Raw genomic sequence first — 139,626 nt, 5'->3', positions numbered from 1 at the left:
TTCCAAAACGCATACGTGGCATACATTAATTCAGTATTAACCGTTCAAACTGAAAGATCTGCTGGAAATGAGTCATCTTACAAGATCAGATTGACTTAATGATCCTAGCAAACTCTAATTAATGGGCATTTGTTTGTTGAGTTTGCACCGTCGCCTATTATCTGTTTCGATTGTCTGTTAAGGGTGGCCTTTGGACGGTAACTTACTTTAAATAAGCTATTATCCTATGAGTAGCTTATTTGGTTTTCTACTTATCAGATAAATTTATTTAGGAAACAACATATACTTATCAGTCATAAGCTAGAAAAACATTTTTGATTTCCAACGTCATGAATATTTACCCGGATTGTTTCCCTCACGTCCACCATTTATCACGTGGGCTAACCTTTGATATTTTGATATGGATCATTCATTATGCGGGCCCTACCTTTGATGTGAGTCATTTACCATTAGAGGCGGGCCTTTAATATGCATTGTTCATTGTGTAGGGGTCACCTTTGATGTTGGCCATCTATCATGTAGGGTCCGCCACCATGTTATTGTCCATCACGAGGGGACCACCTTCAATATCCACCGCCCATCATGTGGGCCCCATCTTTGATGTGGATTGTCCATCATGTGGGCCCCACCTCTAATGTGGATTGTCTATCATGCGGGCCCGCCCTTGGATATAGGCTACTTATCATTAGGGCAGGCCTTTGATGTGGACTATCCATCATGTGGGGCCACCTCAGTATGGGCCATCCATCATGTGGAGCTCAACTTCAATGTCCATTGCTCATCATGTGGAGCCCACCTTTGATGTGGACCGTCCATCACGGAGGCCCCACCATTGAAGTGGGTCATCCATCCTACCAACCTTCTTTGGATATGGATTGTTTATCATCACGGGCTTACCTTTGATGAGGGTCATCCACCTTGACGTATATCACTTATATCTATGTTGCCCATTTGTGGGCATGATCGGAAAAAATGAACCAGATCCAAATCTCAAATGAACCATAATATATGAAATAGTGATAATCGTACATTTAAAAACTTCTAAGTGGGCACAAAAGTTTTAGATCAAGCTGATATTTGTGTGGTCTCTTCCTTTAGGTTTTTGTAACCTTATAACCAAGTTGGATGGCAAATAAACATTTGGTGGTCCTTATAAAGTTTTTAATGGTGGAGATTTAATCATGACTATTTCCTATGGTATTGTCCACCTAAGATTTGGATTTGCTTCATTTTAGAGATAATGTCCTAAAATGAGATGTAAAAATGGATGGACAATGTAGATGTAAGGCACATGCATCATGGTGGGCCCTATAGTTAGGAATCCGCCCAAACCGTACCCCATTAATGTGGGGTCATCCAACATGTGGGGTTCACTTTGATGTAGACCATCCATTCTGTGAGCCCCACATTCGATGTGGACAGTTTAACATTTGGAAGCTCCTTCGACATGAACAGTGAAAAAAGCCTCTTTGACATAGATGGTGAGGGACAACCTCCTTTAATATGGAGGGTGGGAAAGAGACGTAGAAAATTGATAGGTTCAAAAGTTTAAAAATAAAAATAACTTATAGTAAGTAGGTTTAGGTACATAACTTACTTTTGTAATCATGTTTATCAAACTAAATAACTTAAGTTAAAATGTTGTTTATTCGCTGATAAGTTACTTTTTCTACTTACAGCAGTAAATAAGTAAACTATTTGAAATAGTAAGTTTGGTTTAAGATTAATTATGAGTAACCTTTTTTTTTTTTTTAACTTTAAGTTAGTTAATCACTTTAGCTTAATAAGTAAAAATCAAGATGCATTTTTTGTTATGCCTCACTGGTAGACTTTTTGAGGTTTTAACACAAGGTCAAGCATCCCTTGTGATGCGAGCGTGCAAGAGTGTGGGGCGGGTATGTGAGAGTGTGGGGGGTTGTGAGTGTATGCAAGGGTATGAACATGTGTAAAAAAAATTAAAAAAATTAAAAAAGTAGAAACCAAGATAAGCTGCTTGAGGCATAAGCAGCTTACCTCAAGTAACTTAAGATCGAAACACCCCTGAATGTCCACCAACCAAGCAGCTAAGATATCAAACCAGTGTAATTTTGAGCTATCTAGACCATTATCTGTGTTCCCAACAGCTTTATTTAAGTCATCTTTATTTCTTGCGAATGAACCATCACATTGCCAGAGTATCAAAAATTTTCCTCCCTGTTGTTTGTAAAATTGCCTAACTATGAATTTGCATTCCGAAATTCACAAAGGGAGTTATCTGATCCACTGGCAAAATACAATGCTTGATAAATAGGTACTTAGAAATTATACATGCCGAGTGCACTGACTCAAGTCAAATGTAATAAATAGATTGCAGAACCCATTATTTTTAATTCACAGCCCCAAATTCAGAGTGGTGGAGCAACCCTGATCCCTGATTCATGGACACTTTTTGTTGAAATTTCATTCTCATCGTCATCAGATTATCAGATAAGCATGATTTTAGGTTCTTGATACATTCAAATTAGGACCCATTATTTGTGTAGTGTTATATGAATTACTTACAAGCCTAGTAAGCAATTTCTAAATAATTTTTTAAGAAACCTACCATTTGCTAAGTACCAGTTCCAAAATCAGAGCCATCAAACAATCCTAAGCTCTGATTTGGGCCACTTTGTTGAAATTTTATCTTCAACCATTCAATAAATGTTCACTAATCTGATAGTTAGATTATCAAGTAAATGTGAATTTTAGCTGATCATATATCTAATCATGGGCCCATAATTTAGCTAGTTTAGTTTGAATTAAGTGCATGTCACATGTCGATTTTCTAAATATTTTTTTAGTATTTGTGTCTTCTCTCACACTCTGCTAGAATATTAAAGGTTTTTTTTATTTGACTTACAATCCAAGTTTGTTCTTACCCTCCACTCATTTTATACTTTTTCTTAAATATGCTGGGGACATGCATTTGTCAAGAAAGTTGCCTCCTCTCCCTTTTGTTCTTTTCTTAAATGCAGTCAAGGAACATCCACATAAGTGTATTTGTGTGCCACTTATTTTATAATATTTTTATGTTAAATCTGCAGTGGACTTACATTTGCTAAGAAAGTTGTGCCCTTTCCACTTTCTTCTTCTTCTTCTTCTTTTTTTTCTAAAAAAATACATTTTGTCAAGCATTCATTGACCAAGTCCCGCACATGTGCTTACATGTGTCACATTTTTAAAAACAAAAACAAAAACAAACCATTCATCAAATTCACTGTTGTTAGAAGAAGATAATAATTAAAACAAAAAAAAAAAAGAAAAAAGAACATACACACCAATGGATTTCAGGCCATTGGATACCTAGGCAGGGCTCGTAATCTTAAGTTATCCTACCATATAGTTTACTTTGAGCCCTCCTAATTCTCTTATGTTGAAATGTATGTCTTTTTAATCTAAAAAATTATATATATTTTCCTTATTTATACTTTGTTCATTGCTTATTATTAGTACATAAATATAGAATAAATATGATTTTCTTCTTTATATACTTAGAATATTATCTTAGGCAACAAATGAGTCGGAAAAGCTTAATCCATGGGCTACTACACATGATGTCACTGTTGTATATATGATGAGTCTCTATTATAAGACGTTATCCCCCACACATGTATAGGTGTGCGCATGTGTACACATTGACTACATTTAAGAAGTCAAGTTCAATTTAATTATATACGCTTATCTTTAGACTTGAGATAACCTAGGGTTCTAGTGGAGATCTGATCGATTGTTTTGACTCATTATGTGAACCTCCAAGGGGAATTGTGGTAAGTTGGACGATTGAAGATATTTGTATGAGGATTGATATTCTCAATAAAACATATGAGTTTAGTCTTTTGTTAGGAATCCAAATAATTAATTAGCATAGTTAATCAAACTAATTTTGTAGATAATTCAGATTAAACAATTGATTTTAAAATCATTATATGCATTATTTTGTATTATCAATTTTTAGATTTTTTAGATGATCAATTATGATTGTGGGAATGGTGGGCGTAGGACAGTATAACTTAAGGTGGTATGTAAAATATATGTGTGTGTGTGTGTGACAACATAAGACAATGCAATCAAGTATATCTATGAAATGTATACATTCAAACATTTAAACTTGGATGGGTTTGAGTTGGTCAAAGTGTTTGTGTAGTTAGGAAAGTATATTGTTAATATTGATTGCAGTTTTAAATAATCTAAAAGCTACAAAGATTCTTCTATATATATAAAATAATAATAATAATAAAAAGAGAGAAAAAAAGCTTTGATAGCAAAAGTTTACAAGTGTAAGTGGCCTAAAAAGCCCTATGGAGTTTCATGTTCTAGGAAATTTTTGCTGGCACAATAAGTGAAAAATCCTACAGTGCTAGTTCAAAAGAATAAAATGAGCGAGCGATGATCATCATATGTTCTTTATAAAAATTATAGTTAACTTTAAATTCATGTTAATATATCGATGCTTATAAGCAGATTCGATTTGATTTATTTCATTTTTACAATGTGTAAATATTTTTATATTAAAGTTCTATTTTGTTCACTAGTTATTATGGTAACATAAAAGAATTGTGTAATGATTACAAATCACTTTATTTATCACCTACCAATATCTACATTAGACTACAAATTTTTAGATTTAGTTTATTGGCAAAAAAATTGTGATGATGATATTTTTACATTATTTTAATGTTAAAACATCACTAAAATTAAAATACAATGATGTTGCCTTTTGGTTTTGAGATTTTTATGATAATGTCATTAAAAAGTGTAAATCCTTTGTCAATCTCCTAAAAACATATATATTTGACTAACAATTTTTGTGTTTAGTTCAATAATGGTAAAATTATAATGATGGCACTTCTCCTCTCAATTACGAAAGTGATGGGCTAAATAAAAGACTCCTTTTTTGTTAGCTTGTTAGTACTCCCCATTGTTAGTTCACACATTATTATTAGTCACCCTCACTAGGGAATTGATACCAAGACCGTAGTGTTGATACGAGGTATCTTTCACTCAGTCTACCACTTGAGCTATGGATCAGGGTGTCTAAATAAAAAGACACGAAACAACTAGGAAAAGGTGGAAAGAGATTTTTGATCTATATATGATAAAAAGCAAGACAGCCGAAAGTGTTATACATCTAGGATGCTTGTTGTCTTATCGTCTTCTTTTGTACATTTGCATCTTTTCTTTCCTTCCACTCTCATAAAAATCTCCTCACCATCTTAACTATGGATAGACTTCAAAGATAAACAAAGTTGCTTTCATCTTAAATATGAGTAACATCACAATGGCTGGTCGACATCATTCAACCGCGTCCTTGCTTGCACTTCCAACCATGGCCCATAAATGTATGGTCGACGTCATTCAACCATCCTGACTTCTACTTCCAGCCATAGCCCATAAATGTGCCTCAACTACTTATCAAAATTTATCTTCTTTTTTATTCTCCTCTTCTTCTTTTTTCTTTTTCTTTTTTTCATTATCTTTTTTGAGTTTCCAACAAGTCCAACTTGCTTTGATGAGAGAATGACCACTGATCACCTACACCCAGCTGTATGACAACGTAGCATGCACCCATGGCTTCCCCACTGAAGTGTCATGTGTGCAGCACATCCAATTACTGTAAATGCTGGGCCCCACAATGAAATCACTTGGGCATAGTGAAAATTTTGGCCCTATCCATTCAATTGGGACACAATACCAAAATAGTTTGGTAGTCTGTGATCTGACTCAATGTTCAGGTGTGGCCCACATGATGAGTGATTTGGCTTTAGTTTTTGAAGGCAGGTGATATTCTTGGTGTTCAGAGTAAGCCGGTTGCATCCCCATGACAGACTCAGTCTAACTGAGGGCTCTATGAGGCCTACCATGATGTATGTGTTTTATACATGCCGTCAATCCATCTTGCCAATTCACTTTTAAGGCATGAGCTAAAAAATGAAGCTTATCCGAGGCTACAGTGGACCACATGACAAGAAGCTATCCAACTTGTACATAAGGTCAAATAGACCTTGATGAAAGGAAAATACAAATATTAACTTGTCAAAACTTTTTGTGGCTCTCGAGAAGTTTTAATAACAGGCATTCAATCTCAAAAGTTTCAACACTCTGTAAGGCTGAAATCCCACAACAGCATGAGTGTGTGAGCATGTGTAAGTGAGGAGTGTGTCGTGCGAAACAAAAAAAGAAAAAAAGAAAAAAAGGGCAATCAATCGCTGGATTCGCTACCATGTGGCCTGTATAAAACTTAGATGTATTTCATTTTTTTAGCTCATTTCTTAAAAAGACCTACTAAAATAGATGCATCGCATGAATAAAACCCATGCAGGATGCAATCCACCTCCATTGGACCGCCGATTAGGTGTTACTTGGATAACACATTAGTGGGTGTTTTTATGATTAAGAGGCCCACCATAATGTATGGGTTTTATCATACCCTCCAGTTTTTCCAGCTTGATTTAAAGAACGCTCTCAGAATGCAGCATATCTAAATCTCAAATGGACTTTCTTTATTTATTTTGTTTTTACACACTCTCGTGCGCATATAAGGCATCCGGAACCGTGACTTCTTTGTTGAAATACACTATCTACCATGAGCCATAGGTCGGAGCCCCAAATCTCAAGTGGACCTTACCATATGAAAACTTTAGGGCTTGTTTGGCCTGTGGAATTAAATGGCATTAAATTGTACTAGATGGGATGAACATGGTATTGCACAATGATTACATGTCTTTAAATACCACGTATTTTAGCCATCTAATCTCATATTTGACATAAAATTCTTTCCACAGGAAAACACTGGATTAAGCAAAATCTTGTTCGGTGGATTGTGAAATTGTAATCAACTAACCAAATTAACAACAGATGTCATTTACTTGTACACATATATAACCAGAATATTACGTGTTTATATAGATGAACGGCATAAGCAAATGCATGCATCAATGTGGGCCCACATGTATGGTGGATTTCAAAATCTACCCAAATGTAATTCCATCGCATCTAATCCCAACCTTTCTTCTCATCCTCCTCAAATACAGGATGGAATTTATATAAGACTAAATGTAATTTTATATCACCTAATCCCATCTAATATCCTGCGCCAAACGCCCCCTCGGGGATCACGTTTTGGTGGAAAAGAAGGGGCTCTGTATTGAGTCAGCAACGTTCAGCTGTAGGGCGCGGATTATGTGTTACCCGGGTAGGCGGTAGCAGCAACTTAGTGGGTGTTACTAGGGCCCACCTTGATGATATGTTTTATATCTGCTCTGTCCATTCATTTTTTCAGACCATTTTATGAAGTAATCTTAAACATTAAACACATCCAAATCTCAGGTGGACCACACCACAAGAAACAGTGATGATTGAACGCTCGCCATTAAAAACATCCCAAGGCTCACTTTAAGAAGATATTTAATGTTTATTGATCATCCAACCCGTTGAAAACGTCAACCAGAACTGGATGAAGGTCAAATATAAAGATTAGCTTCATCCAAGACCCTCCTCGCCTACAAAAAGCTTTTAATGGTCATTCACCAATTCTTCCAGTAGTGTGGTCAACCCGAGACTTGGATCTGATTAATTTTTGGGATGACGTTCTTAAAGGATATTAAAAAACGGATGGACGGCGTGGATACGAAATCTAGTCATTGAAGTGGGCCCCACACGGTAAGAGTAACACCCAAAAACAGCTACTCCGCGGGGAGAATAATCTCATGGCCCAGGCCTACGGGGGTAGCGGCCTCAATCAACGACCTTAAGATATTCTTCCTTCGTCCACCGGGCACGTGTCCCTTATTCCAATACCTTATGTAGCCCACGTGAGTTCTGGCCAAGTCATTTGCTCGGTGCTGGAGCATGGATTGTCGACTTGTCTGTGTCGACTCAGACTCGGTCAGGACCAGTACCGGTTGTACCACGAGTCACCCTCCACTCAAGCTGAGACTTGCCTACTTACCCCCGACTCGGGCGAGTCGGGACTAGCGTGCTGACTGGCACAAATTGTACACTTGGCATAACTAAACTGCTCAAAATTGTGGGGCCCAAGTTAGGTAGATCATATATCAAAATCTAACAGTAATTTCAGTATTATCTGGTCCATTCATGGACAATTAGATATATGGTTGAAATTAAAGATGTCCACTAATCTGAATTCAGCAAACTAGTTTTCACGAATCAGGGATTAAGATTGTCCGATCAATCTGGTTTTGCAACCCCGAATTGGACGGTTTAATTTGAGTCAATGTATTCCGCGTGTATTGCCTGAGTATCAACCTTCAGCTACGCCAGAGTATCAACTCCCACGTGTTCATGGTTCACGAGATAATGAAGTTCATGGAAGTCAAGGAATCTACTGCAGACACACTCACATGCCCGTATAAAATTAGCATTTTCCTTGCAACAGTGTCAACATGTGAGTGAAAAAGCAGTCGGTTGGGTTCGAGCATATCCAATGCAACGGACAGCACCTCACGTGACGGTTTTTTTGTGGATTTTCCTTCCCACAGGAGTAGGAGACGCGATTTCCCTGTAACCCTAAGATCTGTGGGGCCAACGTGGTCTCTCTGTTATATCCGCTCCGTCCATCGATTGCGCCAGCACATTCCAGGACGTGCTTTCAAAAATCATTCAGATTCCAGACTCAGGTGGGCCATGACTATAAGAAACAGTGGGGATTGTACGGTCATCATTTTAAACTTCTAAGGGGCCACAAAAGTTTTCGATCTGGATGATGTTTGTGTTTTCCTTTCATCCCGGTGAGAATCACCTTATGAACGGGCAGGATGGCATATAAACATCACGGTGGGCTCCAGAAAGATTTCAATGGTAAGCATTGCCGGTACCAACGTTTCCTGTGGTGTGGTCCATTTGAGTCTTGGATCTGCCTCATTTTTGGGCTTGTGTTCTAAAAAGAGCTGGCAAAACGGATCGAAGTAGTTGATGTAACACAGGAACCACGATGAGCCTCTCCAAGCATAGGGTTACAGGGGAATGTTTAACCCCAGGTTACTGGGCAATAACGTACAGGTGTAGGTTAGCCTATTTTCTCGAGGTTTGATGCCACAACACGACACACGTACGTCCACACGTAGATACACGTGCCGAACAACTGCTTGTGTACGACATCCTCCTATCCGTGGTCTTCCTGATCATCAGCCAAAAAAAAAAACAAGCCGATCAAGTCTCGCATACGTCACGGATCACCATCCAATGTCATCCCTTCCTGATAGTTAAACGGCTCGATGTCCTGTACGTTTTGCAGATTCGCGTGGGGAGTGGATTGCGTGTGACCCGTGCCCGGGGCTGCGTGTGGGGCCATAGAGATGTCTGCGACAATTTCACTCCGTTCATCTGTTTTGAAAGATCATGATGGTACAGGAATTTAAAAACTCATGTGATTCATTCCACACGAAACAGTGGGGATTGAACACTTGGCAATGATAGAAGTTTTGTATCACAATGATATTTGTTCCTCCAGTTTATCTTAGTGGTAATAATTCTCCTACTCCTGTGGGTTATTGCGTGCGGTACGTGCATGCGTTTTGCATTGGAACATGTAACCCATGTTTCATCTTCTCCAAAAAGCTCCGAGTAAGAATACTCTTCTCAATATCTCATATAAACGATAAAATTATTCTTTGCATTTCCGATGTGGGACAAAGCACACATAGTGCACTTTTTAATTCAAAAATTCAAAAAAATATTTTGACGGAAAAATTTCAAAATTTTGAAAAATTTGAATTTGAATTTTTATTATTTTTAAAACCACTTATTTTCAACATATCCATGTGGTCGGGGTCATAGGCAATCCAATTGTAGGTCCGTGTACACATGTGCGTGGAAGGCTAGTAAACCTAGCTCCTATTTGTTGCCAAAAGAAGGGCAAAAACATTCCTAGACTCTGACTGAGGAGCACTACAACTTGTCCTAACGAGTGCGAATCTTACTCGCGCATTTGAGATTCAAGCCGTTCATCATGCACCACCCAGCTTCACGAGGATGCTAGCAACCTCTCAAAGCTTTTATGACATGTGTGACAGACTATGGATCATCCATTCAACTGATGCAAAAAATCAAATAGATCGGATGATCCTTGGAGTGGATTAAGTACAGCCGGCCCTTATCATGGAGCCCACCTTGATGTATGTATTTTATATCCACTCTGTCCTTCTGTTTTTCCATATCATTTTAGGGCAGCATGAGCCTAAAAATGAAATTGATCCAAAACTCAGGTGGACCATATTACAGGAAGCAATAATAATTGATTATTAAAAATTTCTTGTAGGCCCCAAAAGTTTTAGATCAAGCTAATATTTGCTTCGGTGGTGTGTGTGCACGCCAAAAAAAAAAAAAAAATTTAAGAAAAAAAGAAGCTAATATTTGTTTTTTTTTTAGTTTGTGTGAACTTACAAGAAAAAAAAACATTATAGAATCATTACAGTAAGGTTTAGGAAGTTTTAATGGTGTGCTGTTTTTTTTTTTTTGGACACAGGTAAACACACCCACACGCGCATGCCGTAGTGGGCTTTCACCACCTATGGATACTCGAACCCTTGACCGGGTGCTGAAACTCCCGAGAGTCTACCACCCGAGCAAGAGCAAGTATCCAATGGTGTGTTGTTCAACTACCATTGTTTTCAATATTATGGTCCACCTTATATTTGGATCTACTTCATTTTAGTGCTAATGCCCTAAAATAATTTGGCGGATGTACAGCGTGAGTAACTTATGTTGCTGTCTAATTATTGTTTGTCAAAAGCCTTAATACATGTAGATGGGTCAAATGAAGACATGTGGGGCATATTTAGAACATTCTGTGGGTGCCCGGAGATTTAGGTTGGTACAATATATGTTTATGCAGGCATACCGGGATATGCGGCATAATGGCATGTGTGGGTCCTTAGATATAGCATTCGTGGGCTGCTCAAGGATGAAGAGTCTCACTGAGGCACCCGCCCAGTGAACAATTGAGTAAGATGAATTTTGGAATGATCGGTGGGTGATGATTTGAGATGGGTGAGATGGGCTTAGGGAAATGGGTGAGGATTTGATTAGAGAATACAAGGTATTTATGTAAAACTCTCACGCTGGCTACACAGGATACATTCATTTATAAAATATTACACGAGATATTTGTGGGTTAAGACTTTTATACGGATTAAGACTTTTACATAATATTAAAAGAGATTCACGGATTAAGATTCTAATCTTTGAAAGACATGAGACAGACCAGCACATTAAAAAATCTATTATGATCCAACTGTATAGCTGATTTTGACCAAGGATATGTAATCTTTTATATAATCCCATCATCAATTACATTAAAATTAGTGTACGGAATTAATCAATCATCCATTCAAATACGACTAAGTTTCGTGGTGGCCCAACGGGCCCATTGATGTTCAAGAAATAACAACGTGGTGTAACATTACCAATTTGATATTGGTACAGATGATCGTTGGTACTCATGCAATTTGAAATTGTACATAAATTTCATTCAAACCAAACCATACAAATTGTGGGCCATATTAGATGATATATATAGAGTCATGCTCCCCTGCGCACCTACGCACGTGCGCACCTTTGCACACATGCCATGGGTGTCTAATCTGAACGGTCCATGTGATGCGGAATCCCATAAAACCCCATGCAACAAATTTTCATCCCGATCTAATATTCTGGTGGGCCATAGAAAAGAGAAATGCAAATCAAGGGAGGAAACTGTTTTCATTTTTCATGGCCCATCAAAGTTTTAGATCAAAGTAAAACTTGGGCCCGGTGATCAGAAAAACAAAAAATTGGTTTTGTCACTGGCAGAGTACATAGCCAAGGTACTTGGTCGATTCAGTATGGGAGGTGCTAAGCCGGTTAGCACTCCATTGGCCAACCACTTCAAGCTTTCTAAGGAAGAAGGTGCGGAGATATAAGAGGAACGGGACTACATGACTAAAGTCTTATATGCGTCAGCTATTGAGAGTCTCATGTATATTATGGTGAGCACAAGGCCAGACATTACTCAAGCAATGAGAGTTGTTAGTAGGTTCATGAACAACCCCGGGAAGGAACATTGGGAAGCTGTGAAGTAGATCCTTAGATACCTAGTAGGTACTACGGATGTAGGGATGTATTATGGTAGATCGAAAATCAAGCTACAAGGCTATCTAGGTTCATATTTGGCAGGAGATATCGACAACAGAAGAAGCACTGCAGATTATGTCTTTACTCTGGGTAGTGCCGCAGTAAGTTGGGTCTCCTAGTTAAAGAAGATAGTATTTGTCAGTACAACAGAAGCAGAATATATTGCAGCTATAAAAGCATGCAAGGAGATGATGTAGATGCAAGGTTTCATGGAAGAGTTGGGTAAGAAGTAAGTAAATTGCAAGCTGTATAGTGACAGTCAAAGTACAATACACTTGGCTAAGAATTCAGTCTTTCATTCTAGGACCAAGTATATTGACATCAGATATCACTTCATACGTTCGTTACTGGAAGATGGATCGATTGCTCTAGAGAAGATTCATACAAGTGAGAATCCTGCAGATATGCTGACCAAGACGGTCACACGGGAGAAGCTGAAGCTATGTTTACATTTGATTGGTCTTCAGGCTTGATGACGGGGAGATGGTGCACTCCGGATATAAAAGGCGAAGGTTTATGAAGATGTGTCTCCAAGTGAGAGATTGTTGGGATGTGGAGTCACATTTGGACAGGGCTGCTCGACCAATCAAGGACTGGCTCTACTCAAAGTCCAGCAAGCATCAGTTTTTTGACTCCAGGTGGTTGACCAGTTGAGGCCCATGCTTGACCATTCGAGGGTCCGCTTGACCAGTAGAGGCCCATGCTCGACCAGTCGAGGTTACGCAAATTCGTTTTGCTGATTTGATACGGACTGCGAAAATTTGAGTCAGTTTCGCAATGATGCGAAATGGAAGTTGCCTAAACTATAAATAGGGGTCCCTAAGGCTTTTCTAGGGTTATGTAAATTATTCTAAAGTGAGGGCAAAGGATTTTCTCTATTCATCTAAAGGAAAAAAGTTAGTATATTGCTTGTAATCTTCGTTTTCTTCATAGTGAAAGTTTTGCACCATGATTTTTTTACTCTTATTGGGGTTTTTCCACATATATGTTGTCTTGTGGTTTGCTTGGTATGCTTTAATTTTATTTCTAATTTATATTTCTTCTTATTTATCGTTTACGGGTGAGACTGGAGATTAGATCTCGATTTACTGCGTTGTTGGCGTGTTGCGCAACACCAAATTCAACAAAAATAAATATCAATTAATTATAGGTAAAAGCTAGCCAACAAACCTGATTTTCAACTTACTATGTATGGGTCCCACAATTTATACTATTTAATTTGAGTGGTAACCATTCCACATGCACAATTCACAAACCGCTCTTAGTGCCAATAAATCTCCTATGCTCTTGCAAACTACAGTGAGAAATTTCAATGGGATGCAGGACTTTTTCCTGCAATATTATAAAGAAAATCTTCAAAATATAAAATTCACTATGGTTTTTAAAATACTAAGTGATATCATTTTATTATTAGAATTTAATACCATTAATGAATTGCAAAACTCTAGATTCTTATCGAGATTTTGAAAATACATGTACATAATTTTCGCGAGATTTTCTGAGTATCGTCGTGGAAAAAACATGAAAACTTGAAAATAGAATACATGTCAGAGACCTGTGAATGAATTACATATGTCATATATCCAGGGCCATTCATAATGTAGGGTGCACTACGAAGATGCTATTCATAGACGTGTTATCTGCTGATGATCTAACCAACATTATTTTTGGCGCCGGATATGTTAATTTCGATACCACAGTGACATGAGAATGATCACATACGTTGAAACGCATGGTAATTAGTAATTACCAGCGGTAAATTTGGAGCTGTGTGGGGCTCACTATGATGTTCGAATGCCATCCAACCCGTCCATTAGATGTGTCCTATTATGTTAGGAAGCCAAAAACCATGCTGATCTATGACTTATACCGAAAGGAACAAAGGGAGCCATTGGGAAGGGGATGCCCACCGCAGGAATTTCGATAAGTAAAATGGGATTACCTGATTCATGGTTTGGATGATATATATATATATATATATATATATATATATATATATATATATATATATATATATATATATATATATATATATATATATATATATATATATGTGTGTGTGTATGTTTCTTCTGGGCAGTTTGTTTTTCAAAGAAATGGGAAGTACCTGGGAAATAGTAATTATTACAATTTTACTGCGTTGGAAAATTCACGGGGATTTGTGCCTGTAAAATTGGTTCAAAAGATGTGATTTTAATTTTTGAACTGCAAGGTAATGCGAATGATGATATATCTATTCCGTTTTATTACAATATTTTGGAACATGAAACAAAAATAAAGCGGATCCAACACTCAATTGGCCCACGTCAAAAGAAACAATGGACCTATAAAGTTTTTAACGGTAAGTATTTGATTCCCTTTTTTGTATGACGTGGTCCAATTGAGTATTGTATATGCCTCAATTTTTAACTCATACTGCAAATTCAACTGGAATAATGGATGAACGGTGTAGATAAGCGAAATACATCACAGTGGGACCCACGGATATTTTGTAATATTCTTGATTTTCGTATTAAAAAGTAAGTAGTCAAATCAGATAAGTTGTAAATGTAGAGGGAAGTAATTATTACGTCTTTACACAGCATTTACCATTTCACCGGAAAATTAAACACGCCCTTATGTGTGTCACGGATTAACATGGTGCATTTGATGAGACCCCTTTGGGTGAAGGGATATACCAAAAATCAACTGTATTCCTTTTAAGTGCGTCGCGGATTAACATGGTGCATTTGATGAGACCCTTTAGGCGGAAACGCTCACCTGCGAACCAGTTCGTACGTACCACGTACGAACTTTTTTGAGAACCCATCATACGTGGTGTGGATTCAAAATCTGAACCGTTCATGTGAAGCAGCACCTCGTGAAACCTTTTAGGCCCAAGTTTTAGTTTGATCTAAAACTTTGATGGGCAATGAAAAATAAAAACAGTTTGCTCCCTTGATTTGCATTTCTCTTTGTTATGGCTCACCAGAATTTGAGATCGAGGTGAAAATTTTTCACACGAGGTTTCATGGGATTCCGCATCACATGGACCGTTCAGATTAGACACCCATGACACGTGTGCAAAGGTGCATAGGTGCGTAGGTGCGCAGGGGAGCATGACTCCCCTTTAGGTAATGGGATATGTCAAAAACCAACTGTATGTAGAACTAAGGTGGGCTATTCCATCTAAGAACAAGTGAAAATATGCTTAAAATATATCAAAGTACTTGGTGGGAGCACCTGAGTTTTGGATGAAGCTGGAAATTGTTACGGCCCCTCATCCAAGTAAGACACACATAATAGATGGGTTGGATTTGGGCTGGATTTGTGAACACCATCACAGTAGGCCCAATAAATCATCCTAAAGGTTTTAATGGGCATGTAACCCCTCCCAACTTATGTACATGGTGTTGCCACGTAAGTCATATGCTCAACCGATTTTTAAGCCTGTGGACCACCATAAAGTGGTGCATTTCACTGATGGGATAGTCCACAGATGTTCGATACACATCAAGGTAGGGCCCGTACAACTCGTCACACAGCTCGACGTCGTGAGAAGCTCCTGTGAGATCGACCATACAGTGTATGCATATATGGGAAATGGTTCCATGCGGTCGTCCTCATGAGAACTTTCCATGAGGTTAAGATGTGTGGGGCCCACCATGATGCGTGTCGAACATCTACCCCATCATTCAGATGTACCATTCCATGATGGGCCTCGGTCTTAAAAATCAAGTCAATTCCTGACTTGTATGGGCCACACCATATACAAAAATTGAGAGAGATTACCCTCCCATTAAAACCTTTATAATCATTTTTTGAGCCCATGGAGATGTGGTTCACAAATCTAAGACATCCATTATGTGCGTCCCACATGAATGAGGGGTCAGAGCAAGTTTCAGGTGGGCCCTTCCAAGTAATTTAATATGTTGTAGACATGTCATGGCCCACCTTAATTTCGTATATGGCTGATTTTCGGGATATCCCATAATAATTATTATGAAGGAGACCCATCAAATGGAAGGTGTGTGTATATATATATATATATATATATGACGACATATATATACACACACGTGGGCCCAAAATAGCTCTAGCGAAAGGATCTGATCATTTCCCATCACCACTCACGAAGAAGCAAAATGAAGAGTCGAGACACCTCATCTTCGAGTGCCAAACGCAAACGCCACCGACGCTAGTGTCGCACGTGTGCGTAAGATCATGAACGTTGAATGATAGGGCATTCCGGACGCTGCACATGATCTTAAATATGGTTCCTTATAATTCATTATCTGAGCAATACGTAGATATTCAATCCACGCCCTCCGTACATTTCTTTATACCTAAGTTGCCCAAAAAGTCAGTCAAACGACAGATTTAAGGAACGCTAACGATCGGAGCCATCTTATGAACGTCTTATATCGCTCACATACTTGCTAACTTTGCACGTATGGTGCGTTTGCTTCTGGCGCTTAAAATTCTGGCGAATGGAAATAGCATTCATTCACTACAAAAATCTAAATACCTTTCCCATCAAAGCGGAATCCGGAACGGATTAGGTGCGCCCCTCGCCTCACCCAAAACGGTGCGGCCCTTGTCTTGTAGCCCACCTCTATCTATGTATTCTATCTCCACGCGGACCACGCCGTTCATCCATTTTCACATATCATTTTATGGAATTATCCGAAAAATGAAAAAGATCCAAATCTCAGGTGGACCATTAAAAATATTTTGTTGGCCACAAAAGTTTTTGATCAATCTGATATTTATGTTTTCCCTTAATCTAAGTATCTGTGACGTTATCAACAAGTAGATGGAAAATAGAATTACCGACACATTACTCTGGCCTTAAGAAGTTTTTATGGTGGTACGTTCAACCACCACTCTTTCTTGCGGTATGGTTCAGCTGAGACATATACACACACACACACACTTAATTTTTTAATCATATTCTAAATAAAAAATTTAAAAACGTCTGGACGGTGTGGATATAGATAAATACATCAATATGACCCCCAACGGTAAGGCTTGTACCGTCTTGGGTTTAGCCGGGGCCGTACCTAATCCACTCCAGCGGAATCCCGTTGATGGCACCGTGCCACCTGCATCAGCCGAGTTCGTTTTGCATATGTCGCGATTTAGAATCTGCAGAATGTCTCGCCTCTTATGGCCCATATACAGAGATGATCCGAATATCGGAACTGTCCACATTCTCGGAGCTATATCTATTTCTCTATAGGAAAAAAATTACGTTATAAAATGATAGAAAACTTTTACCTTTTTAGTTAAATTAGAGCCGTTGAAATGGCCCATTCAATGTTCTATATTCATTTGGACATTGCAATGGTTAGAATATACCGTTTAACATAAAGCCAAAAAAAAGAAAAAAAAAAGAAAAAAAAAGAGGCTTGATTGTTTACGGTGCCCCGAACCCAATTCCATAATGTGGCCGATTTCCACCCCGGATTGCATCTTTAGATTGATCTGACCCATTCATGTTCTTAATACAGCCTCATGGAAGCTTTGATATTATAAACATGCTTTATTGGTATCCTAACCTTTGAATCTTGGGTTTGAATACGATCCATTAAAAATTACATTTTCGTGTTCCATATCCAACTTCAAAAACATTCAATCGTTCAATAAATACGGTTTTTTTGTGATTGTCCTTTCGGTATAAAATTAGGAACGTGAACGGTTCAGATCATCATCTGCATCCAATCCTGTGGTTGGAAACCGAACTGTGGTACCTGCTCACTGTTCTCTATCAAAACTCAATAAAAAAAGAGAGCAGGTTGCGTACTGAGTAGACTCTGTGGGGGCCACCATCATGTATGCATCTTATCCACTCCGTCCATTCATTTTTCCAAATCATTTTAGAGAAGAACCCCAAAATTGAACCATATCCAAAGCCCAAGGATACCATACCAGAGGAAACTCGATTGAATGCCTAACATTGAAAACTCCTCGTGGCCACAGAAGTTTTGGAACTATCTGGTATTTGTGCTTTCCCTTCATCCATGTCTCTGTGACCTCATGAACAGGTTGGATGACCAGTAAACATCACTGTGGGCCCTAAGAAAGTTTTAATGGTGTACGTCATTATCTCCACTGTTTCTTGTGGTGTGGTCCACTTGATTTTTGGACATACTTTAATTTTCGGTTCATGATCTAAAATAATCTGATTAACGGATTGACGGCGTGGATAAGACACATACATCACGTGTGGCCCCACAGAGTTGACTCAGAACGCTAAATCCTACTAGATACTCAAGTACGCAATCCGCTCTTATAAAAAATTGCAAAGAAAACAAAAGAAAAAACAAGTCCCCAATCTAGCCGTACTTTCTCGCAGAACTCCCCGGACGCGGATTAGCTACCGACAGGTTGAGTAGCGAGGCTCGCTACCGAAGTTACGTCACGCTACCGAAATTACGTCACCAAGTTCTGTGGGCCCCCCATGATGTATGGTTTGTATCCACACCGTCCATACATTTGAAAAGATCATATTAGGGCATGATCCAAAGAATGAGTCAGATCCAATGCTCGATTGAATCCCACTACAGAAAACTGTGGGGAGAGTGACACCCACCATTAAAAAGTTTTAAGGGCCACAGAAGTTTTTGATCAAGCTTATATTTGTGTTTTCCCTTCTTTCATTTCTGCATTAACACATGAACAAGTTGGTTCTCAAACAAACATCATAGTGGACCTTCGGAAAGTTTCAACGGTGGACGTCACTCTCCCCCACTGTTTTCTGTGGTGGGGTCCACTATAGCCTTAGATCTACCTCATTCTTTGGATCATGCTCTAAAATGATCTCTCCAAATGTATGGACGGTTTTGATACAACACATACATCATGGTGGGGCCCACAGAACTTAGTGACGTCACTTCATTAGCGAGTCTCCCTCCTCAACCTGCCAGTAGCTAATCCGCATCCGAACTCCCCAACGTCTGGTAAATATGGCAATCTTTACACCCCCAAAATCCCCGTCTTCTCGCTTTTCGCGATATCCATTTCTTCAAAGAAAACGAGATCGGTCTTAGAGACAACGACGAACTGCTGCACCCAAACAGTTTAAAAAATCAAATTCGATTATTAAAGAAATTCTCACTCTGAAACGCAACAAAACGACACGATATCCGTGAACTCTTTCGTTCTTTCTCACACGCACGCGCGTGTGTACACACACACTCTCTCCCCCGAAAATATCTGATTTATTTTCATGCTATTTTGTTCCCATCCAAACGGGTCTTATATTTTTATTTCTCACGAGACGTAAGTTTTACTTGGATAATCGCTTTCTTTCTTTTCTTGTCATGTCCTATATCTGACATGAAGAGCTTTATAAGAACACCGCTCTCTTCCACTTCATTACAGAAATTAGTTTTTTTTCTTTTAATTTAAATTACCTTCCCTGAATTTCTGCCGATTCTTCCGTGTATTACCTTTGTATATCCCTATATAAACTCTATTGGGGTAAAAGTAATTTACGTCCATGTGTTTTCATTTTTTTTCATCTTCCGCTGAATTTCAGTAGAAATGCTTCTGTTTTTTCTATTTTGATATCTCTTTTATTGATTTGGGTTTTTTTTTTTTCTACTTCTTCAGCTGAATTCTCAATAGAAATTTGGTTTCTGCAGATATCAATCTCTCTTTGTATTGAATCTGGATCATTATTTCTGCTCGTTAGTCGAATTTTGAGAAAAAAATCTAGCTCCAGTTTATTTTGATTTTTATTTGTGTTAGATTTGTGAGTTTTTAGTTGAATTTTGAGAAGAAAAAAATGCTGCGTTTGGTGGATTAAGTCAATAAATCCATGTTTTGATTGATTTATTTATTTAAATTATTGTTCAGTTCTAACAATGAAAATGGGATTTTTTACATTTTTCGGGGCATTTCTCTGCATATCTGCATTTTCCGTTCGTGTCCTTGGTAAGGAATGCACGAACATTCCTACCCAGCTTTCATCTCACACTCTCCGATATGAGCTCCTGTCATCAATGAACCAGTCGTGGAGGGACGAGATATTTTCATACTACCATCTTATCCCTACTGATGACTCTGCCTGGATGAATTTGCTCCCGCGGAAGCTTCTGAGTGACAAGGCAGGGGAAGAATTAGACTGGGCAATGCTCTACCGGCGTATGAAGAACCCGGGCGGGTCAAAAACTCTCAGCGGTGGACCAGGCTTCCTCAAGGAAGTGTCGCTTCACGATGTGCGGTTGGATTCAGGCTCCATGCATGGGCAGGCCCAGCAGACAAATTTGGAGTACTTGTTGATGTTGGATGTCGATAGCCTGGTTTGGAGCTTTAGAAAGACAGCGGGTTTAGAAACGCCCGGCACGCCGTATGGAGGGTGGGAGTCTCCGTCAACCGAGCTCAGGGGTCATTTTGTAGGTTAGTGTTTTTTTTTTCCCCCAAATCTTCATTGTAGTTAATTGATGGATTGCTGTGTGGATTCAAATTCGTTTATTGGATTCTTATAGCTGTTGCATTATTTGCACCGATAATAGCTTTGACTGAAGATGGAAATGAATTGCTGTTGTATTGTAACAGTTTAGGCTACATTTGGATGTGCAGATGAATTGTACTGTGAATGTTCGGTTCTGTGAGGAGGAAATGACCAGCTTGTAATGATGTAGCCCAGGGCCAGTTTGGTACATGCCTCAGAAAACGAGTTTATCTCATTTTAGTTAATTGTAATTACGTATTAGAGATTATATTTCTTTATAAGGATTAAAAATAATCTTGACAACCAACAATCGTGATCTCTTATACATAATTATGATTAATCAAAATGAGATGAACTCAATACTAAGGAAATAATAAATATAAATGTCTATTTCCATTTATGGGGCTAACTAGTGCATTTCAGTTTGATTTTGCATCCAAATTCACCCACAGATAACTGAATTGTCTTATGTGTTATAGGGCCGAAACGGCTGTTACTTTAAAAAAGGCCCATAACAGCCCCAAAACAGATTTTATTTATTTATTTTATTTTTATTTATTTTATTTTATTTTTTAAGGGCCGTAACGACCGTAATGGCCTGTATTGTAATGGTAACAGCAATGGCCATTTTGGCCACCATTACCGTTATGGAACACCTTGTTTATGAGCACTTAGATTTATTTATTTTTCTACCATATCTAAATTGGTACATGTCAAGCTTAAAGCATGGTTTCTAAAATTGTAGTTAGCTAATCCCATTTTATTTTCATTCTATACTTTAGTGGCATGTAAAAGTATTAACATCTGAAAGCAAGGTTGAAAAAGCTGTGTTCTGACTTAAAACAGCCAACGGTATTTACCATCATCTAATGGTAACAGCCATCCTGAAACATAGAAAATGGGAAATTAGGAAAATGGAAAAGGTACGCCATGATGAAATAACAGCTATTTTTAAAAATAATGGTTGTTATTCTCAATCAAAATAATGGCCTTTTAAATAAAAAAAACATAAAAGGAATTATTTCACACGATGTGATGCTGTCTTTCTGAAAAACATCCCATCTCAATTATGCCATTATATAACTGCTTTCAATTTGAGAAAAAGAATCCTGGCTGTTATTTGGGCGAGCGTTTTAGAGAATGACTGTTTAGGTTATAATGGACGACAGGAGTTCCGTTCTCTTTTGAATCACAGTCAGAACCAAAAGGCTGAGAATGCCTGTGATTTGAATGACTTCAATTGTCTAATGATGAGTGCCTGAATTGGTAAAGCTGTTTCTTTTATCTAGAACATGTCTGGAGTTTGGGTACAGTTGCTAGATTTACTTGATTCACAGTTAGGTTTTTTTTTTGTTAGATAAATTGTTTCAGCCATCAGTGGATGGTCTTTTCTTGTTTGACAGGGAAATTTATTGGCGCAAGGATCTGCTAGAAACAAAAGTATGAAACTGTGGCCGTGCAAATTTATGGGTTTTTTCTGTTGATGATGGTTACATCTTAAATAATGAAAATGCGCCGTGCAAATTTATGGGTTTTTTCTGTTGATGATGGTTACATCTTAAATAATGAAAATGCCCATTAACAAAGATTTTGTATATTTCACTTCAAGTTTTAATTATCCATCCTCGTTATTCGACATTGCTCAATCATGTTTTGGTAATTGATTCTAATCAATTCAATGTTGTAAACAGCAAACTGGGTATCAAGCCATAAAAGTTTGTTGTTGGTTTTTTTTTTTTCTGTCCAACTGTTGGTTTGATTAGTTGGACCACTTGATTATTTTTAGTATTTAGCAATATATTCAGTAAATTGTTTGTAAAAATAACTACATCAAGGGAAGTATTGGAAAAGAAGTCATAAAAAAAATAATTGTATAAAATTTGATATATACAATAACAGTTCCATAATACATAAATACAGCAAAATTTAAGGCAACTATTAGCTTTAAAAGTTTAAAAGAATAGCAAAAAAAGTTATGTGACTGTTTATCCCTTGGATGTGTGGTTTCAGAAAAGTCGGTAGAACCAGCTGGTTGGATCAGTTATCGTTTGTCAAACAACCAGTTGCTCTATAAGCTCGAGCAGTTAGAGGATGGTGTATCAATGTATATCAAGGGACTTGAACACTCCCCCGCACGTGCGGGGTGGAACTCCACATGTGAACATAATGGGCAAGGGTGGAGGGACAGGTGGAGGGACCCTCACACCTCACACAATAAACGGCCCCCCAGGGAGATTATATTAGGGAGGCATTTTTACTGCTCACGAGATTCAAACACAAGACCTTCCGTAATATATTATGGAGGCATATTTGCTGCTCACGAGATTCAAACACAAGACCTTCCGCTTCGATACCATGTCAAAGAACCACTTTTTCTAAAAGCTGGAGCTGTTAGAGGATGGTGTATCAATGCATATCAAGGGACTTTAACATCATTGGTCCTTGTCTGGTTTTGACTTGAGTGGTGGTTTGGAATGAAACTGAACCACTTTGGTGTCCAGTTCACATCAAACCCTGTTAGAGCTCCAGTTTAGTCTGTTGTTTACAGCATTGATTCCATTAATTTTATTTGGCATTTCCATGAAACACCATATGCTCCAATCTCCTTGGGTCCATTATATGTTTCAGTAAATGGTTGAGCTTTTCTAGAATATATCCAAGGGGTCTGTGTAGGAATCATGATCAGGTTCCTCAAATGTCTTTCATGATTTGAGCATTGCAGAGCCTGTTGAATTTCCACCTTGTCATGAAAGAGAATGAGTTCTATGTTTGAGGTTTAATCAATCCGCTTTGGAAGGGTTCAACTTTATGTAGAATTGCACATGCCAAATGCTCCCATTTTATTCTTTGAGGCTTTGATGCGTGCAGGATATATGATTCACTGTTGGTTTCCTGCAGGGCACTACATGAGTGCATCGGCCCAAATGTGGGCAAGTACATACAATGATACTCTCCACGAGAAAATGTCTGCGGTGATTTCTGCACTTCATTCCTGTCAGAAACAGTTGGGAACAGGGTATCTTTCAGCTTTCCCCTCTGAGCTATTTGATCGTTTTGAAGCTATTAAACCCGTTTGGGCGCCATACTATACTATTCACAAGGTAGACAATCATTCAGTTGGGGACATCATTTTCATATTCATCTCATGGTGTGTAAACATTAAAAATCCTATGCTGACAGATCATGGCAGGCCTTTTGGATCAATATCTGTTCACTAATAACACTCAGGCTTTAGAAATGGTGGTTGGTATGGCTGACTACTTCAACAACCGGGTGCAAAATGTCATATCGAAGTATAGTCTGGAAAGGCACTGGTTATCGCTTAATGAAGAAACTGGTGGCATGAATGATGTTCTTTATAAGCTATACAGTGTAACGGTGAGCTTATCATAACATTCAATTTCTACTGGTTTTTTATTTCTAGGTTTTGGCTTTTCCTTAGTATTCATATCACTGAGATTGGTTTTTATTAGTTCAGGTTAGTACTTAGAAGTTGCACGGTGAAGATCATGTGATGGGTTTAATTCTAAACTACTGATGTATGGTACAACTAGTTGACAACTTTTGTTGGTCAAGAACAATAGGTTGGCATCAAGGTATGCAAAAACAGTTACGTATTGGCCGTTATGTAACGGTAATGGTGGCCAACATTACGTGGTATGGGGTCCTAACGGCCGTGACATGGTATGGGGTCCTAACGGCAGTGACAGCCATCACAGAAAATAATAACGGGCCATTACGGGTCTGATACAGTTTTTTATTTTTTCAATAGGAAAAAGAGAGACCATAATGGCCTGTATTGTAATGGTAACGGTGGTGGCTGTTACGGCCACCGTTAGTGCTACAGAATACCTTGATTGGCTGCAATCTAGTTTTGTAGAACATGTTAAAATTTAGTTTGGTTTAGGAAATTATATCCATGATTATGTCTTCATAAAGAATATCATCGAAAGTTTGGCTTTTATTCCTATGAAAAATATTGCCACCTATGTGAGTCACTAGTCCAATTCCATAAGCAATGCGAAGTTACGTCCCTTGATTCCTTGCCAAACTTGTGTTTTATTTTCAGCTTTAGTGCTGAAGACATGGTTTTTCTAACATCTCCATGATGAACTCCCATGTTATTTTGTTTCTAATGGCATAGCTGCTTTGATCAATTATTTTTCTCTGCAAACAAAAATACAACAGACAGACAATCTTTCCTTTCCTGTTTTTCTCATATCAAAACCCTAGATCTAGCAACATTTTGCCTATTTGTAAAGGCTATTAGAACCAATCCATACTGTTGAGGAGCCGACCATGCCCACTGTTTTCCGTAAACGCATCCACCTTTTGGGCGAAGATGTAGTGAAATATCATGCTCGCTCTTCAGAAAATTTAAAGTAAAAGACTCATTGTTTATACGAGTTTTATCCTTCTAGTCATATCAGAACAACCTGATCAATGCTTCAGTTCATGAGAGGTCATATAGGGAAAAAAAATAAAAAATAATGGAAACAGTTTTCTGGTCTTAACATCGGATGCATTGGGACAGCTGCCACCACTTACCAGGGATGCAGATCTTCATTCCGCATATGATATTATGATGCTGACATTTTGACATTTTAACATCATATTTTTGTAATGTTTTCCGGTAGTTTCTATTTTGCTGTTTGAAAATTTTTACTGGTAAGTGGTAACTAGAACTGGAAAGTAACTATGCAGATTGCTTCCGACTCTTGACTTGAAAATCCAATCAAAAGGGAGTATTTTGTGGATTGTGAATTGTGAACTGTTAACTGCAGTTCTTACAAATGGGGCCTACAACTGTTATAACTTAGTAACCGTTAAAAACTGATTACTCTGTGGACATTGGAATTCTTTATTTTTAACTTCTTTTCTAATCTGTATGCAGGGAGACCAAAAGCATCTTATATTAGCCCATCTCTTTGACAAACCATGCTTTCTAGGATTGCTAGCAGTACAGGTGATTATCATTCCTTCATCAACATCTTTTGCTTCTTCACTTCTAGTAATTGGCTGTAAGTTGTTCTTAATTGCCTTCCTGAATGTTACATCATGCAACTGCTTGCCATCACTTGCAGGCAGACAGCCTTTCTGGTTTTCATGCCAATACACATATTCCAGTTGTTATTGGATCCCAGATGCGATATGAGATTACTGGTGACCCACTCTATAAGGTATAACTTTATCCGGTGCTAATTTCATATTTTGTATTTGCACTTAGGGAAGATATATGGATTTCTGATTGGCAAGGAAGGTAAGAATCTGCTCTTCCTGTTTGCTTGATTTCTTCCAAAAAAAAAAAAAAAAGAAGAAGAAGAAGAAGAAGAAGTACAATGCACCTATAATTGTTTGTATGGATATATCACAGACTTACAGTAATTATATGGAAGAAATGAACAGGGTAATGCTCCTGGTGCCATCTTTTGCTTTGTCAATGATGTTGGAATAATCTTTCTTGATTGTGCATGTTAATGTCTGTCCTTCTCTTATATCCTCTTCTTCTGCTGCTGCTGCTTCTATCCCTGAAATATTGGTTTCTTGCACTCTAGTATACAGTCTTAGTTCAATGTCTTTTGTAATTATTTCTAGACCCTCAGAATGGTGATGGTTGATTTAAACTTTTTGAAACTACTTACCTTTCTGTAGACAGCTATGACTTTTTTTTATTAGTATTTCTTTCATTCTGGTCACAACAAGATGTTGCATCCTTAATCCGTATTGGATTTTGGCTTTGAGATTGTGGATGTACCTTTCGCCTCCCAGATCATTTTCGCTGTTGTCATCAGCATCATCATCATAGCCTTCCAGGAATTTTTCATTGTAGGAATGCCCTTTTTTTAAAAAATCTTTTCTTTGTGGGTACTTTGCTTAGCTTTTGAGGGTTTCACATTAGTTTGTAAAGGAATAACTTGGGTAAATTATGCCTGTTTTTTCTTTTTAAAGTATATTAAAGTTGAATTTGTTTAATATGTCAGGCTATGGGAACATACTTCATGGATATTGTCAATTCTTCTCATAGCTACGCAACGGGTGGGACATCTGTCAGTGAGTTCTGGTAACTGCACTAGGAACCCTTTTGTGCTTGTGTATAAATCGTTTCCATAGACAGTTATACTTTTCATGCCACCTTCTTTGGCTGTTGGATGATGACAGTTGCAAACTTTTGTTTTATCGTTCTGATGGGTCATTCCATTTTCAATGCTTTTTGGATCCTATGTGATGGTAACAGCATACCTGGCTTATGATCCAGGTCCAACCCAAAGCGTTTAGCAGATACTTTACAGACAGAGAATGAAGAGTCCTGTACTACTTACAACATGCTCAAGGTGTGGCATCCTTGCAGTTTCATCATGATAGGATCAACTGGTGTTGTGTATAGAACAAAATACACATCTTTTTATTCATTTGATCTTTCCAGCATCATTCATTTTGTTCTTCCTTTTTTTTTTTTTCTTATCTTTTTTTCAGATGGGTTATTGCTGGACCTTGTTCTCTAAAATGCATTACATTTTGGCCCTTTACTTTTCTTATCTTATTAATTGTGCTGAATCCTTCTAAAGCACATGTGCTTTTGTACGTAGGTTTCCCGCCACTTGTTCAGATGGACCAAAGAAATGTCATATGCAGATTATTATGAACGTGCTCTGACAAATGGTGTTCTGAGCATCCAAAGAGGAAGGGAGCCTGGCGTAATGATTTATATGCTTCCTCAGGGACGAGGAAAATCCAAAGCACAAAGCTATCATGGTTGGGGAACCAAGTTTGATTCCTTTTGGTGTTGTTATGGGACAGGTTTGTGCTCATCCTCCATATTTGAGCTTTTGTGTTTCTCAAGTTTTTGTTGTTAATGTTCTCAATGTCTCTTATGCTTTTTTTATTTTACATTAAGAAATATATTCTTTAGAACTTTGAAGTTATTTTGTAAGGTCAATCCAATTATTTAGATCTGAAAATGTTTCTTTGAATTTTACAACTCTCTCTCGGTGAACAACTGAAAGTGGCAGATGATCTGCCTCCTGAGCTGACCGGCACATGATCAATGTTTACACTGGCATATGCAAAATCTCCCATTCATGCTTGGTTTCCACTCTATTGTTAGTCTTGCCTTCCTTCAGCTCCTAAAATCTTCTCCTTTGTTATTGTGCCCAGCTGTTTGCCAAGTAGGGATGCTGAACCATATTTGATCATTTCTACATAAAAAAAGAAAGATGATTCTTATCAGTTTTGTTTACTTAAAAATAACTTTCTCCACTGTCTCAGTTTTACATGTTTCTATCATGGGTATCCCTTCATATCATCCTAGCACTACTCCATTTGTTGATCAGGAAATTTTAAACTAAAACAGAAAATGGATACAAAGATTTCCCGGCAAAGGTGCTCATAACTGGTATTCATCTCTCTCCATATAGAGAATTATAAGAAGACACTATTTATATTTAAGCTATAATTGTCGCTAAGCATTTTTACGTAGATGGAAATCAACATTTCCTTGAAAATGATGTTGGTTTTGGCAGCCACAGCTGTCTGCAAACACAGTAAGAGATGCGATAAACTAAATCAACAACTACCCACAAGCCATGTCGCAATCATTTCTTCACATAGGAACCCTGAACCATGAAATCTGATCCATTGGTAGTGAGATACACTCTGCAGCATTGTAATAAAAGCAACACCATTCATTGTCTTCATATAGTATCATAAGTACAAGTTCTGCTTTCTCAGTCGATCTTTCCTCTTTCTATTATGGAAAGCAGGCTTTCTAGGTAACTTTGACTTATTCTCAAGAGATCTGATTAAACTGTTATAAGCTCAGTTTTCTACCATATAATCATGTCTCATTTATGAATTTCGGAATGCAAGCATAGGCCTGTTCAATGAAAGGCCACTGTTCATAACTTCGTGAACCGAATTGCACAGGCTGTTGCTGATGAGAGCAATAACTTTGAGTGGACTAAATTCCCAGTACACTCCATGCAGTTGGATGGAGTTTTCATCTCCCTTGTCCAATATAGTTTTCTAAGACAGTAGATTAGTTCTGTTTCACTACATTCCTTTTCTATTTTGCATTGGCATTCCGTTGCAACATTTTCTGAGGTATTTGGTAATTCTAGATTATTGAATTATACTTTTGCAGCAATTGAATCATTTTCAAAGTTAGGAGATTCCATATACTTCGAGGAAGAGGGGGATACTCCGGGTCTTTACGTCATCCAGTTCATATCAAGCTCTTTTAATTGGAGATCTGGACAGATTATGCTAAATCAGAAAGTAGAACCTGTAGTTTCATCAGACCCCTACCTTCGAGTGTCATTTGCAATTTCAACAAAGGAGGTACTATTTGATATTTCTCTACATCTTGCGAAGCGCTGCTCATGAAGTAACTCGTTTTCATTCCCCTTTTGGAAATCTAACCATAATACTTATATAATTCAATTTTTCATTGAGGCTCACCAAGAAACATGAAATAGTATATGGTGTTTACAACCCGAAGTGATTCAAGCTTTAGCATTGTTTTGCATTTCTAATCAGATATTTGACAAAAATCAGCTAATCCTTTCTGATTCTGTCATCTTCAAGCAGGGGATGGGCCAATCATCAACCATCTACCTGCGGATACCAATTTGGACACAGTCAGATGGTGCCAAGGCAACATTCAATGGTGAAAATTTGCCCCTGCCACCTCCAGGTGAACTTCTGATCACTTGTTATTTCTTCTCTCCCGATAAATCATTTCCCTTTTTATGCTCTCTTTGTTGTGTATTATATTCCCTTGGTAACAAAACTGCAATCAGTTGTTGTGATCCATTGCCATTGGCAGAAGGCATATGCAGCCGCTAACCATGAGACGAACAACTCTGCAACTTGAACAATCCGCTCATTATTTAAAACAAGTGATTAGTATGTAGAGCCTGCAACATGCTTTGTGGTCATACTTTGGTACAAATGTCAATATCCTATTGGTTTTATTTATTCAAATTCATAAAATCTCAAGTATCCTTCTATTTCAAGAAAAGAAACCTTTCGGCCATGTTTGATAGACGCCTAAAAATGAGTTTATCTCATTTTAGTCAATATGGGTTCATCTCATTTTAGTTAATATCTGTTAACTAAACAAGACGAACTCATTTTTGGTGTCTGCCAAACAAGATCTTATGCTTCTTTTTCTTCTTTTTGAAAGTGATATTGTCTCAGTTCCTTTTTCTGACAAACACAATTTGATTATTTCCAGAATGGCCTTTTGAGTTTCATAATTGAAACCCGATCAATGGGAGTTTGAAAATGATTATTAGTAAACTAGAGCTTTTTACCAATAACAAAAAGGTCAAACATCTAGAGTCTTTGATGAGACGTCATTCTGAGTCTGACCACTTAATCCATACATGAATATATGAATTAGACACCACTCAAAGAAAAATAAAATGTGTTTTCGGTGCCAAAAGCAACTTAGAGATTTTCTGATGATCGGTTGTTCCCATGAGCAGGGAATTTCCTTTCAATCACAAAAAGATGGAGTCCCAATGACAAACTGACCCTTCAGTTGCCGATTAGCCTGAGGACAGAGACCATAAAAGGTGGCATTCCACAAGCCTACAAGTATCGATTTGATATTTCTGCTGATGCATGAATTAGATACTAATCTGCCATATAATTTCTTGGTTAGAAGAAAACTAACAATCTCATTGGAATCACAGATGAGCGACCTGAATATGCTTCTGTTCAGGCCATTCTTTTTGGTCCCTACCTTCTTGCTGGCTTTACCGATGGTGACTGGGACTTGAAAACCGGAACAGATAAATCTCTCTCTGACAGGATCACTGCAATCCCAACCACCTATAATTCTCAGCTGCTCTCTCTTACTCAAGAAGATGTTTCCGCAACCCTGATCTTCACAAACTCAAACAATTCCATTAGGATGGAGAAACTGCCTGTGGCCGGCACAGATTCTGCTGTCCATGCCACCTTCAGGCTCGTTCCCATGGATGCAGACTCCTCTCATTTCTCCTCCCAGACAGATGTCATTGGAAAATCCGTCATGCTTGAGCCATTCGACCTTCCAGGAATGGCAGTGGTGCACCAAGGTCCGAACAACAATCTCAAGATTGCCATTCCCGAAGGTGGGTCAGGCTCCAGTGATGACAAAGGGATGTCTGTGTTCAAAGTGGTTGCCGGATTGGACGGGAAGTCTGGCACAGTTTCGTTGGAATCAGAGAGCCAGAAGGGGTGCTTCGTGTATGGTATTGGTGGGGTGAATGACAATGCTGAAGAGAGTGTGAAGTTGATCTGCCAACAGGGGAGGAGAGTGGGTGCCGGTTTCCATCAGGCTGCAAGCTTTACGATGAATGAAGGGATGAGTGAATATCATCCAATCAGTTTTGTGGCGACTGGACTGAAGAGAAATTTCTTGTTGTCGCCATTGCTGAGCTTGAGAGATGAATCTTATACAGTGTATTTTAACATTGATACATGAAAAATAGGTTGTATGGATGCATAAAGTCCCATGCAAGGCAAATGCATGGATGTGTCGTTTCCTTTATTTGGGTGGGTTATATAATAAGTTCCCTTGCTTATAGAGACTAAAATTGGATTGAAGGGTCATTGTGCAAATGCCATAACAGAAATGACATCTCTCTCTCTCTCTCTCTCTCTCTCTCTCTCTCTCTCTCTCTCTCTCTCTCTCTCTCTCTCTCTCTCTTTCTCTCTCTCTCTCTCTCAAAAATCATTTTTTCCTATGGTTTGTGGACCACATTTAAATTCAATAGACAGCTGATGGTCTGAACAAGTGGTGCATTTGTGGCTGACCTAATGAATTAATTGGTCTGGTTTTTATCTGCAGGTGATCTTACAAGGACAGTCTTGTAGGGCTAGGGCCAAGGTCTTTTCAGCTCAATTAAGGCCGGGGGCCCTAGAACCATAGTTCTATAACTCAGTGACCTGACTCAAAACTTGGCTGAGTCAACTTGATGAGATTGCAAGCCAAGTCATGAGGAAACTAGCTCATGACTCTTGACTCGGTTCAAACTCACCAAGCCGGATCCCGACTTCGTCAACTCAGTACAACTCGGCATAACTCGAACAGAAAACTGGAAGAACTCCCCAAACCAATAGCGATCTGTCCCATTACTACCCCTACCACCCACACCTCTGCATGCGTGTGGCACATCCCAGTGCTGTATCTGGTGGGCCCATCTAGGTGAGTAGAGGTCACAAGGTTGCAATAGGAACGTCATGCATCAAGTAGGATTCAATGGCGGATCTGCACTTTCTCAAGATAACTAGAGTGGTGAGCTGACCTGGGTAATGGGTGCAGATATGAAATTGGACCCACTTGGTCGGTTCTCAGTCCAGCATACCACTCCAACCATCAAATGGGTCTGGTCCGGAGCCTCTCAAATAGCATGGTGCTAGAGAAATGCCCCAGTGCTCTCTAAGAACTATCAATTATAGTGCTCCCAGTTGCATAGATTCACTTGGACAGCCCGATTGAGCAATCTGGACTGTCCATTCTGAACACATTTCATGGGATGACATGCAAAATTCTCACTGATTGAATGATCTAATCCATCCTTGCCTTGGCCATATTTTCTGTAGCCATCCTTTATTCAAGCCATGGATTGGATGGTAACGGCTACCTGACAAAGTAATTCTTTCGAATTAAAAGCAATCCATGATGTTCTCTAACAAAAAGATGAATCAAATTGTTGAATGGACCTATATTTTGTGTAAATGATCTTGACCATCCATATCAACGAACATTGATTGAACGGTCACTATTTGTCAAATTGTTGTGATGCTTGCATGACTGCCCATGAAATGTGCATTGGAACTTCAGAAATGTGACAATAGTCCAACAGGGACCTATATTAAACGAGTCAGTTTGGGAACTCACCTAGACCCGATCCACTCACACCTGTGAATGCTATTCCCATCTGAGGACTGTCAATGGGCCGGGCTAGCCCATTCGACTTTCAGCCATGCTTTGAAAAACTAGGCCCGAGGGCCAGACCCAGGTCGAAAACATAAGCCTGTTGAGTCACTGGTCCGAGTTTGATCTTTGTTTAAGAGCCTGTCAGCCGAGCTCGTTAAGGATTTAAAGGGAATTTTTACCATATGTGCATGATCCGGCAGACTTGATGAACAGCCCATATCTTGCACAAAACATGGTGGCTGAGCTCGGGCTCACCATGTGCACAATCATCCTGGGCTGGGCCCTATTCCTTTTGGCTAGTCACAACTCTAGCTTGGGCTCAGCTAGGCTTGGACAGACTTCGGCCCATCAACCACCCTGCATAATAATATCACACGTTTGTCAGCATGTAAATGGGGTAAATCGGAAATGAAATTGGAGGTAAATGAATTGGGTGTAAATGGTTTATTCAATTGTATTTTAAATCAAAATATTCTGTTTAGATGGAACTAAATGGGAGGAAGTAGAATGCATTGGAATTTTTCAATATATTCATAATAACATATGTGATATCCCAAATAAGCTTTAATACTCAAATTAGTATACATATGTAATATTTAACAAAATGATTATAATAAGCCAATTTAAATATATACTTTACTTAAAAATGAAGATATTTGAGCCTCAAGTGGGCCACAAATGTAAGGAGCACAGGCAACTTATCAACATTTTTTAACTGTCCATTTAGATGGGGAACTTTTGGACAGTTTGGGTCATTCTATTGGTGTGGTTTTAGTGATGTAACCAATAATTGAATTGTTTTGGAGTATCTTTGGTATGTCACTTGTACAACAGACAAGTGTGTAGCAACATCTCTGTTTACTCAAGTGACTCTTTAAGGGAGCTCAAAAAGGCATTTCACTCTATTTACTTCCAAATCCTTTATCAGTAAGAGGATTTTATTTATAGGCTAAATATCTCATTTCATTTCATTACATGCATTTACTCCCTTCCAAACATATCAAATGCCATTTACCTCTGTTTACTCTAAATTCCCTCAATTTACTTCTATTTAGGCTCTATTTGGTTCCTTGAAACACTACAGTAATGTGGAGTAAAACTCACATCATTACGCTTTACTGTCGATTGGATAAAACAAGCTATCAAATCACATTAATCCATTAGAATCACCACCCACTTGGGATGGGCGGGGGTGTGTTGATATGTCATAGTTTCATGGGCCCCGCCATGATATGTGTTATATCCACACCATCCATCCATGTTGCGAGCTCATTTTATGGAAAGAGGGAAAAAAAATTAGGCATGTACAAAACGGAAATTGACCACACCACATAAGGCAGCCAGGATTGAATGCCTACCATTGAAAACTTCTTGTAATTAGTGAATTTTTTTTTTTTTGGATGACTATATAGTGCAACAGATTCACAAAACAGCATATAATGTCGTTAATTTACATTCAGAAATTTTAGCGACGGACCAAATCCGTCACTAATTTCTGAACAAGTAGAAAATCAACAACGGATTTGAGGTCCATTGCTTCTCCGAAGATCAGCAACAGAACGTATCCGTCACAAAATTTTATAATGACTAATAATTCAGGTGAGTTTTTTCAGTTCAGCAATGGATTTATTTTTTTGCGGCCGTTAGCAAATCTGCGGTGAATCACATATGTTCAATTTTTGCGACTTAGCAAACAGCGACGGACCAAAACCGTCATTAATTTGGTTTTGTGACGGATCTCATCCCTTGCAAATTTGCTATTTTAGCAGGGTGGTTAGGAATTTCATCAAATATTATAACAAATATTCACATGTTACGATTCTATACAGATTGAAGGATTTGATAAAGTCCGTATATTGAAAACTCTATTGATGGGCTTGGTAGCTGATTTTGACGAGGTATATGATAAAATACTTCACATTGCAAACTTTAGTAGGACACCTCCGGGTGGTTATTTGATACTTTCCTCGATACCTCCAATCTCTTAGATAATCCTGTCATCAATTCTATTAAAATTAGTTTAGTGAATCTATTCATCATCTATTTAAATAGAACTTCCATGGTGGCCCAACGGGCCTATTGATATTAAAAAAAGATCACTGTGATGTTACATCACCAAATGAATTTATGAATTATATGCATTCCGGGTACATGCATGAATATGAAAACTTTGATATTTCTACTAATGATTGTTCATATATGCTTACACAATTTGAATTTGTACAAACAATGTAAATTTCTCTCAAACATAACCATCCAAATTGTGGGCCACATTAGATGATCTGTATAAAAAAAAAATAACGCGTAACTTGCATGTTAGGGAATATATAATTGACAACTAAAATAATTAACAGCCCAAATTAAATTTTTTTTTAAAAAAAGATCAATTAATTATAGGTAAAAGCTACCAAACCAGCCTGGCTTTCAACTTACCACCTATGGGTCCCATAATTTGTACGGTTTAATTTGAGTGATATCCATTCCACAATGCATGATTCAAGTACATGCTTGTGAACTGTCACACTCCGTCGTCAATGTCAATAAAGCTCCCATGCTTCTGTTAACTATAGTGAGAAATTTCTAAGGGATTCACGTCTTTTTCTCACAATATTGTTAGGAAAATCTTGAAAAAATAAGATTCACTGAGTTTTTTAAAATATCGTATGGTATCATTTAAGTTAACAAAATATTGTGGTATTATTGTAGAATTTTTCAGCAAGATTTTATCAGTAATGTTGCGATTAGTTTCTTCTATGTGCTCAAGTTTTCAGTTTTTATAAAAAGGAGTCGGTGAACGGCTGTGTAGAAAAGTAATGTTTTCAAAAGTAATACTATTTAAGTTCTGCCACAAAACCTGGGGTATATATTAACAAAAAAATTAAAAATTAAAACCCTTAAAATATGAAACTTGTGCTGTATATTAGAAGGAAAATAATAGTCAGGTAAATAAGCCAGCTTACAAGACGTCGATGTTGTTAGACAGGCTGAAACATACCTTGTATAGCTAGCATACCTTATATAGTTGGTTTTCCATAGGTAGATGATTCTGATTTTATTTCTTTCCTTGTATAGATGCTGTAATCTCTATATATTCAACCCCTTTGAGTTGTCTCAAATACATAAAAGCTTTCAGCTCGTCTCGGTTTACATGGTATCAGAGCATCACTGATCCAAATCCGGCACCACCTGTCAGATCCGACCACCCCTGCGTCGTCCGGCCACCCCTGTTGCGTCGTCCGATCATCCCTCTGCTCGTCCAAGCACCATCTGCTGCTTGTCCCGCGCCCCTGTTGTAGATCCGACTATCCCCTGCTCTTCCGAACGTCCCCTGTTGCAGATCCGGCCATTCCTTGCTTGTCCGAACGTCCCCTGTTGAAGATCCGCCCACCTCCTGCGTGTCCGACCGTTCGTCCGACCACCCCCTGCGCGTCCGACCGCCCCCTGTTGCGTGTCCGACCACCTGCCAGATCCGACCACCCCTGCGCATCCGACCACTCCTGTTGAAGATCCGACCACCCCTATTGAAGATCCGACCACCCCAGCGCGTCCGACTGCTGTTGCTGTTGCGTCGCCAGATCTACATTTTCCAGATCCACAGGTACTATTGCTATTCCTATTCTTCTTCTGCTTTTGTTGTTGTTCCTATTCTTCTTCTCGCCGCAATTGTTGTTGTCTGTTCATTCCTATTCTTCTTCTCGCAACTCTTTGCGTGCTTTATATTAACTCCGATCAATGGACAAGAACTCATCACGTATAGAGGCCCCAGGGTGTAGTTTTGATGGTACCTATTCACTATGGGCCATCTATTTTCAGGAACTTCTTGAAGGGTCGTGGTTTGTGGGGACTAATTGATGGATCTCATTATTCCCACTTCCACGGATGCTGATAAATTGACTGATTGGGAAATGAACAATGGACGGATTATTACCTGGATTCTCGATTCGGTCGATCGGTCCATTACTGTTGGCCTCACACCTCATCGCACGGCTAAGGCAATGTGGGAGCATCTTCAAACAATTTATCAACAAAGTAATGCGGCTCGATCATATCTGGAGCATGATCTCGTAAAACATACTCAAGGAGACGACAGTATTCAATCATTTTATTCTAAAAATGTCATAATTTGGTGAGATGGCCTTGATGGATCCAATATTTCTTAATGACTTTAGAATTTTCCAAATTATGCTCGAGAGTGCGCAAGTTCGCCAATTTCTTATGAAATTATTTTGAGCATTGTCGAGCCGCTCTCTTGAACCGTAGCCCTACTCCATTGAATTCGGTTATTAATGATCTATTGGCTGAGGAACAACGACTGAAAGTTCTATCACTTCCTTCCTCGACTCCGGGATCATCTGATATGGTGCTTGCTGTGTCCACCACTACACCAACACGTGGCTCCTCTCCTTTAACTTGTCGCGGCTGCAACAAGGTGGTTCATGTTGTTGCTCAATGCAAAGAATGGTGCGCTTATTGTCGACGAACTGGTCATGGTATTCAAGACTGCCGTACACGTGCATATGCATCTTCTTCCGGCCGTGGACGTGGTGGTCGTGGTCGTGGCCGTGGTCGTGCTCTTTCTGCTACTGCTGCCACTATTTCTTCCGAGCCGTCTGTTAGTGATTCTACATCTACTGTTTCTGCTGAAGGTCTTTCATCTCCGTTGACTCCTGCGATGCTCCAGCAAATCGTTCAGGCCCTTTCTGCGGCCGGTATGTCAGGTATATCCCCATCTTCTACATGGTTCTTCGATTCGGGTGCTTCCAATCATATGACCGGTGCTGTATCCCATCTTCGTGACATTCGTCCCTACACCGGCAATCAGGCTATTTCTACTGCGGATGACACTAGACTACCTATTCAGTCTGTTGGATCATTGACTTTCTCTCCTTCTGCTCATCGCCAGTTCACCCTTCGTGATGTGTTTCATGTCCCTAACCTCTCCTCCAATTTAATTTCAGTTGGTCAACTCACATCCAATAACTGCTTAGTCATATTTCTTCCCAACTATTGTTTTGTGCAGGATCTGGCAACGGGGAAGGTACTTGGGAGGGGTAGGCGGCATGGTCGTCTGTACGTGTTGGATTTTGATCCATCTGTCACTTCGGCCCGTTGTTTCTTTTCTCCATCTTCATCAGATATTTATTCGGCAAATAAATTGTGGAAACTGTGACACTTTCGCCTGGGTCATCCACATTCCGATCGGTCACTTCAGTTAATTTCGTTTGACATGTTAGGGAATATTTCTCTTAATAAAAATGATTTGGATTATTCTTGTTCTTCCTGTTGTCTTTCAAAAAGTAAGTGTGTTCCATTTTCCCTAAGTACTACAAAATCATCTTCTATGTTTGAACTTGTGCATACGGATGTCTGGGGTCCTTCACCAATTATGTCTCTCTCTGGGTTACGATACTATGTTATATTGATTGATGATTTCACACGTTACACTTGGATTTACTTTCTGCAATTGAAGTTACAAGTTTTTGAAAAATTCAAGTTATTTCACTCTATGGTGGAGACTCAATTTCGGGTTTCAGTTCAAACTCTCCGCTCTGACTCAGGGGGGGAATATCTCTCAACTGATTTCCGTACATTTCTTCAAGGGCATGGAATTATTCATCAAACCACCTGTTCTGATACTCCACAACAGAACGGGGTGGCTGAAAGAAAAAATCGTCATATTGTTGAAACTGCCAACACCCTGATGACAGCTATGAGTGTTCCTCGTTCTTTCTGGGCTGAAGCAATGTTACATTCCGTCTACTTGATTAACCGGATGCCAACCAAAGTTCTGAACAGTAAATCTCCTTACTCTGTTCTCACTGGCTTACCTCCTGCATATTCCACATTTCGTGTTTTTGGTTGTATCTGTTATGTTCACCTGGCTTCACGTGAACGTAACAAACTATCTCCAAAATCAGTCAAATGTATGTACTTGGGATTTGGGGAAACTCAGAAGGGTTTTCGATGTTATGATCCGGTTTCTCGTCGTGTTCGGGTTTCACGACATGTTGTTTTTCTTGAGCACATTGCTTTTCATTCATCTCTTCCTCCTCCGCACACTCCAAACTCTCCTGGTCTAACTGCCTTTCCAGAATTCCATTTACCTCAAGTACTCTTCCTCGTCTGTTGCAGGTTTACTCACGTCGACCACGTACAGATCCACCACCTATTACTCAACCCGAACCTACTGTACCCGTTGCTGATCCCGAACTTACCTCGATCCGTCGTTCCGCTCGTGAACATCGAGCGCCTGATCGGTTGATATGCTCTATGTCTGTCATGAATGCTACTTTGGATACCGTTTTTATTCCTACTTCATACTTTCAAACAGCCACTCATGATTGTTGGAAGAAGGCTATGATAGAAGAACTTGCAGCATTGGAAGATAATCATACATGGGACATTGTCACTCGACCTGCTGACCAACAGCTAATTGGTAGCAAATGGATTTATTCAGTCAAACTCAAGTCTGATGGATCATTGGATCGATACAAGGCTCGACTTGTCGCTCAGGGATACAAACAGGAATTCGAAATTGATTATGATGAGACTTTCGCTCCCGTGGCTAAGATGAAAACTGTTCATACTCTTCTGGCTATATCTTCTGTTCGCTTATGGCCACTCGCTCAGATGGATGTGAAAAATGCCTTTCTTCATGGAGATCTCCAAGAAACCGTATATTTGAAACCTCCTCCTAGCTCTTTAATACTTGACAATAAGGTATGTCGCTTAAAGAAAACCCTGTACGGCCTCAAATAGGCACCTCAGGCATGGTTCCAACGCTTTCACGATGTTGTTACGGGTGCTGGCTTTCCTCAAAGTGTTCATGACCCATCCTTATTTTTGCGCATCACTGCTCATGGAATTGTCATTGTTCTGGTCTATGTTGACGACCTCCTCTTGACTGGTAGCGATGCTACTGGCATCTCGGCTTTAAAGGAAGTTTTGCAATCCTCCTTCAAGATGAAAGACCTCGGCCATCTCACATACTTTCTTGAGCTTGAAATTTCACGTTCTAAACGTAGGATCCTGGTCAGCCAGCGTAAATATGCCAAGGATCTTCTCGCTTTGGCATCATTGACAGATCAGAAAACAGTTTATAGACTCCCTTAGAACTTAACATTCATTATGGCCGCGACGATGGTGATCTACTTGCACAGCCCGACTTATACCGCCGTTTGGTTGGGAGTCTGGTTTACTTAACTATGACTCGCCCTGATATTGCCTACGCTGTCCAAGTCGTCAGTCAGTTTGTTTCTGCTCCTCGGACTCTTCATATGACTGCGGTGTTGCGCATCCTACGGTACCTACGTGGAACTCTAGATCGATCACTGTTCTTCTCCTCCACGGCGACTCTGGACCTTCGTGCTTATTCGGATGCTGATTGGGCTGGTTGCGCTCTCACACGAAGATCTACCACTGGCTACTGTGTTTTTCTCGGCACTTCTCTCATCTCTTGGAAGTGTAAGAAGCAGGCCACTGTTTCCAAATCAAGCACAGAAGCCGAGTATCGGGCGATGTCTGCTGCGTGTAGTGAGCTTGTTTGGTTACGTGGACTTCTTTCCGACTTGGGCATTCCTGTGCAGAATCCTACTCCACTCCATGTTGATAATCTCAGTGCCATTCAGATTGCCTCTAACCCGGTTTTTCATGAACGGACGAAGCATATTGAAGTTGACTGTCACTTTATTCGTGAGAAATTTCAGTCTGAGCTCATTTCTCTACCACATGTTGCATCCCATGATCAGATTGCAGACATTTTCACCAAGTCCCTAACTTCTGCATGTCACTCATTTCTCGTTGGCAAACTATTACTTGTCGATGACCTGCATTAGTTTGAGGGGGGATGTTAGACAGGCTGTGATAGACAGGCTGAAACATACCTTGTATAGACCTTGTATAGCTAGCATACCTTATATAGTTGGTTTTCCATAGGTAGATGATTCTGATTTTATTTCTTTCCTTGTATAGATGCTGTAATCTCTATATATTCAATCCCTTAGGAAACAAAATAAAACAAAACCCCCAAGCGTTCGCACTCTCCTGCAAAACTTCCCAAATGGTTAGAAAATATGGCAAACTTCATTGTCAGAATCCCTTTCTTCCCGCTTCCCATGAAATCCATTTCTTCAAAGAAAAAGAGACCTGTATCAGTGAGACGTTAATTTTTATTTCCTAATTTCGCTTGGATAATTGCTTTCCTTTCTTCACAGGCCTTTTCTCTGACATGAAAAGCTTTATGAGAACGTTGCTCTCTTCCACTTCGTTTTCTAAACTAGTTTTTTAAGTAGTTGTGCAATTTAAATTATCTGAATATCCACTGATTTACCTTATCTTCTACATATACCTATTTATTCCACCTATTCCCTTTGTATATTCCTGTATAAATTCTATATAAGTGAAATTCTCTAAACCTCCGTTGGGTTATCATTTTTCCTTTATTCTGCTGAATTTAAGTACTTCTGTCTTTTGTATTTTGATTTCTTCTAGGGTCATTTGGATGGTGGTAAATGAGGCAATTTGTTTGTGGGAAATCCACTTCATTCGTCTGTTTTTCTAGATCATGCTAAGACATAACCCGAAAAAAGAGGCAGATCCAAAACTTCAGTGGCCCATACGACAGGAAAAAGTAAGTAGGAAAATGGATACGGTTGAAACCTCCCCAAGTCCACTGTGATGCTTATATACCATCTATACCGTTCATAGATCATTCCTACTGGGATAAACTGAAATCATAAAAAATATTAGCCTCATCCAAAGCCTCTGTGGCCCCATGGGTGTTTCAAATGTGGACGGTCAATCCTCACCTTTACCTGTCCTGCGGCTCACTTGAGTCTTGGATCTGCATCATTTTTGGACTCATATCTTAACATGATCGGACAAGATAGATGGACGGTCTGGATTTCTTACAAGTTCCTACAACAGTTGTGGCAGGCAATCCACATCGACTGGTGCTACCAGTAATTAGCCGGCTAGTGATCAGCCTTATGTGGCCTTACTATTTTGCATGTGTTTTATCCACACTATCCAATTATATTTCTAAATCATTTTAAGGTATGATCCCAAAAATGAGTCAAATCCAAGCCTCATATGGACCACGCCAAAGGGAAACAATGGTGATGGAAGGCCCTTAGGAATGATGTGTGTGACCTTATGGAGAGATTAAATGGCAAATAAACATTCCCATGGACCCTTAGGAAGGTATCAATGGTAGTCGTTCAATCTCCACTGCTTTCATGGTTGTGATTCATTTGAGTTTTGGAAATGCTTCATTTTTGGACTTGTGATCTACAGTGACTTGGACAAATTGACGGACGGTGTAGATCTAACACATTAATCATGGTGTAGCCTAAAGAAGTTTCACACATTTTAAACTATGCTGTGCACGGGCAACGGAACGGGAGAGAAAATCAGTGCGTTTGTTAGCTGGTGTCATGGCGACGTCGATTAGCTACTTAGCTAGACAGTAGCGGGACGCGGATTAGATTAAGAAAGGTTGAGTCCGGCTACTGAAGTGACGTCACCAAGTTCTGTGGGCCCCATGATGATGTGTGTATTGTATCCACACTGTCCATCCATTTTAAGATATCACTTTAGGGTATGAGATAAAGAATGAGGCAGATAAAAAGTTATAGTGGGCCCACCATAGAAAACAGTGGGAAGAGTGATTCCCACTGTTGAAACTATGCTAAGGCCCACGATAATGTTTATTTGGAATCCAACCAGTTCAGAAGTTTAAAAAGACATGAAATAAGGTTAAATACAAATATCATCTTCATCTAAAACTCTTGTGGCCTTTACAAGTTTTTAACGGTGGGTGTCACTGTCCCCACTGTTTTCTGCGCTGAGCACTTGAGCTTTGGATTTAACTCATTTTTTGGATGTTGCCCTAAAATCATCTCTACAAAGGGATGGAATGTGTGGATACAAAACATATATTATGGTGGGGTCAACGAAACTTGGTGACGTCAATTCAGTAGCGAGTCTCGCTACTCAACTTGTCAGTAGCTAATCCGCGCCCACAGTAGCGAGTCTCATACTGAAGTGACGTCACACAATCTCTGGGCTCCACCATGATATATGTGTTGTATCCACACCATCCATCCATTTGGAGAGATCATTTTATGGCATGAGTCATAGAATGAGGCCGATCCAAAACTCCAGTGGACCCATCACAGAAAACAGTAGGGATTGAATGCCTACCATTAAAAACTTCTTTAAGCCACCGAATTTTTCAATGAAGCTGATATTTGTGTTTTCCCTTATTACATGTCTGTTTTAACTTATAAACAGGTTGGATCTCAAATAAACATCATCGTAGGCGCTAGAAAGGTTTCAACTGTGGTCGTCACGGTACCTACTGTTTTCTGTTGTGGGGCCCACTTGAACTTTGGATCTGCATAATTCTTTGACTCATACACTAAAATGATCTCTCCAAATGGATGGATGGTGTGGATACAAAATATACATCATGATGGGGCCAATGAACGTGGTGACGTCACTTCAGTATAGCAAGACTTGCTACTGTCTGGTTGAACAAAGAATTTCCAAATGCCTACAACACAGATGATCGGCGCTCTAATTTAAATGACCTGAATATCCGCTATTTTATTATCTTATCTTCAGTAGCAAGACTTGCTACTGTCTTCCCTTTGTATATTCCTATATAAACTCTACTCATTTTCCTCTTCTTCCGTTGAATTTCAGTAGAAATGCTTCTGTTTTTTCTAATTTGACATTTCTTTTATTAAATTTGGGTTTTTTTTTTTTTTTTTTTTTTCTGCTTTTTCAGCTGAATTCTCAATTGAAATTTGATTTCTGCAGATATCAATCTCTCTCTGTATTGAATCTGGATTGTTATTTCTGTTCTTTAGTTGAATTTTGAGAAGAAGAAAAAAATTCTGCGTTTGGTGGATTATGTCAATCTATTCATGTTTTGATTTTTTTTTTTTAGGTTATTAATTATAGTTCAGTTCTAATAATGAAAATGGGATTTTTTACATTTTTCGGGATATTTCTCTGCACATCTGCATTTTCTGTTCGAGTCCTTGGAAAGGAATGCACGAACATTCCTGCCCAGCGTTCATCTCGCACGTTCAGATACGAGCTCCTGTCATCAACGAACCAGTCGTGGAGGGACGAGGTATTTTCGTACTACCATCTTACCCTAACTGATGACTCTACCTGGATGAAATTGCTCCCGCGGAAGCTTCTGAGTGACAAGGGAGGGGAAGAATTAGACTGGGCGATGCTCTACGGTCATATGAAGAACCCAGGTGGGTCGAAAACGCTCAGCGGTAGCTCAAGCTTCCTCAAGGAAGTGTCACTTCAGGATGTGCGGTTGGATTCAGGTTCCATACATGGGCAGGCCCAGCAGACAAATTTGGAGTACTTGTTGATGTTGGATGTCGATAGCCTGGTTTGGAGCTTTAGAAAGACAGCGGGTTTAGCGACGCCCGGCACGCCGTATGGAGGATGGGAGGCCCCATCATGCGAGCTCAGAGGTCATTTTGTAGGTTAGTGCTTGTTCAACACCTCCAGGAAATCTTAATTGTTGTTAATCGATGGATTGCTGTGTGGATTCAAAATTCGATTATTGGGTTCTTATAGCTGTTGCATTATTTGCACTGATCATAGCTTTGATTGAAGATGAAAATGAATTGCTGTTGTATTGTAACGGTTTAGGCTGCATTTGGATGTGCAACTGAATTGTACTGCAAATGTTCAGTTCCATGAGGAGGAAATGACCAGCTTGTAATGATGTAACCAAGGACCTCAAAAAATGATTCATCTCATTTTAGTTAATCTTAATTATGTATAAGAGATGATATTGCTGTTACGGTAATGGTATTAACCCTTGCATTTTATAGGGCCAAAATGGCTCTTATGGAAAGAACACGTAATGGCCCGAAACGGTTTTTTTTTTTCAAAAAATAAAGAGTAAAAAAGGCCTTAACGGCCATCATGGGGTCTGTGTATGATCAGGTTCCTCAAATGTGTTTCATTATTTGAGCATTGCAAAGCCTGTTGAATTTCCACCTTTTCTTGAAAGAGAATGGGTCCTATGTTGGAGGTGTCCCTTGTACTAATTTAATCAATCCACAGTTTATGTAGAATTGCACGTGCCAAATACTACCCATTTTATTCTTGGGGCTTTGAAGCATGCAGGATATATGATTCGCTGTTGGTTCCCTGCAGGGCATTTCATGAGTGCATCGGCCAAAATGTGGGCAAGTACATACAATGATACTGTCCGTGAGAAAATGTCTGCAGTGGTGTCTGCACTCGATTCCTGTCAGAAACAGATAGGAACAGGGTATCTTTCAGCTTTCCCCTCTTGAGTTTTTTGATCGTTTTGAAGCTATTAGACCTGTTTGGGCACCGTACTACACTATTCACAAGGTAGACATTCAATCATTCAGTTGGGGACATCGTTTTTATATTAATCTTATGGTGTGTAAACATTAGCAATCCTATGCTGACAGATCATGACAGGCCTTTTGGATCAATATCTGATCGCTGGAAACACACGGGCATTACCAATGGTGATTGGTATGGCTGACTACTTCAGCAAACGGGTGCAAAATGTTATATTGAAGTATACTGTGGAAAGGCACTGGTTATCACTTAATGATGAAACTGGTGGCATGAATGATGTTCTTTATAGGCTATACACTGTAATGGTAAACTTATCATAACATTGTATTTCTACTTCTTTTTTTTTTTTCTGGGTTTGGCTTTTCCTTAGTATTCATATCACTGAGATTGATTTTTATTATGCACTGTTGGAAAATAGTTCGGGTTAGAAGTCACACGGTAAAGATCATGTGATGGGTTTAATTCTAAACTACTGATTTATTATACAACTAGTTGATAACTTTTGTTGGTCAAGAAAAATGGGTTGGCATCAAGGTATGCAAAAATGTTTATGTAATAGTCTTTACGAAACGGTAATGGTGGCCACCGTTATGCAGTACAAGGTCATGACGGCTGTGGTGGCCATTATAGAAAATACTAATGAGCCATTACGTGGCTGATACAAGGATTTTTTTTATTTATTTATTTATTTTTTAATAGGACAAAAAAAAAAGAAAAAAGAAAAAAGAAAAAAGAAGAAGAAGAAGATACCATAACAGCCTATATTGTAACAGTAATGGTGGTGGCCGACTGGCCATTACGGCCACCTTGGTTGGCTGCAATCTACTTTCGTAGAAAATGATAAAAATTTATATGGGTTTAGGAAATTATATCCATGATTATATCTTTATAAAGAATATCATCAAAAGTTTGGCTTTTATTCATATGAAAAATATCGTCACCCGTTTAAGTTACATCCCTTGATTCCTTGCCAAACTTGCATTTTATTTTCAGCTTTAGTGCTGAAGACATGGTTTTTCTAACATCTCCATGATGAAGTCCCATGTTGTTTTGATTCTAATGGCATAGTTGCTTTGATCAATCATTTTGCTCTGCCCACAAAAATTAAACAGACAGACAATCATTCCTTTTCTTTTCTTTTTTCTCCTATCAAAACCTTGGATCTAGCAACATTTTTCCAATTTGTTAAGGCTTTTAGAACCAATCCTCCTCTGTTGAGGAGCAGACCATGCCCACTGTTTTCTGTAAACCCTTCCACCTTTTGGGGGAAGATGTAGTGAGATATCATGCTCGCTTTTCAGGAAATTTATATTACAAGAGTCATTGTTTATATATTTTTCATCCTTCTAGTTATATCGGAACAAAGTGATCAATGCTTTGGTTCATGCGAGGTCATATAGAAAAAATAAAAAATAAAAAATTCAGAAATAACAGAAACAGTTTTCATCTTCATTCCGCATGTGATATTAAGTTGTGCTGATATTTTGACATTTTAAAAACATTTTTAAAGTCCCTTGATATACATTGAAATGCCATCCTCTGACGGCTCGAGCTTTTAGAGAAAGTGATTGTTTGACATTGTATCAGAGCAGAGGGTCTTGTGTTCAAATCCTGGGAGAAGAAAATATGCCTCCCTAATATGTTCTCCCACGGGGCTGTTTATGGTGTTAATTGTGTGGACACTGGAATTCTTTAGTTAACTTTTTTTCTAATCTGTATGCAGGGAGATCCAAAGCATCTCGTATTAGCCCATCTCTTTGACAAACCATGCTTTCTAGGATTGCTTGCAGTACAGGTGATTATCATTCCTTCATCAACATATTTTGCTTCTTCGCTTCTATTAATTGGCTGTAAGTTGCTCTTAGTTGCCTTCACTTGCAGGCAGATAGCCTTTCTGGTTTTCATGTGAATACACATATTCCAGTTGTTGTCGGGTCCCAGAGGCAATATGAGATTACTGGTGACCCACTTTATAAGGTAAATTTATCCGATGCTAATTTCATACTTTGTATTTGCACTTAGGGAAGATATATGGATTTCTGATTGTCAGGCTATAGGAACATACTTCATGGATATTGTCAATTCTTCTCATAGCTACACAACGGGTGGGACATCTGTCAGTGAGTTCTGGTAACTTCACTAGGAACCCTTTTGTGCTTGTGTATAAATCCTTTCCATAGATAGTTATACTTTTCATATCACCTTCTTTGGCTGTTGGATGACGACAGTTGCAAGCTTTTGTTTTATTGTTCTGATGGGTCATTCCATTTTCAATGCTTTTTGGATCCCATGTGATGGTAGCAGCATACCTGGCTTATGATTCAGGTCCAACCCAAAATGTTTAGCAGATACTTTAACAACGGAGAATGAAGAGTCCTGTACTACTTACAACATGCTCAAGGTTTGGCCTCCTTTCAGTTTCATCATGATAGGATCAACTACTGTTGTTCATAAAACAAAATACACATCTTTTTATTCATTTGATCTTACAGCTTCATTCATTTTGTTCTTCCTTTTTTTTTTTTCAGATGGGTTATTGCCAGACCTTGTTTTCTAAAATGCCTTATATTGTAGCTCTTTGCTTTTCTTATCTTGTTAATTGTGCCGAGTCCTTCTAAAGCACATGTGCTTTTGTATGTAGGTTTCCTGACACTTGTTTAGATGGAACAAAGAAATGTCATATGCAGATTATTACGAACGTGCTCTGACAAATGGTGTTCTGAGCATCCAAAGAGGAAGGGAGCCTGGAGTAATGATTTATATGCTTCCTTTGGGATGAGGAGTATCCAAAGCACGAAGCTATCATGGTTGCGGAACGAAGTTTGATACCTTTTGGTGTTGTTATGGGACAGGTTTGTGCTCGATCACCATCTTCCTCGAGGATAACTACTTCGAATCCATGAAGCTTCTCTGGACTCCTCATAGAGACTTCTCGAATCCACGAGGAAAAATAGAAACTAGAAATAATTTTAGAAATTCGAAATAAATTTATTGATGATTGATAGATGAAGAGTCTAAAACCCTTTAAATAGGGAATTAAACTACAACTCTCCCTAAAATTCGTAACTTACTATAAATAGTAAATTTATTAGTTATAGTAAGTGTCCTATTTTATTCTCCTAATTATTCTAAGCACTTTTCATGTTGGACACAACTCCTAAAGCCCAATGGGTGAAGAGTTACAATCAAACCAAAACTTACTAAAAATAGTAAAAATGAAAACAAACAGGGAATTCAACCGTTGATCTGATGGAATCTTGCAAATTCGGCTAAAGTAGCTCGTCCTACCCCAAAATCATATATGGTACATTGAGTAACTCATTCCAGTTTGCGAGATATGTCTGTTTTAATGTTCTGACGGTCTTGATGACTTCCACCTCCAATCAGGCCTTCTCTGGTCCATCTTGGACATGAAAGTGTCTGCGACCCGCTCTACATCACCATCACCCATATTTGAGCTTTTGTGTTTCTCAAGTTTTTGTTGTTAATGTTGTTAATGTTTCTTGTACTTTTATATTTTATCTTAAGAAATACGTTCTTTAAAACTTTGAAGCTATTTTATAAGGTCAATCCAATTATTTAGGTCTGAAAATGTTTCTTTGAATTTTACAACTCATTCTTGGCAGATGATCTGCCTCCCAAGCTGAACAGCACATGATCAATCTTTACATTGGCATATGCAAAATCTCTGATTCGTGCTTGGTTTCCACTCTATTGTTTGTCTCGCCTTCCTTCAGCTCCTAAATGCTTGTCCTTTGTTTTTGCACTCAGCTGTTCACCAAGTAGGGATACTGAACCATATTTGATCATTTCTACATTATATATTTGACCATATTTTCAATTTTTTACATGAAAATAATTTTCTCCACCGTCTGCATATCTCTCTGTATAGAGAATTATAAGAAGATACTATTTATACTTCAGGTATAATTGTCACTAAGCATTTATACATAGTTGGAAATCAACATTTCCTTGAATGCAATGACGGTTTTGGCAGCCAAAGCTGTCTGCAAAAACAGAAAGAGATGAGATAGACAAAATCAACTACCAACAAGCCATGTTATAGTCAGTTCTTCACCTATGAACCATGAACCATGCTATCTGATCCATTGGTAGCGAGAAGCACTCTGCAGCATTGTAATAAAAGCAACACCATTCAGTGTCTTCATATAGTATCTTAATTACATGTTCTGCTTTATTATGTAAAGCGAGCTTTCTAGGTAACTTGACTTATTCTCAAGAGATTTATTAAACTGGTATAATGATCTAGTGGGTCACAGACACTTTCATGGCAAAGATGGACCAGAGAACGCCCAATCAGAGGCGGAAATGATCTGGACCATGAGAACCCTAAATCAGTCGTATCTCGCAAACCAGGATGAGTTTTTTGACATATTATATGTGATTTTGGGGTAGGAGAACCTACTTAAGCCAACCAACCCACTATGCCGGATTTGTGCTATTCCATCAGATCGACGGTCAAAAGTCCCATTTAATTTCGTTTTTTACTATAAATAGTAATTTTTAGTTCGAGTATAACTTTTGATCCTTCATGAAAATGGCTTAGAAAAGTTAGGAGAATAATGCAGTTTGTCCAAATTGGACACTTACTATTTTTGGCTGAAAACCATGACGTCTAAGACAGTTAATTAGTGCTGATTTGCTACCTTCCTTTTCTTTGTTACATTTGCATTTGGTTGCAACATTTTCTGGGGTATTTGGTAATTCTAGATTATTGAATTATGCTTTTGCAGCAACTGAATCATTTTCAAAGTTAGGGGATTCCATATACTTCGAGGAAGAGGGGGATACTCCAGGTCTTTACGTCATCCGGTTCATATCAAGCTCTTTTAATTGGAGATCTGGACAGATTATGCTTAATCAGAAAGTAGAACCTGTAGTTTCATCAGACCCCTACCTTCGAGCGTCATTTGCAATTTCAACAAAGGAGGTACTATTTGATATTGCTCTTCATCTTGAGTAAGTGCTGCTCATGAAGTCACTCGTTTTCATTCCCCCTTTGGAAAATCTAACCATAATACTTATATAATTCGATTTTTTGTTGAGGCTCACCAAGAAACATGAAATAGTAGATGGTGTTTACAACCCGATTTAATGCAAGCTTTAGCATTGTTTTGCATTCTAATCAGTAATTTGACAAAAATCCGCGAATCCTTTTCAAGCAGGGGATGAGCCAATCATCAACCATCTACCTGCAGATACCAATTTGGACACAGTCAGCTGTTGCCAAGGCAACATTCAATGGTGAAAATTTGTCCCTGCCACTTCCAGGTGAACTTCTGATCACTTGCTATTTCTTCTCTCCTGATAAATTATTTCCCTCTTTTATTCTCTCTTTGTTGTGTATAATATCCCCTTGGTAACATTCCACTCATTATTTTAGACCAGTGATTAGTATGTAGAGCCTGCAACATGCTTTGTGGCCATGCTTCAGAACAATGTCAATGATAGTTTATTTATTCAAATTCAAGGATACTTGAGTCACTTAATAAAATCTTTTTTGGCCCTGTTTGGTAGATGCCTAAAAATGAGTTCATCTAGTTTCTGTCAATATGAATTCATCTCATTTTAGTTAACATCTGTTAACTAAAATGAAATTATGCTTCTTCTTCTTATTTTTCTTTCTGAAAGTGAAAGTGATATTATCTCTGCTCCTTTTTCTGACAAACACAACCTTATTATTTCTAGAAGGGCCTTTTGAGTTTCCAAGTCTTTGATATTTTGAGTCTGACCACTTATGCATACATGGATATATGAATTAGACACCACTCACAGAAAAATAAATTGTGCATGCTTGTAGTTGTGTTTCTATTCTCTTCACATATTGGGCTGATATCGCTTGCATGTTCCTACCCAGGAAAATAAAATTAAAAATAAGATTGTGCCAAAAGTAACTTCGAGATTTTCTGATGATCAGTTGTTCCCATGAGCAGGCAATTTCCTTTCCATCACAAAAAGGAGTCCCAATGACAAACTGACACTTGAGTTACCTATTAGCCTGAGGACAGAGGCCATAAAAGGTAGTGTATCAATTTGATATTTCTGCTGATGCATGGATTAAATACTTGTTTGCAATATATTGTCTTGCTCAGAAGAAAACTAACAATCTCATTGTAATCACAGATGATCGGCCTGAATATGCTTCTGTTCAGGCCATTCTTTTTGGTCCCTACCTTCTTGCTGGCTTTACCAATGGTAACTGGGACTTAAAAACCGGGACAAATAAATCTCTTTCTGACAGGATCACTGCAATCCCAACCACCTATAATTCTCAACTGATCTCTCTTACTCAAGAAGTTGTTGCCGGAACAATGATCTTCACAAACTCGAACAATTCCATTAGCATGGAGAAACTGCCCGTGGCTGGCACAGATTCTGCCGCCCATGCCACCTTCAGGCTCGTTCCCATGGATGCAGACTCCTCTCATTTCTCCTCCCAGACTGTCATTGGAAAATCCGTCATGCTCGAGCCATTCAATCTTCCAGGAATGACAGTCACCAAGGTCCAAACAACAATCTCAAGATTGCCATTCCCGGAGACGAGTCAGGCTCCGGTGATGACAAAGGAATGTCCATGTTCAAAGTGGTCCCTGGATTGGATGGGAAGTCTGGTGCAGTTTCATTTGAATCGGAGAGCCAGAAGGGGTACTTCGTGTATGGTGGGGTGAACTACAGTGCTGGAGAGAGTGTGAAGCTTATCTGCCACGAGGAGGGGATAGTGAGTGCCTGTTTCCATCAGTCTGCAAGCTTTACGATGAATGAAGGGATGAGCGAATATCATCCAATCAGTTTCGTGGCGACTGGAGTGAAGAGGAATTTCTTGCTGGCGCCATTGCTGAGCTTCAGAGATGAATCTTATACAGTTTATTTTAACTTTAATACTTGAAAAAAATCAGGTTTTATGGATATGCATAAAGTCCCATGCAAGGCAAATGCATGGATGCATCGTTCCCTTTGTTTAGGTGGGTTATATAATTAGTTCCCTCGCTTTTATAGAAATGAACATTAGATCGAAGGTTCATCCCTTGCTTTTAGAAATGAACATTTTGATTGAAGGTTCATTCTGCAAATGCGTTTACTGAAATGCCATCTCTCTCTCTCTCAAAAATCATTTTTTGCTATGGTTTGTGGACTACATTTAAATTCAATAGACAGCTGATGGTCTGAACAAATGGTGCATTTGTGGCTGACCTAATGAATAGATTGGTCTGGTTTTTAAGGACAGCCTTGTAGCGCTAGGGCCAAGGCCTTTTCATCACGATTAGGCCCGGGGACACTGCATAGGGAACCATGACCTGACTTGAAACTAGCCCATGACTCTGACTTGGTTCAAACTCGTCATGCCGGATCCCGACTTGGTTTACTCAATGAGACCTGGCATAACTCAAATGGAAAACTCGTAAGACTCCCCAGACCAATAGTGATCCGGCCCATTACTGCCACTACCAACCACACCTCTAGTGCTGTATCTGGTGGACCCAACTAGATTAGTAGAGGTCACAAGGTGGCAATAGGAACTTCATGCATCAAGTAGGATTCAATGGTGGACCTGCACTTTCTCCAAATAACTAGAGTTGTGAGCTGACCAGAGTAAATAGGTGCAGATATGAAATTGGATCCACTGGGTCGAGTCTCGGTCCAGCATACCTCTCCAACTATCAAATGGGTCTGGTATGGAGCCTCTCAGATAGCTCGGTGCGGAACTGGTAACTTTGCTGGAGAAATGCTCCAGGGCTCTCAAAGAACTATCAGTTATAGTGCTCCTAGTTGCATAGGTTTGTTTGGACAGTCCGATTGAGCAATCTGAACTGTCTATTAAGTTCTGAACACATGTCTTGAGATGCCATGCAAAAGTCTCTCTGATTGAATGATCTAATCTACCCGTGACTTGGCCTGGCCATATTTTCTGTAGTCGTCCTTTCTTTAAGCCGTGGATGGGATGGTTAGGGCTATCTAACAAAAGTGGTTCTTTCAAATTAAAAGCAATCCATGATGGTCTCTAACAAATAGATGGATCAAATTGTTGAATACTTACTTTTGTGTAAATGATCTTGACCATCCATATGAATGACCGTTAATCGAATGGTCATTATTTGTCAATTTTTATTTTTTATTTTTAAAATTTTGAAAGATAACTGATTATATTAAAAAAAGGAACAGAACTACAAGAGAGCGAGAATCTGCTGAGGGAGCTAAATGCAGATTATTGTGATGCTTGCATGACTGACCATGAAATGTGCATTGCCTCTATTCATCAGTCTAGATCAAGGCATTGAACAGTCCAAGCGTACAAGTGCAACGAAATGCATCTAGGAGTGGTTGAGCATTTACGTTACAAGCTAGCTACATAATGACTTGTGAGCTTGAATTCTTAGAAAGCCTATGTATCCAACTCAAAACTCAAATCCACAATATAGCCACGGCCCCTTAGCGATTGAATTCCACAAGTAAATTTGGAAGGCAAGCTCTACCTTGGTGGTGATCATATTGTCGTCCTAAGCTATTTTGATAATGGACTCAAAAATGTAAAAGCTATGTGACAATAATTTAAATCTGGAAAGATCCCAAATCTCTCCAAATTTTGAGAGGAAAAAAAAAAAAAACAATAGGTAGTAACAATAATAATAAAGGTAAAACAACAATTTCACCTCCCCAAAGATGTAAAATTACATGTTGGACCATTAATCGAAACAAATTCGTGATGATATCATTGACATGTGTCCTTCAACCGATCAGATCACTACACATGACATATTTGCTCTTTATGTTGTTATTAATTACAGGAAATTAAGCTAACCTTTGTAAATAGAGGCCCACTCCCTTCACTTCAACAACATCGGGGAAAACAACTCACAATTTGATGTTGAATAAGTTATTTTTCTATCCAAAAAGAGTGAAAGCAAAGAAAAGACTAAGAGTTTATTCCATTCATCTAAGCCATCCAACCTAGTTTGTACTTGCATTCAAGCAAGCTCTACTGTTCAAGGAGTAGGGTCGAAATTCAGGATCCACGATCATCTTCTTTTATGAGTCTTACAGCTCTCATTTTTTCTCCTACATTTCCACATGTACGGGCGGCAATTCAGCTGTCTATTTATTTTCTAATTTTACATTTGCATATCCTCTCTCTCATACACCACCTGCTTATAGCTTCAACAACTCTTAAATGTTTACTCTAACATCATATGTTGAATGTATGATTTTTGAATTATTAGCATATTGCATTTACCGTTCATTCAATCCCTTTCTCTTGCAGTGCTCTCTCCTCAAACTACCATATGTTGAGACATTGTGATCTCCTTAATGGTAATTTAGGTGAGTAGTTGTTTATTAGTCAGTAAGTAGTTAGTAAAAGGCCTTTGAAAACTTTGAAATTTTAAAAAAAAAATCCTAAAAATATCGTAAAATAGAAAACTCATGCAGGTGTATATCAAAGGGGTGCCTAATCTCTTTCTTCTTTGTGACTAATATCCCTACTCAGAATCCTCGAATGTAGACCTTATCCAAAAGTCATTTTAAATTGGTGAGTCCTCAATTCCCCAACTCAAAATGATTCTAGAGGTCTAGCGGGGATCCTTACCCAACAAAAATCCAAGCCACACCAACGGCAAGAGACACATTACACATTTTTTATGGGTGTGCATGCCCGCCCGCGAGACAGTGTCCACAGACCTATATTAAACACGTTGGCTCAAGAACTCACCTAGACTTGATCCCACTTGCACCTATGACTGTTAATCCTCTCATCCCAGGGCTGTCAATGGGCTGGCCTGGCCCATTGGACTTCTCTGACAGAAATGCTCTACAATATGAGGCCTGAGGATCAGGCCCAGGTCCAAAATATAAGCCCGTTGAATAACTAGTTGGAGTGTGAGCTTTGTTTTAGAGCCCATCAAGCTCTTTTAGTATTTAAAGTGAATTTTTATCATAGGTGCATGATTGGGGTTACCTAATGAACAGCCCATATGTTGCACGCAAAAAGGTGGCTGGGCCGGAGCTCAGTCTGTACAGAACATCCTGGGCGCCGTCCTAACTTGAGCTGGGCTCAGTCGGGCTGGGCAGCTTGGGCCCATGGACCTTCGGACATATCATACCTGAAATGGCCCTGCCCCATATTTCCTCCGACGCGGATTAGCTACTGACAGGTTGAGTAGCCAGACTTGCTACTGAAGTGACGTCACCAAGTTTTGTGGGCCCCACTATGATGGATGTGTTGTATCACGCTGTTATCTACGGTGGAATCCACTGGAGCTTTGGATTTGACTTATTCTTTGCAAATTGCCCTAAAATGATCTATCCAAATGTATAGGCGGCGTGGATACAAAATATGCATCATGGTGGGGCCCACAGGACTTGGTGACGTCACCTCGGTAGTGAGTCTGGCTACTCAACTTGTTAGTAGCTAATCGGCGTCCATTTCCTCGCTCGCCTGGCAACTAATATCAGGGGGCGGATTAGATGCTGACCAGGTCAGTAGCCAAATCACTACTGAAGTGACACCACCAAGATGTGTGGACCCCACCATGATGCATGTATTGTATCCATACCGTCCATCCATTTGTAGAGATTGTTTTATAAGGTGAGGAAAAGAATGAGATAGATCTAAAGTTCAAGTGGACCCACCACAGAAAACCGTTGGATCAGTCACACCCACTGTTGAAACAATAATAGGGCCCACCATGATGTACTTTTTAGATCCAACCTATTCATAAGTTAACATAGAGATATATGAAATGAATATATATATATATATAAGCTTGATCAGAAACTTCCGTGGCCCCTAAGAAGTTTTGAATGGTGGATGCCACAGTCTCCACTGTTTTCTATGGTGGGTCCACTTGAACTTTAGATATATCTAATTATTTTTCTCATGCCATAAAACGATCTCTGCAAATGGATGAACAGTGTGAATACAACACATGCATCATGGTGGGGTCCACATAGCTTGGCAATGTCACTTCTGTAGCGATTTGGCTATCTAATCCGCGCCCCTAATATTACTTCAATCACTTTTATGTTAATTTTACAGCATTTACAAATTGACGGTGATTCTTTAACCTAACATAATCATGGAGTAGTTGCAAGGCATTCAAGATTGCGTACATGGCTTACCAAACTGTGCATGGAGCATGCTCTAAAAGTCACACATATAAAGAATTACCATCTAGTTTTTCTCTTTCTAATTTGGACGACTTACCATTTTACTTTTAATCATCCATTTGACAGCCATCAACTGGATAGTTATGATTTCTTGATCGTTGTGATTTTAGATATACACTCCTCCATCCACGATAAGACCTTCAATTTGGATGGTTTAGATATACGTACATTAGGAGTCACAACCATTTCTTAAACGGTGAAAAACTAACATAGGTCTGCGAACTAATCACCGAACTAGTATGTACGCAGATCCAGACCGAGAAATATAAGTCTCGTTTCTAGGGTTCCTTAGGCAGCCACAGAGAGAGAGAGCGGCCCTATCGTTTCCAGGGTTCCTTGAGCAGCCACACGGAGAGAGAGAGATGGTGGAAAAAGCGAGCAAAGGGAGGAAGGAGGAGGTCGTCACCAGAGAGTTCACCGTCAATCTCCACAGACGCTTGCATGGCTGGTCTCTCTCTCTCTCTCTCTCTCTCTCTCTCTCTCTCTCTCTCTTCGTTCTTTTTTCCAGATCTAAAATGGGTAGATAAAGATCATTCCATGCGTAGTTGAATATGTTGTTTCTGTGATCTCCGTTTCTTATCCTTATTTCTCCTCCTCCTTTTTTAAATTCTTTTGTTAGGTTATGTTTCTTTCGATTTCGTAATTTATCAGTTCCCGATTTATATCATATTAAGGATTTTACTACTTAAATGTTGCGTTCAACACATGTGTAATCTGGACCACTCATCAGGTGGGGGGCCACTGTGGTATGGCCTAACAGTGAAAAAAGGTCCACTCATCAGCTGAGATAACTGTGTGCATTGGACGTGGGCTGTTGGTCATCTTTCTTCGAACAGCACATTGCTCCGACGCATGTATGGCCCACCCGATACGATCGGTTAACTGGTTTCTGGACCAGGGTATGTTCATGGTGGCCCCACCTGATGAGCGGCCCAGATCACTCACATGTGTCCTGTGATGTGCTGGCTAATTGCCTCTTTAAAATTTTTTGGGGCCTTAGTGACCGGCCCCCATCTGGCACACGCACTGGCCACTTGCCTCTTTAACTCGACATTGCAGTTGCACCTGAGATCCCCAGCACATTTCCTTTTTCTTGGAATTGCTATATTTCCATGCGCTTGGGTGCTTCTGGTATTTGGTTTCAAGTTTCTAATGATTTTTTTTGGGGTACTGTTTCCAATCCAAATTGCATTTTGAGTAATTAGCCTGTGTTTTAGATGGATTGGCACCCTTTTCCATACTTTTTTAGTCGCCCCAAACACGATTAATATAGTCACTTCTTCCCTATACATACGCAACTTGATTTTTGCTCCAAATCGGTAGTGATGTGGGGATGGCTCCTGTCTTGTCTTATCTCACCTTAGATTTGGGAAAGCATCAAGAGCCCATGAAGGAATGCAGGTACTTTCAACTGTACCTCAAATTACCATCTTCTCTTGTCATTTGTTCGGTGGTTGTTGCGGATTTAGTTGTCAGGTTGGAAGGTTTTTCTCAGCTGTGCAATACAATTTGGCTTAGTGATGCGGGATTGTTGTCTTATTTTTTCTTGAAAGGTATATTTCATAGAAAGGAAAAATATGGCTACAATAACAACAGCAGACAGGGCAGATGATGAGGAATCATCATTCCTGCAAAAAGACATGGTTAACTCTTGAATTTCCTTCAAATGGGCGTTTAATACACAGGGCAGAAGCCAAACATCAATCTTTTCCTTAGCCTCTTGAAAAACCTCATCCAGTGGATCAACTTTCTTCTAGAATGCCCCACTGTTGTCAGAAGCTCTCTGCTGGTGGAGAAGATCTTCACAAAAGCTTCTTTTTGTCCCGGGGGGACTCCCATTTCACACTTGAAGGTCCTGTGCCAACCTTGGCATCACTCAAACTACCCTGAAAATACCAAAAAACCTCCACTGATTGCCCTTGTAATGTGACAATGCATGAAAATGATCCACTGATCCTGCGTACTGATGATGTATCCTACTCAGATGATCTATTATCATCTCCTTATCCTTCCCTGCTAACTACTCAAAAGCTTATCACCCCCGGGTGGATCCATTTAAAAGACCAGATCAGAGCTGCTAGGATCAGCTCCTTGGAAGCACGTGATAGCATGGAATAGTTTTTTGAAAGATATAGCATGGAATAAATTACTTGTCAAAGAGAGAAAAAAAAAAGGCAAGATCAAAGCTGCTAGGATTGGCTCCTCGGAAGCGCTTTAAGCATGGAACAGACAACTGAATGGTCTGCATTCCACCTTTCAAGCTTCCAATTACACCTGTCCATTTCCTTAGGGTGGGGTTTCCATTCGTGCAATTGCTCCATGGGACTAATGGGTTCTTCAATTTCTCTTTGCTAAGGCCCCCTAAAATGACACATTTTCACTGGCATAGGATTGTTGGTGTTGGCATGAAACATTTCCCTTTTGGGGATGCCTTGTCTGTTTTCCTGGATGCGTATGGTGCTTGAGAGATGTTTTGATGAAGTTTTTGGGTTGTGTCTTGTGTGTGGTTCTGAATTTCGGCATTGATGGCTGTATTGGGCCAGCCAAAAAACTGATAGAATACGGGCGTATCGTGCCTGAATCAGCCTGTGTATGACCGTATTGGTTGAGTTTTTTCAAGGCAAAACATTGATGAAAAGTATCATAAGAAGGTGAAAATGAGAAATTCAAGAATCTGTCCCCTTTTTTATTGAACGTGTAAATAATGGCCTAGCAGGACATTCTTTGACGAGAATGTTGTCTGTTGGCTTGACATGCCGAGACCAACCAAATAGGCCCTAATTGAGCACAAATCAAGTATGATTTGGTGTATTAGGGCCCACTATATTGAAATTCAACTAAAGGAGATGAAAAATGAAAAAAAGAAGTGATGATATTTACCCTTTTTTCTGATTTTTTTTTTCCATAGTGGTCCATTCCACTTTAAGTCTTGTGTTTTGATCCCTTAAACGGGCCTAGATTTAGTCTAAAATGACTTTCTAATCTTCCTTCATGGTTAAAATGAAAATAGAAGAAGACAATGAGATAAAAGTTGAAAATAATAATAATTCAAATTTGGGCTTTATGACCATATAGATCTGTATTGGTGTCGATATGGTTCGGTGGATATAGATCATTTTTATGGGGGCTAGCGGATACGAGCCTGTATGATGTATCGTATCAGGCCGTTGTGGATCCTATGTGGCCATATTGGCGTATACAATGTGGATAGTCCAAACCATGGTTTGTTACCGTCAGTGCACAAATCCAATTTGGGCTGCTATTTGGAGTCAGGAATGTGGTTATGGGAAATCTCCTTTCACCAAGGAAATTCCAACATTTCTTGCTTCCTTTTTCCTGCATTTGATTTCATGCTTTTTGGCTCAATATTTTTACCTATTGCTAAATAAAACATTTCTCTTATCCATTTCTCAGTCTGGACTAATTCAATTACGGTCCTTTGAGAAGCTTGGTGTTTGTACAGTTCTTTGTTGGCAAGGTTCTTGCTAGATTTATTCCAAGCTTGATGTACTTTGCTACTGATGAGGTTTATGGTCATCTATGACTGATGGCAATGTCTCCTTCGTGCTTTCATGTTTTGTTCATTATACGCCTTTTTTTAGTCTGTCTCATATTTTATCCTCAGCAGTTATAGCCCCACTCTCTCATGATGGTTTTATCTTAATCATTGAAGGGAAGTGGAATGAACCTGTGGCCCTTGGGTAACTAACTTACGAAGGAGATGTTTGGCAAACATGTGTTAGGCACTTCAACACGGGTGTTAGGAAAGATTCTCAATTTATTAATTGTTTGTATCAAGGTTGCCCTTGCTTGTATTAAGTTTACCTGTATCACTGGTCTCAAGCATGTGACATGGGAATGGGTACAACACTGTATGCTACTTCAATTCAATTTTCTAAATTATATATGAAATGAATGTTCCAGATGTCAGTGATATTATCGATTATATCATCAATACTATCAATACCACCAGGTTAGCAATACCGAAACTTCTGGAAGTTCAAAGATTTCTAAATATCATCGATATTTTCAATAATATTGACGATATTTTGAGAAGAATACCTTATGAAAGTTCCCTGATATCGGTGATACTAATGATAATATTCTGATACCAGCAACAATATCTCTGATGCCATGGAAACATCCGTAAATAGGCAACAATTGATAAATAACTAGGAAAAATTCCCAAACCCCCAAAAGATCTCCATTTTTGGGGATTTTTTTGGGAATTTTATTGCTTAGGTGATTTCAATCACTATTGGGTTTTATTGAATCAAAGTTTGGATTTAGGGGAGAAATCTCGAGTAGAAATAAAAACAAGCTGGAACTCAAAGGTGACAAAAAATCTATAGAATTTTTTTATATATACAAATGTTAGCATAGATTGTAATGGAAATCCATGTCTATGCATGATTCTCATGCAATAAAATGAATTTGTGGTGAAAAAAAAAAATAATATCTAAACAAAAATGGGGGAATCGGTGAAATCCTAAATTTTCATTTTTATATTGGAAAATTTGTTTTTCACTGTTATTAATTTGGAAATTTTATATATTAATAAGTACCGACCAATCAATTGATTGGCTACAAATATTATATATTTGTTTTATACTGATTTTTTCGACAACACAGTTAGGCTTCTATAAAATAGAAATTTATTATATATAGTTGCTTTTCATAATATTTTGATTCCTACATGTGTAAACATGTCTTTTAATCTCTCTTAAAGTTTCATTGCAAAATTCTACCCTTTTTCCTAACGTTTCCCCAATGTTTGCCTCAAACAACAATAATTGTCCGAGTGTTGGTGTTGCCAATACATGTATTTTATATCCTCAGTCATTGATACGTGTTTTGATACGATAATTTGAACATTGTATGAAATGATGAATGCTATTTTTGTAGATTTTGGATGCCTTCAGTTGTGTTATGTGCTTGCTATTGTGTAAATCAAAGTGTAAAATTTTAAATTCTCAATACTCACTATTAATTAGGTGCATGCGTTGCTGCAATACATTTTACCAAATATATGCATATATCCTACATGCATTGCATTGAACTTTGTTGTATGTCTGCTCAAATCAAACTATAATTTCTTTTTTCTCATTATAAATATAGATCGAGACTCTATCATAATTTTAAAAATTATGTCAATTAAGAGCTCAAATGGCTAATTAAACTAATTAAGGCAATTAGCACTAAGGCTTATAAGCCAAAAGTGAGTCCAATCACATAGACTACATAAGATATGCTAATGAAGTAACTAGTCCATATTTGATAGTGAGCTTATGTCTGCATTACAAGTTAAGTGCTTAGCATATAATCCAATTTAAGCATTCAAATGATCTAACTTAATCAAACACATAAGCAAGAATAGAATGTACGTAATTCAGAATCGCAAACACAAGCATATATAGTGGTTCAGCTTTCTTACTCCACTACCGATGGACGCACTCTCTTTAAGTGTACCGGTATTCACTATTGGAGGTTTTAAATCGGTTTCATCTCTAACCTATACAAGCGTACACTCCCATCGGAGGCGTACATAGGACTTAACTCACATACTCACCCGTGCCAATGGCCTACGCAGGGACTTACCATGTACACACCTGCGTTGTGGCCTACATAAAGACTTACCCACATACACACCCGTGTCGGTGGCCTACACAAGGACTTACAGATGTACTCACCCGTGTTGGTGGTGATACGGGCCTACACAAGAACCTACGTGAATATGGGTTACAAACTCTATACTCAATCCTACATAAGGAAGGAGTGTGTAGACTCTTACAATTGATAACTTGTCGGATTGAGCCCCTTTTATAGTATCTTCTTGTGTTGTTTAATCGATGCTTTCTCGTGCTTCAATTAACTCCCCTATTACTCCCCCGATTGTTGATGTCAATGCTTGCCAATACTACAGTTCCAAGATCAAACACCATGCATGCAATGTGCTATTGAGGTGACTAAGGTGATGGGAGGATGGTGAAATATCCTACAACTAATGAAAATGTTGTAATCCTAGGAGATTCACCTAATTGGGTGTTTTAGAGAGTTTAGACAAGATTTGCCAATAAGCTTGGATCTAATATTTAGAACAAGGTGGAGATTGAGTTCATATTCAACATCGAGGTTGGAATCCTTTTTAGAGTGGTTAAGCTCAAGAAGATAAATCTAAACTCATGGATTTAGAGGCTAGGAATGTGGGATATGATTAAGGAATGTCATATGCTTTTATTGCACCAAAAACCCATCTCGGGGTTTGGACAAGATTTGCCAATAAGCTTGGATCTAATATTTTGAACAAGGTAGAGATTGAGTTCATATTCAACATCGAGGTTGGAATCCTTTTTAAAGTGGTTAAGCTCAAGAAGATGAATCCAAACTCATGGATTTAGAGGCTAGGAATGTGGGATATGATTAAGGAATGTCATATGCTTCTATTGCACCAAAAACCCATATCGAAGCCCAGATACCGAATGCCCTTTATATAGGAACCAAGTTCCAATGGCAAAAAAAAAGGGCAGAAATTGGCTAGTTCGATTGATTGATCTGAGCCTTCAATTGATCGATCGTTATAAATCCAGCATTTAGTAAATTTGTTGCAGGATGATTTGAGCCATGTTTGATCGCTCAAGATCGATTGAGATTGATCAATCGATGGCACCTGTGAGTCTACTGCTTTTGGGCAATTTGGTTTAACAACAGCTCGGGACTTCTATAACCTATCTAAGCATGTTCAATTGAGACCCGTAAGGCTAATGGATTATCAATCAAAGGTCTACCTATTTAGGCCATGATCATCTAGAGGTTCAAGAGTTGTTTTGGGTCAAAGTTAGGGTCACCAAGGCACACCTCATGTAACCGTTCTTTGCTCTTTGATGCTCTAAATCCCCTTGTGTCTTTGGTCTTTAGCTTCCAAGAGCTCAACCGACTTCCTAACAAATGGACTTACGTGATTAACAAACAAGGTGTACAAATAAGTTCACTAACAGTTCCTCTCCCTCAGAGTCCATAGGCCAGCTAACAATGCCCGCCTCCAAGCATTTTTCCCTCTTTCCCCCACCCCTCCATTGCCAGGCTTGCAAGAAGCCAAGAACCCTTCGATCGACTCTGGCACTACCAAATGGAGACCAAAGGAGCCCAAAATAAAAATCCCGAAACTCCCTGGCATAGGGGCCAAAAAGGAAAAGATGATTGGCTGTCTCCTTCTTCTGCAAACAAAGAGGGCGCTTTGTTGATTATCAGCTTTGGCTTCTGCAAATGCCACGGTTGACTGCCCACTGCTTTATGTTGTCTATTCCTGATTTAGCCATAATTTTCCCAGTGAAGTGTCACACACACACATTAATTTTTTTTTATTAAAAGCATGACTATCTACAGTTTGATTTGCTCCATTTCTCTTATAATGTTATTATCTGATTCAATTTCTGGATGTTGGTTATGATCAAACACAATTAGTTATCACCAGTCATCGTTCAGGTCTGTCCATTTAAGATGTAGTTCTGGGTGTATGCCTTCAATTCTAACAATAATCATCATAATTGAGAAAATCATAAAGGAAACATGCAATGGAGCGGGCCATCACTACAACCATGGAGTATGGAATTCAATTACTACTTAGGTTGGATCCGTAAGGATGAGACCTCCCGATCTTGCATGGTCACACCAAATCGATCAATGAAGATCACTAGTCCGAAGAACCAAGAAGTTTCTCGGATTAGGGATTTGAGAATTTGGGGATTTAGGGTTTAGATCGGTTCTCAAGATTTTGATCAAAGAGGAATTAGCCAAAACAAAAACATAGAAGAAAGAAAGTTATTATCTTGAGGAAGTTGGAGGGGCACAAGAAGAAATTAAAAGAAGAAGATCAAGGGGAGAGAAGAAGCACCATTAGAGAGAAGAGAGGAAGGAGGCAACCAAAGGGTTTGCTTTTCATTCATCAATAGTTGAAATTCGTGTTTAGGGCTTTACCCCACTTAAATAAGCACATAAAGACATAAAATTACTAAAATACCCCTAGGATAAGCAAATAAAGATATAAGATTACTAAAAGACCGCTAACTAAGTCAAAAACGTGCAAATAACATAAGTATGGGAAAGTTTGGGCGCTCGGTCCTCTTTCTCCAATCTTCCTTCACATGTGTCTTCCCTAAGTGGGGTCTTCTATATGTCCAATCACATGTGAAAGGTCTTCAGCTCCTCAATATTCGCCTATCCACAAGGACGGCACTTGTGGTTGACGCTTTCTTCGTTGGTACACCTTGAATGCACTTGTGTCCGCATCAATTCCCCTCGGGTGAGAAAAACTCGACTCCGACGAGTTGAAACTTTTGTAGCGCTCGAGTAGATCTGGATCAATACCCTGCAATGCGTCGCCCGACAGCCACGTAGATTTCGACGATGGTTTGTTCTTCCACTTGACAAGATACCTTTGGAAACCCCCATCTCTCGTGGATACTATCTCGTCATCCAAGATTTCCTCAATTGCTTCTTTATGGGTAATGGGTGGAGGAGGGGGTGGAAGGGGTTGGGTAGCAAACTCAGAAAAATGCCATGAAAGGGACGATGTATTAACAATGGGAGTATGGGCACGGACTAGATCTTCCACATTAAAAGTTGGATTAATGCTCATTTCAGGTGGAAGGTCAACCCGATACGCGTTGGACCCAACCTTTTGTAATATCTTGAATGGTCCAGCACTACGCGCTTGTAATTTCTTTGCAGATCCTTGAGAGAATCGCTCTGGCCTTATTCGCACCATTACATAGTCTCCTTCTTGAAATTCTTGCACTCTACGATGAGAATCAGTTGAAACTTTATAATCATCATTGCTCTTATTTAACCGCTGTCTAATATGTGTATGCAAATCATGAATATGGCGTGTGAATGCATCGGCTGACTCAGAAGACCTTTGGGTAACAGACATAGGTAAGAGATCTATGGGCATTCTAGGTTTATAACCACTTACAATTTCAAAAGGACTCAACCCTGTAGATCTATTAACTGACCCATTATAAGCAAGTTCAGCAGTTGGTAAAATTAGGTCCCAAGTCTTAACATGTTCACCCACTAGACAACGTAGAAGATTTCCAAGGCTACGGTTTACCACTTCAGTTTGACCATCTGTTTGTGGGTGGTAAGCAGTAGAAAATTGCAAATGAGTTCCCATAATGTGCCACAGTGTCTTCCAAAAATAGCTAGTAAATCGAACATCACGATCAGACACTATGGTTTTAGGTAACCCATGGAGACGCACCACACCATCAAAAAAGATACGAGCAACATGAGACGCATCTGACGTCTTCGAACATGGGAGGAAATGCGCCATTTTAGAAAAACGGTCCACAACGACAAAAACGGAATCGTGCTTTTTTATAGTCTTGGGAAGCCCGAGCACGAAGTCCATACTAATGTCCTGCCACGGAGCATGTGGCACTGGCAATGGCGTGTACAACCTAGTATTTTGCTGTCTGTGCTTTGCCGGTTGATAAGTCGACACCGCCCTAAAACTTTGGCTACGTCTCGCTTGAGGCTTGGCCAATAAACGATCTTCCACGAGGGCAATGGTCTTATCACGACCAAAATGGCCGCCTATCCCTCCCGAATGAAGCTCCCAGATGAAGAATTCACGAAGGGACATACGGGAATACAAAGTCTGTCTCCCTTGAAAAGAAAGCCATCTTTAAGAACATATCCACCCATAATATGCTGGTCACTAGAGAGCGACGTGTAAGTACCCCCAAAATCAGGACATATGGGGTATTCATCTTTCAGTTGCTCAAATCCGACTACCTCTACACTCAAGGAGTTGAGCAACGCCACTCTCCTACTAAGGGCATCCGCCGGTTTGTTTTCAACCCCGGCCTTGTGTTTCAAAACAAACGAATATTCCTGAAGAAACGCTACCCACTTGGCATGCCTTGGGTTGAGTTTCTTCTGAGAATGCAAATATCTCAAAGCCTCATGGTCAGAAAACAAAACGAATTCTTGCGGTAGGAGGTAGTGTCGCCAATGTCTCAGGGATTGCACTACCGCATAAAATTCTTTGTCGTAAGTGGAGTATTTTTGTTTTGCCTCATTCAGTTTTTCACTGAAATAGGCCACTGGGTGTCCTTCTTGACTCAACACTCCACCTATACCGACACCAGACGCATCGCACGCTACTACAAAGACTTTAGAAAAGTCAGGTAGACGCATGACAGGAGCTTCCACCATCTTGCCCTTAATTTCTTTAAAAGCCTTGACGGCGGCTTTAGACCACACGAACTCTCCCTTTTTCATGCACTCGGTAATGGGAGCCATGATCGTGCTAAAACCCCTAATGAACCGACGATAAAAAGTTGCTAGGCCGTGAAAACTTCGCACCTCATGAATGTTCCTTGGTTCTGGCCACTCAACTATGGCCCTGACTTTTTCAGGGTCTGCTTGCATCCCTTCAGATGACACTATAAATCCTAAGAACACAACTTGGCTAGACATGAATGCACATTTCTTAAGATTAGCGTACAACTTTTCCTTCCTAAGGACACTACAGACCTTCTTTAAATGTTCAAGGTGTGATTCCTTAGTGGTACTATAAATAAGAATATCATCAAAGTACACCACTAGGAATTTTTCCATGAACGGCCTCAAAGCTTGGGTCATCACCCGCATGAAAGTACTGGGTGCGTTAGTCAAGCCGAAGGGCATGACCAACCACTCATACAACCCATCTTTCGTCTTAAACGCCGTCTTCCACTCATCTCCTGGGCGTATACGAATTTGGTGATATCCACTCTTGAGGTCTATCTTAGAGAATATAGTGGACCTGGCCATCATGTCAAGCATATCATCAAGTCTAGGTATAGGGAACCTATACTTGACAGTAATTTTGTTTATGGCACGACTGTCCACACACATGCGCCACGTGCCGTCTTTCTTTGGCGTCAACAATGCAGGCACGGCACACGGGCTCATACTCTCTTGGATGAAACCCTTTTGCAGAAGCTCATCAACTTGCTTCTTCAACTCTGCATGCGCTGCAGGGTTCATCCTGTGGTGAGGAAGGTTCGGTAGAGTAGACCCTGGGACAAGATCAATGGCATGCTGTATGTCCCTCATAGGTGGCAACTCATTCGGTAAGTCTTCAGGAAATACATCACTGTATTCCTTCAGGACCGAGATCACCTCACAGGGCAACTCTGATGGAACCTCAGGTGTAATTTCTCTAGCCACAAGGGCATACACCATAGAATCCTCCTTAGCCTCTTTTTCAAAATCTCTTGCGCTGATTATATGTAAAGACTTAGGTTTGGATTTCCCCATTTCTCTAGGCTCACTTGCCTTCTCATCCTTCTTCTTTCCTAGTGTATTCTCAGGTGGCATGGGATTAAGTTTGATCTTTTTACCATTATACATAAAAGTACACGCATTCGAACGGCCAAAGATCGTGACATCATTATCGAATAGCCACGGTCTACCTAGGATAACATGCCCCACATCCATAGGTAAAACATCACACCACAGGGACTCTTTGTATGACCCAAACTCGATGGGGACTAGACATTGCTGGGTGACAGGTAGGGATGTCTTGTCAACCCAAGAAACTTTATACGGGTCTGGATGAGGTGTGGATTTCAGTTTTAAGCGATCTAAGGTGCTAGTGGAAATCACATTCTGACAACTTCCACCGTCCACTATCACCTTACAATTCTTTTCACCACACTTGGCAATAGTATAGAAGATAGTGCTTCGACGCCAGTCAGCACTACTTCTAGACTGAGCTAACACATGCCTGACTACTGCAAGCGTTGCTTCTCCATCCACTTCTTCATCAGTAAGTCCTCCTTTAGGGTGATACTCTTCAACTTCATAATCACCCTGGTCATCTCCACCCTCGTGGGATTCGCCTATAACTAAGGCTCTCCCACGGCTCTTCGTAGGACACTGATTAGACATGTGGCCAAGGTTGCCACACTCATAGCACCTCACTTGGCTCATGTTACTAGGGCCGGCACCAAGAACCCCTTTGCCCTTGTCCTCCCTAGGCCTAGGCGGAATGGTCGCCTGTGCCCTAGGTTGATTACCAATATTAGGTCTAGTTCCTTGGGAACTAGATCTAGCACTGGAGTCTCGGGACTCAAAACGACGAACGACAGGAGCCTTCAGATATTGCTCTAACTCCTGCACGACTTGATATGCTTCATCTAAGTCCGTTAAGGACCGAGTAATAAGCTCGCACTGAAGATCCACACAAAGGCCCGTCTTGAAACGTGAGAGCATTACTAGAGGGTCTTCTCGGATATCACATTGCATCGCATACTCTTCAAATTTAGCGATGTAGTCAGCGACAGGCATTGACCCTTGGCGTAAGGATTGCCATTGGTCAATGAGCTTTTGACGGTATGAGAGAGGAAGGTACTTCTCCTTCAACTTCTCTTTCATCTCATACCAATGTGTGATAGGGGCTCTACCAACTCTCTCTATTCTACGCTCGGTGTTGGTCCAGAAGAGCTTGGCTTGACCCACAAGCTTCATCTTAGCAAACCGCATTTGACGATTTTCTGACATGCCATACCACTCAAAGTAGTGGTCCATGTCAGCAACCCAGTCAAGGAATGCCTTGGGATCCAAGCGTCCATCAAAACTCGGGGCCTCAACTCTCACTCTTCATCGCACGCTCATCTAGATCATAACGGTCTTGATGACCACATGTGGCTCGTGCCTCTCGCACCATATCACGACCGTTACCACGATCTCTATCCTCACTACCACCACGTGTGGCAGCACGTTCTTCAATGATTCCTTCCACTTGGGAGTGCGCATCTTCCCCTACAGCGGGGTTTTCCTTTTGGGACGCCTCTAGTTGCTCCACCTTAGTCATGGTGGTGGTAATTTGGTTCTCAAGGCGGGCAAACTCACGCCTTTGACCCGCTTCTAGGGCGGTTATCTTTTGTATCAATTGAGCAAGTTGCTCAGATAACTGCTCGTTATTCATGGTAGGTTGAAGTCCGAAACCTCTACCTCTTCTCGTGGGCATACAATGAAGACTTGAACCAAACTCTACCTAACTAGACTACTAGGTGCTATGACTTTCAAGATGAATGCGATGAATGCAAAACTACTATGAACTGACACAATTAAGTTGAAATAGGAAACAACTCAAATCTGAAAATTTTCCAGATTAGGAACTTTCTAAAATTGGAAAGTTTCTAAAATTGAAAACTTTCTAAACCTGAAACTTTCCTAAGTTAAACCTAAAAATCAAAACCCTAATTTGATAACTCGATCTAGACAAAAACCATGCAAGCCTAGGCTTTGATACCAAATTTGACGCAGGACAGCCCTAATTATGATGCATGCTCATGGAGATAATTAAACAGCGGAAATAAAAGGAATAAATGATCTAAAATTCTAACAATAATCATCATAACTGAGAAAATCATAAAGGAAACATGCAATGGAGCGGGCCATCACTACAACCATGGAGTATGGAATTCAATTACTACTTAGGTTGGATCCGGCGAGGGATGAGACCTCCCGATCTTGCATGGTCACACCCAATCGATCAATGAAGATCACTAGTCCGAAGAACCAAGAAGTTTCTCGGATTAGAGATTTGAGAATTTGGGGATTTAGGGTTTAGATCGGTTCTCAAGATTTTGATCGAAGAGGAATTAGCCAAAACAAAAAAAAATAGAAGAAAGAAAGTTATTACCTTGAGGAAGTTGGAGGGGCACAAGAATAAATTAAAAGAAGAAGATCAAGGGGAGAGAAGAAGCACCATTAGAGAGAAGAGAGGAAGGAGGCAACCAAAGGGTTTGCTTTTCATTCATCAATAGTTGAAATTCGTGTTTAGGGCTTTACCCCACTTAAATAAGCACATAAAGACATAAAATTACTAAAATACCCCTAGGATAAGCAAATAAAGATATAAGATTACTAAAAGACCGCTAACTAAGTCAAAAAACGTGCAAATAACATAAGTATGGGAAAGTTTGGGCGCTCGGTCCTCTTTCTCCAATCTTCCTTCACATGTGTCTTCCCTAAGTGGGGTCTTTTATATGTCCAATCACATGTGAAAGGTCTTCAGCTCCTCAATATTCGCCTATCCACAAGGACGGCACTTGTGGTTGGCGCTTTCTTCGTTGGTACACCTTGAATGCACCTGTGTCCGCATCAATTAGTTATCACCAGTCATCGTTCAGGTCTGTCCATTTAAGATGTAGTTCTGGGTGTATGCCTTCTGTACATTTCGTTTTGTGTTTATGTATGCTCGGGCATATTCAAGCTCAGGAATATTGTCAATATTTATGTAGAGTGGCAGTCTTAGTGGATTTGTTCAATCTTTGATCGGGTTTCCTGCCTGTCGAGAAATGCCTTATTCGTGGTTGATTGTTGATTGAACACATTTATGGTTAAACCTAGCCTATCAACTGACCGGGCCTCAGCCTAGGCCTAGCAAAATCAATTTTTTTTCATAGAGGTGAGGGTCCCCCACCAAAATCAGATTCAGGCTTGGTCCAGATTTGGTGTGATTCCCTGCCCAAAAGGAGCCTTATAGTGAAAGAATGAATGTTCATTGTCAATGCATCAAGAAGAAACGGATATAGCATCAAGATTACGTACGTCCTACTGGCATGGCATATACATTTCCATGAGCTGATCGCACTTATTTCCATGAACTTGCAATTGTTAAATTCCCAATGTGTTGCTTTTTCTCAACTTGTCTCCACTTGAGTAAAAATCATAGGAACTAAAGCATGAATGATTGGGATACTTGTGCAGCACATTTAAGAAGATGGCTCCAAAGGCCATAAAAGAGATAAGGAAATTTGCACAGAAGGCAATGGGGACGACAGACGTGAGGGTTGATGTGAAGCTGAACAAGCATATATGGAGCAGGGGAATCCGGGGTGTACCGAGACGGGTCCGCGTGCGCATTGCCCGCAAGAGGAATGAAGAGGAGGATGCAAAGGAAGAGCTCTACTCGTTGGTAACGGTTGCAGAGGTCCCACCTGAGGGGCTCAAGGGTTTGGGGACCAAGGTGATTGAAGAAGGAGATTAGATTAAACTCTTATTCAACTCAGGTAAGCATTTCAAGTTAATTTTTTTGGCTTTGAGATTTGTAGGATTTTTTTTTCCATAATTTTTATGCGATTCAGACTGGTGATCATGTTCTAAGTGCTTGAGTGGAAATGTTTAGTTGTATTTCGCATCAATGCTTAATGGTACTTAAAGTTTTAAAAATAGGGTGTGAAAATATTGTTTTGCCAGCAAAATGGCTGGAATTTATCGCATGTTTGTTTCTCCAGTCACCCCGGTAATGTAATGTAAAAATGCCATCATTACAATTTTACCACCACCAAACCAAACTGATTTTAAATCAAACATATTCAGAAGGAGACAGGTGAAGGAATTTGTAATCATTGCATTTTTTGATGGCATGAAAATCTCATACCAAACAGCAACATCCGAGTGTTTTGGTGATAATTTGATATTAAAGTAATATGAAAATGCCATCATTACAATTTTACTGTCAATAAACCAAACACAGGAATTGGCAGTCAAAATGCTGATATTGTTAGGAAATGGGTAAAAGTAATTCGTAATCATTGCATATTTCCTTTACATTTTCGTGGTAATTGGTGAAACAAACATGCCTTGAGTGAACTCGGCCCGCAGAGATGGAATTTTGAGAGAGCAAGTGGCGACCAACATGCGTCAGTTGTTTAGTTGAAAAAAATGCAATTAAAACCAATGTTGGGATAATTTTTGTTATGTTGGAGTGATGGATGTCCTCTACTTGGGTCGACCTTGACGGTTTTGCTTTTGGGTCAGGCAACTGATGACTAGGCCTTGTGGAAGCAGGAAAGATGTAGATGGAGGGGGTTGACCCAAAATGCAGAACCAACAGGAAATTAAGGTAATGTACCAATGGGCCATTAAATAGTGGCTGAGATCTGCCCTGCCCCTCCCAAAATTTTGAGTATATAAAATGGGATCCAGTGGTACAGCGATCCACTTGTGCAATTTGCACTTCTCTGTGCTGTTGCCAGACCTCTTCAAGTGTGGCTGCCTTTGCTTGCACCTCGTTCTTGAAACTTCCTGGGGAAAATTGCCATGGTCGTGTGACAGAGGTGCAGTCAGTGTATGGGGTGCAAGCAATGTTTCTTACGGTACTGGGCCCCGATGATACATACCAATACGCAGCTGTAACGTCCATATTGGACTTTTGTCCCAATCCAATGGCAGGCAGATATGCATACTTAAAGCCTGGATATTGGTGGATAGGATGGCATGGATCTTGCAGTGTATGATATCGGCCTATTCATCAATACAATGATTCTGTTCTGGTCAGGCGATCATAGCCATTGGATGGTTTTTAGACCCAATTGGATGATTAAGATGCATGTTAGGACAAGCACCACGGAGGTTTTATGTGATCATATTTAGAATAGTTCTTTTTTTTCTTTTTTTTGTTGTAATTAGCTTGTTAGTACACACCCATGTCAGTACACACACTCCATGTTAGCCACCCCCACTAGGGATCGATACCGAGACTTCCAAGTGTTGAACCGAGGTATCTCCACTCAGTCTGCCAGTTGAGCTATGGATCTGGGTGTATATTTAGAATAGTTCTTACGTGTTCAGATGTGGTAGACAGACTCTGTTTCAACACAGATCCTGAGATCGGGTGCCCATGTGGTGTGGGTAAATGCGTGGGTGTGTAAAAAACTATGGAAATGATTTCAGCAGAGGATTTGCTGAATTTCCTCTACCGTTTTGACATTTGTTGGAAGGATTTACTGGGAAAAAAGTAATGTCTCAGAATCTGTGTTGGCCTTTCTGGTTGTGGGCCATTCATTGTAGGGTCAAGTAGATTTGCTGATGATCCGTAGCCATGCGTACAGCAGGTACTAAAGCTTGCAACGGTTAGATCTGTGCCTGGCCCATTCAGACATAAGCCTTGTCCATTTATTTGCTCTGATGTTGACACCCAAATGGCCCCCTTAACAAATGGTAAATGATCAAGGACCGAGGGCCTGTGCGAGGCCTTAATATGAAGGCGTTCAATCCCAAGATTGACTAATCCTGTTTCATATATTCCGGATGCAGCCCCAGTTAAAAAACGACGAGTGCACACTCGGTGCTTTTAGACACGTCATCAATCTGGACTTACCATTGTTAAGTTCATCCCCATGTTCATGGGCCATTCAAAAAATAATTATGACTCTATCACGCAGCCAGAGGAACATTTCCTGTGCAAATAATGCCATAAGAAATGAACGGTTTGGATAAATGCACAACAAAAGGCTCAGAATCAATATGAAATATGAATAACGCATTTGATGGGATCAATTTAAGGGCCCGTTTGGATAACACCAAATATGTTTGGTTTAAAATCAATTATAAGTAACTATTTCACTTAAAGGTACTTAATCACTTCAGCTTCTTAAGTAGAAACCACGATAAGCTACTTGAGGCAATAAGTAGCTTAAGCAACTTACTATCCAAACGCCCCCAAATGTCCCATAAGTTGGCTGGAGAACCAGAAGGTGAGGGTCCTCCAACTGATATGAGACTCTTCACGGTGGCCCATGATGAGCTGCTTCGATCCCTCAAGTGACCATTTTTTGTTTTGGTAATTCCTCTCCCAAGAGAATAATCTGTTTTTGCAATTATTTTCTCGACTTATTAAAATGCAACTCTCGGGCATCACGTTTGTACATTACGTATGGGTTTTCAGTTTACTACATACAGTAAGAAAATTCAATGATTCCACTCGTATTTTCAAACGAAATTCAATCCTAATAAATCCTCTCTGGCTACCTGAGATTTTTTGGCCTTTGTTTTCCCTGTTTACGGAGCAATGAACGCAATACAGATCTCCAAAAGTAACATTTCATATGGACCAAACCTCACGAAGTAGTTCGTACCTCACATTTGTCCCACTGGAAGCTGTTGTTTCCATCTGTCTTCCATTTACAGTAGATGGAGATGGTGGCATTTTGTCTATGATGCAAGTGAGAGGACATTCCAACTCGTCCAAATCATCATCGCTGGTGTACCCCCTCCTTTGTATGATCGATGCATTTCTCCCCAGCTGAGTATGACCTCCGGCATCTGCCACCTTCTCTGCCACATCAGATGGTGAAGGAGGGCAGTACACAATGGGAGCAGCTCTACATGGGAAGCCGCTGTTTGTGTCACCGTCTGATTGGGGCTGCTCCAGCTCACTCTGTAAAGCATGAGATCCAAGGTTACGTCGAGGATCAACATATAGGCATTTTATCTTATTGTAATAAATTCATCCTAGCATATGCTGCAAACATCTGTACCAGATACCTGCAACAAGTCTCACTTGTGTCGAGTTTGTACTGTCACTACATTCTGGTACAATTGATACACTCCTTCCCAGATAATTCATGTAATTCAGGGTCATGGGTAAAACACTCGGCATGACTCATTCAGTCCTGAGTCGATTTGGGGCTGGATAGGCTGAACTCCCTGGAGTCAGGGGGGATGGGCAATCAACTGCTACCAAATCACGGCTCTTAAAACCATATTCAGTATTATACCAAAATAATGGGGATGTAGCTCAGGCAGTAGGATGTTAGCTTAGCAGTTGAGAGTTACAGAGATAGATTTCCAACGTCGCCGGTTGTTTCTTGGCCCCGGATTAGACGGGACAAGGCTACCGAAGAGGACAATGATAATGAACTCGATATCATAACAAGGTTAAAATTATTATTGTGTCACAATAAATTCCGACAGAGATATGATACATTGGAACTATATTTTGAAACATTGGACACTGTAGCAGATCCAAATGGGACATCAGAAAATCGATAGTTGTCTAGGCTCTTGGGATAATCATAAGGTTATCTATGAATTCCAATATTTGAGATGCAACCATCTAATGATTCTAATCCAGTTTTCTTCCCTACTCTACTTTATCTATGATTAACGGAAAAAAAAGGGAGAGAAACTGGCTAGAAAATAGAAGCCCATTAGAGAGCTAAGAACCAAGTAAAAAATAAATGTGCAGTTTGGTTTTCTTTAAAACCAGTAAAGAGGCTAATATAGCACCCCAAAATTTCAAAAACATAAAAAATAAAAAATCAGACTACACAAAGGCCTTTAAACTTGGAGAATTTCAACTGGAGGGTTATGGCTGACTGGGACTTGGCTGCTCATCCAGTCCAAATTTGAGTTCTGAAATTTTAAACCTTGATCTTGGTTGTTGGTTTATGTTATAGGCAGAAAGGTAAAGGAGTGCAGGTGTTGCAGCTTGGAATATTTATGGTAGCTGGATGGTTCCCCAGTCCGAAAAATTCAAAAGCATGTTTTTGGTTTTTTCAAACAACTGATAGGTTCCATGGAAGAAAAAAAAAAGGTTCCATGAAAAAGCTTGGACATCTCTCATTACAGTTGAAAGACATGTCGAGATCATACTCATACCTCAGAATGTAGTGCCTCCAGGACGGTCCCCGGAACAGCGTCTGGGCAGAATTCATCTGGGGTAAAATTGCAGAGAATTCGCTTCATTAAGGGCAGACTGATTGTTGGGCAGACCTGTAGAATAGGAAAATGGGAAACCAAAATTCAAGAGATAAAAGACACACACAGAGGATGAAGTTTATTAGAAGTCGTGAACTAGACCTCTTTTCTGATGGATTTGTCTATAAGCATGTCTTTAGGGAGCATTAAAAGATCACTCAGATCATTGAGCAGATGGAAGGATTTGGACTCCGTGTCAGCACCCATTCCATGTTCATCCTCCCCATTGATATGATCTTCTTTTGGGGAGTCATCAGCATCCATACCAAACAGATCGGTCAGCCATCTGGACCAATTTCCGACCTGTGATGGTGGTAAACATCGCTTATTATAAACTCATAAATGCATACAGAACCAGTCAGCATTCTAGCTCGAACAAATCCAAATTCTGTTGTAGTACATAATATAACAATCATCAGTTCCAACGCATGTATGCAATAAGGATGCATGGTCATGATGGGGACAGGTCTAACAATGCAACACAGATAAATACTTCTACTACCTTCTCTTCCAATCTCATAAAATCCTTCCCCTTTGAAATTTGGGTTAGATCCTAGGAACATATTTCCTAAAGTTCGAAAAAATTATATATATAAAAAAAAATCACTGTATATCTGATTGGATCATTGTTGCAGCTGGGGGCTGCTATGTGCAAGGGCAAGCCCCATGTGACAAGAATCCTGTCAAGATTTAATGGTTTCCAACAGTCACCAATGCAGAACATTTGGGGTTAGCAGTGAGTCCTGATCATTTTTCAAACCTGTGCTTTTTTCTTTACCCTATTAAAAGGGTATAAAAGGAAATGGGTGATACGTACAGAGTTCTTGAGTTGTGCCCCAGATCCAAAGCTCAAGTCCCCAGCTGGAATAGGTAGAACTTTAGAATCTACAATTGGATCCGATACAGGATCTGTTGGGATCTCATGGGCCGATTCACGCAGAATTGCATTAAACATTGCAACGTCTAGTCTGGCCACACACTGTTCCATCACCTAATCACACAAAAAAAAAAAAACTGTTTTGAGAACAGATTATAACCCTCCAATGTAGATGATCAGAGATGGCTGTTACAGACCATTGACATGCATAGGAGATGCATCTACTTTGAAATGAAAGGACAAAAAACAGGTGTAAGGGTTATCTCTCTTGATACCATTCTTGCTAAAACTGGTAAGCAACCGCACTCATGCCCTGCTGCTCGAACAGGACAGAGTCTTTGGAAAGCATCCAGGAAAGCATTTTTCCATAGGTTAATGGAGAAGCTGCCTTGTTGCTGATCACCCAAAGGTGGTCCCATCAGCCTCCCAAAGCTTTTTTCGATGTACAGATCCTCAACTGGAGATTGCATGTGTGGAGTTAGGGTCTGAAGATGAATGGACAAATAGAAGTTTGTCAGTCAGCCGAACGAGACAAAATTCATGCTAAATGTTAATCATGGGAATCAATTTAAATCTGATGGCTAAGATAATCAGAAAATAACATTTCATCCAAAAAAATAAGTGAAACCAGTGCTGTGCCACTATGTGCATCAAAATGGTAGTGCCAGATATGACAACGAACAATATAAATCAGACATGACTAAGAAAATCTTTCTGCACCAAACATGGTTAGATCTGAATGTCTTACAACAAATCTGTCACATGGTCAAATAAGTATATGCTTTACAGTTTTGACTTTCATATGTACACAAATTTTAAGATATTGTAGTACATGGTTTGAGATCATATGTGGTATCACATACTTTTATATGACATTGTATATGATATACTTTTACAGTTTAGACTACTATGTGCACAGTATTGTATATGATATATGTAGTATACAACGCAAATGACTCCTTGTACTTGTGTGACATTCCACAATCCACATTATATGAAGTAATCATATATTTGCATGTCTGATACTCAAAAAATCCATATGAGAAAATCTTGTACTGATGTTTCACACCAAACACTTTCATGCTTGGGTAGTATAAAGAAGTACGACTCATATGAAGCGCTTAGCAATCAATTAGACTTCCCTCTTGGATGTTTAATTTCTAATGAATGATTGCCTAGAGAGGAAACTGTAAAGCTTCGTAAAGTATGGATGCAGCTTTTACCTGCCACCACACTGACTCAACAATCCGAGAGAATATCCAAGCTTCAATCTTTTCTAGTGCAGATGTAAACGTACTGGTCTCCTGCCAGTCATCTACAAATTGCACAAAACCAAGCTTCTTCACTAGTTTGTTACCAGCTCCACCGTTCCAATTAAATGGAGAGGACTTCCCATCGTTTGTCTTTGAACTACCATTTGATCCAACAGCCCTTCCATTTGGACTGGAGTGATGGGGATTACCAAAAGCTTGAGAAATTATTTCTCTCAAAACAACTGCGTTTGACCACCAGAAAGTCAACCTTGAATAAGAAAAATAAGGATTATTAGTCTGCACATACTGAAAGAAAGAAAGAAAGAAAGGGGTAAAAAAAACATTCCAAGCCACTCAAACTCACAGATGCAGTAGTTTCCATACCTAGGAACATCATTGCCGCAGGACTTGGCAATCAATACGAGTCCAGATACAGTGTTCCTAGCAATGCTGGCTCTCTTGTCTTGAGACCAATGCTTGCAAGCATGAATGTATAGCCTAGAAAGACGCCGGGCAGGGGTGTGGACCTTATGTGCCGAACTCCCATGTTCCGGTACCACAGAATAGAGTGAAATCTCGAGAGCAGCAATTTCTCGGAGCTCCTCCTCAAGTTGCTTGATTCTCAATTCCATTTCCTCGATCCTTTGATCCATACCCACCTTAGCTTCATCCAAACCATTTTCTACCATCTCAGCTGCTTCATCATCTGTTCCAATGCTTTGAGGAACGTTTGGTGCCTCATCCAGCATATCTACCTCCTTCACCTCTTCAATTGACTTGCCATCACTTCCTTCAGATGATTCTGATGATGGCTTGGCAGGAACTTCCATATTCCTGGATTTGTAATCAATGCCTTTAGTGGCAATCTCCGAAACCCCGTTGTTGGCTTTTGGAATTTTCTTTGGAGTATTATTCAATGTTTTGAATCGCAGCTTATTTGCTTCTTGTCGATCAGTACTGGCTCTTGCTGCACGAGAGCAGGTTTCGACTGAGGTTTTCTTCGGTAGCTTTTTGGGAACTCTTGAGGCTCGTTCTACCTTCTCATCTTTGGCAGTCTGTGTTTCCCCTGGAGATGATACAGAATCTTTTACAGTCTCACAATCAGATATTACCTCCTTGCTCTTTGTGACTTCTTTTTCCTGATCGCTTGAGTGCTCCTTTCCATTGTCCTCACTCTCTTTTGCAACCATTTCCTGGGCTTTTGCATCTGTCACTGCATCTGCCGACCTGTGTATGTCATCCGCATAATCTATAAGCACATCTTCAAAAACTTCGGAGGGATCTGTCCCTGCGCTCGAGTCACTTACTATGACATTTGAGGGTGGTTGAGGATCTGAGATTTCATATTTAACTTCCTTCATGTTCAAGATTTTAGGGTCATTCTCTGGATTTGGCTTACTTCTCTTTTCTTGTCTCTGCCAGAGCCCTTGGTTTGGTTATTCTTGTCTGTCTCCCCCATTCATATTCACCTCTTCCAACTGTAAAATCAAAAGCAGAAGCTACGGATGAGGGTGAAAAATAAGAAAAAGAGTTATCGGATTCTCAGCAAGAAGTTGTGAGGATCTTTCAGCTCTTCAACTTCTCGGGAACTTGGTTAATAGGTTATGCCTCTGGTAATTGCACGAAACAAGTACTCACGGCTAAGATTTACGACTTGGCTGGATACACATACAGTGGCAATGCTTCCCGTACAACATGAACTTCCAGCTGTACTTCCTCTGCAGTTTGAAGATGTCTTCAAGCAGTCTGCAATCAGACAGAAAATCAGGTCCCAATCAGTTGATTCTAAACAGGAAGTGACCAACTATTTGGCAGCTACTTCTAAAGGGATGCAAGATGTAAAGTGGTGCATTTTTTGTGATGACAGAGGTGATAGATAAATCAAGATTTAGCTATAGTTTCAATTTAATAGCATTGAACTCAAAATGCTTCAAAGGCTCTAACTCGAGAGAAATCAAAATATGAAAACAGAGACAAGGGAGATTAATGAGAGGGCAGATCCAATCTAGGTCAGGATGACCTTTATCATTTGACTTCCAAAAAACCAAGAGATACTTTTTAAATGAACACAAACAAGATTAGTCATTTCTAAGTGGAGAGCCTAGATGATTTGGGCAATAAACACGCGCACACGACACTTTCCTGAAAGGAATATGAATTAATATAAGCAAATATGCTCAGAATATAAAAATAATAAATACAACAAACAATTACGAGAACACCATGAGAGCATGTAGCAGAACCAAGCTAAGTTCCACAGAAATTGTGTTTCTGTGGGGGGGAAAAATACTATCTTGGACTGGTCTATGATAGTTAGACAGTATCAATGACAGCTTGCTGAAAAAGCATTCTTAAACTTCTTCTTCTTCTTCTTCTTCTTCTTCTTTTTTCTCGTTTTGTTTTATTGCATTCCATACCCTACAAATTTTAGATATAGTTGCAACAATAAATGTTACTTCATGACTTTCAAGGCCTGCGGCCGTGTGATCTGGATATTTTGTTAGCGTAACTAAATTGGAATGAAAAGACCAAGGATATCTCTTGCAATTATTCTGGTGGCACTGGGCTCCTACAGGAAGTGCCAAATTGAACAGGCCTGCCTTACACTCATCAGCATTTACATTTCAATTCTGACCTATAAGATCTTACACACACAAACAATTACATATATATGCATACACACAAACAAAATTGGCTTAGGTGTATCTCAAGAATTACCTATCCAATGTTTATACCAACTCAGTAGTACAAAGTTATGATCATATCTTCAATCAATAGTTTCCTTTTTTACTCTTTTTTTTTTTGGGTTGAACAAGGAACTGGATAATCTATTGATAGGAAATTGGGAATGAATTGCCAATCACAAAGGATGACCAGCACCCTCAATCATTAAAGAAAGCTTCTGCATTGGACTCTTTTCTTACATGAGCATGAGTTTAGAGCCCCGATGCCGTTAAAGATGAAGTGGAGGCCCCAAGGATTGCACCTGACTCAGCCCACAGGAAATCTGGAATTCAAGAAAGAGAGCCAAATTTCAGTCATCTCAACCCAAACTGGAATGTTTCCTTGCTTGAGTCCATGCTATCCTTTTGGATATAAGCAGAAAGCTCTCTCTTAAAAAGCCTGCAACTGCTGCCTTTAGCTCCCATGGTCGCTCCATCCAAAAACCAATTCAGCCGCCTAAAGCCACTCATATTCAGCCGGTAATGTGGAATGCTCCTCCCCAAGGATGGATCAAACTTAATATAGACGGGGCAGCAAAGGGAAATCTGGGTCTTTCAGGCGCAGGAGGAGCTTTCATTAGTTAGATCTTTTCCTTTCTATTGGGATACTCATGCAATACGGATAAAGGGACTACCTCAGCTAGCTATTCTCATAATTCTTGATTGAGCTTAGTCATCTTCATCCTCTGTGTCACCCTAAGCTACTAAAACAGCCAACTAAGTTACTAAAGGATTGTTCTTTACAAATTGCTGATGAACGGGGGGCCATGGTTTGGTGATCCAGACTAATAATCTTATGAGCCCTTAATGTAGACAGGGAATGGATCACCCAGAAGTCTCCCAGCTTACATGTTCCTAAATCCTAACCCTTCAATTGGATGGTTGAGAGAAAAATAAATAAATCACTCCATAAAATGAACATCGATTTCATTCCTAGGATCTTCATTTCAAAAAATAAAATAAAATTTGGGGTTATCCCTCATCTATGGCGAGTCCCATAATATCAATGGTCTGGATCAACAAACCATGTCCCCACTTGAACAAAATGGATGTGTACGTGCAATATTCATGCTCCAATGCATCGCGAAGGAAAAAAAAAATAGGGTTGTGAACTTTTGCTTATTAAGATCACAGCTAACCAAAGAATCTAAACCTAAAATCGAAGTGATGATATAAGATACTTAAGGCCATTAAATTCCAAATGAACAGATAACGAACAGAAAAAGAAGAAGAAGAAGCATCCTCAAAAAAATGGAAAAGCAATAGAGAGAAAACAAAGCAGTGTGGGGGTCGAGTACTTGCAGATTCAAGGGAAGCAGAGCAATCAAATGTGGGAAGAGTGAGCAGATTTCTTGGAATTCGAAAAAAGTCTGGTGTCAATTCACAGAAAATAAGCAGAAATCGAGACTAGAAACAGACTACTGGAGCCAGATTCAAACTCAAAATCTGATCATTAAAGCCTTTTGAGGTGTATCGTTAAAAGATCAGTAATGCGAATCAGATCAGCTCGAAATTGACCAAACATTCTTGAAACTGCATCCCAATGCAAGCTAACAACTGCAAAATGCTGAGAAATTCAGATCTCTACTAAAAAGAGCCTGTAAAGTAAACTGAAGAAAGCAAACAGGAATCTCTACTAAATGCTCAATGAACCCCAAAATTACAGTGCCTGGGACACGAATCCGCAACCTTAAAACAGAAAACACGTCAGAAACTGAAATTCTTCAAGAAACGCCGTGATCAAGCTCCAAATAGCTTCGAATCGGAAGTTCTTCACTTCCGTCCGTCGAATCGAACAAACAGAGCTATTTGGCCACAGAAAAGGCACCAAAATGTGGAGATTTACGAGGAGAAAAGCATAAAAAGACGAAATTCGCCAAAAAAAAAAAAAGCCATGATCAAGCTTCGAAAAGCTTCAGATTAGAAGATTTCACAGCGAGAAAGCGACATCTCGTCGGATTTTTTGTGGATTTTGAATTGAGGAAAAGGAGAGGACAAAAGCACACTGACATTAGCTAGAAAAAGAAGCAGAAAGTCACTTACGGACGCTCTCTCTCTCTTGCTGTCTACTTCTCGATCTGCGAAGCTTCCACTGCTGCCCGGCTCGTTTTCCGATATTATGTATGTGGATTCTGCAGAAATGTAGGTAAGGGTCGGGATTATCAGTGTTCTATTCGCCGGATTTAATTGCATCAGTTGAAATCCGACTAGTCCAACAGAAGAAGAGAAATAGAAAAAACGTCTGTGGCCAGATTCTCTCTCTCTCTCTCTCTGATAAGCTGTTCTTGGGTAGATCCTGATAACACGAGGAAATCGAGTGCGGGAGTCGTTTTAAAAGGCTCGGAATGGGTACGGCCGGTACCGGCTGACCGGGATAGCTGTCGGTGGTAGGAAATGACCGGAGGTTCCGGTTGTCAGTTCGGTTATCACTAATAATGGGAAAAAAAAAAAAAACTTTGATACTCTGGCGGAGTGTGATGGATTATACGCAGGTACTTAGAAATTGCACATGTGTCATACAAGTAATTCAAAATATCTCCAAATTATGTATCCGGATTTAGGTGTATCATGATTCATGAATGAAAATTTATGCTTATTCAATTATCTGACTGTCGGATTAGCGAACATTTTATTGGACGGTTTAGAATGAAAAAGTAAATAATAAAAAAACAATCCATATTTCAGAGGTTAAGATTGTTCAACCAATCAGAGTTTGGAACTGTGAATTTTCGGCACGAGTATAATTTCGTATTTGTGTGTAGCAAGCGGTCATACTGTGCCTAGTGCCTACCGTTTAGTTTGTTTATGCATTGTCTGGATTTGCCTTAAATCACGAAAATGCCGGTTTACGGCTGTACTTTCGATTATTTTTGGTCAGGCGTGGCAGACTGAGATGCACAACTCTCTCACTATCTCCTGAAAGTTGGAGCATGAATCTTATGATCTGGATCGTCTATATGATCAGAACTATCATGGATTGGCTAAAATCCAAGAATTAAAACAGATGAACGGTTCAGCCTCAAGTAGTTGGAGAAAGGGTTGGCCGGGCAGAGTGAATGGGATTTGATTGTATTGGAAGGGATGGAAGGAGCAATCCTGGGATTGGCCGGGGGTGCCAAATAGAGACACGTTGAACTTCCGCCTGCATACAGCAATCTTCATAATCCCTGCCAGCAATCCATTGATATCACCATCCTTACCTCTTAATTCACCCAATCCTTCATAATCCCTGTCTATTTTGGCTGGGACGTATTTGGTTGGACGGATTAGGAGGGATTGGCCGGGTGTAATCCTGGAATTGGCCAAGTAGATTCGGTAGCTAAATCGCTGGATATAAATCGCTGGATATAGCAATCCCATGGGATTGTTAGCAATTCACTGACGCAGCTATCATTACCTTAAAATTGGTACAATCCACCCTAATACCATCCAATCCCATCCACTCTGACCAGCCAAACAGGCCTTAAGTAGTCATTAATATGTTTCATTCGTCGGACGAGATCGGACGTAGTGTATCTCCGGCTGCTGCGAACTTTTAGCATTCGTCAGTGAACGTTTGGTTCCGCTTGCAATACTGGGACATTAGCCGTGCAATCCGCCTCGAATCCCAGATCCGACCTCTTTATCCAATGGCAGGAAGGACTCACCAAGACGGTGCGACCCCGGCCTTTCCCAAGACGGTGCGGCTCTTACCAAGAGTTACCGTGGGGCCCACCTTGATGTGTGTATTATGTATCCACTCCGTCCATCAGTTTTTACAGATTATATTATGGAATCAAGCCAAAAATGAAGTAGATCCAATTATCAGGTTGACCATAACATAAGAAACAGTGGTGATTGACCATTAATGGGCCACAAAAGTTTCGGATCAAGCTGATATTTGTTTTTTATCTGCCATACAGGCTTATGTGATCTTATGAACAGATTGGATGGTAAATAAACACTACGCAAACATTAATGTGCGCTGTATATGAAGCGTCACATGCTACCTATGTATCATATTGCTTCCTTCCCATGAGTTGGAAAACGAGATCATTTCTGAGGGATAAAAAACACTCTTATTTCCAGCCAAGGATAAAAAAAACATTCTTATTTCCCGCCAAGGGATTGTACACTATGTTCGGGCTTTCAATATGTGGAAGTGGGACCCATGGTTCAGTGATCCACAACGTTGAAGTGATGATACTCGACTTGGATGATCCCTTCACTGAAAAATTCCCACACATACGAAAATCCCTCCTACGGAATATCGGCCCTCTATTCCTTGAATGTAAATAGTTTATTTATTGGCCACCTATTGAGAGGTTTTCTTATATTTCTATCAAATAGGTATTGATTACATGGATAATCATGGAGGGACCAAAAATGCCAACGGCTTGGATCACTGAAAATTTGGCCCCATGTTACAAATTGAAAGCCTGATCGGGGACAGCATTGAGCGAGAGAACCAATAATATCTCCCCGAATGACCATAAAACAAGCTATTTTTGCATTTAATTAGTAATGATTTTGGGTATGTTTGTCAGAACTCTCTGTTTAAGCCAACATAAAAATCGTTTGAACCCGATCCACCGGTTGCGGAGGACAATCACCTGACTACTACGATGGGAGATGGTAATCACGTGTAGGTTCACCAACACAACCGGTCAACATCGGGTCATTACTCACCGAATAAAAATTATAGACTCATGTAACCGTCCGCTCTGGGGATTTTGAATTTCATTAAATCATGTCACCACATGATCTCTATGTGTCGATTCCTTGACTAAAAAGTTAAGTTGACGTTAACATAAGGTTTGCCACGTGTGCATTGAGTGTGAGCCATAGGTTAATCTCTCTTTAAACATCCTTTAATTTGTATGTGTGTGGACAACCTGATGATCGGATCATTCTGATTTTTTTAGAAAACCATCTAAAGGGTGGGGCCCATATGATAAAAGGATTGGATCCGGCTGGACCACACGAAGCGGAGTGATGTTCCCACGTGCAAGAGTAGTTACTTCCACGTGCAGCATATTAATCTAATGATGAATCCCATCCGTAAGAAAAGAAGTAGGGTCTATTTTCTAGTAAAAATTTTGAAGGTGGTGGTTACATGTGGTCAGATGGCTCAGATCACGAGCTTTTCTAAGCCCTAACGCCTGTACAAGATAGCTCAAGTACACGCCACCATGTGTGCCAGCATGGCAAATGGGTACAAGATCCAATCCATTCATCGGAGGAGCCCTTCTATATAGGTTCCCTGGTCGAATAATCAGATTGTTCCACAAGTCAGGTGGGCCAGAGCTTACAAAACAAATCTATAGCTAAGAAAACTTGGCTAAAGTTTTCTAAACCGTCTAAAATTTTCTAAGATTGTGACACACTTGATGAATGGATCAGCTTTATTTTGGGAGATAATTAACTTCACGGCATGATCCACCTGATGGACGGCTTGGATATTGCAATTCTAGACCATGATGGAAGTTCCCTGTCATGTTTCATTTTGGTGTCCCATCCATCAGTAATTTGGCATGCACCTGCAGCAATGCAGATTACCCAAACCATGGGTCGTAATGTAGATGAAAGAATGGCCTGAAATTCATCTTGATCAAATGATCTGACATTGGTTGTTGAATTGTGTCCAACGGTCATTTGTTCTTATCCATCCATTTTTTATAGCCACCCGGGCGGGTGGTATTTTTATCCAAAATAAAATAGTTATTTCTAAATAAATTAGCATGGGTGTGTATGCTTGTACCAAAAATCATAAAATTTTATTCCTAAATAAATCAGCATGGGTGCCTATGCTTGTACCAAAAATCATGAAATTTTATTTCTAAATAAATTCAGCATGGGTGCGTATGCTTGTACCAAAAGTCATGAAATTTCACGATTAATTAGTGCAGAATATCTCAGAAATTTTGTGATATTTGGTGCAATCAAACGCACGCGAGACAGGAAAAGTGCAAAATAATAAAATGAATTTTATAAAGGAAAATGATTCACGGCAGATCCCACATCAAAATTAGCTATTGACCCTGAAGAATGCCGGGCAAACGCAGGGGCATCAACACTCTTTTAGCACACTCCTACCATAGGTCGGCACATCGCATGCATGAGTTGGATCCAAACCACCCAACGGGTGGGCATCCCTGTGTAGTTCCTTTGGCCCAAATTTCAGGATAGACAACATACAACTAAATGCCCCACTTCTGTTAGCTTGTTAGTACACCCGTTGTCAGTTCACACTTCACTGTTAGCCACCCTCTCTAGGGAATCAAAACCAAGAACTCACTGTTGAAACGAGGTATCTTTTACTTAGTCTACCACTTGAGGTACTGGGCGTTAAATGCCCCACTTAAATATTTCAAAAGGGATGGATAGTGTTTTTTTAATTATTTATTTATGATTCTTGATTAGAAAATAAATCAACTTTGAATGCTATTTATTTATCAATTTTTATCATTTTCCTTGTTAGATGGACCAATAACTAACAATGCCCAAAAGTAGCTTTCCCAACTGGTATCGGATTATCCAAAATTTTGTCACATTCGGATCCAGGGCTTTATACACGCTGCTTCGCATGTAGACTCAACCTGATTCGTAAATTTCGGATAGAGATCCGCTATGTTGGACCTGAATCCAACTGAGAATGGCATTGGCTAGTGTAGTACCTGACATGGAACGACTCCTTACGTTTAGGGTTGTACACAAACCGAGCTAGCTCGGTTAGCTTGCTTGACTCGACTCAAAAAGCTCGATTCAACTCAGTTTGAAGCTAAGTTCGAACTGAGTCGAGTTGGTTTTTTTAACTAGAAAATGAGTTCGAGCCAAGTTCGAGTAGGCCCCAGCTCGAATTGAACTTTGATCGAATCAGTTTGGTGACTCGGTTACTTTTTTATCGATGTTGCTTACCAACTATTTGATAAAATGACTCAAAGAGATGTGGCTGGTGGCAAGGAAAGTTTGAACGGTGGCATGCAAGATATGTACATTAAACAAATATTTTTTTTAAAAAAATATGTATATTTTAATTATGTTACTTAAAGGTTGTTTGATAAAACACTTGTAAAATCATTACTCCTGTTTATAAAACAGTGAGTTTTTGAAGTTGCAGTTCAGGTTTTTGTGGAAATGCCTCAACGGTGAACTCGGCTCGATCTTGGCTCAAACTTGACCTGAGCGGCTGACTAAACTGAGTTAAGTTGGCCAGTCAAGCTTGAGTGCCGCGTTGCTCTGAGTGCAGCTAGTGTTCGAGCCGAGCTGAGGCCAGCTCGACTCGGTTCGACGAGATGTACACCCTACCTACGTTACTGGTCAAAGCGGCACCGGCGCGGAAGCCAGCAGATTCGACTGTCGGCCTGTCCTGATTGAGGGGTCCACTCGTCAGGTGGCCGTACACGTCAATGGTCTGTTTTTGCAACTCAATTAATTTTCGTGTCTATATGTGTGCCATCTGACAGGCAGATCAAACTGATCATGGGTACGCAATGGTCACCGTGGATCCACTTCACAAATGACCAGAACTCTCACATACACGTGTGAACTAACACGGGCAGGAAGAATGGACCCCGATTGCCTACTGAGTAAACTCCGTGGGGCCACGCGTGAGGTATTTGTCTTATCCACACCGTTCATCCGTTTTTCCTGATCATTTTTGGAGGACATGAACCCAAAAAAAGAGAAACACAAATATAATCTTGATCCAAAACTTTCGTGGCATCGAGTAAGTTTTCAACGGTAGGCATTGAATTTCCCGTGTTTATGTGGTGTGGTCCACTTAAGCTTTGCATGTGCTTCCATTTTGGGCTCACTTCCTAAAATGAGCTGATAAAACGGATTGATGGCATGGATAAGATGCATAAATGATGATGGGCCCACTGATTTTAACTCAGTACGCTATAGCGGACTAACTCCGTATGCTATACGCGTACAGGTAGAATAGGGTCGGAACTCGGGAGTTATTTGATACTCCAACTATGTATAACGCTTGATACGCAGGCACTTAGAAATGATACACGTGGCAAATAATAACCCAAATTAAACCAGTTAAATTGTGAAAGCTAATGTCGTCAAGTTACAGGATAAAAATAAGGTTTCTTGGACAATCCTTATTTTCTGAAATAGGATTTTTAAATAGCTTACATTTCTAACGGTCCAATAAATATCCAGTGATCTAATATTTCAATAAATAAATATGAATAATGTTTTTCTCATGATACATCGAAACTTCTGTCCATAATTTGGACGGTTAAATTCGAATTATTTATATTCAAACTAAGCAAATTCTGAGTAATTTTTGTCCCATCAAAATCTATCTGTGTATCATGGTATTTCTCACCGGGAAATCTGCTATGGCCAGCAGCTAAAAAGGTATCGCACCGAAATTACCAAAATACCCTCTAAATAAATAAGATAAGAGGAGGTGGGTCCCGATCCAGCTGGCAGCAGAGTCCGGTGGGGTCTACTAGTGAGACCTATGGTATGCGTATAATTATTAATGATAATGATATTTAACAAACTAGGCCAGAGAGCGCAAATAATGAAATAATAATTGATGGGAAGGAATTAAGTCCAACCATATGGACTATAAGTCACAGTCTACATGGCAAATAACTTCAAACCTGTTATGCGCGTATGAAATCGAATCCTTCCAACAGGTTGGCTCGCCATGAGGATTGCCTACGACAACAATGAACCCCATCCACTCATCATTTGGGTGATACTATAGAAAACAATGTGTGGCCGTTGATAAATAATAGAATAAAATGTGGCCAATTCGATGAGTGTATGTTGCTGATTTTTCTATAAGGGGATCCTGATGATGGAGAAACTCATTTGACGGGTTGGATGCCACTCATATTTAAAAGGTTGGAAGTTATCCCCTGTGAGGATGCCAACTTATGGTTCAAACGGTTGGACTCGAAACCTTTCCATAATTCGGTGACAATTGTCATCCACGTCGGGCACGCTACCTTCGCAGGCACGAATATACGCGCGGTTCGTCAGTATGTGATCGAGGCACCTAAACCGAGAGCTGATTCCATCAGGTCCAAGTAACACCGATTTCAGAAAATGACCATAGGTCCCACATTGATATATATGTGCGGTATAAATAATGTTACGTTATGAAATTCGTTACCCGATTTGGTTCGTCAAGCCTGAATCCAAATTATAGGTCATGATATAAATTTAAACATTTACGACTACATTTAAATAAAAATTATTACAACAAATAAATATTCATCCCCTATAATTTCTAGTTATTACAATTTAAACTCACTTCTAAATTACTGCTATACATTTTCTTTTTTCAAAACTAAATACAAATATAACTACAACTAAGCCAATGATTAGATTAATAACTTATGGGATTATATCCCACTTAAATATGAAATTTCTAAATTTATAATAAATAAATAAATAATAAAATTATATATATATACAGTTTTTTTTTTTCAAATTTCAAATATGAATCAAGATATTGAATCTTAAGGAAGACATGAATGCAATGCTTGAATTATAAAAATGTTTTGAATGCCACACTTTTATGAATTCCATAATAAAAATTAAACAATCATCATCTCTTACTATACCATACGCAAGTGGATGACTACATTACATTAACGCCCACACATCGGTACCTTATATTGAGGGACTCATTTATACGTTAGTTAGTCAGACTGCTACTCTAGTTGTACATCTGACGTATGTCCACGTATACAATTGTACTCATACGCCGTACACAAAAGAGACTTCAAAGGATCCAACAGGTTCTAGGGTCCTTCACCCAAAAGACACAATTGTTCTACTTTCTGACTTTAGGGTCTCTCACCCAAGGGACGCGATTACCCTACTTGCTTTTAACTTCTTCTTTTTTCCCACGATTCAATAATCAATAGAAGAATATGAATGATATGAACAATTTTAAAATCAGCAATAAAATAATTTAATAAATCAAATTTCTACACTATAATAAAGGTTTTATATAATATGCATAAATTTAATGTTGTCTAAAATTAGTTCCTGAAATTTGCTGAAATATCAAGTTGTTTTTTGTTATAGTGCTGGAATTTTTCAAAGGAACTCCTAAAAAATGTTGGAATACCGATTTTGTCTTAAATTTTCAATTTTTGAATTTATTTACTTATTTACAATGTAAACAAATTATTTTATTTGAAATTTAAATTCCTATTTAATAATTTATAAAAAGTTTCTCTGTACTTTATATTCAAATTATTATTATTATTATTTTATTATACCTTAAACTAGAGTTTAAATTAGAATAATAAATAAAACTTCATTATATTAAATTTTGATTTACTTAATTTAAATAATCATAGAAGTTAAAGTTCATAATAGTCAACAAATAACTAAAATTTGAATTATAATTATTTATTTTCTAAAGCCTTCAAAAGTCATCTTAGATTTAAATTTACATTAATTTAATTCATATAATTTTAGAAACTATTTTAGATTCTCAATTAGTATAATTAACATTAATTCTCAAACTCCAAGAAATTTAATTTAAATTTAACCACCAGCTAGTAATTTAATCATAACCACCATACATTAAATTTAAATTAATCAATCATTGAAATTACACTCAATCTAGATTAAATTAATAAATTAAATTAATTATTACTTATGAAATTAAATACATATATTAATCAGGTCTTAAATTTTGCAAGTTAATTTAAATTATTAATTCTAATTTTGAACTTAAATTAATTCCAAGTTAAATTCAAAAATTCTGATATAAAATAATAAAATTATCTTTAGATATTATATTGCGTCTGACTTACATAATTCAGAAATTAATTTGAACTTAATCTATTTTTAATAATTCAATTTCATATCAATTAATTTTAAAATTTAAAAATAACTCATAGTTAATTTTAATATTAACAAAAAAATTATAGAATTTATAAATTAAATATAAACTTTAATAAATTATTTATTTTATTTTGTATTGTTTTTATTTGTTTTTCTTTTTCTTTTCTCTTTTAAAAAAAATCTCCATCTCTCTATCTTTTTCTTTTTTTTAAAAAAACATAGAAATAAAAAAATTAATATTTATTCTAAATAAATAAATTTTAAATCAGTCTAACTCATAATTAAAGTCTAAAATTAATGAATTTAATTTAATACACATAAAACTAATTTTTAGAAATAATGTTAAAATATAATTGAGCTCTACAAATCAATCAAATTTAATTAATATTAAAATTCAAAAACATGAACATCAAGTATAAATGAATCTAATAATATTAATCTAAGAAAATTATTTCAAAATTAAATCTCAGAAATACATAAAATTTAGAAAGTTCATAAATGAGTAGGATTACTCATTTGATCTTAGGTTGTTAGATGAGCCCCGCCGTTGCACACTAGAACCATGCTCAACCTCACCACTGTACATACAAATTCTCTGTCTTCTGCTTCTTTCTTTTTTCTCTTATTTATTTATTATTTATTATTTATTTGTAATGCATGTGTAATTTATAGTGGTAGTTAAAATGTTGATCATGGCCCGATGGATGGGTGATTCACCTGTCGTGACACGTCATTGCAATGATGTGGCTATCCCTATTTTGAAGGAAGAAAATGAGGAAAAGTGGGAGTCGTGGATTACCCGTTGAATCCTTTTGCTTGCTCTCTTGCAAAAATGGATAGGTGGGGTCCACCAAGATGTTTATGAGAAATCCACCTCGATCATAAGTTTTACTGGATACTAATGAGACATAAGCTGTAAAATGAGGCAGATCCAAAACTTCAGTTGGTCACATATCCTAAAGAATGGTTAAGAAAAACCTACATTAAAACTTCTTGAGGATCCATTCAAGTGGACGGCCTTGGATTTAGTGGGTCCCACAACAATGAGATGAGGATGACTAAGATTCAATGACTCTAGGGCCTACCGTGATGATGGGTGGTCTAGATGCGATAGGTCTAGGACCCACTGGACAGAAAATGAAAGAAAGGTGGAGAATGTGGGAAGAGATGTTAATTAGGTGGAGAATTTCGGTGAGTTGGTTGTTTTTAAATTTACATTTAAATTTTCTTTTTTTTAAGGTAGGTTGTTTGAGTAGAAAGAGTCTTAGGACGTTGAGTTTCTCTTAACTCCTCTTGTACACGAATTTAATTCGTGAATATCTCAAGATTGGACCGTCGGATCGGAATAAAACTTAATGCCCAACTTACACTCGACATACTCTATCCAATAAGCTTAATATTCCTATATGATCATCCTAAGGTGGCAAAAATAGATTTCAACGGCTCTTACTCTTTCATGATCTCACGTGAGAAGTGTGTGTGACCCATATGGAAACTAACCATTAGATTTGAAGTATATACTCCACAAGCTACAAGTAGATAGTTTAATTTATGTTTAAGTGGCTCAATTAGCGGATACAAGTACGACGTATGGTTGAATGGTTGAGATATAAGTAAATAATTAGACGACTAGGAGTCCAATTTGATATTTAGGTTAATGTACATTTACTTTCATATTTAGCATAGTGTAAGGTGTTTTTTTTTTTTTTTTTTTGAATTAGATAAATAGATCGTTGGGTTAATGGTCTAGATTAATGATTTAATAAAATGAACTAAAGTTTAAAAATGGATGGATGAATAGATGATCATATACCTTGTACGATGAATGAACGGGTTAGTTTAGTGTGTGATCCATAGATAGATTTGAGCTAGTTAATGCATGAACGGATGGTTTTAAGCGTACAAGTAAAGGGAGTGCACATACACATATACATATATACACACCAAAATAATACAATTTAATTCAATAGTTTACACTAACAAATCAATCCATATCAATGGTCACATCTTCTATAAATTGATAGATGCAAGTATGTATGGATGCATGGGTGAATGCATATATGTTAAGATTAATGCATGTATATGCACGTGCACATGTATCAAATTCTCGGGTCATTACAAATAATCCATATATCGAAACTCATTTTAGGGCATGGGCCATGAATGAAGCACATCTAAATCTCAGGTGGACCACACAACAAGAAATTGTGTTGATTGAATGCCCACCACTAAAAACTTTCTACAACTCATTGTAAGTTGTAACGTTTATTTGCCACCTACCATGTTAATGGGGTCATATAAACATATATGAAGGAAAAACACAAATATAAACTTAATCCAAAACTTGTATATCATACAAGACGTTTTTAATAACTAATCACCACTTTCCTGTGGTGTGATCCACTTGAGATTTGGATCTCCTCCGTTGGCAAAATGGATGGACAGCGGAGATATACAACACATATATCAAGGTGGGCCCCATGGTCATGGCCGGACTAAATCCACTCCCCATGCAACCAGCCACATGACCCCTTGGACAGCCACAGAGATCGTCCATCGATCGTTGGGATCCGTACAATGAGTTGCATGGCAAAAAGTATGATCTAGCCAGATAAACTGACAGGTTTGATCGGTGATACAATTAGACCAAGGTTGAGTGATGGTCCATATTCGAAAATCAGTGGGGCCCAACCATACTGTATGTGTTTTATCCATGCTATCGATCCATTTTGTCTAAGCTTTGGATATATGATTATTTGTTTTTCTCGTGCCCTAAAATGATATGAAAAAATGAATCCAAGGCTTGGATAAAATACATACATCATGGTGGGCCTCAAAAAGCCGTATCAGCATAGATGAAATTGGATTGCGTAACTTAAGATGCTTTAGCGTATTGTGTAAATTCTGTGAAGCTCACCGTGAAGTATGTGTCTCATGCAAGCTGTCCATCCATTTTACCAGCTCATTTTAAGCCATTACTATGAACTTGAAGCATATACAAGCTCAAGTGGACCATAATTACAAGAAAAGGTGTGAATTGAATTCCCATTGTTAAAATTTTCTTTGTAGCCACATAATTAAGTTTTGAATGGGTCTCCAGCACTCGTTTGCCCCTTTTGAAAACGTTTGGATTTGACAACTCCCTAGCTATAAAAACCTGCGGGCTTGTTCATCTAAATGGTAGGCCACACCATGATGATAGACTGGTCCAGAGCATCAGCGGATCTGCTCATTGAATGGGGCCACGCCAGTACACTGAGTCAAATGGCAATCCATTCATTACGACGTTGTGCTCAACTGTATGAGTGTATGGCATAATTTCACACCAGATGATCATCATGATGTGGCCCACCTTTTTCAAGAATGGGTTATTCTACACCTGCGAGCCGTAGGAAAGTACATGTGACCGTTTCACAATCGAAAATAATGAGAAAATTACCAAACCGAGACGTGATTTAGTGAGTTGTGAGGCGGCTACATGGCAAAGATCCTAGCCATTCATCCAATTAGGGTTGAAAGCCGGGCGGGTGGGGCCGAGTTGGTGCTCAACCCTAGCCCAACCCAATGTTCCCATACCTCAACCCTAACCCAATCCAATGTTCCAATACCTCAAACAATGGACAGCCAATGTCAAAGGTTGATCCTTATATGAATAGCTCACATCCAAAGTTGGCCTGCATTATGAACATTGATCCAATTCGAAGGTAGGTCCCACACGGTGGATGGTCCACAACAAAGTGGGTTCATGGCAATGGACATTGAAGGTCTGCCCATATGAGCCATGACCCACGTCAAGGTGGGCCTCTCATGATGGAGAGTCCACATCAAAGGTTGGCACCATACAATGGATGGACTGCTTTGAAGGTGGGGCCCACACAATGGATGATCCTCATCAAAGGTGGGATCTATAAGATGGGCAGTGAACAATGAAAGCGACCCACATGATAGACAATTAACAATGATGGTAGGCCCCATATGATAGAATACCCTCATCAAGGTGGGCTTCAAATAATAGATGATCCACATCAAATGTCAGCCCCTAATGATGAATAATCCACATATAAGGTGAACACAGGATAATAGATAGCCAACTTAGAAGTTGAGCCCAGCATAATAGATGATCCACATCTAATGTTCAACATGATGAACAACCCATATCTAAGATGGGCCTCTCATGGTGTATCGCCTAGATTGAAAGTGAGCTTCACACGACAGATGGTCCACATTGAAGGTAGGCCCCACACAAAGGACGGTTCCCATTAAAAAAAGAAGGCAGAGGTGAGTTCAACATGGACGCTCCACGTTAAAAAGTCACCTCAATACAACGAACGATCCACATCAAAGGTTGGCCCCACATGATGGACACTAAATATTAAAGTTGGAATCCATGTGTATAAGTAAAAATTGAAAGAGATTTTAATAAAAGAAATTTGAAAAAAAAAAATCGTAAAAGAAGAAGAAAAAAGCATTTTAAAAAAAAAAGGATTAATTGAAGAGGTCTAAATATTACTTATATAATATTTGGAAACTAAACTTCTTCTTTTAAAAAAATAATAATAATAATTTAAAAGTATGTTTCTAAACGGAAGAAGTTGAAACTACAAACACTCTAGGTTTAAATAGCTGAAGCAAAATGACTCATCATTCAAATGTGTCATAGAAATTAAAAAGTAGCATATATACAATAACACCCCGATATTGTGCCATGATGGCATATATAGAGTCTTGTGCATCAGCTGACTTAAGCACTCGCGTGGGTGAGTGGATTAGGTGAGACCTAGACTCACCCAAGACAGTGCGGCCTTACCGTAGGGCCCCCCCTTGAAGTATGTATTCAGTATCCACGCCGTGCATCCATTTTTCTAGATTATTTTAGGTTATTATCCGAAAAATGAAATGGATCCGATTATAAGGTGGACCATACCATAGGAAACAGTGGTGATTGACCATTAATGGGCCACAAAAGTTCTGGATCAAGGTGATATTTTTTCTCTCTTCGTCCAGGCTTATGTGACCTTATCAACAGATTGGATGACAAATAAACACTACCGAAATATAAAGGTGCGCCCTGAGAAGTTTTTAATGGTAGAGCATTCAATTATCAGTGTTTCCTGTGGTATGGTCCACCTTATTATTGGATCTACTTCATTTTTTATATAATGCCCTAAAGATAATATAGAAAAACAAATGGACATCGTGGATATAGAATAAATACATCATGGTAGGCCCCACTGTAAGGGCCGCACCGTCTTGGGTAAGTCCGGGGTAGGCCCCACGGTTTTTCTGAAAAGTTTCGTTGCTACGTCATCAGTCCCAGCTACTCCACTTGCGTTGCGTGACTCTTGTCTGCTCCACCTAGCAGAAATAGTAATGATGTTGTAAGATTTCTGTTTGTTAAATAAATGTAGGCTGCCTCACCACCTAACCATACTTGCATGCATGCACCTCAATTAAAACCGTACAAATGGTGGGCCAGAGCGTGGATCCATGACAACCAAAACACCCATTAAAGGTCATTTTAACTGTGCAATTGGTGGACATCAAGTGGATAAAATGAAGAGAGATAGCCGTCCAAATTCAACAAAATGTCTCTTAATGAAATGTTAGGATTATCCGTTGGGATGTACGCTGCAGATACTAGGTCCCACTATTTGACAGTTTTTACTGACATCATGCTCTCCATGGATACGGAGGCTGTGTGCGAGTATATGGATCTTACCACTCTTCCAGAGTATCAAGTTCTATTATATACCAAAAGAGAGAATTTTATACGCTAGCTGGGCATGAGAACCCATACTTATGCATGTGTATGTATGGTTATCCTCTGCTGGAGCACTAATTTTCCTATGGCGTTTGGCACACGAGACCGTTACGGCAATCGGCGATCCAGGAGACATTAAAATCGCGAGCTATGTTTACGAAAAAAAACAGAAAAAAAAGTGGCAGTTATTGATACTCTGGCTGAGTGAGATGGTTAATACGCAGGCACTCTGAAAGTGTACATGTGACGTAAATTAGATTAAATATAACCACCCAAAGGGTCGGACTCAACTGGGATACATTTTCATTCCAAAATCAGATTTATTGAACAATTCGAACCTCTTGACAATGGACTGTTTTTCATTTCAACTGTCCATTAATTCTCGAATTGGCATGTTGAAAAACTTCAATATGCCATTTTTCGGTTTCTGATCTTGTCTAAATAAGTTCCCAAATTTGGACGGTTTAGTTTGATTTTTGTGCCTGCAAAATGCACAATTTCTCTGTCCCTGTATATCAACTAATACTATCCGCAGAGTATTAAAGTTTTTCTTAATAAAAAGATTGAGGATTGAAAGCAAAAGGAAACCACGTAGGAGTATTTTGATAGTCTGGCAAGGGTACGACGCTTGATAAGTAGGCACTTAGAAATTTTCTTCCTGGAACTTAAAATTACACCGTCTAGATTGTGGAGCCCACCATCACTAAGACAGTCCCAAAATCAGATTGGTTGAACAATCGTGACCACTGATTCGTGGACACTTGTTGGACATTTTTCATTTTAAACCGCCCATAAGTGTCCACCAATGCGATGATCGGATAATGAGATAAGCGTGATTGTTGAATGATAGGGACCGTTCACCAACTGTCTAGTGCAAACGTGCAACGGTCGGAATGAAACTAATCGACAATCCTAATTAACCATTCAACAAGTAGCATTCTACCTGGACCGTCAACTTCGTCACTCGTGACGAGGAATGCTACTTGCCTCACACGTGAAAATATGAAGCACACGTGTACGAGCACACTCATCAGGTAACCCACACTGGTTGGATGCCGCGGCCAAAAGTTTCGGGCCATTAGGTGTTGGGGGACTGCGGAAGCAGGATAAACCAAGTGAAGTAATCTAACCAATCAAGCAAATAAATATACTGATTTTAAGGTGGAAAAAAATAGAGGCACAAAGTGGCAAATAACCACAATGAAAGTAGAAATTATAAGATTTTAAAAATTACTTGATTCGAACAAGCCTCGAATCATCCTAAGCCACACCTACAAAATTTGAGAATGATTTGAAAAAGTTATGCGATATACCTCAATCCTAATTACACCCCTACTCTCATATATAGCCTTAGAAAGAATCATAATCAAAATCGAAAATAAATCATGCACATATGCAATTTTGTATAACTTTGCGTATACATTTGATGGCACCTTCGATAGGATTTCAATGGTATTGACAGGCCATCCATGACATTGAACTCACTTCAATGACATTGAACAAGCACCAAAACAGTCAAAAGACAAAACATAAAAAATCAAAATTTTTCGATTGCACTTCGATGGATCTCGATGGTATCGAACAAATATCCAAATAGTCTAGCAATTAATTAAAGAAATTTTGAATTTTTTCAATGGGATTAAGTAGATGTTCAATGGCGCCATCGACAAATGCGACTGGTTTGTTGACGACATCAATGGACCTTGTTGCTTAATTGATTTAAAACATCTAACGACAGTAGTATTATTAGCTGGGCCACACATGTACAGAACAAATGAATGGCTGCCATTCCAAATATAATATACACATGTTACCCACCTGATGATTAGATTAGCCCGACTCTTGAAACGTGGCATCTACAATATGAATCTCTTGATAATGGCTCCGAAGTACACTTTCTTAGAAACTTCAGCATATTATTGATGTAGAGCGGGTCGCGTACAATTACATGGCCAAGATGGATCAGAAAAGGCCCGGTCGACGACAGAAGTGATCCAGACCATCGAACCTTAAATCGGCGTATCTTGCAATCCAGAATGAGTTATCTGACGTCAAATATATGATTTTGGGGTAAAACGAGCTACTGAAGCCAACCAACCCTGCTATACAGGGTTACGCAGCCCGGAATTGCGAAAAACCCCTGCATCGATAGTCATTTTCCTATTTTAATTTCGTTTTTACTATAAATAGTAAGTTTTAATTTGATTATAACTCTTCATCCGTCGGGCTTTAGGAGTTGCGCCCAATGTGAAAAGAGCTTAGAATAATTAGGAGAACGGTTTAGTGAAGCCAAATAGGACACTTACTATTTTTGGCCGAAAACCTTGTGCACTAGTAGACATCACGATTGTCTATAAATAGTAAGTTTACTATTTATAGTAAGTCGCGGATTCTAGGAGTTTGAGTTGTAGTTTGATTCTGATTTTTTTCTCATTGCTTGGTTCCCTTATTTAAAAGGTTGTGAACTCGTTTTTATTAATCAATTAATCAATTTCGAATTTTTTAGAATTTATTTCTATTTTCTGCTTTCTTTCCTCGTGGATTCGAGAAGTCTCTGTGAGGAGTCCAGAGAAGCTCCGTAGATTCGGAGTAATTATCCTCATCACGTTCATCCCTGCGTCAATTATGGTCCAGGCCATTATTCTCGTGGGCCATCGCATGGAAAAATCATAACAAAAAAAAACCAGGGGAGTAGACTGTCCTATCCGTCTGAAAGGTGACCTTAGATTAGAGGGGAACGGATAGAGCACCGATCCGAATTGAATCATTAAAAGCTACAACTGGATGGTCAGAGCAGTCCCATCACTTTCATCTTTGGCCCATTGACCATAATCCTGGTGGCCCACCAAATCAACGGACCTGGTCACCACTTCTCATGTGTATCTCAAGGGAACATCAGAGAACTTTTAGGCAGCACAACTGCATACCAGCATTAATCCTCCTCCGTTTTTGGCCTAACTCGAACGTCGAAGGACTCAGTTAAGACTATGGTGATTGCGGCCCCCACATAATTAACACTAATCCAGCAAGCCTGATCGTCAATCACCTCCTTTATTACACACTAATTCAAATTATATTAAAGGAAGTCATTTTCTCTTTTTGTTCTTCTTTTTTAATTAAAAGGAGGCTCTTAATGCTTTCCAATTGATTTCTTTAGTTTGAAGAGAAACCAAAGCACCGGCTAATAATCTCTTTACTAAGAAAGAGATTTACTAAGCCCACACGCGTGTGCATAGCGGCTCGTGCACACCCCACAGATGTCCCAGCATGGCACATTGTTATAAGATCCAATTCATTCATTGGAGGCATACTACCACATAGATGCTCTGGTCCAAGAATCAAATCGGTCAACTCATCAGGTGGCCCACCACTTCCGTGGCAAATGTAAGGTTGGAAAGAAAAACTTAGCTGAATTTTTCTTACTTGGCCGTCCAACTGTTTTTGACAGTGGGCCCACCAACACGGTCAGAATGCACCTGATAGACGGCTTCGATATTGCACCCGTTGTCCACACTGACAGATGTGGTGACTTGTACACGTGCCAAATTGCACACTCGTCTGGGTTTCAGCAAAGCTCTTATGCAAATTAATGACTATTGTCTAATCACCATCCAAGCTTGATGAGACAAGACCGTTCTTCTACCGATCGTGACCGAATATTGACTGTACGAGGAATATTGAAATGTCCTCAAATGGCATGAGATGGAAGGAGGACATGGTGCAACGAGGGTCAACATGGCACACCTATACCAGATCCGGTCCATTCATCAGACGGGTCTCAAGATATACATTCCATGACTCAAGACTAAGATTGGCCAGCTCGCTACATGGGCCACACGTGCAAGTTGCATATATACCATTAGCCATTTGCTTTCCAAACATGCGAGTCTCCAACACCAGTATCTAGCCTTATAAGTGAAACTGGCCACTTTAGTATAGGCTCTACTTGATGACTAGTCCAGATTTTGCACATGTGTGCCACATTAGCACGTGTGTAGAGGAGCTCACTGTCCATCTCGACTAATCAAATACACTAAGATAAAAGGAAAGCAAAGGTTAAAGAAAAATGACGAACATATTCCCTAATCATGAATCAAACATTCATTATCTTTTATATGATTCCTTAATACGACCAAAGATGGGCCGTGATTTTCAGGGTGGCTCACCCGAAGTGGACGGCATCGAGTTGCATTCTAAGGTACAACCACCAAACTGGTAATAGCTATTGGAGCAATGATCAACTACACCGGTTGTAGGTTATCCTAACATGCAACCCGCCATACATGCCAGCATCACACGTGTACATGACATCATAGCTTCCGAAAAAGTGGGGCGCTGGTTGGATCTCCTGGCACGGGAGACAGTTGTATGTTAAGCTAATCTACAACTGGTTGTGAGGAAACACGAAACAAGTAATGTGATGTAGGGTGGGCGGTGGATGCTTTCATGCCCAAGATGGATCAAAGAAGGCCCGATATGAAGTGGAAGTCATCGAGACTATCAGAACCTTAAAACATGCATATCTCGCAAATTGTAATAAGTTACTAGACATATGATGTATGATTTTGGGTAGGATCAAGTACTTTAGCCAATTAACCCGGCTATGCGGGTTACACGCCAAATTAGGGAGATTCCATTATATTGATGGTCGAATTTTATATTTATTTCTGTTTTTAATATTTTTAATAAGTTTTAGTTTAATTATAACTCTTTATCCACTGGGCTTTAAAAATTGTGTGCAACATAAAAAGTGCTTAGAAAAATTTAGAGAAAAACATGGTTAAGCCACATAGAACCTTTACCAAATTTACTATTTATAATAAGTTACGTTTTTAGGGAGTTTTAGTTATGGTTTAATTTTGAAATTTCTTCCTAGGCTTGGTATCCTTATTTAAAGGGTTGTAAATTCTTTTTTAATCATCCGTCAATTAAATTATGAATTTTATAGAATTTATATTTATTTTTCTTATTTTTTTCTCACGAATTCCATAAGCCAGTGTGAGGAGTCCAGGTAAGCAAGAAAACAGTGATAGACCTCATCACGTTATAATGGGATTGGAAAGGTGAGATGGAAATTGCCGCTCCAAGTTGGAGAAAACTATAAATTATTGTTTTGATTCAAGCAAGCTGCACTCTCGTATAATCTCAGCCGTTGATTGTGTAGGTGAAAAGAAAGACAGATCAAAGCCATCTTACTTGAGGTTTACGGAAATCGACTTGAGCGTTGATCATGTAGGAGTTGGGAGGGATAGATCAAAGCCATCCACGTAATATACAATAGATGGGGCTGTGTATCATCTATCATCTTTTCAAACACCCTTTCGGCAATACTTTGTTTCATTGCTGGAATAAGCTTGGATTCCCAAGAATTCCATAAAAACGGAAAGGAATCGATTAAAAAGCTTTTAGACGTGAGAACAAACGTTGATCATCGATCGTAAAGAAGATAAACGATACAGATGTGGCTAGATGGTGGTTAGAAGTCATGTTCAAGATGACGTGGCCCCCCTTCTAATGACAGTAATAACATTCAGGTGAGGACCACAATCATGTTTAAATGACCGTAAAAAGTACTTGGAATCATCACAAGCCTAGATGATTTATGAGTCAATGGGGCCCACTCTGGATTACGTGGCTATGTAGTACTGAAGGCCAATGGCATGCACCATTTAGAAAAGTGTGATTTATGTGATAGTTCGTCGTGCAAGTGGATAGGTGAATGATCATACACGTTTGTAGGTTCTCATATGGTCAAGCTGTTTGAGTTCGCATACAGTCGAGCTGTTTGGTCAAGCTGTTTAAGTTTCAGGGTAATGTTAGGATGTGGCATGATCTGAATGAGCCACGTGCTGCTGCCAAAGATAGGCCCTCGTACAAAACATGCTTGGAAGTTATTGAGTACGTACACACTCGGCCAAAGACACATGACCCAATTAAATTTCGCAATGTCCCAACACCGCCGAGCACCGGTGTTGGATTTAACACGAAATCAGCATCCCCTCTCTTTCCCAGCGAAAGAAAAAAAAAACAGCATGATCCAAAACTTAGGTGGGCCACACCACAGAACAACCGGGAGCAATGGCGAGGGGACTGCCCACAATAGAAGCTTCCAGATTACATGTGGGCCCAACGTGCTGTTTATATGCAATCCAATCCAGGGACATGGATTATGTAGTAACTTACCATGCTCACCATGAAGTATATGCCATAACCATGCCGTCCATCCATTTCTCAACTCATTTTACTGCATGAGCTCAAAATTGAAGCAGATCCAAAGCTCAAGTGGACTTTTAAAACACATACATTATGTTAATCGTCATATAGTTTACTGATTCAATCCGTGTTCCCAATCCATTCATCAGCTAGCCACACCACGTTGTTTAGAAGTTTTATGCATGATCTCACATTGTTCCTGTGATGTGGCTAGCCAGAGTTTGGCAACAGTCCCATTTTTAGGCTATACAGTGGGCATGAGACAGCACACCTGATGTACGGTTTGGATTCCACACACACGTCATGGTGGGCCCAAAGAAGCTGACGCAAGGATAAACGTGATGAGGTCAATCACCATCTTCCTCAAGGATAACTACTCTGAATCCACGGAACTTCTCTGGACTCCTCACAGATACTTCTCAAATCCATGAGGAAAGAAAGCAAGAAAATAGAAATAAATTCTAATAAATTCGAAATTTAACTAATCAATTAAAATAAATAAGTTCACAACCCTTTAAATAGGGATACCAAGCAACAAGAGAGAAATCAGAAACAAACTATAACTAAAACTCCCTAAAATTCATAACTTACTATAAATAATAAATTTACATATATAGTAAGTGTCCTATGTGGCTTAATCACGTTATTCTCCTAATTATTCTAAGCACTTTTCATGTTGGATACAACATTCTCCTAATTATTCTAAGCACTTTTCATGTTGGATACAACTCCTAAAGCCCAACAGGAGAAGAGTTATAATCAAACTAAATGGAACTAAACATGGAATTCGGCCATCGATATGATGAAATCTGGCAAATTCGGTATCTGCAACCCAGCATAGGTATGTTGGTTGGATAAAGTAGCTCGTCCTACCCCAAAATCATATATGGTACGTCCAGTAACTCATTCCGGTTTGCGAGATAAGCCTGTTTTAATGTTCTGGTGGTTTTGATGAGTTCTGCCTTTGATCGGGCCTTCTCTGGTCCATCTTGGACATGAAAGTGTCCGTGACTTGCTCTACATCAGAAGCTCAACCATATGGGAACTCATATACGTCCCATCTGACATCAACCATCTTCCTTTGCCCAGGCCCTAAAAAGGACATTCCTCCATTTCTTGTAACCGTTGGTGAGCCGAGCAGGAATCAGTATGCAGGGCCTTTTGAGGTCCAATAACTAAGTGGGTGGGGCCCAACAAAATAGCTCTGGCTGGGCTGTTGGGTTGGGTAAACGACTTAGTTGGCTAACAGGTCGGATACAGCCTTCAGCATCTTAAGATGAATATAATAGGGATAGCCTACAATGGTTAATAAATTCAACCCTCTCTATAAGCATTTCATCATTAACAATCAGCACATAACTGAATATAAACACACACAACATCACCAAACCTTTTAAATGACACACGGTGTGTGACCTATTGTTATCCAAACTGTTCATTCATTCATACAGTTAGGAGCAAGTCATGGTGCAAAAATCATGACAATCAGGTGATCCTAAGCTTTAATCAATGGCATGAATATGGACAGTCGAGATTGTGAGAAAATTTTCCTCCTAGGTTCTCATGAGAACTACTTCACGTGAAGTATTTACAAAATCTGAACTGTCCACTAGATGAGTCACCTCATGAAAACCCCCAGGGCTTCAGAAGTCAGCTTGATCCAAAAATCAGATGGGTCATAGCAAAGTGGGAAGGAATTCCCACCCTTGATTTTGATAGGGCCCACCTGATTTGCAAAACAGTTGAAAAGTCGGCCTGATCCAAAAAGCAGGTGGCCCATAGCAAGATGGGAGGGAATTCCCACCCTTGATTTTCAAGGGGACCCACCTGAGTTGCAAAACATCGTGATTTTTTGCCCAACCCAACCCTTACAGCCAAGCTAGATGAAGGGGCCTATATGGCCTAGATTGTATGAAGACATCATGTGAAATGAGTTCTCAAAGGCGGTTGTGTGTGTGTGTGTGTGTGTGTGTGTGTGTGTGTGTGTGTGTGTGTGGTAGAGACAGGAAAATGAGCCTACAGACCTCAACACCTAAAATGATTTCTCTGATGCAGCTGCAGCTCCAGGGCAATATATTCATTTTTGCAGCAAAAGAAAAAGAAGATAACAAATCATTTTGCTGCAAAAGTGGAGGCGCATCTAGAAAGTCTTCCTTTTGGATTCATCTTAATGGACAATGTTTGGATAAATGGAATCCAAGGGAAAAGAAAGGAAATAATAATATTTATCCAAGGATTATTTCCATCCCTATTGAAATTTTGATTCCAATTTCAGGATACCAGTATTGATAGCAAATGGAATTGTCATATCCAATAGACAACCATCACCTGATTTCCTATTGTAGAGAATTCTAACTATAGAAAAGTCTAATGATTACTTTATGGGATCCACCTTTTCGTTTGCTGCCCAAACATCCCAAATTGTCACATAGAAGGAAACCCTTTTCTATTGATTTCCTGGGATTCTTGATGTCCAAACATGCCCTAACATGGATAGCTACATCCAATCCACAATCACTATTTGAGCCCTACTCCAATCCTTTTAACAGCTTTTTTAAAAGGGAGTATATACATCCTCAAACACGTTTTCTGAGCCTAATCAACCACTTCATGAATTCAACCTCCACTAAAAGAAACCCTATATTTGGGAAAATTAGAAAAATAAATAAATAAATAAATCCAGCAACCTCCTTATTCAGGAACCAAGTTTGGCTGTAACATCTTGTAACCTTCCGATTGATCTGATAGGTCTCAGAGTCTTCATTCTTTTCTTTTGTGTTTTCAGCTAAATGCAGAAATGCAACACAAAATCCCCTTGCTTCTGCATCTGAGAAATTGAGTTCTGTTTTCCACCACTTCCCACCCTCCTTAGTTTTCTTGCACAGAAGGGAGCAGTTAATGGCTTGTTGGGTTGTTATCTGCACTGATGGAAAACTTGGGAGATAATGATCAACTCAATTCGAAGGTCATTTCTGTTAGCATCAGCCAAATGCTTAGAGAGGTGTCTTACTGATTTCTCTCCTTCCCAAACCACAGGACCAAAGATCATAGTTTAGTGGTGTCAGTGAGGTCAGCGAGGACACCAAACAGATATCTCATCCTCTTCTCATCTTTCATTTTAGTTGACCAGTACCAAGGGAGACCTGCAGTGGACTATGATCTGGTGGCAGTGAACCTTATCACTTTTGGAAGATTTGGCTTTGGAGCCAACCTAATCACTCCAATGAATTTGTTTTGAAAAGGGAGGGAGAAGAAGAAGTTGGAAGACATACATGCTCACTGAGGAAGAAGGCAATGCATCACACAACACTAACCGCAGAAACCATAGCAACTGCTGTGACAAATTAAGCAGATGGGCAGTTGAAGTTTACTTAATTGGTGATTCTAGACAGAGCACCAAAGAAACTGTTGAGGGTTTCCAGCCCACCTATGTAACTCCTCTAACTTGAAATCCTACTAAAAACATAAGTAGAAACTAATTGAAAGAAAACTCTTGGCATGGAAGATCAAATACCTAGTGCTAGGCAGCCATATCCCTTTGATCAAAGCAGCTCTCTCAAATATGCTGGTTTATTTCATGTTGTCGTTTCAATGCCCATGTACGGCGTATCAAAAGGCTCCAAAGAGATTTCCTATGTAAAGGTATGTAAGAAGAGAAAAAGTTACACCAGGTTAGGTGGAGGTTTGTCGTCCACAAACCCAAGGGGGAATGGGCCTAAAGGATCTTAGAAGTAATGAACCTAACTCTATAGGGAAAGTGGCTATGGAGGTTCAGCACAGACAAATACAGAATTCAGTACCTCTGGCTCTGTCATTTATTGTGCCACCGGCATATGGAAGGATGTGATGGGTGGCCACCCTGGATTTATGAAAAGAATCCATTTTGATGTGGGTGATGGCTCTCGGAGTAGGTTTTGGGATCCATGGATTGTTGAAGATCCATTTACAGGGGAATTTAATAGATTGTATCATCTCACTTCCAATATAGAGTGTGTCAGAGCTGAATTCAATCAGATGGAGAGTGAGACGACTTGATCTCCTTCTCTCCACAGGAATCTCACTGATAAAGAGATTGATGAATTTTCCAGGCTCCATGATTGAATTCAGAACATTGTCATCCATCCGGGGTAGGGATAGATGGAGTTGGAAGGGGGAAAGATTAGGAATTCTTATAGAAAGATTAGGCATTTTTACAGCAAGATTAGTCTATTGATTACATACAATTGGCAGATGGACCATACATAAAGCTCCATTGGCAATACGCCAATTCCCTAGACCACTCGGAGTGGTAGCATTCAGGTGTCTCGTTGCAAAAGATAAATTGTTGACATCAATCATGTTCGGAGAAGAAATATGATTATCTTGAACATGTGCTCCTGTAATGTCAAGGATGGGAAGTCAGTCAATCACGTATTCATCATTACGAATTTCCCACAAAGATATGGAAGTGTTTTATGGAATCATACGCAGTGGGTTATGCCTGCATCAGTTGAGGATATAGCTTTAGCAGCTATGCCTGCATCAGTTGAGGATGTAGCTCTAGCACAGGGATGGGGATTGAAGCAAAAAAAGAAAGAAAATCCTGTGGCGCCAGCCCTTGTTGGGTGGTGGTCTCTTTTGGAAAGAGCAGAATAATAGGATCAATAATAAATTGAAAAGCATTGAAGCAGTATTCCAAAGGGCTAAAAGGAGAGAGTGATGATGTGGGCTATGGGCACCTCACAGTTTCCAGGGCTGTAAATGGGAAGATATATTGGGCATTAGTGGGACCATTGTAATTCTTCGACAGTGCTTGAAGCAAGTTGATTCCTCATCACCCCTCTTTCCCTCCTTTTTTGTATTGTTTTTCTTTTGTTTAGCTTTAATAATATTTGTGTTGGCAATCAAAAAGAGAAAAGACACCTATCAGAACTAGGAAATAATTATGACTTCATTCCTAACTAGACATGACTTGTAGCGCAAGGGAAAGACTGCTTAATTAACACTAACCTCCTATAGAAACTTCTTAGAAAAAACAAAACCTGATTGATGATCCCAACACTAACTCCCTGAAGCAAGCCTAAATTAACCCAGGCACCATTTACTAGAATGGTTAACCAAGATATCGATCATCATCATCATGGCCTTCCTTTGGAAAGGTTTAGAAGCCAAGAATAAGTTCCAACTAGTTAGTTGGGATGAGGTGTGCAAGCTGAGGGAAGCTGGAGAGTTGCGTATTAGGAAGCTCAAGCTCATGAATGCGGCCTTGTTGGATAAATGGTTATGGATATTTGGTGAAGAAGAATCATTCGATCAAAATTTCGCAATAATATCACAAGATTTACTAAATCTGAGCTACATTTTTCAAACTGGCTGAGGGGGCTAGGGCCTCCGAGTAGGGGCGTAGCCTGGCCCATTGAGATCTTCCAAGAATTGCTATGGCAAGTCCTGCCAGCAGAGTTTGAAGAGGTAATACGCAGTGCACAAGCCGCCATGGCATAGCTTTACCGTATACAGTCTGTTCATCAGGGAGAACATGCTGCACGAAAAATCAGTATAGTCAGTATTCAGGTGAGACACATGTTATGTGAGAAAAACAGGCCATTAGCGTAAATATGACTAAAGTGTATGTTTGGCCTACCTGATCAGTGGACTGACCCGATTCTCAGGAGACGGAATGTTCACGGTGCAACTCACCTACTAATGGTCAGAATCTTGTCTGCTCACTAAGTACATGACCCAGGGTATTTTGGTCACTACGACATGCTAAAATAGGGAGAAATGCAAAGATGCATCTCTACCAGTGAAGAAGTCCATTCATCAGATGTTTAGGAACGCTCTGTTGGGATTGTAGATTCACCAACCAGTTGTTCAAGGTGAAAGTGTAGCGACAGGGCCCCTGACTGTAACTAAAATAATAATGGACACTTGTAGAAACATTGCATCCAACTTAGATCATCAAAAACCGGATTTGTCCCACCCAGGAACTAAGCACACAGAAATTGAAATCCAATACAATCCAATCTTCAAACATTCTTGCATTTTTAGTCTCACTTCGATGGGAGAAAATGACACCCCCACATAATCCACAAATACAACCCCTGAGGTTTGTGTGATCATGTTCATAGGCTTTCCAATCCTCTACTGAAATTTCCGCCAATTGCTAAACAACAGATTCCCTACTCAGCAATTTCAATTTTCAATGATTTTGGATGATGGTTGTCTGCATGTGCAAGCATAGCTTAGCTAACAAAAGATAGAAACTAGCAGGCTTTTCCAAAATCTTCAGCTCAAAAGCATGTGGTTGCAACTATCCGTTGTGGTGAAAATTTTCCTTATTTCTGCTTCCGATCTACCATGATCTATATCGAAGGAACTTTCTTCAGTACGCTTCAGCCTATCTGCTTCTTGCTGCAAGTGATAAAGACCCGGAACATTTGTTCTCTCCTTTGAGAATGAAATCTGAAAAAGATGGTTAATCCATTGACTATTCATTTCCTTGTCACAGACAAATGTGGAATCCATTACTGGAATTCAAACTGAACTCGCATTAGCAGCCAAAAGAAAGACAAGGGCAAGTCATATCCAGCTTGTGATTTGGAGATCAAGAAAATGCTAGCTCAGTTAATGCAGGTTCAGTTTCCCATGCCACCACAAGCACCAAGAGTATAAATACCGTTGGGAAGACCTGCCAACAAACTCTACTTGAAATTCCTCGATGCATGCACTGTTTTTTTCCTTTCTGACGTCCGCATAACCCTCTTTCAAATGAATTCATGTCATGGCATGAATGCTTGAGTAATGGATCTTACTGTAATTCACGTTCGGTGCACGTTCTATTGTTGTGAACACATTCCACATTCGTCCACTTCACAATTCCATCCAAAATTTGTAGTCCGCACCAAAAAACCTCCATTGAATCAAGATTTTTTTTTAAAAAGAAAAAAAGGTATCTTGATCAATGAGATTTGTGCGAATTCGTCCACCACCAAGCATATTCTTCTTGCTTGTCCATGGTCAATGGACAGTCAACCTTTGCCCAAATTCATTATACGAATCCATGGAGAAATTTTACCACTCACCAATAATCCCCACAAGAGCAGACTCCTCCGGATATATGATGAAAGCGGTTGCAATCCCTCAAAGATAATTCTCTCCCACAAACCTTAGATACGAACTTGGCAAAATTGTGGCAATCAACACAAATCCGGAGGTTCTTTACAACACGAATCGGAAACCCCTGAGGAGTGCCCATCAATCCAAATGCCATAGCCAATTTCTCACTGTGACTGAGCAGGATTCTCTCCTTCTGCTCGTCGTCCACGTCATGCAAAACACAGCTCAGATCAGGAATGTAACCAGCCTCCTTGATCTTCACTGACAACTCCCATATCTTTGCAGAAATCTCTTCCCTTTTTGGATGAAACTTATCTCTGACGTGAAACGTATGAACTGTTCTATCCAGCTTAATCCAGCTTTGCCCCGGTTCCTTCATCACCGTCTTCTTCTTCATCAATTTCCTAACATTGATGACATCTTCCCATCTTCCCGTTGCAGCATAAATATTGGAAAGAATTACATAGTTTCCAGCATTTTGTGGCTCGATCTCAAAAAGCCGTTCTGCCACGTATTCCCCAATAGGAACATTAGCATGAACCCGACAAGCACCTAACAGAGAACCCCAAATAGCCGCTGTCGGTTCAAAAGGCATCTGTTTGATGAAGGCGAAGGCCTTATCCACCTGCCCAGCACGTCCGAGGAGATCAACAACGCATCCGTAATGCTCGATTTCTGGTTCTATATCTTGCCCATGAACCATCATATTGAAAGTTTCTAAACCTTCGTCCACTAATCCTCCATGACTACAACCAGATAAAACAGCCATGAAAGTGACGCTATCAGGCCTGACTTCTTCTCTCCTCATTGACTCGAAAAGTTCAAGAACCTGCCTTCCCAGACCATGCTTGCCATATCCCACAAGCATTGCATTCCAAGATATCACAGTTCTCTCGGACATGTTATCAAAAACTCGCCTAGAATAAATCAGGTTTCCACATTTTGAGTACATATCAATTAGAGAATTCTGTAAAACAACATATGATGGCAATTCAGATCGAATGATCCGATTGTGCATTTGTCGGCCGTAATCCAAGGCAGATAGCCCAGATGATGCAGTTAACACACTGGTATAAGTAACATAGTTTGATGACATTCCTTCTTTCTGCAATTGGCGAAACAATTCCAATGCTTCCTCATCAAGACCAAGTTGAGCATAGCCAGCAATGATTGCGGTGCATGAAACAACATCCCTTCCAGGTAATTTGTCGAATATTCCTCTAGCTTCATGGATTCTACTGGCTTTTGCATACATGTCGAGAAGTGAGCTCCCGACAAATATGTGTGATTCGAAGTTGCTCTTGATTACAAGAGAATGAACTTGCCTCCCATACTCAAGCCCAAAAGGCCCGTTACAAGCAGTAAGTACGGTTGCAAATGTGAACTCGTTCGGCAGCGTACCTGCCAGAATTTCAACCTATAATTAATCCAGTGAAGTAAGATGATTCCATCAATTAAAATTATCAAAATAAATAGCATTATAGGCCATGCTTTGGACATTCCCAGACCAACCTTATCACATTACATTTCATCTCATAGATGGAGAAAAAAAGAAGAAGACAGAATACGAACTTTGACAAAAACAATACTGAAGGCAAACCAATGCACTGTGATTCTCTTGTCACTACAATGAAAACTGGCCAGCACAAAAACAGAGATCCAAGGAAAAGCAGCTAAAATAGATAGCACAAATCCTCTACCACTCCATTCCCTCAAAGCTTCCTCAAAAGAGCGACTATGGAACTCATTCCCTGCTAGCACCCAGCCCATTAACATATACTATTAGGAATATTAAAAATATTAGGAAAATTTTTAATTCCCCTTTATATAGTTTCCTCTTTTATTAGATTTGATTAGGGTGTAATTTATTGTAATATCCTTGATTGGGGCAATTCCTCGTGTATATATTCAGGGGACAATACTCAATGAAATATACCGAAAAATTCAGAACAATGCTATGATTTCTTTCATCATCATTGCTAGCAACACTGGCAGGAGCCCCCATAAAAATGTGGAAACTCAAGTCGGCGGGATCCCCCATAAAACCCAGTCTCCAATCAAGGGCCTCTGATTCGTTAATCACCCAAGTCGGCAGGAGCCCCCATAAAAATTCCGGGAACCATAATCGCGTTGCACTTGTGAACCTTCTACACACATCTTCAATCCATCTGGAGAATCACCTCCAGCAAACCACCATCCCCATCTTCAGCTGTCACAATCCGGCGTGTCCATTCTGACTAGCACAAACTAGCATCACCATCCATCGTCTACTTCCTCCAGCACAAACTGCTGCAACCTAGACCCATCTTCACCGACCCGTCCCTAAAACCCTTCGCTGCCGACCTCCCGCTGTTCGAAATCGGCACCCAATTTGTCGCAGCACCCCAAAATCCATCTCTGGCCCTCAATCATCCGATATCTTTGTTGTCGTGTCACCATCAAACCACGCCGGAGAATCCCCGCTTCTGCTATTAACACCGGTTGCCCCATCACCTCGTTGCACCTCCTTCCCTTCTATCACCATCATTGTTAACGATCACAGCTCTGCTCAGTGATGCATCCGTTTGGCTAACCTGACATCGGCAACCCCTCATTGACGCTCCTCTCTTATCTCTGTCGAACCCACCACCTCCGCCCACCTCTAAGCGTTCATCTATTGTCGGATTCGACCACCGCCTGCATCTACAGTGTCTATAGCAAGCCATTGTTTTTGCATCAGTCCTGCTTACGATCAGCTACTCCACTCTCGCACGATCCAAGCATCTTCTTCTCAGATCAGCAACATTGGGGCCTTTGCCTCTTCACTCCAACAACGGACACAAGTTGCTTTGTGGAACCTTGCTTTAGCACTCTGCACGCGCATTGGCTTTGTGCATTGCATGAGCAGTTCTCCCTACCGTGCAAAGTGCTTGTGATCGCCAGCATCTTCGTTGTCCTGTCGCCATATCTGCTATCTCCTCTATACACAGTTCACAGCAACTGCCACCGCCCCCTATATGCACAATAACAATTCGCTTTGGACCCGATTCACTATGGACCTAAATCCGACTGGAAAGCTCAACTAGGTATTGTGGACTGTTGAATTTCTTTCGTCACCCCGACGATCGTTGCATTGGAGAGATATGTACACGAATCTTCATTTGTTGCTCGCATTTCTTTTCATCTATTCAGGCCATTTTAGGTGCTTTTTTCCTAATTTATGGCCACTTTATCTAGCATGTCGGCCTTTTCAACTATTTCCTCCCCTCCCACCACTTGGATCGTAGATAGTGGAGCATCTGCTCACATATCCCCTAATCTCTCACTCTTTACACACTCAACACAAACTTTTGATGTTAAACCCATCACATCACCAATTGGGGATGTCACCCCCATCACTCATGTCGGCTCAGTCTCTTTATTTGCATATTTGACTCTACATGATTTTTTTGTATTCCAAATTTTCATTTTAATTTCCTGTATATCAATCAACTCACCAAAAATTCAAATTGTATTGTCATATTTTTTTTCCACCTTCTGTGTTTTTCAGGACCTGTCTTCGAGGAAGCTGCTTGGAGTAGGTGAAGTACGAGATAGACTCTATCACTACCATTCAAACCCAGTCTCCACCCCACCCTATCAGCCATGCCCGCTACTCAATTTGTAAGCCCCAACATTTAGCATATGTGTCTCAGTTACCCATTTGCATCTCGCCTATTTCAAATATTGTCCACTTCAAGTGTTACATTTCCTTCTTCTTCCTTTTGTGATGTTTGTCAAAGGGCTAAGCAAACTCGTCGTTATTTTCCATTAAGTTGCACTCAAAGTGCACTTTCTTTTCATTTGATTCACTATGACATTTGGGGTGCGTATCCCACGCCATCCCATACCAATGCTCACTATTTTCTCACCATTGTCGTTGATTATTCTCGTTGCACTTGGGTTTATTTCATGCGTTTCAAATTTGAAACATATTCTTGTGCCATGGTTATGACTCAATTTCAATGTTAGGTTCACCAAATTCATACTGATAATGACACTGAGTTTCTCTCCAACTCATTGCAAGATTTTTTTCAAGAAAATGGCATACTTCATCAACACACTTGTGTTGAAACCCCAGAACAAAATGGGGTTGCTAAGCGCAAACATCGACATCTCTTTGAGGTTGCTTGAGCTTTGCGTTTTCAAGCATATTTACCTTTATCGTTTTGGGAGGAATGCGTTTGAACTACTACTTATCCCATAATTCGTATATCCACTCCCAATATGGATGGTAGAACTTCATATGAAATGCTTTTCAAAAGAAAACCATCCTATGATCATCTTCGAGTCTTTGGATGTTTGTGTTATGCCCATACTCTTATCTCTCATCGACACAAATTTGCGTCCCATGCTTCTAAATGCATGTTTGTTGGTTATCCTTTTGGGTAACGAGTTTATCGCGTTTATGATCTTGAAATGAAATGTATCTTCACCTCTCGAGACATCACGTTCGTCGAGAACACATTTCCAAGTACCCGACTGTCACCTCTGATGCATCCGCTTCTGTCATTCCCATGCCAATCCTTGAGAAAACCCTTGATCATTCCTTATCACTTCCTAATCCCGACCCTCTACCCTCCATGGTTACATCTTCATCTAGCCTTCGTCATTCTCAACGTGCAATCACTCGACCTACCTGCCTCAAAGAATGTTTGTCCCACAATACCACCCACCTCCTCCCATGCTTCACCTTCTTCATAGCCCTCTACGGGTACTCTCCATCCTTCATCTAACTTCCTCTCATATAATAATTTTTCTACTAATCATGTTGCCTTACTTTCTTCCATCTCTTCCCATGATGAGCCAGCATCCTTTTCTCAAGCGATGAAATTTTCTCATTGGCATGACACAATGGCAGCAAAAATTGAGGCATTAGATAAGAATCACACATGGACGTTACAACATTTACCACTCGAAAAAACAAAAACCATTGGTTGTAAATGGGTGTACCAAGTCAAACACTGTGCTGACGGTACAATTGAACAATTCAAGGCACATTTGGTGGCAAAGGGGTATAATCAAATTAAACAGTTAGACTATCATGAGACATTTGCTCATGTTGCAAAACTTGTCACTGTTTGTTGTTTATTAGTTGTAGTCGCTATTCACCATTGGACAAGACATCAACTAGATGTCAACAACGCTTTTCCCCATAAGGACCTTCAAGAAGAAGTTTATATGACCCTCCACCCGATTTTTCCAAACAGGGGGAGCAATGCGTTTGTCGTCTAAACAAGTCGCTCTATGATCAAGAAACTAGTTTAACCATTTTTCCTCTGCTCTCAAAGAAGTTGGCTATCATCAAGCCTCAACAAATTATTCACTTTTCACTTATTCTGATTGAACTATCTTCGTTGCCGTCCTTGTTTATGTAGATGACATCATTATCACTTGCAACAGTCAATCAACCATCACTATCTTAAAGGAATTTTTACATACCAAGTTCTGCATTAAAGACCTCGGTCCACTAAAATATTTTTTAGGCATTGAGGTGGCCTGTTCCCCAACCAGAATTTTCTCAAGTCAACGCAAATACACATTCTCAAGGATAGCGATCATCTCATAACTCAACCTGCTCATTTTCTATGGAACAAAATTTGCTTTTGACTGATGACCAAGGAGATCTTCAGGACCCATCTATGTATTGACGCCTTGTTGGACGACTCACCTAGTTAACTATAACAAGGTCGGATATTATTTATCCAGTCAACATTCTCAGTCAGTTCATGCATCAGCTTTGCCAACCTCATTATGATGTTGTTATTCATGTGTTACAATATCTCAGTCTTCTCCTGGCAAACGCATTTTTTATCTTCTGATAGCTCTCTTCAACTATCTGTTTAATGTGACTCTGATTGGGTCAGTTGTCCCAAGACAGTGTTCTACTACAAGATACTTTATGATGCCAATCCTATCTCTTGAAGAATTTAAAAAAAAAAAAAGCAGACCGTTGTTACACGATCATCTGTTGAGGCTGAGTACTGCGCAATGGCTAATGCTACGTGTGAACTCACTTCGCTCAAAACTCTTTTACGAGATCTCAACATTCCATATAGCCAGCCTACGCACCTTTATTGTGATAATCAAGCAACCATTCACATCACAAACAATCCCGCTTTTCATGAACGGACCAACCATATAGAGATTGATTATCATCTTGTCCATGAAAAATAATCTTCTAACGCTCTGTGTACTTCATTCATGCCCACCGATCAACAACTTGCGAATATCTTCACGAAACCTCTTAGTCAAGAACGATTTGATCTTTTAATCGCAAGTTGGGCATTGCAAACCATCACACACCAACTTGAGGAGGAGTATTAGGAATATTAAAAATATTGGGAAATTTTTTATTTCCCCTTTGTATATTTTCCTCTTTTAGTAGATTGAAATTAGGGTGTAACTGATTGTAATATCATTGATTGGCACAATTCCTCGTGTATATATTCAGAGGACCATACTCAATGAAATAGATTGAAAATTTCAAAACCATTCTCTCCAAAATTCAATTTTATCATATACAAAATGCCTCATTTGATTGCACCAGCTGAGATGCAATTACTATTGAAGATCCTTCTATTCCTCTCTCATCACAAGCTCCACATAATTCGGCATGGAACCATCTTCCACACAGTGCTTCACCTATCCTTGAACAACCCACATTCCTACTGCTAATCACCTCAGGAAGAGAGCCACCAAGAGTCCAAGCAAGGCCAAATAGATTGAAAAAATGACACCATATTATCCTCCCAGTATAGCAATGGAGAAACAGATGATCAACACTCTTCATTCTTTCAGCACATGTTTGGCAGCACCCACTGACACTTCTTCAAATTATCTAGCAAGAGGATCGTGTTGGCTGATGCCAGCCAGGAAAAAGCTCGCACTCTCAATGGAATAGGGACATGCCAAATCTTTGTGCATTGAGAGTACATCCCAGCATTGGAAGAGAGAATTTGCATCATTGGCTATCCCTTAAAAGCCCTGTTTGAAGAATGTATCCACATTTTTCTGTGCTCATCACCTAGCTTGATTGCAACTTTACTTGGTAAGTTCATAAGATCCCAAAGAGGCAAGTCTCTTTGTTGGATAAATTCATAGCTTGATATTCGAAACAACTACTCCCTGAACATCTCATAGCACTCGGTATCTTTCTCATCCTGGTCCAAGGATAAGAAAGAAGAGATCAACTAAGGGAACATCATCTATCCACAGGTCCTGCCAAAACCAGATTATATTATGTTTACCAATAGGACCTTGCTTAGATTTTATATGCACTAGTTAAAGGCCGATTCTAATTTTTCTTCAATGTTAGGAATCAGAGCGATGAATGTAGCATTCATCCTTTTGCTCATTGACAATCTTCCGTAAAACTCATTCATTACACCCACAATATCGTCTTTCAAGACTTCCTAGCATGGGTGAAAGACGGCCATAGAAAAACCATCCAGCCTAGGCACGTTGTCTCATCCACAACTCTTCTTTAACTTTTTCCTCTTCAAATATTCTTTCAAGCCATTCAGCTTTATCTGTAGGCATACAACTGAAAGTGAAACTATTCAATATAGGCCTCACAAATTGCCCTTTGGAATGCCACGCTTTTGTTTATGGAACCAATAAGCTGATTTCTCCTTCCTTTTTATATGATTATCAAGATCTATAAAAGATAAAATGAGAACTGCATTATACAAGGGAGGCAAAGACATCCTCATACAAAGCAATGATAATTATAGTCCTTTGACTAGGGCGTTGGACCTCTCACCAGCTTCTCTCATTACACATGGCAAAGGAAATCTTCAATTTGATTGCTCAATCCCATATTTAATTATGGACAATAATCTGTCTTGGAATCTTGTGCCAACCAACCTTTGACTACTAAATTTGAAACATCGATAATGTAGATAACCATATATGTATGCTCCAAACTTCTATCACATACTTTGCCAAAACAAAATAGCTAGGACAAGGCTATGGTGATTATCAAAAATTCAATTAGCATACTTCAAATAATTTATGGCATTGCACACTAAACACTACAGAACGATCTATGTGCTAATTAAATGTGTGGTGTGTGTTGCTATGAAAGTACTCCAATGATGGGTTGCATAAGCAAAAGGACATGCTACATTAATGCTACTAAACCTTCCTAAGCAAAATGAAATGCTAATTGCACATGGCTCATCACAGACCTTAGTACACATGTGTTACCATTTGATGGCACACATTACAAATGGGTAAAAGATCAGACCACAAGTCTAGGGGCCCCATCATCAAATGGATATGTCCAAACAATCAGGGAATCCAAGCAATCCTAATCATTCGTATTCGGGCCATGTTATGATCCAGCAGTTAGGTTCACTCAAAACACAACATGATTTTTCAGGCATCGCTCATCACCCATCTAGGTGGGGCCAACCAGACAATTGCTATGGACATTTTACATATCTTCCAGGAGTTTCAATGGGAACTCATGTGTAACAAGTCATGGGTAATTAGCATTGTTTCTGACAACAATTAGGATTTAATAGTCATATTTGTAAGATTAATATGGCATTGACACCCAATAATTATGTGATCATTATTAGTTATGAAGGAAAACACCGTTTGAACTTTGAATTGCCTGAGTGAGAGCAATTGCAGCTGCAGATTAGCAACTATGGAAGACCTAAGTGTATGTTCTTGACTTTATACTTCTTGTCATTTAATTTCAGAAGGTTAACTAGCTACAAGGTGAGTTAAGATTAAGAAAAATGAGACCTTGCAGCCGCTTGGTCGAGAAGACCCAAAAAGCATATTGGCACTGCAATCTCTCCTTTTAAATGCAGAAACCATGCCCCCATCTCATTGATTCGGAAAAAAAAAAAGCCCATAGAATCAATGAAAGAAAATATGAATTCAATCGAAAATACTCATGGGCCACAAAATTCCAATGGTACCTGTTTCTAACATGTGCACAAAAAGATTCAAAGCCTCGGATCGGTGCCCCCTCTGCGCATAAGCAGAGATCATGGCTGTCCAAGACACAACGTTCCGTTCAGACATTCCATCGAGCACCTGCCGTGCATCTTCCAGCGAGTCGCATTTTACATACATGACAATGAGCCTTGTTTTGAGGTATATGGGCGGTAGATAACGGGTTTTTATCATGTGACCTTGGACCCTTTGGCCCTCTCTGATGGCTTTCTGGTTTACGCACTCCGTTAGGAGCGAATCGTAGCCGTCGAACTTCACGCGTGCTCCTTGAATAGCCATTTCTAAGAGGGCTTCCTTTAAACTGCCCTTGATGCACAGAGCTTTTAAACTTGAATCTGGCGGGAATTGGGGGTTTATTCGGCGGGAAATTGGGGTTTTGCAGGGAATGCTTTGAGGGACGAGTGAGGAAAGGCGGCTGGGGTGAAGGAGTAGGTCGGTAATTTTCCTCAACATCGTGAATTTTTTTTTTGAATTGTATGCCTAACGGCTATGTCGCGTGATAGGGCTCGGTGAAAGTACAAGTACGTTTAACGGACGCGAATTTCCCCCAGCAGTTGCACGGAGCCCGAGCAACAAAAAGCTCTGTGGGGCCCACCAGAGGTGCGCGTGTATGATATCCCCTCCGTCTATCATTCCTACCACTTGAGGACTTGGCAAAAGAAATAGTAAAGGACGATCGAAAATTTGAATGATGAGCGTAAATTATTTTTAGTAATTTAAGAGGGTTCCGAGGGCGTCCATCCTAACTAACGGCTCCTTTGATATTGCCCACCTGAGTTTTAGGCTCAGGTACCAACATGTGCTGGCCAAAACAATGGACGAAGCGGATGCAACACAAACATCACGGTAGGTCCCACAGAGTTTTCTCCAACACGGGATGCCTGGATGTCCACGGTCTACCCTTCGATGTAGACACTCAATCCCTCACTCGTGTACGAAAGCTCCGTGGGACCATCGCAATGTTTGTGGTATATCCACCATGTGCATTTATTTCTTCGGCCCTTTTAGACACAAGTCGAGACTGGCAGGAGATCAAAAAAATCAAATGAGTTATCTACAGGATCTAGTGTTACAACCAGGCCCTTCGATATTCAGCCTTTGAATATTTAATAAGAAATTTTTTAAGTCAAAAATGTATATTTGTAAAGAATGTGGATATCATTTGAAAATGAGTAGTTCAAATAAAATCAAACTTTCAATTGATCCGGACACTTGGGATCCTATGGATGAAGACATGGTCTCTTTTACATAATCGGCAATCCCATGTACTTACATGCTTTAGACTCAATGAGCTTAGAATTTGTAGGTAAAATTGTACCATTTTTTGAGACTCAAAACTGGATTAAGACCCATAAGGTACCTTAGTCGATAAAATAAACCCTACTAATTATATAGTAGGGCTTGGATCGATAGATCCACCATGGGTCTCTAGTGTTAGGCTCAAAAAAACCTTTGCTTCGCCACACTCCATTTGATCCCTCAGGATCCTTATCCATCTAACGCGTGTGACAGGCTAGTCTAAATCCTCAATTGAGCACCCCAAGTAAGACTAGTTAAGTCAAGATTGACCAATAGAATTACGTTAACCAATCCTTAGAACCTAAGAACAGTGAGCAGGACTTGTTATAAGGTAATTTGGTGCTTTGTCAGTTCGACCAACCAGCCGATTGTGCACAACTGGACCTAAATAAGACGAATAGACAGAACTGCTAGTTCAGGTGGTGACATAAAGATTGCATGTTTAATGTGATCACACGTGCTTATCTTCAAGTGGTCCATCTGAATGTGTTACCAAGACACAAACTAAAGTCTTGCTTATTCAAAACTGAATGTGCACATTGAAGAAGAAACAATATATAAACTGAATAACATAATCATCAATGCATATAAAAGATATCTCTAAAATGTATATACATAATCAGATCAAAACTGAAAACTCATATTAATCAAACACATCATTGGGATCTACAACTCCCATATACGTCAAATGTTCCTTAAAGAGTGATATGAAGGCCTTTAGTGAGATGATCTGCTATCATCTGCATCGTGCTGATAAGTTCTATAAACACTTGACGATTCTGAACTCTCTCATTCACAACAAGATAATTAATGTCAATATGCTTTGACCTCAATGAATGCTTGTTGTTGTTGGAGAAGTTAATTGCAGCCGAACTATCACAATAAATTTTAAATGGTTTTAAGATCATCTGCATAACCCGCAAACCAGAGAAAAAACTCTGTAGTCAGATTGCTTAGCTCGTGGCTTTATGACAAGCTACATACTCTCCTTCCACAGTATAAGAAGCTATAATCAATTGTTTCACACTCTTCCATGATATGGCTCCACTAACCATCATGAATACATAACCTGATGTGAACTTCTTGCTATCGAGATAGCTCGCAAAGTGTGCATGTGTATATCTAATCAACTCCAAACGATCGGATCTCTTGTATGTGAGTGTGAAGTCCTTTATCCTTTGCAAGTAGCGTAATATTTTCTTAACAGCTATCCAGTTATTTATCCCTGGATTACTAAGGTACCTTCTCAACATTCTAACAACAGAAGCAATATCCAAACACGTACAAACATGAGCATAAATGATGCTCCCTACTACCGACACATACGGAATATCTTTCATCTTGTCATTTTCTAGTTCATTCTTAGGATATTGAAATTGGCCAAATCTGTCACATTTTACAATAAGCGCTTGGCCAGGAGCACAATGTTGTATGTTAAACTTTTAAAAAATCTTATCAATATAGGCCCTTTGCGACAGGCCAAGCAGTCCACATGATCTATTCCAGCTAATCTGGATACCAATGACAAATGATGCATCACCATGATCTTTCATCTCAAAGCTTTGAGATAGAAATTTCTTAGTCTCACGCAACAGTCCAATATCATTACTGGCCAACAAAGTGTCATCAACATATAAGGCTAAAATGATAAACTTACTCCCATTGACTTTCACATATACACACTTATTTGCAGTGTTTTTAATGAAACCATATGAGAAAAAAACTTCATGAAACTTTAGGTACCACTATCGTGATGCTTGTTTTAACACATAAATGGACTTTTTAAGTTTGTAGACCAGATGTTCTGAGCCTTTGGTTTTAAAACCTTCTAGTTGCAACATATATACGTTCTCACTTGGGTCTCCATTCAAAAATGCAGTTTTCACATCCATTTGATGTAGCTCTAAATTTATATAAGTCACAAGAGTCATAATGATCTTAAAGGAGTCTTTCTTTGACACAGGTGAGAAAGTCTTCTTAAAGTTAATACACTCATCCTGACTAAAACTCTTTGGAACTAGTCTGGCTTTTTACCTTTCGATATTGTCCTTAGAGCCCCATTTGGTTTTGAATACCCAATTACAACCAATCAGCCTAATCCCTACAGCCAATTCAACAAGGTCCCAGACTTTATTATCCCTCATAGATTTTAATTCATCATTTATGACATCAAACCAATGAGAAGAATTCACACTTTATTCGACTTGTGAAAAACATACAGGATTATTTTCAGCCCCAATGTCAAATTTATGCTCTTGCAGATAGACAGTGCAATTGTCTAGAATTACAAATCTTCTCTCTCTATGTGATCATCTTAAAGGCTCATTATTCTTAATTGAGTTTTCTATTTCCTTATCAATAAGTTGTATTTGAGGCTCTACATGGTCATTCATAGGGATCTTAAGGTTTACTGCTGGAGGAATGACCACGCTACTCTAAATGATTGTGATGAGAGTCACAATCTGTTCTTCCTCAAACACAATGTTTCTTAAATTCGTACTCTCACTATCTTCAGTATTCTAAAAAACTTAGTATTCACAATCTCTATGACTCTCATGGAACAAGATGGACAAAAAAATATGAATCCTTTGGATCTCTCTGGGTATCTAGTAAAGAAGCAACTGACCGTTCTAGGGCCAAACTTTATTTCATGTGGGTTATACAGTTTGGCTTCTATAGGACAACCCCATACATGAAAGGATCGTAAATTGGGCTTTCGCCCTGTCTACAATTCATATGGAATTTTTATTACAGCCTTACTTGGGACTCTATTTAGGATATGCACGGCTATTTTCAATGCATCACCCTACAAAGATTCTGGTAATGTTAAATTACTAATCATATATCGCACCATGTCCTTTAGGGTGCGACGCCTTTCCGCTACACTTTCTGCTATGGATTACCAAGTATGGTAAACTGGGTGACGATGCCACGATCCTATAGGTATCTAGCGAATGACCCTGTATTACGCTTAGATTCGTCATACCTTCCATAGTACTTGCCATGATGGTCGGATATGACGACTTTGATATTTCTATTGAGTTGATTCTCGACTTAAGCCTTATATCTTAAATGTATTAATGATATTTGATTAATAAGGCATAAGTACCCATAACGAGAGTAGTCATATATGAAAGTGATAAAATACTTCTCCCTATTCTAAGATGATATAGGGAATGGTCCACATACGTTTGTATGAATCACTTCCAAGAGTCCTGTAACGCCCCGAAAATCGGGGATCGAGCAGAAGCTCAACACCCGAGTTCCGACACATCACTTATGCAACATAGAAAATGATGATTTAATGTTGTCCGTGTTAATGCATTTAAACATGAACGGGATTAAGCTAAATCAGCATATCATACTCCAGAGATGATTAAATTTAAGCAAGCGAAAGACTGTGATAGATATATATATATATATAACATATAAACTATTATAGGTCTCTAGAGTGTAAACATGTTACCAGGTTAAATATATACATGTACAATTCCCAAAATATTCAAAATAAATATACATGTGTGTCCTCAAAATATAAAATGGTAAAGTGTAATGGCATCTAGTTAGCATCCATGGAACCCCGTAGATCAGAAAATGGTCTACATAGACTCGCCTGATAACTGCATAAACGAGAACTCCTCCTCATCATCAGCGAAGTCAGGATCTGTCACATAAGCCTCGTCGTCATCTGTAACTACAACAGAGTCTGGTTGGTGTTTTAAAACACCTCCCAGAGTGGGAGTGAGTGATCAACTCAGTGGAGCTGTAAGGCAAAGGTTAACATGTTATCAATTCAATCAAGCCGTAATGATAAAGCAGTACAACAATCATATCTAAAGTACTCTTGTTAATGTAGGAATGGTATGCGATAATGATGTATGCCCTCGCCTACACTCCCTCAGCGACATCATCTCACGATTGCGACATGCACCACTCCGGACACGTGCACTTCCTCGCCAAAGCACATGCGATGCATGTATGATCGTTTAGCCCATTTCTTAATTAAGTTTATTTAAACAGCATATTTGGGAAGCTAAGGTACCTCCCTAGACGTCACTTACCTAAACAATAATCCATCTAAGGTCATCAATCCTAGTTAGTCTCATACGATAGGCAGTTCCAGGTCACCACGGAGAGGCTCGTCACCTCAGTGCAGGTGTGGTTTATACTCTAGTTTACTACGAAAAGGCTCGTCACCTAAACGCAGACCTAAAGTATGCTCGAGGTCACTACGAGAGGGTCGTCACCTGATCGCAAGCCGATAGCACGAATACAATATCCCATACCACCATATTTGGCTCACGAATCTGGATTACTCACTGGACACTACGGGGATGCTCGTCACCCTAGTGTAAGCCGACAGCTCGACCACGGTGTCCCATACCACCATGCCCGACTCATGAGTCTTAGCGGATCGTGGTACCAAGGTTAAACAGGTTTTCATTGGTAAGTGGTACCTTAGATTCAAGCAATTGCGTCCATACATGGTGAACACACATTAGGCTAATCGGGTTACTTGACAAGCTCGATTGGTACGAGCGCACGCTAATCTAATTGACATAGAGCGCATACATACTCCGTGTGGCCTAACCACTGTCGATAGTCACCGTACGACTCGGATTCATCGAACGTGTTCGTGTGGCGAAGCTAAGTCAGCCACTTGGTCGGAACCTGTTACCAATTGCCTGGACTGCGTATCAGTCCCAATCATACTCCAACATAATAAGCATTCATATATGGTAGTCAACACAACACTTCATGACCAATTCAAATATAAATCACATTTGAGCATTTTAACAAGCACATAGTACATATATCATCATACATAAGCATTTCATACATGGATCACTAAGCCTAATGTAAATTACATGGAGAATTCTATTCGAATAGCTAAGGTGATTGAGAATCTTATCTCAACACCTTTAATAAATATATTTCATCAAACAATTATTCATTCAGACAATTTACCAAACACTTAGACTATACATTACAACATACATGCAGTATATTGGTTATAACATATATTATGGTGAATCCTTTCACAAAGGAGTTGCCACACATACATCAATCATGTATTCTCAATTAATAAGCATGGCAAGCACAAATCACAATTCCATATTCATTCAGATATTTCAACAAACACATAGAATGCATTATATTCAACATAGTTCATATGTATGTGTAATACACGGAAAGCATCGTATCTAAGCACATATGACAGCAATCAAGTCAGTCACAAATTATAACTGACATTGAAAGCCCTGAAAACCATAACCTAAACATTTATAGTCTGCACCTTTCGCCGGTAAACTCGTATCGAACTCAATTTGTACACTAAGTCTTTGTTTATGGCACAATGACAACCTGAATCACGAAATAGGTTAGCTATTTCACCAATTCTACTATTTGGATTCCTAAATTAGACTAGGGTTAGGATTTCTTACCCAAAAACAGATTCGGAATAGCCGATGTAGCGACACGGGAGAGGCGATTCAGCACATGGAGTGGCGAGATCGAATCCCGGCAACGATCTCTCACTTTCTCTTTCGTCTCCTCACTCTTTCCTTCTCTTTTTTTCTCTCTTCTCTCTCCTAGGGTTTGAAATTCGTATGGAATGAGAAAGGGGTGGGTAAAGGTCCTTATATAGGCCCAGAACTGGTCTCAATGGCCCTAGGGCTATGGTTTACTTAGGTTATAGCTAAAGAGCAGTTGTTTCGGTCCAACGGAGCTCATCTGGAGGCCCATTTTTTGCGTACTGTATGGGAAAAGTTTCCTAACATTGGATCTCAGTCAAGTTAAGTTTTCAGTCCGATCGGATTTATGGATCGACCGTGGAGGACCAGTTTCAGTTCAACGGTCATCGTCACTTGATCAGGGCCACAAGTACACTGACATGTGTTGGAAAATTTTTCTGATCCGATGGTATAGTTGGGTCAGAATCTGATGGTCTGAAACCTTAAATTTGGCCCACAAGCGAACGACCCAATTCACTTAAGTTTGAGTTCAGTTTCTAAAGATATTCACGTTTCTCACACACTTCGCTCCGGGCTCAAGTTGTGCGTTTCTGGATACTATTTGGACTTAATTTTTGAGATAGTTGTCAAGCCCAGTAAGGCGGTCATAAGCGTATAGTTTGACAATAATCGAACTTTCGACGCGCGGTCCAGGTCCGATATAGAGTTTCGTGATGCTCCCGAGAGCAACTGGGTTTTGAAATTGACCCTACGTTCTTGGGTAATGTAGCATTAGCGATTCTACTAGTTTTGGGTGTTGCAATTCGTATAGAAAGCAGTTCAAGCTAATTTGCTTATTAATTCCCTTTAGTACTAAATTAATTTTCGGCTCGACCCGAGACCTATACCCTTACGACCGCGCAGTCGCTGCGATTCCGACGCCGTGTCTCGCTCGCTAAGGCGATACTCAGGCCAGGAAATATGGGCCCGCGTTCGGTTTGAGAAAACACTGCGCGTCGTAATTTTCAAGAGAATCTCTAGCCTAAATGTCATATCAATCCATTAATCAAGTCTAAGTACACAACCTTACTTAGCCATCCCCTTTTCACCAATAAGGCATGACACCCATTCTTTTTTCATCCAAAAGTCAACATGCACCATGCTCCCTCATCCCATCACCCCATCCATCACCACTCCTCTCTCTCTCATTCTCTCTCTCATTTCTCACTCTCCCAAACAACTCCCAAGGAGAGGAAACGTCCAAGCTCTCCCTGAGAAGAGCCACGTGTGGCCCACTCCCTATCACCCTATCTCTCATCTCCACCCTTAGATCATCATCTTCACCGTTAAAGGAACATTTTTAGAGCATTGGAAGGCTAGTGATGAAGAAGAATGAGAGGTGGGTGCTTTTCTCTCTCTCTTTTTTTTAATATTATTATTTTTGTGCGATGTGTGGCCCACTCGGATGGACCCCACCTTGGTGTATGTCTCATCCACACCCTTCCGCCATTTTAATGGCCCATCTGAGCAAGGCCCACCTCTTATAGGCATTAAGCTTAAACCATCCAGCATCTAGGGACCAACGACATCAAAATATATATATATATATATATATATATATATATATATATATATATATATATATATATTAGCATGATTCAAGTCCTTTGGGGTGAACCACTCGTGTAGACCCCACCTTGATGTATGGGACTAATCTACACCGTCCATTTCATTCCCTACTTGATTTTAGGCGTTGAACCGAAAATGAGGTTGATCTGGTTTCCTGGCGGGCCATGGTTTAGGAAACAGTGCTCTTACCTTTGGTTTACTTCCTGATGCTCTTGAATATCAAAAACAGCCCAATATTAGACTCATTGGGATTGTATCAAGCCACAGTGACCAATGGCTGGATTGGATTCGTCTGAGGTGGGCCCCACCTACGAAAAAGCACCGAAATTTAGTTTTTTTAAAAAAAGGGTAAAGCAGTAGTAGCTGCTGCTGTCAGAGAACGCAGCAGGCGCTGCCTACGGCTGACGGGCGAGCGGACGGGCTGGGGCTCACGGGCCCAGCTGTGGGCCCCACCGTGATGCGTTTTGACCATCAACACCATGAATTTGATGGGTCCCCACAAACCAGGTGTCCATCCCAAAAATTAGCCTAATACCGGACTCAGGCGGGCCAAACCATCTAAAATCATGTGAAAACATGCCTAAACATATAAAATCATTTGGTGGGGCCTACCTGAGTTTTGGATGTGATTGAAACTTGATTTGGACCTCTAATTTTGTGGGACACATATAATGGGCGGAGTAGATCTGGTTAATGTGGGTCCCACCTAGGAGAAAAGAATAAAAAAAATACATATGTATATACCTTGACGTCTAGAGGAGTCTGGACATCCAACGTTAAATAGGGAGGGCCCCCTTGGCCCCAATTGTGGACCCTACCATGATGTATGTTCTACATCCATGCCGTTCATTTAATAGGTCCCCTTTTATGATGCGTTGGTTCCAAAAATCAGTCATAAAAAGTTCTCGGATGGCCACACCATCACCTTTCATGCGGTGGTATGCCAAGCCACATGGAATCAACTGCTGGGGTCCACATGCAGCTTGGATCCACCTGAAACTCGGTTTGGACCCTTAAATTGGTGGGACACACACACAATGAATGGGTTGGATTTGTGAACTACATCACGGTGGACCCCAGGACCACATAACCATACCAAAAGTTTGGTGGACAAATAAACATTACAGTGGCTCAGTCCACGTGACCTTATAAACAGGTTGTATGGCAAGTAAACATTGCAGTGGGCCCTTGGCCCATGTAACTTTATCAACAGATTGGATGCAAGTAAACATTGCGGTGGGTTCCATGATCGAGTGACCCCATCAACAGGTTGGAAGAAAAATAAATATTGTAGTGGGCCCCAGGTCTATAAGACCTTATTAACAGGTTGGATGCAAATAGATATTATAGTGGCCCAAGTTGGATGACAAATAAATATTACGGTGGGCCCAAGGTCCACGTGATCTTATGAATAGATTGGATTGCAAATAAATAATACAGTGGGCCCTAGGCCCATGTGACCCTATGACTAGTTTGGATGGAAGATAAACATCATGTTGGCCCCAGCTTGGATGGACAGTATGTTGGGCCCTAGGTTGGGTGGAAAATAAACATTTTGGTGGGTCTTACTTAAGACCTATTTATGTATGTGTTGTGTCCACAATTGTGGACCTCCATCATGGAACATGTGACTTATCTATACCTTCCATCCCTATGGGACCCACCATGATGCATGTGTTTCATCCAACCGTCCAACCAATTTTGGAAAATGATCTTTTTTAGGTTTGGGATGAAAATAAGACAGATTTATTTATCAAGTAGACCATAGTGCACGGTGAGGATTGAACGACTATCTTTGAAATCCTTAAGATCTTATGATTAGATTGGATGAGAAATAAATGTTATGGCGGGCCTTGGAAATTTTAGTAGTGGAAATCATTATCACCACTTATATTTGAGTGTGGCTCATTTGATATACACGTGGCCATGTGGTGTGGCCCACTTACCATATTTATGGCCCTTTGTTAAGGCCCACCTTGTTATATATGAGGTCCCTGTGATGCGGCCCATTAGATGTATTTGGGGCTCATGGGTCGAGGCCCAATATGATGTATATAAGGCCCCTTTCAATGTGTGATTCCGCCATGATAAATGTATTGTATTTCCACACCATCTACCCGTCTTGATGGCGCAGGGCCCGCTTGCTGCATGTGTTGGGCCCGCTTACACTGTACAGGCCCACCATGCTATGTACTTCACCCACACCGTCCACTTGTGCGGCCTGCCTAGATGTTCGTATTTTGTATCCACCCCGTCCATAATGTTGGGATAGTGCTGGACAATGTTTGATTGGCGCCGATTTACATGGATATGTTTGTACAAGTGCTGATCATCATACGTGGGCCATGGGTGTAGTGATACACATGTTATACCTACAACTATTTAAATGATTTTTTGTGCGGCCCATATAAAGGGCCCACCTTGATGTATTAGTGCGGCCCATTGTGACGTATTTTTGGCCCGTATGTCATGGCCCATTGTGATATATTTCCAACCCATTTATTGAGGCCCGACTTGATTTGCATGAGGCCCATTGGTGCGGCCCAATGATGCAACCCACCGTGATGTGTATATTAGGCTCAATGGTGTGGCCCAATGTATCGACCCACCGTGATGTGTAGGCCCACGTGCTGTGTGTGTAAGGCCCACCTGTGATGACTGTTTAAGGCCCACTTGTTGGATATTTGGGCCCACCTTATGTTTGACTCTATGTGGACCACTCCTTGGGAGCAATGTTGGTTAAATGTCCACATTGCTGGGCAGTGATGGTTAGATGTCCACATTGTGACCCTTCCTTAGGCCTTATCAGGCTCATTCTCATCATTCTCTTAGTGGGTTAACCCAAATAAGTGGGCCCCATTTACCACGGACGGATGGCTCCATGCTACCAGATTTGATATAACCACGGCCGAGGGTCGATCTTTATATTATGGTTGATCAGATGTTCATCTATGGACCCAGTCTTGTCTATGTGATCGGTTGTCGGTGTTGATTATCGATGCTGATTGTCGGTGCTAATTATCGATGTAGATTATCGATGTAGATTATCGGTGTCGATTTGTCGAGGTCGATTGTATTGGCCGGTTCCGATTGTCGAAGCCGATTCTGAGTATCGAATTCGATTGCCAAGGCTGATTGTCGAGACCTATATGATGTATATGTGACCCGTAGTTGGGGCCCATTGTGATATGTATTAAGCCTATGATGCATAGTCCATTTGATGTATTCAAGACTCATATGTAGGGCCCACATGTCCTGTATTTGAGGCCCATGGGCAAGGCCCATTGTGATATGTATTTGAGGCCCATGGGCAAGGCCCATTGTGATATGTATTAGGCCCATGAGCAGGGTCCACCTGTTGTGTATATGTGGCCCTTGAGTAAAACCCATTGTGTTGTATATTAGACCCTTGTGTGAGGCCATGGGCCCATTATATGTTTGACTCTATGTAGGCCATTCCTTGGGGGCAATGTTAGCTAAATGTCCACATGGTCGAGGTCAATTATCGATGCTGGTTGTGGATACCAGTTATGAGTATGTGACAGCATAGCATCATGATACATGCCCATACGCATCATCTGCATGTTTGTTATGAGAGGTGGTTGATCATTGCATATGTCATTGAGCATGTTGTTATGAGACTCCCTGATAGGTGGAGGTTATCTCACATGAGCACGCGGTAGGTGCAGGACTGATGCATAACTGGATTGTATGACTCATGCATCTCGCATTATGATTACTGTATGCCTTAGCGACATCAGGGCCGTAGCCTCCACATGCATATCGTGGATGGCCAAATAGGACACCGAAAATATTTGGTTCTAGCATACGGGCGTCATAGATGTCCCTGGGTGAAAATCCCTAAACCTCCGTGACCAGGAGACGCCCCAATGTCGAGACCGAGTGGATACATGAGCGCCCGAGTGCCGAATACCAGGAGGCTGCGTCTCTCACTGTGTCGTGGTCGGTTGGGAGGGGATGTGGCCTTACTCACTCGAGGGTAGGGGGCAATACTAAGTTGAGTTTGACCAGCTCGTGAATGGATCCACTATTAACGTGCCGGATAGGTATTGGCAGACTATTGGCAAGGCGGATAGTGAGGTTTCTTATGCTTACTTGGACTGTGCGGCTGGGAGAGCGGCAGTGCCATTTGGAGTGTACTAAACTTCGGTGATAATCCTAGAGATGAACTGTACTGATATATGAATTTAGTGAGTAGGAGTTGCATACTCATTCATGCATTCATTCATTCACTATCCACTCGAGTTGGTGGTGCGCAACTATTTGTTATGAGTGCTTTCGCAATGGCCAGGATTTCGGTTGGGGCGCGCGACTAACTTAAGATCAGGAGTTTACCACATTGAGTCTAACTATCCAAATTTAGGTATGGGACTGGTTTGGATAGAAGTCTCTTGTGATGGACCCCATAGCCTGCGATACTACGTATCATCATCCCGACTTCACACTCCAGTATGGTCATTCCATTCGCATCGCATATTGCAGAACATTCGCGGCATATGGCATTTTGGGCTATTGTGTCTCTGCATTTATATGGTTTAGGTACGGCTGACGCTATTTTTGTTACTCATCAGGAATGTATATTGTATTGTATCCTCTGCATCTGATATTTAGCTATTTATGATTCCTCATTTGCATAGTAGTTCTATATTGCATATTCTGACATTGATTGACTCATGGACTTGTCCGTATTTTCACTTACTCTGTTATCGTATGATCTTGTCAATATTCCTGCTTACTCTGATAATTCATGATCTTATCAATATTTCTACTTATTCCGATATTGTACGATTTATGGATTACCGGTATTTCTGGTCTTATATGATGATGTCATTATGCTGAATACTTGGCACTTACCTTGTACACACTTACACCACCCTCTAAGCTTTCTATAAGCTTATGAACGATAGATGCGTGCAGGTGATGTTAGGTTGCAGCAGTGTTGAGCTTAGAGCGTGCGGTGGTCTTCTAGAGCTTGGTTTTTAATTATGTATTTCCTTTCAGCATTGTACCCAAATGATTATATTAGTGGATATGTGATGATGATGTTGCCTTTGTGAATTGGGTAATCTTGTGGTTATGCTTATTACGAGTTAAATGTATATACAAAAAAAAACCTCCTTGTAGGACCCCAGGATCGGAATCTGGCGTATGGACGCTAGGAGCCGAGAATGGGATACTATGGAGGCTGTCAGCACCGGATTCGGCAATCAAGATTCCTGTGAATCGGATTTCAGGGTTTAGGGCATGACAGTTAGCGATTCTACTAGTTTTGGGTGTTACAGTTCGTATAGAAAGTAGTTCAAGCTAATCTGCTTATTAATTCACTTTAGTACTTAATTAATTTTTGTCTAATTCCTAAAGAATTTGGTCTTTAGTGATTTATGCCTGAGGTGGTACTTAAGTATTTGTACGGATTTTTCCGAGATGTTACAAGTCCTACATTCTTAGTGGCACTCTTTTTCTTAATTTTTGTCTGTTTACATTTAATGTAATTTATGTAGACCCAAAAGTCTGAAAAGTCTAGGGAGTGAAGAATTCCTTCAAGTACAAGACTTTCCAATCTCTCACGAGAGATGTTGCCTAATCGCCTATGTCATAGCATTGAGGAATTTTCATAGTCCAAATTTCGCTTAATAACTTTAGTGTTTTCATATAAGGAGTTAATGATGTAGGCATGTGAAACATCCAAATCTATCTGATAAAAGTTATTAACTAGTGCCATAACCAATTACAATTGAATCATATAAAATACTTAATTTTCTATTTCCAAATTTAAAGTCATAACCAAAATTGTCTAAAAGAGAAATGGAAACCAAATTACGCCTTTTAGAAGACACACAAATAGTATCTATTAAAATAAGAAAATATTTTGATGATAACCTAAGCTTACAAATTCCAATAGCTTATACATCAACTTTAATGCCGTTCCCCATATAGACCGATCTTTATGCATTAGTTAGTGTCTGGCATTGGAGTATATCATGCATGGAATTATATATGTGAATAGTTGTACCATAGTCTATCCACTAGGAGTCTGTGGACATATAACACAAATTAGATTAAAAAAAGACTAAAACTTGATTCTTACCCTTAGAAGCGAGTCATTTTTTAAATTGTGCGCGATCTTTCTTTTGATGACCAAACTTCTTGCAGAAGAAGCAACCATCTTCAGGTCCCCGCTTTTTCTTATTTGATTTTTCCTCAGAGTTAGGCTAATTGCCACCCACAAGATCCGGAGAATGATTTCTTGAATTATGCTTACTTTTTTTTTATTGCCTTTTCTTCCTTAACTAGATGTCACTAGATGTGCACTTCGTGTCTTGCTCAACCCTTTGAGTCTCTCTTCTTCCTGAACACATTGAGATATCAGTTCGTTCAATGTCCACTTTTCCTTTTGGATATTATAGATGATTTGAGGGAGGTCAAAACTAAGAAAATCAGGAGTTCATCCTCAATCTTAAGGCCCAATGTGTGAATTTTGGTCACTACATCAGATAACCCATTGATGTACTCTCTGATATTTCCTTGACCATTATAGGTGGCTTAAGTCAACTTATGCAAAAGCGAACTCAGCTCAGCTTTATTCGATCTCAAGAATCAGTTCCTTATTTCGATCAGAAACTCTTTGACTTTGGCATGACACCTTGCATGGTATCATAAATCGAGTTTTTTTTATGGTCTTGAGACACATTTTGTTTGACTTTGTTTAGGCTTTGTAGTAAGTCTTTTTTAAATCCATACTAGAGTCAGATGAAATGGGAGGCTCAACTTCATACAAGGCCAGATCAAAGTCCATGTAGCTTAAGGCTATCTCAATGAATGATTTCCATTTTTGATAGTTGGACCCAGTGAGAAAGGGAATTGAATCGAATTGGTTTGGAATATTGGAAATAGTCATAACTGGACCAAGAAACCATAACACTCATATTAATGAATAAACAAGTCCCACATGATACTAAATCAATATAAACTACAAACATTATACATGTATTAACATTCAATTGATTGGGCCTTCAATCAAATGATCCAAAATGATAATGGGCTATAATCATCAAATTCTAGCAAGAGCCCGGCGTATCATCGCAACTCCTCATTTGGGTGAAATTGCAACATATATGAGGCTTTACTGAACATAAAGCTAACCAGTGCTAGTGAAATAAATCTAAGACATCCATCACATTTGGGCAAAATAAATCTCTCAAACTTATATCACCATAACCAATCACTTCATTCCGCTCATATACTACCAAGTGATGATACCTCTTTATTATGACCACCGCCTGTTATGGATACAAATGCAACTTAATGCAATCTTATGATGGATGGTTATTAAATTTCATATTCTTAAGTCTGGAAGCAAAAATTTTCACCAATTGAAGTCACTTTGGTAGCTAACACAACTGACTCTAATCCCTACTCTAAGACTCATAGATTGCTATCTGGTCCTACCCACAATGGACCATTATGCAAAAGTTCTAATTTTGCCCAAAATAGAGCTGATGTTGATCACCCATAGGCTCAAGCATATTCTAAAGTGATGTTTAAATTCTTAATGGTCAACAATCTAATATCAGCTTCAAATAAATGGGTAATGGCTCTATTTGGGTCATAATAAAACTTAATGATGTATTTAACAATATTTATTGAATTATCAAGTCCATCTAATTAGTGAAACCTACCAACCATCAATTTATCCATAAGGTTTTACTTGTGCTAAAAGAATGGGCCGAGTGTAAGTAATCTTAATGGTTAGAATCATCATTGGACAATGGGCCCAAATACCTAAAGTGAGCCTAACAAAATCCAAAGGATTTGAGTAACTTAAGGTTCAAGATCAATCCCATAATTATTACGAAAATTGGGCTTTTACCATAGCCATGATAGCATGTCTAAGCCAACCTGAATTAGAGCTACTAAACGGGCCTATGCAGCATACAGTAGGCCCTGAACATGGGCATGAATAAGGCCTAAACCAAAGGCTCCAAGCCCATTGCCTAACTGAAATCAAAAGAAAACCCCAACACCACCCTAATGGTAGCTCCCGCGTAATTTATTTATTTATTATTATTTTTTAATTTTATTTTTAGATCCTTCTCACGACTGAAACCCTAATTATTCTGGCAGAATTGTTTAACCGAGAAAATATATGTTATAAAAAAAGTGGGAGATTGTTGCAAAAATATTGATTTTAATAAAATATATTTTAATAATAAAAAATAATTGTTTTGAAAAAATACCGTTTTATGGGTTTTTAGGAATAGTCCCACATGGGAAAGGGAAGAGAAGAAAAAAAATGGTTTAAATGAAAACAGTGGAGTATTATAATATTTACTCACCTAGTCCAAGGACTATGGACCTTACGTGTTCCAGTGCGCCCGCGCTCGCGCTCGGGCTCGGGCTCGGTCTCGGTCTCGGACTCGGACTCGGACTAGGTCACGGGCACGGGCATGAGCTCGGTGCGAGGGCGTGGGCGTGTGAGGCAGTGTGGTTGTAGAGGCGCTAGTGGCGCACTTTGCACTTCACACGTCCGCATCGTGTCGCAGAGGGTCGCTCCTTCGCGACCTTGAGCGAACCGGAGCGAGACGTGTGCGAGTCGCGGTGCGACTAAGTGACTAAGGCGGATGACTGGATGAAGGGGAGACTAGAGGACTGAATGAGAGTCCTCCAGAATATATAGAGGGCTGAAAAATAGAGCTGTTGCGTCAGATCTGTAACAGCTGTGCAGTTAGTGCAGGGTCCAGCTGTAACTGCTGCATGGCTAGCCCAACAGTTAGAAAACGGCTAGCTGCTGTCTCACAACAGTCAGCATGCAACAACTTAATGGCCTATGCACAACAGTCAGAAAATAACCATAAAACGGTTAGTTTTCCCCAACAGCTAGAAAACGGTCATGGGATTTAATTTCCTGGACCATAACCCCCAGCCATCATAGCCTATAAAAGGAGGGTCTTGATGGAGTTTCAAACCATCTCTCAACCCACTCCAGCAGACCCATATGAATTGAGACACAGCTCACTACTTCTCTCTAATACTCCAGTGGTTCCAGAAAGACAGCAAGGGTTGAACCTTTGCTAGAAGAACAGACCAACGGTGTGGTTTAGAACAATTCATCTGAACCAGTGGCAGAAGAACTGACCAGTGCAGTGGTCTAAATCAAAAGAAATTTCTTCTCTTTCTTTCTCTTTTGAGACTTTTTCTATATTGTAATTCTTCCAGATAGAGTGTATAAGAGTTCCATTTGGTGGGCCTTTGTGTTTGCTGAACGCAGACCCATACCAGGCTCGTCGAATCCTAGAAGCGGTTTGCCTATAACCTATCAGCATACTCAATTCACTTGAGTAGGGGCAAATAACGCTTTAAGGACAGCGTTTCAGACGTGCTTCAGCCTGTCCTGATTTCAGATTATTTTACAATTTTTTGGTTTCCACATTATACAGAAATATATTAATCTGTATAATTTCCAACAATTTTAAAGCGTTATTCTGTAATAAAAGCTGATAGTGTTTCATCCATCAAGTTGATGAATCAGGACTTGATACGTCTTGATCGATTCGATGGAACAAATTTTACAAGATGACAAGACAAGCTAAAATTTCTCCTGACAGCGCTGAAGATCTATTACATATTAGATCCAAATCTGCAAGCGCTACCTGAAGCATCTGAAAAAGACACACCTGAACAGGTGGCTGCCCGCACCAAACGAGCCGAAGATGAACTCTTATGTCGAGGACACATTTTGAATGCTCTATTCGACTGCCTATACGATCCGTACCAACAGACGTCATCAGTAAAGGAGATCTGGGCCGCTCTGGAATTCAAATATAAGGCTGAAGAAGAAGGTACCAACAAGTTTCTCATCGCCAGGATTTTGACTTTAGCATGGCAGATAATAAACCACTGCTGCCTCAAATCTAAGAACTGCAGCTAATAATAAACAAAATCAAAGCGATAAAAATCGATCTTTCTGAATCATTCCAAGTCGGGGCTATAATCGTCAAATTGCCACTGATGTGGAAAGACTATAGAAAGAAGTTGCTGCATAAAACTGAGGACTACACATTGGAACAAATCTAGAAACACCTCAGAATTGAGGGAGAATCCCGTAACTGCGACAAAAAAATGATAATGGGAATGCCTTGTCCAAGGTACATGCGGTAGAGAATACTAATAACAAACATCCCGAGAAGAACAATTTAATGAAACCTAATAAAGGAAAATTCAAGAAAAACACCTAAAAGAAGAACGGAAAGTTCAAAGGCCCATGTCATGTCTGTGGGAAAATCGGGGCACTATGCTCGAGTATGCCGATATCGCAAATCTAAAAAAGAGGCAAGTGCAGTAAAAGAATGCGATATTGTAGCTATGATCACTTAGGTGAATACCATTCAAGGTAAAGTTTCAGGGTGGTGGTATGATACTGCTGCTATTGTACATGTGTGCTACGACAAATCAGCCTTCAAAACCTATGAGGAATTGACCGATGGTCAAGAAGTCCAAATGGGTAATGAAGTCCGATCGAAGGTCGTCGGCAAAGGAACTGTCGAACTGATATTCACATCTGGAAAGAAAGTGATTCTAACTAATATACTGCACGTCCCAGACATGAGGTGAAACTTAGTTTCTGGGGATCTTCTGGGAAAACCAGGCATACAGGTGGTGTACGAGTCAAGTAAACTGATTCTGTCCAAGAATGAGAATATTGTCAGAAAGGGATATGCTTATAATGGGATGATTAAGTTTTCTCTGAATGAAAGTAGCACTTCTACATATATGGTTGAATCTGCTGGACTGTGGCATGATAGACTAGCCCATATAGGGTATAGTACCTTGAGGTTCATGGTTAAGAATGGTTTAATCTCATACATAGAGAATGAAACTGATAAATGTGAAGTGCGTATAAGATCTAAAATGACGAAGAAACCTTTTTCAAGTGTTGAAAGATCGTCTCAAGTATTGGATCTTGTGCACGGTATTCTTACTTGTGGAGGTAAATGGTTCTTCATAACCTTTATAGATGATTGCTCTAATATGTTATGTGTACCTATTAAAGAGCAAAGATGAAGCATTGAACATGTTTAAAATATATAAAGCAGAAGTAGAGAATCAACTAAATAAGAAGATAAAAATTCTCCATAGTAATAGAGGAAGACAATACTTCTCAAATGAATTCGATAAATTCTGTGAAGAACATGGACTGATACAACAATGTACAATGCCATACACACCTCAACAAAACGGAATAGCAGAAAGAAAAAATAGAACATTAGTAGAAATGGTCAATTCAATGCTGATAAGAGCAAAGTTGCCACTAAATTTATCGGGAGAGGCACCGCTTGCAGCATGCCATATAATAAACAGAATTTCATCTAAAAAATATAAAATATCTCTATATGAAACATGGAGAGGTAAAAAACCTAACCTAGGATATCTAAAAGTGTGGGGGTGTCTTGCGTATTATAGAACCCCTGATCCAAAAAGAACTAAGTTAGGACCAAGAGCTATTTAGTGCACCTTCGTAGGGTATGCACAAAATAGTAAAGCTTATAGACTTCTAGACATAGGGTCTAATACAATAATAGAATCAAGAGATGTTGAGTTCTTTGAGAACTCACTATCCTTGGAGTCAAAGGATAATGAAATCCAAACTCCTAATAGAGAATCATATAGCCCTGCTCCACAGATAGTGGAAGCTCCTATTAAACCTCGTAGGAGTTAAAGGACAAGAATAGAGAAGAGTCTAGGAGATGAATACATACACTCACAACCCGTCATTTTTTATCTTGTAGAAAGAGATAGAGAAAATGTTATAAGAAAAATACTTATAGTGATGACTATACAAGATGATCCTAAAACATATAAAGAGG

At 39.6% G+C, this 139,626-nt stretch overlaps 5 protein-coding genes, 1 long non-coding RNA gene and 1 pseudogene across 12 annotated transcripts; 5 read left to right on the top strand and 2 right to left on the bottom strand.

The window, feature by feature from the left end:
* The first annotated feature begins 19,656 nt into the window (after positions 1-19,656).
* On the top strand, positions 19,657-31,186 carry LOC131220878 (uncharacterized). The gene is made up of 12 exons (XM_058215753.1): positions 19,657-20,535; positions 23,489-23,691; positions 23,771-23,968; positions 25,485-25,556; positions 25,675-25,770; positions 26,572-26,651; positions 26,847-26,922; positions 27,178-27,388; positions 28,731-28,927; positions 29,177-29,282; positions 30,079-30,168; positions 30,289-31,186. Exons 1-12 carry the CDS (start codon positions 20,001-20,003, stop codon positions 31,062-31,064), a joined length of 2,640 nt encoding a protein of 879 aa, XP_058071736.1. The 5' UTR covers positions 19,657-20,000; the 3' UTR covers positions 31,065-31,186.
* On the top strand, positions 24,794-71,312 carry LOC131220904 (large ribosomal subunit protein eL31). Of its 2 annotated transcripts, XM_058215831.1 has the most exons (3): positions 24,794-24,799; positions 56,412-56,529; positions 70,851-71,312. In XM_058215831.1, the coding sequence occupies exons 2-3, from the start codon at positions 56,444-56,446 to the stop codon at positions 71,128-71,130; spliced, it is 366 nt and encodes a 121-aa protein (XP_058071814.1). In that variant the 5' UTR covers positions 24,794-24,799; positions 56,412-56,443; the 3' UTR covers positions 71,131-71,312. The 2 variants fall into 2 exon arrangements, with proteins under 2 accessions (XP_058071814.1, XP_058071805.1); XM_058215822.1 differs by lacking the exon at positions 24,794-24,799 and having other exon boundaries at positions 56,367-56,529.
* Positions 36,763-37,965, top strand: LOC131220897 (uncharacterized). Its single transcript, XM_058215811.1, has 2 exons — positions 36,763-37,240; positions 37,543-37,965. The coding sequence occupies exons 1-2, from the start codon at positions 36,880-36,882 to the stop codon at positions 37,575-37,577; spliced, it is 396 nt and encodes a 131-aa protein (XP_058071794.1). The 5' UTR covers positions 36,763-36,879; the 3' UTR covers positions 37,578-37,965.
* On the top strand, positions 43,320-51,999 carry LOC131220883 (uncharacterized; annotated as a pseudogene).
* A 2,421-nt stretch (positions 71,313-73,733) lies between the features above and the next one.
* On the bottom strand, positions 73,734-82,661 carry LOC131220849 (uncharacterized). Of its 5 annotated transcripts, XM_058215728.1 has the most exons (10): positions 82,523-82,661; positions 79,429-79,502; positions 79,064-79,234; positions 78,141-78,983; positions 77,727-78,024; positions 76,779-76,988; positions 76,444-76,617; positions 75,729-75,929; positions 75,528-75,641; positions 73,734-74,304 (listed from the first exon to the last, which is right to left on the bottom strand). In XM_058215728.1, the coding sequence occupies exons 4-10, from the start codon at positions 78,944-78,946 to the stop codon at positions 73,969-73,971; spliced, it is 2,139 nt and encodes a 712-aa protein (XP_058071711.1). In that variant the 5' UTR covers positions 78,947-78,983; positions 79,064-79,234; positions 79,429-79,502; positions 82,523-82,661; the 3' UTR covers positions 73,734-73,968. The 5 variants fall into 5 exon arrangements, with proteins under 5 accessions (XP_058071711.1, XP_058071686.1, XP_058071694.1 ...); XM_058215703.1 differs by having other exon boundaries at positions 78,141-79,234; XM_058215711.1 differs by having other exon boundaries at positions 78,141-79,234; positions 82,519-82,653.
* On the top strand, positions 79,108-82,721 carry LOC131220872 (uncharacterized). Of its 2 annotated transcripts, XR_009158872.1 has the most exons (3): positions 79,108-79,236; positions 79,402-79,500; positions 82,515-82,721. It is a non-coding gene; the product is annotated as an uncharacterized LOC131220872 (long non-coding RNA). The 2 variants fall into 2 exon arrangements; XR_009158874.1 differs by lacking the exon at positions 79,108-79,236 and having other exon boundaries at positions 79,384-79,500.
* Positions 82,722-110,191: 27,470 nt separating this feature from the next.
* LOC131220840 (putative pentatricopeptide repeat-containing protein At3g13770, mitochondrial) lies at positions 110,192-120,194 on the bottom strand. The gene is made up of 2 exons (XM_058215689.1): positions 119,324-120,194; positions 110,192-111,767 (listed from the first exon to the last, which is right to left on the bottom strand). Exons 1-2 carry the CDS (start codon positions 119,811-119,813, stop codon positions 110,329-110,331), a joined length of 1,929 nt encoding a protein of 642 aa, XP_058071672.1. The 5' UTR covers positions 119,814-120,194; the 3' UTR covers positions 110,192-110,328.
* Positions 120,195-139,626: the final 19,432 nt, after the last annotated feature.

This window comes from Magnolia sinica, chromosome 1, assembly GCF_029962835.1.
Source record: "Magnolia sinica isolate HGM2019 chromosome 1, MsV1, whole genome shotgun sequence".
NCBI lineage: Eukaryota > Viridiplantae > Streptophyta > Magnoliopsida > Magnoliales > Magnoliaceae > Magnolia > Magnolia sinica.
Note: the sequence above shows the minus strand (reverse complement) of the source record. Positions and strands in the feature narration are given on the sequence as shown.

Coding starts and splice junctions, on each gene's coding strand:
- LOC131220878 (XM_058215753.1), top strand. CDS start 20,001: ATGAAAATGGGATTTTTTACATTTTTCGGGGCATTTCTCTGCATATCT. Junction 25,771..26,571: donor CTGGTGACCCACTCTATAAG/GTATAACTTTAT, acceptor TTAATATGTCAG/GCTATGGGAACATACTTCAT. Junction 29,283..30,078: donor TTTGCCCCTGCCACCTCCAG/GTGAACTTCTGA, acceptor TCCCATGAGCAG/GGAATTTCCTTTCAATCACA.
- LOC131220897 (XM_058215811.1), top strand. CDS start 36,880: ATGGTGCTTGCTGTGTCCACCACTACACCAACACGTGGCTCCTCTCCT. Junction 37,241..37,542: donor TTCTGCGGCCGGTATGTCAG/GTATATCCCCAT, acceptor TGTTTTGTGCAG/GATCTGGCAACGGGGAAGGT.
- LOC131220904 (XM_058215831.1), top strand. CDS start 56,444: ATGGTGGAAAAAGCGAGCAAAGGGAGGAAGGAGGAGGTCGTCACCAGA. Junction 56,530..70,850: donor CACAGACGCTTGCATGGCTG/GTCTCTCTCTCT, acceptor ATACTTGTGCAG/CACATTTAAGAAGATGGCTC.
- LOC131220849 (XM_058215703.1), bottom strand. CDS start 79,117: ATGAAGGAAGTTAAATATGAAATCTCAGATCCTCAACCACCCTCAAAT. Junction 76,989..77,726: donor TTGAGTCAGTGTGGTGGCAG/GTAAAAGCTGCA, acceptor ATTCATCTTCAG/ACCCTAACTCCACACATGCA. Junction 76,618..76,778: donor TACCAGTTTTAGCAAGAATG/GTATCAAGAGAG, acceptor TTGTGTGATTAG/GTGATGGAACAGTGTGTGGC.
- LOC131220840 (XM_058215689.1), bottom strand. CDS start 119,813: ATGTTGAGGAAAATTACCGACCTACTCCTTCACCCCAGCCGCCTTTCC. Junction 111,768..119,323: donor TGTGCACATGTTAGAAACAG/GTACCATTGGAA, acceptor AAATTCTGGCAG/GTACGCTGCCGAACGAGTTC.